The following is a 144179-nucleotide window of genomic DNA, read 5'->3' as shown; positions in this document are numbered from 1 at the left end:
CATCAAGGAAATAACGAAGACACAATATATATAGAAAGGGGGAAATTGGTTGCAAACTGTTTAGCTGTCAAGGGATTACTATTCAGAATAAATAAGGATCTCAACTCCACAGCAAAATAGCAAATAATCCATTTTAAAAATGATCAGGGGCTGATGTTGTGACCCAGTAGGTCAAGCCAGCATTTGGAATGCCCACATCCCATACAGGAGTTCATGTTTGAAGCTCCCACTACTCGGCCTCCAATGCAGCTTACTACTAATGCGCCCAGGAAACGGCAGATGATGGCTCAAGTACTTGAGTCCATGTCAACCACATAGTACACTTGATTGAAGTCCTAGCATCTGACTTCAGCCTGTCAAAACCCTGGCTGAAATTAGCATTTGGGGAAGCAATCCATCTGTTACACAATCTCTCTTTCTCTCTGTCTCTCTTTTCCCCCTCTGTGTGTGTTTGTGTGCATGTGTTGTGTGTGTGTGCATGTCCCCTCTCTCATGGTGTGACTCTGCCTTCAACTAAATAAACCAATCTTTAAAAAAGCATACATATTCAATTATCTGAGTGGACATTTCTCAAAACAAGCCCTACACATGGCAAAGAAGTAGATGAAAAAATGTTCAACATGAGTCATCATCAGGGAAATGCAAACCAAAATCACAATGAGATGTGTTCTCACCCCAGTTAGAGTCATTATGATTAGCAGAAAGACAAAAAATACTACCAGAGGATGATGAAGATACAGAGAAAGGGAAACGCTTACTGACAGTTGTCAGGGGTGTAAATATGTAGCGCCTGCCTGGAAAACAGTTCTGAGCTTCGTTCAAAAGCAGAACCATCTTATGATTTCAGGATGCCAAAGGAAATAAAATCATTATATCAGAGAGATATCTGCTTTTCTATGTTTGTTGCAGCACTAGTCACAGTAGCAAAGTTAAAAAAACCAACTAAGGTTTCCAAGGATGGAGAAACAAAAAACCGTGGTATATACACATGATGAACTATTATTCAGTCATAGAAAAGGATGAGGGGCCAGCCTTGTGGTGTAATGAGTTAAGCTGCCTCCTGCAACACTGGCATCCCATATGGGCACTGGTTCAATTCCTGGCTGCTCCATTTCTTTTTTATTGTATTTTTTCTTTTAAATTTTATTTAAAGTATACAAATTTCATAATACAGATTTAGAAACAGTGATTTTTCTCACTTTACATTCCCTCCCGCCCATGGTTCCACCCTTCTTCCTCATCTCTTTTCTATTCCAGTTCTTAATTTTTACAAAGATCTATTTTCATTTTACTTTAAGATTAAAATTAACCCTACACTAACTAAAGAATTCAATAAATAGCATGAAAAAAAAAACAACACTGTTCCTCAACAGTAGAGACAAGGGCAGCAAATGACCTTGGAATCTCAAAACGTCAATTTCACCCCCACTACCTTACATTTTAGGCACTCTATTAGTTCCCACAGATCAGGAAAACATATGGTATTTGTCTTTTTGGTACTAGCTTATTTCTGTAAGTTTAATGGTTTTCAGTTGCAACCATTTTGTTGCAAAAGACAGGATTTCATTTTTTTACTGCTCAGTGGTATTCCATAGTGTATGTATGCCATAATTTCCTGTTTCAGTCATCAGTTGATGGACATTTGAGTTAGGGGCCAGCACTATGGCTTAGTGAGTTAAGCTGCTGTCTGCATTGCCAACTGCCGGTTAATTGGGGCTGGTTCAAGTCCCAGTTGCTGTGTTTCCCATCAAGATTCCTGCTGATGCATCTTGTAAAGCAGTGGAGGATGGCCCAAGTCTTTGGGCCTATACACCCACATGGGAGACCCTGAGGAAGCTCCTGGCTCCTGGCTTTGGACCAGCCCAGCTCTTGCTGTTGTAACTATTTGGGGAGTAAACCAGTGGATGCAGGATCTCTCTCTCTCTTTGTTTCTCCTCTCTCTGTAACTCTGCCTTTCAAATAAATAATAAATAAATCCTTTAAAAAACAAAAAAGAACAAATAATAAGTAGGTGTTGAATTTTATTTTTTGCCTGTGTGAAAATAACCAAGACTTTTATGTTTTCAACCTGTGAATACAGTGATAGTCATGAATAGACTTTTCTAAAACCATCAGGAAATTTTATTTTATAATTGAGAGAATACAATAACTACACATCACAAGAATGTGTCATGATTTTCAAAACTTAAAAAGACACGTGGGATTAGCATTTATAGCAATCAGCAGACAAAATAGCAACACACACATCTCCTTCATGCTAGTCTTTTATCCCTTGTCTTCCTAAAGTCAAAGCAGATTTGTTTTCCTGGGATGAATATTCTTTTGATAAAAGTATTTTATTTTATCTACACTGGGTGTTTCCATTTGCTCAAATTGGGTATAGTTTTGATACCTTTGGTTCATGAGACTGATTTGGTATTTTTTACTGGATAATACACTCTCTTTCTGGTTCCAAAGTCAAAGGTGCAGTCCCATTAATTTAATTGGGAAACAATTCCACTTTTATGTCTGTGTTTGTGAAAGATGGATTTTCAATCTTGAAATTTTCTTACACATGGTCAGTTAAGTGTCTGTAATGTGTGTTTTCTTAATTTTAATACTTGTACTGTGTAAAATGACATAAAAATAAGCAGAAATGATTAATAATTCTATTCCATGATGGCCACATGGAAGTTAAACTCCACATGGAGGTGCCATGAAACTCCCTCAAAGCCTCACATATATTAAGCACTACTCAAACTCTGCACCATTTGTATATTTAGGGGATCACCTCCTACCACATAAAAAGGACTGCTACATGTGAGAGCAACCCTTTTGCCTTTTGGCTTCTTGACCTTTCTGTTTTCTGCTCTCTCTGGCCTCCTCCAACACTGTTTCCTCATAGGCAACTCTCTGGCCCACTCATGACAGGTATCTCTCCAGGTGCAGATGCCCACACTAATTTGTGAGTGATAATCACTTTAACTTTAAATAAACCCTGCTGTCACTTATAAAAAAACCCTCCAATTGGCCGGCGCCATGGCTTAACAGGCTAATCCTTCGCCTTGCGGCGCCGGCACACCAGGTTCTAGTCCCGGTTGGGGCACTGGATTCTATCCCAGTTGCCCCTCTTCCAGGCCAGCTCTCTGCTATGACCCGGGAAGGCAGTGGAGGATGGCCCAAGTCCTTGGGCCCTGCACCTGCAAGGGAGACCAGGAGAAGCACCTGGCTCCTGGCTTCGGATCAGCGAGATGCGCTGGCCGCAGCGGCCATTGGAGGGTGAACCAACGGCAAAAAGGAAGACCTTTCTCTCTGTCTCTCTCTCTCACTATCCACTCTGCCTGTCAAAACAAACAAACAAACAAACAAACAAACCTCCAATTATTCTTCTCTCCACTGCATCCACTGACAGCTCAGGGCCTGCATATTTCATACAAATCCTCCCCGTTCCTCTCTGCCACATTAGTTTCAAACAAGTATCAGAATCACCTAATTTGATTGGTAAATCTTTCAGTTCTAACTAATATCTGAGGCCTGGGTTTTCCTAAATTGTTGACATGTAGATCACACAAAGTCAAAGCGACAATGCAGTGAAAATTCTTTTCCTGAGATCAGTACGATGCCATTGTTTCATCTCTCAGTTAATTTTTTGGAATAACTGCTTAACCATTTCACAGTTCCAAATACTTTATCCTAATACTTCAGCATGCTGACTTTTCAATAGTATACACCTTATATACAACCATGGTATTACTATCACCTTGGAGAACTTTAACAGTGATATGGTAATACTATGTGCATACATGGATCATAATTAAATTTCACCAACTGTACCCATCTATATATTTCTTTTGAGAATTTGGAGAAAGAAAAAATCTAATTCTTTCTCATCATTTGCGTTCAGTTTTCATGTTTCTTTTGTCTCCTCTAATCTTAAGCCCTCAAATCACTTCAAAACATGTGTTCATTTTGGATTGATGCATAAACACCTGACCTTATTTATGGCATTTATTTGTGGTGGAATGAGAAGGCCATGCCAAGGTGGTCGCTGGCAAGCGAGCATCAGTTACTCAGGAATGGCTTTGAAACCCACCTGGCAACAGAGCCTGCCTGGCAACAGGCTGTGATTGGATGGCTTTGGAAATTGCCAACTGAAATAAACGAGTCTGCGGGCTGCTTGCCTCAAGCCTTCTTTCACCTGACTCCTGGGGTCTGTGTGGTGACTCAGCGTCTCTTGCCCCCACCACGCTCCTCCTCTCAGAAACGAATCCACTGCAACATTGTTGAGAAATCAACTGCAACATTTAGTATTGTAAGTCAGTACAGATACACAATATAGGATGATCAGATCATGGCAGTTAGCACTCCCTTGTGCTCAGATAGTATCACTTCTATGTCTTTGGAATCTTGAGACCCTTCTAGGCATTTTGAAATAGATAATTAATTTTAGACTCTAGTTGTCTCTGTACCATACAACACCAGAACTACTTCTCAGCCTCAAAGTGGGTTTTGGTTCCCCTTATCCACCCATTCACTCTCCCAACTCCCACTTCCTCTTCCCATCCTCCAGCGGCCCTTATTCTACTTTCTTTTTTTTTAACTTTTATTTAATGAATATAAATTTCCAGTATACAGCTTATGGATTACAATGGCTTCCCCTTCCCATAATTTCCCTCCCACCCGCAACCCTCCCCTCTCCCGCTCCCTCTCCCTTTCCATTCACATCAAGATTCATTTTCAATTCTATTTATATACAGAAGATCAATTTAGTATAAATACTTCAACAGTTTGCACCCACATAGAAACACAAAGTGAAACATACTGTTTGAGTACTAGTTATAGCATTAAATCAAAATGTACAGTACATTAAGGACAGAGATCCCACATCAGGAGCAAGCGCACAGTGACTCCTGTTGTTGACCCAACAAATTGACACTCTAGTTTATGGCGCCAGTAACCACCCTAGGCTGTCGTCATGAGTTGCCAAGGCTATGGAAGCCTTCCAAGTTTGCCGACTCTGATCATATTTAGACAAGGTCATAAAAGACAGGGTGAGGATAGTAACCAATGATCCTAACAGTGGCCTTAACCAGGTCTGAACAATTATACAGCATTAAGTGGGGAAGAGGACCATCAGTACACACAGGTTGGGAGTAGAGCCATTGGTGGTAGAGTAGAGGTTATGATTACAAAGGAATGAGGCCCAAGTGGACTAGACAGGGTCTAGAACAAAGGTCAGAGTCATTATTAGAGGAGCTAAGAAATGTGCTGTCTAAGCTACAAGTAATTTTTCTGATTGAGAGGCAAATAGAACCTGATAGAAGGGGCTTGATAATAATCTGGTGGGCTTTAGGCCTTGTAAGTTAAGAGGCCCAGACCTATCTATCTCTTCACATGGGGTATATCCTAAGGGAGGTGTGAACCTCCTAGGGGAAGGCACTCTGTTGACTTTCATTACTTGGCTGGCCTGGGAGGAGAGCTGGCCAGGTAAAGGCAGGGGGCATCTCTAACAAGAAATTTACAGTTCTGCCTGCAATGTTGCTGACCCTACTTGGCTGTCCCCTCAACTGCAGTGGTCACTTTGGAAGTTGGGCTGAGTGAAGGGCTTTTCAGCTTGGAGCCAATAAGATCTGTGGCTCTGACCTGTTCTTTCACTTCTCTATTCTCTTCAAGGTAGGGAACTAATTCTATTATGAAGGAATCTGTAGGATGCACAATTTAATCTTTAGACCTTATAAGAGATGGCTAAGATTTTTCTGTAATAGCATAGCCAAAATAAGAACTTAAATAATAATCTCATAGCTAGATTCACATCGCCATCAGCGAAGTATACAGTAAGTAAAAAAAAAAACCTCCCTTTCAGACCAAAGGGAAAGAAAGTTTTAAAGTGAGAATATAATTTTCCTCATGGGCATTGTCTACCTTAGAAAAACTACTACAGAACATGCCTGTGACTATAGACTTGTAGTTCAGGCCACCAAAGATTAGAGATGGGACACGGGCACTCCCTTGACTTGCATCGTCTGGTCTGCTTGAACACAAACCAGGAGGAAAAGAAAGCTAGGCATCAGAAGCAATGGGTGGCAGGCCTATTAATGGCTGATCTGTACAGTGATCTGCCCTCAAGGAGACCCAACAGGCCAGTCCACTGCAGTGGCTTTCAATGTGGTAAGCCTGGGCTTCAGCAGAAGTCAGCTTGTGAAGAGCCCTGGCAGCTCTGCCAAGAGTTGGATCACTGGAAATGGACCTGCCCTGGAATCGAAGGATGCCCAGGTCAGAGCCACAGACCTTATTCTACTTTCTACTTGTATGAGATCAACAATTTTAGCTTCTGCATGTGAAAGAGAAAATATGATATTTGCTAGATGTGCTTGATTATTTTTACTAACACAATGCCCTCTAGTTCCATGTTGCCTTGAAAGAGTGGATTTCCTTTTTTTCCTTTTTTTAAAGATTTATTTTTATTTATTTTAAAGGCAGAATTATGAGGAGAGAAAAAGAGAGGGAGAGAGGGAGAGAGGGAGAGGGAAAGAGAGGGAGAGAGAGGGAGAGAGAGGGAGAGAGAGAGAGAGAGAGAGAGAGAGAGAGAGAGAGAGAGAGAGAGAGAAATCATTAATCTGCTGTTTCACTTTCCAAATGGCCACAACTGCTTGGGGCTGGGCCAGGCTGAAGCCATTAATTTCATCAGTCTCCATGTGCATGCAGGATCACAAGGACCATCTTCTGCTGCTTTCTGAGGCTCATTAGGAGAGAGCTGGATCAGAAGTGGAGCAGGGGCCAGCATAGCGACATAAAGGGTAAAGCCTCCACCTAAAATGCCTGCATCCCACGAGTTCCAGACTCAGCTGCTCCATTTCCAATCCAGTTCGCTGTTGATGGCCTGGGAAAAGCAGCAGAAGATGACCCAAGTATTTGAGCTCCTGCTACCCATGTGGGAGACCTGGAAGAAGCTCATGGCTCCTGACTTCAACCCTGCACAGCCCTGGCTATTGCAGCCATATGAGGATTAAACCAATGGATAACAGATCTCTGTCTCTCTCACTCTCCCCCTTTCTCTCTCTCTCACCTCCCTGTAGCTCTGATTTTCAGATAAATAAATCAAATTCGTAAAGAACTGTATTTGTCTCCACCTCTCTCTTGGTCTCTCTGCCTTTCAAATAAATCAATACATAAATCTCCATGAAAAAAAAACTTCAGCTTGAACACATGATTAGCAATAACCAGTTTTAAAAAGATTTATCTATTTGAAAGGCAGAATTAGACAAAGAGAGAGAGAGAGTTAGAGTTAGAGATATCTTCCATCTCCTGGTTCACCTCCAAATGGCTGCAATGGTCAGGACTGGGCCAGGGTAAAGCCAGGAGCTAGGAGCTTCTTCCAGGTCTTCCACATGGGTGCAGGGGCCCAAGCACTTGGGCCATCTTCTGCTACTTTTCCAAGGCACATTAGCATGGATCATGGATCAGAAGCAGAGTGGCTGAGACTCCAACTGGTGCCCATATGGAATGCCAGCACTGCAGACAGTGGCTTAATCCCCTGTGCCACAGTGCCAGCCCCACCTTCTCATGATTTATGAGTTAAACTTTTGAATCTAGGAATGTAAGTGATGGTTGCTATGCTGCTAAAAGGAAAAGAGAAAGGAAAGGAAAGGAAAAGAAAGGAAAGGAGGAAGAAAAGAAGGTGGAAGGAAGTAATGAAGGAAGGAAGAAAGGAAAAAGGAAAAAGGAAGGAAGGAAGAAAAAGAGAGAGAAGAAGGAAGGAAGAAAAGAAAACACAGGGAAACCATTTTAATCTGTACATATTGACAGCATGCTATTTAAAATCAAGAACAACCTAGTGAAGCCCTCTTTTGCAATCTCTGTTAGACCTTGCACTGGGCACAACAGCCAGCACAGTAAGAAGATCCTCAATTGAATTACATTTCCAAATTATATTTCTCAAAGTTACTGAGAAAACCCCAGAAGGTGATAGACAAAATTTTTAAAGATATAATAGAGGATATCATGGTGGCTGAGTTGAAGGTCATCATGCAATTGAAAAATCCAAATGCATTGTTATTATTCATACCCACATAAATTGCCATTGTAAGCAGCAAATACAAGAGCAGCAACACTCTCAATGTTGTGGGAACATGTAATAAATGTACATTACATGAATTCATAAAAGATAAAAGTTAATCTAAACAGAAAGATTATGACTGTGAAGACCTACCAAAAAGGAGAGACATTCCAATTTGGTAGCTATCTTACACTTACAGAGAACCAATTTTCAGTAACCTGATATATTCAGAAAAAACACTCGAAATTCATGGCAACTGGGCTTTCAGGGAATTTGACATGCAGAAGAGTGCGCACGTGCGCGCACGCACGCGCCTGTGTGTGTGTGTGTGTGCAATAGTGATGATGGGTTTGGTGATGATCAGGAAGACATAGAGACTTTCCCGAGCAGATATCAAGATGTACGCTTAGGTGATAAAGATCAAGACAGTGAGGTATTGGCATAGGAACATGGAAATCCGTGTGTACAACAGAGCAGGGAGCTCAGAACGTGAGACACGTAACTGGGCATCCAAATGTCTGTGACGTCAACAAATATTTGCTCAGGGGCAGAATCTGCCTTGAGAAGCTCCGCCATAGGAATACGGGTGGGCGCAAGAATGCGTACTGTTTACACATAAATTAGTGAAGGAGTTTAAGGTGTTGTAAACATGTATTCACTCAAGATGGTTCACAGTCTAAAAAAGGAGCGTACCCTGGGCAAGAAAGGTGCCACAGGAGTTACTGGCGGTTCCGGTAGAGGCCACACCGGGGCGAAGTGTGAGGCCCGGCAGATTCCGAGTAGCGGCGGATCTGGAAGTGCATTGGTCGCCGGCCACTGGGTGGGGTAAGATACTGTACTCAAATCTTATTGGCCCGTGTGGGAAGAACTGGGAATGGAGCCAGAGGGAGTCCGAGGGAGCCAGGCAGAGCCAGAGGGGGCACCAGCAGAGGAATTTAGGATTCCCTCAGGTTCCCTTTCTGAGCTGATTGACTCTTAGCTGCTGGAGGCTGGGTAACCAAAGGCTGGTATCAAGAATTTGACCTTCCTTTACCATACCTTGTTCCACACTACCTCTCTGTGCCACTGGACCCCTAACCCCTTGCCTGCCTTCACCTAGGTGGGGTCCCCTCCTGGGTCCTGAAGTCCTAACTCACTTGTAGCCCTCATGTGGAACCCCTTCTGGGAGGAGCCCTCTCCCTAGTTCCTGGTCACTAGCCGTATGTCCCTGGCCATGATTTTGAGGAGGGGAGAAGGGAAAGATTGTGATTTCTTAGGAGATGAGATAGGGCATGCAGTGGGAGCTGGGCTGTGTAGTTTCCACTGCTTGTGCATGTAAAGGCTATGGAAGAGAGTAGGAAGTTGGTGTAGTCAGTGCATGGGTTTGTGTGAGTGCAGAGAGGATTGGGGATCCAAGAGGAAAACTGGTGCAACGAGGAGATAGAAGCATAGTGGCCAGGGCTGGACCTGGCTTCTTAGGCCTTGCAATGAATATTATTGAGTGATGAATCCAAGGAATGACAGAGGGGATAAAATAAAATAATAACAGAAATAGTGCCAGGATCCTGGAGTACAGTAAGGCATTCTGGGGAGTGAGATGGTAATCAATTTAAAGGCATGGGGTGAGGGGAGGAAGTAAGGAAGAAATCAAGATTATGGTGGAGAACAAGGAAAAAAAATCAGAATTGTATATGAGGGGGAAACTGAACGTTGTGCATACTTGAGTCTGATAATACAATCCAGTGCAAGGGGCATAAACACATGTGTGTGAGTACATGAACGCAGGAGTTTAGGAAGACAATTGTTGATGTGGATGTCAGGAATGCTTGCTATGTTTGGCAGTGTGCAGGGTGATCCATCAGGAGGCATGGTAGTGATTTTTCAAGGGGACCAGGAGTGCGTATGTGTCCCTTAAAAGTGATTCACCTACAGAAGGGTTAATGAGAGCAAGGATGACAAGGATCAGGAGAGTAAGGTATGCATGAGTGGAGTTCCCTCAGAAGGAGGCTACAGTAGTAATTAGGTTAGTGTGGGAAGGTTGGACAAAGCCAACTTTCATTGGAAAAAAAGGGAATGGGCTGTCTGTTAAGAATGGTGAGTAGGACAGAAAAGGGAGGTGCAACCCTTGAACATGGTTTTCCAAAGACAGAAGAAGGATGGTGGAAATAGGAGATCATGTGGCCATTCTGACCTCTGCTTCTGATCATAGAAATATGGAACCCCAAGAAATACCTGCTGTACCCAGCTGCCCCTCCAACTTCAAGTACACCAGAACACATGAGACTGGAGCACCGTGGGGGCTTGAACCTGGCCCCAGAGGAGCTGTAGGTCTTTGTGTCTGCTGTCACAACCATGGCATCGCTGCCCAAACTATGGGCCAGGAGCATGTCTGCCTCTTCCAGGCCTGTCAGTGTCACAACTCTGTCTTTTTCTTGTGAGTATGGTGTCTGACAAGGGGAGGGATCATGTCTTTTCTAAATGTGACTAACTTTAGAATTGAAATCTCTTTTTTTAGGGAACCTTGCAAGGCCTTGCCTACTATGACTACCCTGAAGAGGGAGCAGGGGGCACAGATAAAGAATCAGCTGACTCTTGGTATGATCAAGAGCATGGCTATTGCTCCCGGGACTCCCCTCTATGTCAAGAATATGGCCATGGAAGCAGCAGTCCACCATAAGTGGATAGCCAGGAAGTGGGCCTGAGTTAGGGTGGAGGAAACGTGAGTAGTTCAGTCACTAGCCCAATCACGGAATTGTGGTGCAGCCTTGGGCAATTTACTGGTTGGCTCATAGCTTGCCTAAATATAAACAGTCATCAATGTTGTCAAGCAAGTGTTTGTAGAAAGGAAAGATCTGGGGAGTAGGCGGTGGGTAGAAAGTTCCACGGTGAGATGAGAACTCAATTTGGGGCTATACCTGAGAGACATGGGGTTGATATGGTGAGGGGTGAGAAGCAGAGGTTAAACAAAGTGCTCCCTTGTCTTTCACAGATGGGAAGATGATCACTATGCCCCAGCCACAGGCCTGCCCTTGCTACATCCCCAATCAGGTAAGGAGAGTCTGTTTCCAGTTGGGGAGGCTCCCATCCATCCATTGCCCACATGATTTCTACTTGTCCCAAAGGCATGGATTCCATCTGCAACACTAGGGCCCGATTTCCCTTGTTGCAAAAGGCATGATCGACTGGCTGGTCTTGAAGGCCTTTAGAATTTCCATGGTTATGGGATCCTATCTTCATCTCAAAAAAAAAAAAAAACATGCACACTCTTACTTTCCTGGATAGTCTCACACCTGACTGAAGCTTGTGCTCTCTGGCCCTGTAGGGGATACCCCCAGGGATGTTGTTGTTAAGCCATCCCCCAGAACCTACATTTCTGCCCTGCACTCCAGTGACCACAGAGCCACCACAGATGTTTGCTATTTCTGGTCAGCCCCATGGGCCTACTCTTCTGCCTGGCATGTGAGTACAGTGCTAGCCATGAGCTGGTTGTGTCCTGTGCTGTCATGTGCCAAACCTTGTGCTTGATACTGTGAATTAAGAAGAAGCAGGAGAGAAAGAGCAGAAGGAGGAAAAGGAAAAAGTTAAGGCCAAGGAGAAGGCAGGATCTGAAACACATGAAAGGTTAGGGCTCTCTCAGCTTTGCTGTTACCCATTTGTGAGACCTTGGACCAAAGACTTAATGTATCCCAGCCTCCATTTCCTACCTCTGTTCTGAGGGCAATAATTGTATGTACAGAGCATTGAAAAGAGGACTATGAAGAGGCCTGCAATGTCATCAGCATTCAGCTATCTAAGGAAGTTGTTCCAGTTTATCAGATGGACAGGCTTAAAGACCTAAGCTGCAAAGCAGGGTCTTAATAGGGAGGGCCACTGAGGCCCTTAGGAAACTCCAGGGTTCCATTTTAGGAAGAATGTGTGGGTGAGGCAAGCTCCTCCCTCAAGGTCCATGGGTATCAGGCAACATGGAGATGAGAACCAGTCCTTGAATAGGGACGACAATAACATCTCTCCAAGGGCTTTGCAAATTAAAACACGGCCACCTGTGCTTTCCCATCATCTTCCCTGAGGTCCATAGGGAGAAAGGCTGGCAGCAGTTAGAGTCTCAGGATACATATGCAAAAGAGGTGTGGAACCATAAACAGATGGAACAGGAAGAGAGACTTGCTCAAGCCACAACAATATAGTCCCATGGGCCTTTGGATTGCAGACAAGAAACTCTGCCCCACTTTCTGTGTACTGATGCTATGTGTCTGTCAGAGGGTTTAATCCCCTGGCCTCTCCTCTCCTTGTTTGCAGATGCTCAAGACTGATCCTTCAGCCTTGTGCCACCCTTGACCCTCGTCTACTGCAGCCACAGGTTCTGGGGAAGGTGTGGGGTCCAGAAACCTGGTGTGGGCTGAGGTTACGTGATGTGGGCAGGAGCAGGTTGGGGAGTGGTTGAAGGGAGTATGGGCATGAAGGGACACTTGTCCCATTGGGAGGAGGTGTGGCTTTCCAGCACTGTTCTCTGATGGCCTTTCTTTCCAGGTCCAGAAAGGCTCTGAGCAAGATGTGGTTGCTGCTTCCGAGTGGCAGCGGAAGCTGGAGGCTGCTGAGGCACTGTTGGCTCTAAAATACTCTCGCCCAGTGCCAACTGACTCCACCACTCTGGCCCAGCCCTGTGGCCCTCCAGGTAGCAGGCCCTTGAAAGGGCGCCCCAAAGGTGGGGATAGTTGGGAAAGAGCAATAGGTGGGTTGAGGTGAGCAGGAATCAGCAGTTTCTAACTGGGAAATCAGGTTCAATGGGTTGACTTTCCTTGGTTCTGGGTACTATGGCTCCTCAGTGTGATCCCTGATATGGTACCTGAGCATTGCCCAGTGAACTTTGAGAATGTCAAGCTTTGTGTTCTGTGATGCGTTCTGTGTCCTGAAGTCAAGCAACAAGGAAACTGAGCCTCTGAGAGAGGCAGGTACTTGCTCTATTACATGTGCATAACAAGTGGGAGAACCAGGTTGTTGATCTCAGTGCAGTGTTCTGTCCTTAGACAACTGTGGTCTGCTGTGGCCTGGGTAAGACACAGAGAGGTTTAAAGGGCTTGGTCTGGTACTTGCCATTAGGGTCTTTTTGTCCAGTCTCAATGTGGAACTTGGCTGCCTTCCCACATTGTGTTGTGCAACCGAACCACAATGATTTTTCCAAAGAAGATGGGCTATGGGAGCTCTTAGTAGGAGAAATACCTGGGAGTCTGAGGATCAGAGCTAGGTACCCTCAGACAAGGGTGGTATGTGGGTGCATAAGTGAAACAATAGATCTAAAAGAACTGCCGGGACAGAAGAGTGCAAGCTGCACAGGTTACCAATCACAGAGTGTGATGCCTGACCAGAGATTGCAGGTGGTGAGGAGCAAGGGATTCTTTTTGAACTAGAGCTAGAAGAATGTTTCCAGATACTGGGCTTGACAAAAAGGCATGTGGTGACTGTGGTTGATGGGTTGAGGCAGGCAAGACTGAGATATGGAAAACAGAGGAGTTTCAAAGCTTGTGCAGTAATCATGGTGACAAATCTATGATGGTGCTGGAAAACCAAGAGGGGAGACCAGGGAGGGGATATGGATGTGACCTGGCTCTGAATCCATCCTTTCTTTCTATAGCTCCTGCTGGAGAAAGAACACTGCAATCTCCCATTCCTGCTGAGTGTGCCAGGTCAGCCACCTCCAATTCACTGCCTGGTGGACATCTGGGCTGCATCTGAGTTAGGATCCCAAAGGATGAGGCATGGTTAGAGCTGCCTATATGAATTCCTGTTTTGAATTGCACAATCATTAGTGCTAAATGCTGAACATCATTTGTTAGAGCCTTCAGGCATTTTTTAGACTTGCAGAGCCTTATTATATGTGGAGGAATTCTTTGGTTGAGGTTCGATACTCTTGTACCTCCACAGCTTACTCCTTTGGATACTTGCATCCTTTTTATGTCTCTTATTAAAAACAGAATTATATACCTTTACCAAATGAATCTGTCATGGGGTTTGCAATAAGTTCATGTGTTGCTTTTTTTAAAAAATTATCGACATACTCTGTACATTCACACCTATATTCATGGTGGCTTCACTTTGTATCTAGGTTTGTGTAAGTGAGTAGATAATAACATCTAGTTGTAAGGCATGGGATGTATGAGTCTTTGTTAACCACACCAGAATGTAGACAATCCTGACTGTAATATACATGTTCAACTCATGATTCAAAATGAGTATCACCTTCCCTTATAACTGGGATTTCTTATCTAGACTAGATAAGAAGATAATAGAGGAAAAAGTAGGGACATTTATTCACTGTGCAATTGAGTATCTGTATCTGGAATAGCAAGTTTCCTGTTTCCAGAGGACTGGGAGTGGCAACAACAACAGGATCAAGCAGGTCACATCATAGCAGGCCCTACTGGCTGTGGACAACTGACAGTGTATGCTCTCCCTAATAGGGAAGCAGCTGTGTGCTGCAAGGTATTTGTTGCGTTCACTAAGGTGAATGCACTGTTAGCAATGTGCAGATTTTATTAGAGAAAATGGTATTCTAGATTTGTGTGTAAAGTTACTAAATTTTTCAGTGGTGGCTGAGGTTTCTTCTTTTAGTACTCTATGTGAGTGAAACCAAACACAAGTTTAGACATCTCTGGCCAATGGCATTCCGGTTTACTTAGGGTACAACGTGAATCAGTGTTAGGGGAATTGGGACCAATCAAGATCATAAGAATCAAAGAAGGATAATGAGTTCCACCCAGCTCCTACTTTGAAGTATTAATGCAGTATGAGGAAGTGCTGCTGTTTTTAATATAGTCCATGCCCACTCTATGCTAAGCACATGTATCCTCACAGCACCTCTGCAAGTTAAGTCTCATTCTTGCCATCTTAGATCATGGGAAAGCACACTCAAAGAGTGAAAGTCACTTTGACCCACTGTTTCAGAAAAACTTCTGGTCAGAGATTTGGTAAAACACCCATGTCTTTGCCAGCTGCTAAATCAGCTATTAGTTGCTTTGTAAGATAAATAATTTAAAAAGCATTCAAAATTCACAGCAGAAGTCAGGAGATTTTTTTCCCCAAGGTATGTGGGTCCTTTATTTCTTCTTCATCTTATGGATCTGTAGTAATCAATCAGATCTTCCAGACCATCCCTGCTTCTCAGTCCTCTGCAGGAGTTCTAAACATGAGAAGCATCAGAGACACCCACCAGAAACCCAGAAATCTCAATTAGACACACCTGGGCATGTGCTTATTCCCACATACTTCCTTCCTTCTATCTCTTTTTATTTAAGATGATGGGTGGTGATGACATCTAATTCCACATTATCCTTTCTTTTCTGAGGCTTTGATCAGTGAAAATTCTTAAACCCTCTCTCTGATGGCAGAGGTGCAAGCATACAAATCACTCAGGACGTGGAGCAAGGCTGAAGTTCACCACTCATCTCTCTTCCTTCCCTGATTAGTTACCTAAACAAAAGATCCCAAAACTGCCCCTCTTCCAGCAATGGACAAACAAGTTCACATGATCTCAGGTGAAGGAAACAGATGGACCTAAAAAGACTAAGACTCTGGTATAAAATTGTATCTTAGGTGCACCATTGCCCCACAACTGATTTGGTATAAGAGGAAATGTATTTTATATTTTTTTAATTTTTTTAACTTTTATTTAATGAATATAAATTTCCAATGTACAGCTTATGGATTACAATGGCTTCCCCCTCCCATAACTTCCCTCCCACCCGCAACCCTCCCGTCTCCTGCTTCCTCTCCCTTTCCATTCACAACAAGATTCACTTTCAATTCTCTTTATATACAGAAGATCAATTTAGTATATATTAAGTAAAGATTTCAATAGTTTGCACCCACATAGAAACACAAAGTGAAACATACTGTTTGAGTACTAGTTATATCATTAAATCACAATGTACAGCACATTAAGGACAGAGATCCCACATGAGGAGCAAGTGCACAGTGACTCCTGTTATTGACCCAACAAATTGACACTCTAGTTTATGTCACCAGTAACCACCCTAGGCTCTCGTCATGCGTTGCCAAGGCTATGGAAGCCTTCCAAGTTTGCCGACTCTGATCATATTTAGACAAGGTCATAAAAGACAGGGTGAGGATAGTAACCAATGATCCTAACAGTGGCCTTAACCAGGTCTGAACAATTATACAGCATTAAGTGGGGAAGAGGACCATCAGTATACACAGGTTGAGGGTAGAGCCATTGGTGGTAGAGTAGAGGTTATGATTACAAAGGAATGAGGCCCAAGTGAGCTAGACAGAGTCTAGAACAAAGGACAGAGTCATTATTAGAGGAGCTAAGAAATGTACTGTCTAAGCTACAATTAAGTTTTCTGATTGAGAGGCAAATAGAACCTGACACATGGGGCTTGATAATAATCTGGTGGGCTTTAGGCCTTGTAAGTTAAGAGGCCCAGACCTATCTATCTCTTCACATGGGGTATATCCTAAGGGAGGTGTGAACCTCCTAGGGGAAGGCACTCTGTTGACTTTCATTACTTGGCTGGCCTGGGAGGAGAGCTGGCCAGGTAAAGGCAGGGGGCATCTCTAACAAGAAATTTACAGTTCTGCCTGCAATGTTGCTGACCCTACTTGCCATCCCCTCAGCTGCAGTGGTCACTTTGGAAGTTGGGCTGAGTGAAGGGCTTTTCAGCTTAGAGCCAATAAGATCTGTGGCTCTGACCTGGGCATCCTTCGACTCCAGGGCAGGTCCATTTCCAGTGATCCAACTCTTGGCAGAGCTGCCAGGGCTCTTCACAAGCTGACTTCCGCTGAAGCGAAAGGGAGGTTTTTTCTACTTACTGTTTACTTCGCTGATGGCGAAGTAAATCTAGGTATGAGATTATTATTTAAGCTCTTATTTTGGCTATGCTATTACAGAAAAATGTTAGTCATCTCTTTTATAAGGTCTAAAGATTAAATTGTGCGTCCTACAGATTCCTTCATAATAGAATTAGTTTCCTACCTTGAAGAGAATAGAGAAATGAAAGAACAAGTTGGGCTTAGAATAGAGAAATGAGGGAGCAAGTCCTAGATCGCTTGCTGACAATAGCAATATCACATGAATACTTAGCAAACAGTTTCAACCATTAGATAACAACTTAAGAAAACATTTACCAGAAGGTCCAATGCCTTCTATAAATTTTAAGAATCATGTATTTGGAAACACCTCTTCAATATCTAACATGGTGTAGTTTGTTTAACCAGTAAACTTAAGCACAACCATCTAAAATGTTTTTAGTTTCTTTCTACCAACAAGTATAAAACATACGATGCAGAGATTCAGGTCACACGAATTAAAATGTATCTTTGATTAATTTTAGCAGCTTAAATTTATGGACAATCTTGTCTATAAGCCAATTAAAATAAAATTCTTAATAAAATTTTCCCATGTGGACATACAATATGTACACACATATAACATAATATAATAGACCAATTTAGCAAATTTAATAACAGCTTTTAAGATCTTTAACTCTTTAAGCCGGCGCCGCAGCTCACTAGGCTAATCCTCCGCCTTGCGGCGCTGGCACACCGGGTTCTAGTCCCGGTTGGGGCACCGATCCTGACCCGGTTGCCCTTCTTCCAGGCCAGCTCTCTGCTGTGGCCAGGCAGTGCAGTGGAGGATGGCCTAAGTCCTTGGGCCCTGCACCCCATGGGAGACCAGGATAAGTACCTGGCTCCTGCCATCGGATCAGTGCGGTGCGCCAGCCGCAGCATGTTACCGTGGCGGCCATTGGAGGGTGAACCAACGGCAAAAGGAAGACCTTTCTCTCTGTCTCTCTCTCACTGTCCACTCTGCCTGTCAAAAAAGGTCTTTAACTCTTTTTGTAGATTGCCAATTGATTTGAATGGCTTTTTGTTTTTAGTAACCTCAGTTAACCATACTTTCTCTCAGTTGGTACTGTTAATACATTATTGGCTTCATCTGTTTACAGAGCCGTCCCAAAGTGCTGAATACAATAGAAGTGGCTGGAAAAAGTCCATAGGAACCTATAGGATGACAGCTAAATACAGAACCAACAACGCTTTGGTTTTATGAGCAGCAGATCATATATAACTGTGGATGACAAAAGACTTTAATTTGCCATGTTTAAAATTATAAACTCATCAGCCAACAAGAGGCACTTGCTTACTTCACAGTATTTTGGAAAGCACCAGTAGGATTTTACAAGTATTTAACCCTTTAGGCCTCCGGGGCTTTCTCATTAAGATAATTATCATGTCTAGTAATACAAGATCATTAGGCTTTTTAATTCTCAAACATTTGTATTAATAGTATTTTCCATTATAGAAACTTAAAATTTGGTACCACGTCACATCTTGACAGAACTTCTAATATAATCCAAATAGCCTGATTAGTTGGTGTCTCTATAAGATGAGAGACAAAGGTCCTTCGATTTTTTCAGTTGGGCCCAAACTGGAAAAACCAAAGTCCAAGATTTACTGGAAATTTTAGAGTCCAGATTGTTTGGAACTTTGATTTTTTTGAATGCTTGTCAAGAATGCCAAGAAGGCTCAAAATCCAAAATATCTGGTTGAAATAAGATTCCTTAAAATCATCACATAACATAGACCAAATTTGATCATTGTTACAAGGTGATTATTCAAATCTTTGAAAATAAGCACATATTTAAATAACCCATAGCTCTTAATAAAAATTCAGCTGTTTTTGAACAATTAGAATTCAAAAGACATCAAGAGAACATAATAGATTACTTTAACACATTGCTTTAACAGAGAGTCAGATTTTAATTCTATGTCAAAGAGAAATTGAGCTTCCTGTGATCTTTTGCTGTGAGGTTTCCTTCCTTTACCTTCTTTCATATTGGTGACCATGTTTCTCTGTTTCTGTGTGTAACACATCTTTAAGCATCTTTTGCACTGCTGGACGAGTGGCAACAAATTCTTTCAATTTCTTTTTGCTATGAAAAGTCTTTATTTCACCTTCATTCACAAATGAGAGCTTTGCAGGATATAATATTCTGGGCTGGCAGTTTTTCTCTCTTAGTACCTGGGCTATGTCTCGCCATTCCCTTCTAGCTTGTAGGGTTTCTGATGAGAAGTCTGCTGTGAGTCTAATTGGAGATCCTCTGAGAGTAATCTTATGTTTCTCTCTTGCACATTTTAGAATCTTTTCTTTATGTTTCACTGTGGTGAGTTTGGTTACAACATGTGGTGGTGAGGATCTCTTTTGGTCATGTTTATTAGGGGTTCTATAAGCTTCCTGTACTAAGATGCCTGTGTCCTTCTCCTAACCTGGGAAATTTTCTGCTAGTATCTCACTGAAAAGGCCTTCTAATCCTTTCTCCCTCTCCATGCCTTCAGGAACTCCTAGAACCCGAATGTTAGGTTTTTTAATAGTATCCTGTAGATTCCTGACAATATTTTTTAGATTTCTAATTTCCTCTTCTTTTCTTTGGTTTGCCTGTTTCCTTTCCTGTTCTCTGCCTTCTAAGTCCAATATTCTCTCTTCTGCTTCACCCATTCTGTTTTTAAAGCTCTCTAATGTGTTTGTCATTTGATCTATTGACTTCTTCATTTCATTATGATTTCTCGTCACTATCACAGTTTCTCGTTCTACTAGTTGTTTCATTTAATTTTGATTCCTCCTTAATATTTCATTTTCATGAGAGAGATTTTATATCTTGTCCATTAAGGATTTCTATAGTTTAAGAATTTGTTTTTGAGAACTTCTGAATGTTCTTATCAATTTTTTGAGATCTGCTTCTTGCATTTCTTCGATCTCATCATCTTCATAATCTTGAATTGGGGTGTCTTTTTCATTTGGGGGCATCATAGTATCTTCCTTGTTTTTGTTACCTCGGTTTTTGTGTTTGTTGTTTGGTGTGTTGGAGATATTTGGTTTCTTCACTGTCGTGTCTTTTCTTGTTTTACTATGGCTCTATATTAAGTGGACTGTCTGCTTTCGGTGGAGACTTAGAGGCTTGATATGAGTGTGGCCTGAGAGCTCTGTTTGGTTCCTCAGGGTTGAGGGTGTGCCAAAGGTGACACTCCCAGGTTAGGTGTGGTAAATCTATCTTTGTTTCATTTTTTTTTGATTCAAAAGGGAAGAAATTCCACACAGCTGAACAGAATTGGAGGTAGTTAGCAGGCGAATGATATACCCACAGGAGCCAGAGATTGGAAGCTCTTTCCCAAGGACCACACAGGGAATCTGTGCTGCCCTCAGTGTGGGGTCCAATTCTCCTGCAGTCTCCCACTGTGTTGCCAAGTTAGATCCTAATCTCCTGTTATTTCACCACCCCCCCAGAGTCAGGTTTTTCTGCTGGGCTCAGGGCCGGTGCAGACCTGAGGTCGCCCTGCTTATGACGTATGTCCAAAATGGTGCCTGTTCTTTGTCTTGCTTGCTTTTGAGAGGTGAGCGGAGAGAGAGAAACTCGTGTCCATATCGGTCACTTTTTTTTCCTCTCTCTCTTCTTGTTAGCCTGGTGAAATTTTCCCCCATGGGATTTCAAGCCTCATTCCCTCTAGTCTCCTCTTTTTGCTTGCCTGCTGGTGTCTCGCGCTATTGAGGTTCGGCTCACCTCGCGTACCAGCACTGGTGTGTTGATTCTGCTGCTGGTGTCCCGAACTTGGGCTCCCACGCTCTCCACGCAGGTCCACTGTGAATCACTAGTTCCGGAAGAGTTTCCTCTGCTGTTTCTTCCCCTACTCTTCCTTGACCCTGCAGTATCTCCACTTTTATTAAACTGTCTCTTCCCGGACTATCAATGTGCTCCCTTCCTATTCTGCCATCTTGCCGCTCTCCCGGAAGTGTATTTTTAAAAGACTTATTTATTTATTCAAAAGGCAAAGTTACAGAGAGGCACAGGGAAAGGGAGAGGGAGAGAGAGAGGGAGAGGGAGAGAGAGAGAGAGAGAGAGAGAGAGAGAGATCTTCCATCTGCTAATTTACTCCCCAAAGGGTTGCAACGGCCCGAGCTGGGCCAGGCTAAAGCCAGGATCCAGGATCCAGGATCCAGGAGCTGCTTCTGGGTGTCCCATGTGGGTGCAGGGGCCCAAGCACTTGGGCCATCTACTTACTGCTTTCCCAGGCCATAGCAGAGAGCTTGGTGGGAAGTGGAGCATCCCAGTCTTGAACCAGTGCCCGTAGAGGGTGCTGACACTGCAATTGGCAGCCTTACCTGCTATGCCCAGAAGTATATTTTTGTAATTATTATTTGTTTGAAAGGCTGAGAGAGAGAGAGAGAGAGAGAGAGATCTTCCATCCATTTGTTCACTTCCAAAATGGCCCCAAAGGCCAGGACTGGGCCAGGTCAAAGCCAGGATCCAGAAGCTTCTTTCAGGTCTTTCATGTGAGTGCAGGAGCCAAGGACTTGGGCCATCTTCTCTCTGCTTTCCCAAGCACATTAGTAGGGAGCTGGATCGGAAGTGGAGCAGCCAGGACATGAACTGGCACCCATGTGGGATGCTACCATTGCAGGTGATGGCTTTACCTGCTCTGTCACAACACCAGCCCTGAAAGAAGCGTGTTTTGGTGAAAGGATGTGGCATGAGAAGAGGGAGCGCTAAAGAAACTTAGTGATGCAGGTTAGGGGAAGGAGTGATGCCCATTTTCCTGTGTCTTTTCCTTTATCTGAGACACAACTCCATTTCCCTGCAGAGCTTTTCAGATGTGCCACTGGTACAACATCCACCTACCTACCCACCCACCCACCGCCCCCCCCCCCCCGGGAGATTTGTGTCACTTTTTAAATAGTCTCAATGGCATATTTGGGGGAATTTGAGGACATCTTTGTAAATCGTTTTTTGTTGTTGTTGTTGTTATTTCCCATTGGGGTGTACTACTCCATTTCATAGATTTAAGACTTCACCAGACAGAGCACTATGGGTCGTGCCTTGGCTCTTTCGTTTTTTTTAAATTTTATTTAATAAATATAAATTTCCAAAGTACAGCTTATGGATTACAGTGGCTTTTAACCCCCATAACCTCCCTCCCACCCGCAACCCTCCTATCTCCCACTCTCTCTCCCATTCCATTCACATCAAGATTCATTTTCAATTATCTTTATATACAGAAGATCAATTTAGTATATATTAAGTAAAGATTTCAACAGTTTGCACCCACACCGAAACACAAAGTGTAAAGTACTGTTTGAGTACTAGTTATACTGTTAATTCACATAGTACAACACATTAAGGACAGAGATCCTACATGGGGAGCAAGTGCACAGTGACTCCTGTTGTTGATTTAACAATTGACACTCTTGTTTATGGCGTCAGTAATCACCCTAGGCTCTTGTCATGAGTTGCCATGGCTATGGAAGCCTCTTGAGTTCGCCAACTCTGATCTTATTTAGACAAGATCATAGTCAAAGTGGAAGTTCTCTCCTCCCTTCAGAGAAATGTACCTCCTTCTTTGATGGCTTGGCTCTCTTATGTTATGGAATGGCATCATCTGAGCATATCCAACAAACCAGAGCACAGGCAGAGTGAATCGATTTCAATCAGTATTGTGAAGGAAAAGGTTTTAATAACAGCTTATTAGGACACAGGGAAGAGAGGGAAATGCTCTAAGTTGTCACATTTGCACTTTTTAGATAACAAAGGATTGTCCATGAATGCAGAGCTGAGAGGCCAGTGTTGTGTCACAGTAGGTGAATACACTGTTGCAATGCAAAGCATTCCCTATATGAGAGCCAGTCCCAACCTGGCTGCTGGAATTTCAATGCAGCTCCCAACTTATGTGCCTAAGTAAACACTAGAAAAAGCTCAAGTACTTGGGCCCCTGCTACTCACTTAGGAGACCCAAAAGATGTTCCTGGTTCGTGGTTTGTCCTGGTCCAGTCCTGGCCATTGTGGGCATTTAGGAAGTGAACCAGACTACAGAAGATATCTCCATCTCTGTCTATCTCTGTCACTCTCTATCAAGTAAATAAATACATATTTAAGCTAAAATGGATGCAGAAATTGGGATTTAATATACTTTCACCATTCAGGTACAATAAATATAAACCACAGAGCATGTACAATAGTAGAATGCATGTAAATAATTAGAGATTTCTGAATTTCAAGCATGTGTCACATGTGTTTTCAATACAATAGATGTGACTGTGAGTTGACATAACTTAGTTTTTAATAATGTCCCTATTCAAGCCCTGATTCTCAGGACTCCTATAAACTTAGCAGTCAGCTCTGGTGTTCCAGTAACAGCCAGCTCCAGCACTCCCTGCTTTCAATCTGCTCAGAGAGACTCCTCTTTCATTGTAGGTCCTATTAACAGTTCTGGGCCATTAAGACCTGCTACAGCTGGTTTCTGTCCAAGAATAGCCTATCGTTGGTGGTAATGTATAATTTCTTACTAACAAATGTAAAGATCTGGCACAAATATTGATCAGAAGGAAAGTCAAAAATATTTGAAAATCTCCAGTAGAAGAAAGATACAGGAGCAGGTGCAGTTACAAGAAAGTTATAATTTTGTATATTAGAATTTGAAGGCAAAATCTGGAACTGTAAACTATAAATCTATGTTAATGGGTGTACAATATGTAAGGAAATAAACTGCAACCTCAATGGTTGTATGGGGCTGGAGCTATTAATTGGTAGACTTTTGCTGTGGAATGGAAGTGTTTGTTATCGGTTTCAAAGAGAATGCCGCAAGAATGTGTTTATCCAATGGCTATGCTAGTACAAATTAATATCCCTGCAGATTACATGTCAATGAAAATGAGAAGGGAAGTAATGCTGATTACTGGAAATGCTGGTGCAGGTGCAGAGTGATGAACAAGGGGTGAGACATGAAGCAGAGAGAGAAAATAAATCAAACTTGGTCTCAATTAATCATCAATTCTCTCATATGGACCACTCTCTGAGAGTATGACTCCAATGTCTAGATTCCTCCCACCAGACCCAACTCCTATCTGCCACAGCTTGAACAGGTCGCTACTGTTAATGCATCCAGCACTAACATTAAGACATCAGAGTTTAAACACTTGCTTGAGTGTTTAGGAGACAAGACCAGCTGTACCTGTAAAACCTGACATGTAGCAGAGTTCCCCTTGTTTCACATGTTTCAAGATACTGGTCTTGTCAGTCTGTGTCACTGTTGCTTCAATGTTTTTGTCTTTCCTTGATTTTATGTGTAGGGGGTAGACTGGCTTATGTTCATAGTTCTTGGAATATTCTCATTTGCTAGTTTCCCTATCAAGCCAATAGTGCTTTTCACTTTGGTGTGTGGTAACACTCCAAACATTTTATTTTTTTTTCATTTATTAAACTTTTATTTAATGAATATAAATTTCCAAAGTACAGCTTATGGGTTACAATGGCTTCCCCCCTCCCATAACTTCCCTCCCGCCCGCAACCCTCCCCTTTCCCGCTCCCTCTCCCCTTCCATTCACATCAAGATTCATTTTCAATTCTCTTTATATACAGAAGATCAGTTTAGTATATATTAGGTAAAGATTTCAACAGTTTGCCCCATATAGCAACACAAAGTGAAAAAACTACCGTTGGAGTACTAGTTATAGCATTAAATCACAGTGTGCAGCTCATTAAAGACAGAGATCCTACATAATATTTTTTTAAAATTAATTAATTTTCTATGTCATTTCCAATTTAACACCAGGTTTTTTTTTCATTTCCAATTATCTTTATATACAGAAGATCGATTCAGTATATAATTAGTAAAGACCTCATCAGTTTGTACCCACACAGAAACACAAAGTATAAAAATACTGTTTCAGTACTAGTTATAGCATCACTTCACATTAGAAAACATATTAAGGACAGATCCCACATGGGGTGTAAGTACACAGTGACTCCTGTTGCTGACTTAACAATTTGACACTCCTGTTCATGGCGTCAGTAATCTCCCTAGGCTCTAGTCATGAGTTGTCAGGGCTATGGAAGCCTTTAGAGTTCGCTGACTTTGATCTTATTCCGATAGGGTCATAGTCAAAGTGGAAGTTCTCTCCTCCCTTCAGAGAAAGGTACCTCCTTCTTTGATGGCCCCGTTCTTTCCACTGGGATCTCACTCACAGAGATCTTTCATTTAGGTCTTCTTCTTTTTTTTCTTTTCCATGGTATCTTGGCTTTCCATGCCTACAATACTCTCATGGGCTCTTCAGCCAGATCCGAATGCCTTAAGGGCTGATTCTGAGGCCAGAGTGTTGTTTAGGACATCTGCCATTCTACGAGTCTGCTGTGTATCCCGCTTCCCATGTTGGATCTTTCTCTCCCCTTTTGATTCTATCAGTTAGTATTAGCAGACACTTGTCTTGTTTGTGTGATCCCTTTGACTCTTAGACCTATCAGAGCCATCAATTGTGAGCTGAAATTGATCACTTGGACTAGTGAGATGGCATTGGTACATGCCACCTTGATGGGATTGTGTTGGAATGCCCTGGCACATTTCTAACTCCACCATTTGGGGCAAGTCTGATTGAGCATGGCCCAAATTGTACATCTCCTCCCTCTCTTTTCCCACTCTTATATTTAACAGGGATCACTTTTCAGTTAAAATTTAAACACCTAAGAATAATTGGTGTCAATTACAGAGTTCAACCACTAGTACTAGAACAACAAGAACAACAACAACAACAAATACTAAAAAGGATAAAGTATTACATTGTACATCTAGAGTCAGGACAAGAGCTGATCAGTTCATTGTTTCTTATAGTGTCCATTTCACTTAACAGGTTTCCCCTTTGGTGCTCAGTTAGTTATCACTGATCAGGGAAAACAAATGATATTTTTCTCTTTGGGACTGGCTTAATTCACTCAGCATGATGTTTTCCAGATTGCTCCATCTTGTTGCAAATGACCGGGTTTCGTTGTTTCTTACTGCTGTATAGTATTCTATGGAGTACATGTCCCATAATTTCTTTCTCCAGTCTACTGTTGATGGGCATTTGGGTTGGTTCCAGGTCTTAGCTATTGTGAATTGAGCTGCAAGAAACATTAATGTGCAGATGGCTTTTTTATTAGCCAAATTAATTTCCTTTGGGTAAATTCCAAGGAGTGGGATGGCTGGGTTGTATGGTAGGGTTATGTTCAGGTTTCTGAGGAATCTCCAGACAGACTTCCATAGTGGCTTAACCAGTTTGCATTCTCACCAACAGTGGGTTAGTGTCCCTTTTTCCCCACATCCTCTCCAGCATCTGTTGTTGGTAGATTTCTGAATGTGAGCCATTCTCACCGGGGTGAGGTGAAACCTCATTGTGGTTTTGATTTGCATTTCTTTGATTGCTAGTGATCTTGAACATTTTTTCATGTGTCTGTTGGCCATTTGGATTTCCTCTTTCGAAAAATGTCTATTGAGGTCCTTGGCCCATCTCTTAAGTGGGTTGTTTGTTTTGTTGTTGTGGATTTTCTTGATTTCTTTGTGGATTCTGGTTATCAACCCTTTATCTGTAGTATAGTTTGCAAATATTTTTTCCCATTCTGTCGGTTGCCTCTTCACTTTCCTGACTGTTTCTTTTGAAGTACAGAAACTTCTCAATTTGATGCAAACCCAAATGTTAATTTTGGTTTTGACTGCCTGTGCTGCTGGAGTATTTTCCAAGAAGTCTTTGCCTGTGCCTATATCTTGCAGGGTTTCTCCAATGCTCTCTAATAATTTGGTGGTTTCGGGTCATAGATTTAAGTCTTTAATCCATGTTGAGTGAATTTTTGTGTAAGGTGAAAGGTATGGGTCTTGCTTCAAGTTTCTGCACGTGGAAATTCAATTTTCCCAGCACCATTTATTGAATAGGCTGTCCTTATTCCAGGGATTAGATTTGGATCTTTGGTCAAATATAAGTTGGCTGTAGATGTTTGGATTGATTTCTGGTGTTTCTATTCTGTTCCATTGGTCTATCCATCTGTTTCTGTACCACTACCATGCTGTTTTGATAACAACTTGCCTGTAGTATGTCCTGAAATCTGGTATTGTGATGCCTCTGGCTTTGTTTTTGTTGTACAAAATTGCTTTGGCTATTCGAGGTCTTCTGTGCCTCCATATGAATTTCAGCATAATTTTTTCCAGATCTGAGAAGAATGTCTTTGGTATCTTGATTGGTATTGCATTGGATGTATAAATTGCTTTTGGGAGAATAGACATTTTGATGATATTGATTCTTCCAATCCATGAGCATGGAAGATTTCTCCATTTTTTGGTATCCTCTTCTATTTCTTTCTGTAAGGTTTTGTAGTTTTCATCGTAGAGATCTTTAACGTCCTTGGTTAAGTTTATTCCAAGGTATTTGATTGTTTTTGTAGCTATTGTGATTGGGATTGATCTTAGAAGCTCTTCCTCAGCTGTGGCATTGCCTGTGTATACAAAGGCTGTTGATTTTTGTGCATTGATTTTATATCCTGCTACTTTGCCAAACTCTTTGATGAGTTCCAGCAGTCTCTTAGTAGAGCTCTTTGGGTCCCCTAAATAAAGAATCATATCATCTGCGAAGAGGGATAGTTCGAGTTCTTCCTTCCCGATTTGTATCCTTTTAATTTCTTTTTCTTGCCTAATAGCTCTGGCCAAAACTTCCAGAACTATATTGAATAGCAGTGGTGAGAGTGGGCATCCCTGTCTGGTACCAGATATCAGCGGAAATGCTTCCAACTTTTCCCCATTCAATAGGATGTTGGCCGTGGGTTTTTCATATATTGCTTTGATTGTATTGAGGAATGTTCCTTCCATACCCAGTTTGCTTAGAGTTTTCATCATGAAAGGGTGTTGTATTTTATCAAATGCTTTCTCTGCGTCTATTGAGAGAATCATATGGTTTTTCTTCTGCAGTCTGTTAATGTAGTGTATTAGGTTTTAATATGCTTCCTTTCCCTGTTATAGAAGTTGAAAATATTTGCACTCCTTTTCCATTTTAAATTTAATGGTGAGTTCTTTCATTTGGATGTATGTCCTTGAAGATTTATTTAATTCTCACAAGAGTTTTGTGAGATTTTTCATACTAAACAGTGACACTTATGATTTAGGCAAACCAGGGTCAGAGATGTGAGTTGCCCCAGAATTCTGATGTGGCATCCTGACCCAGAATGTAGGACTGTAAATCCAGTGATTGCCCCCCTTCTGTCTCTGAGTGCTACCCAATGGGGAGTGTAGAAAGAGGGGTGTATTGGGAAGTGAGAACACCTATCTGGGCAGATTCTCATCTTGCTCATCCCCAGCACCTTAAAGTGAATCATGCCCCCAAAGAAGTATGTGCTCAGTGAGGACTTGCTGAAGAGTCTGTGAATTGCTCCTACCTAAGAGCCAATGCCCACAGGGCATTCTTGCTCCCAAGATGCCTTGGTCTAAGTGAAAGGTGTTGTTATGGCTAGTCCTCACACTGGAATCACAGGGGAGTCCCCAATGTAACTGATGTATGGAGACTGAATAAGCCATTTGTGTGAGTTACAGCTGAGCCTGAGACATTATAGCTACTCACTCTGCAAAGGTAGCATCCCACATGAGTCATAGGGATATGCCTGTACCTCTCCATTCCCTTTCCAATTCTGCAAAAAGTATAATTGTCCCATGATTTGTTATTTGTCTCCATGAAGCCCCATTAATCTTTATCCATGTCCAAAAATCTAGCATTGTGCTCGCTCCTTTGGGTTAGACCTATCATGTGTCCTTCTCCTACACAGCTTCACTGTCATTTAATAGATGTTAAAGGGCTACCAAAAGTTCCCGGTGCCTCTATATTTGCAATGTGGAAAGCCTGTTGGCAGCATTTCTCTTTTCAAATACCATGTTTGTGTGTGTGTGTGTTGTTCCACATAAGGAACAGCTATTCCACACAAGCTGAAGTGGAGACCACTTTCTCTTCACAGACACCTTGAGTCCTTTAGCTTCAGGTCAGTCCACTCAGGGACCAGCCCCATCCCTGGCATCCTGTCCTGTTAGCTGCCCAGCTGTGTTTCATGGCTTGTGTGTCACGGATGGAATTGTTTTCTTCTAGTCTATCATGAAAAGGAGAATATTATGATCACTTCTCCGGCAGCCTCTTCCAAGTTCCTGAACTGGGAGAACCATCTAGGTTCAGCTGAATTAGGAGGGATATTTGTGAAAACACAATGGGTAAAGACTTGGACTGGCACCATTGCTTTGTGTCTGGGATATGGGAAATGGAAACCAATGCTCAATGCAAGAAGAGTTTGAGGTGTGTGATGACTACCAGCATCCAGGTCAACAGCAGAGTTATTCCTCCCATTGGACTGTACTCAATGTCTTTCTCTCTAAATCTCTCTAAATCTCTCTCCTCTCTCTCTCTCTCTCTCTCTCTCTCTCTCTCTCTCTCTCTCCCCTTTGTGTGTGTGTGTGTGTGTGAGAGAGAGAGAGAGAGAGAGAGAGAGAGGGAGAATGCAAGTGGTAGGTACAAAGCAAGTGGTTATATGCCTAGAAGAGTAGGACAATGTTAAGGGCAGAGTGGGAACCTCGATGGGAACTGGAACATGACAGTGGATTCCATGTCCCTGGGCTCTCCTGGCCTGTGTTGGAGGATGTGCGCTCCCTATGGGCAATTCCTGCTAGACAATGTGGTATAATGACTATGTGCTTTGTTATGTGAGTATTTGATGAGGGCCCTAATTGCCCCCAGTTTGAACACTTGGAGAATCCCTCTATCTCTGGGATGCTGTATCTGTGGACAGACAGAGTACTTGCACCATCAGAGAAATAACTGGACATGCATCATATGCTCAAGTATCTCTCTCTTCTGAACCAAGCCAGCTGTCTACATTAAGGCCAGAGAGCCCCTCACCCCCAGGAGGGATCTGTGCCTTCCAGTCCCCACTTTCTCTCAAGTGCACACACCTGACTCTGGAGAATGAGCTGAGTTGAGATATCTTCTCATGGACGAACACCGGATGGAGGTGCCGACCAAAAGAGCAGACAGGGCTAGGTAAGTACTCAGCCCAGTGAGGACTTGATTCCTGCAGCCCTCAGAGGCAGCTGGGTATCATGTATGGCATCTGGGGAAGCCCTGTGAGGGTGTGGCTCTGAACAACCCGGTTCCAACCTGACTGTGTGACTAGATGCCTCACTTGGTGGGGAAATGAGAACACAATGAGACATAGACGTTGCTCCTGGTGGCTGTCCAAGTGCAGCCTTTAAGAAGAGCACATGTGCTCCTGAGGAGGCCACACGTGAGGTGCTGCACATGTTGCAGGTCCCTCCCAGCAAGCAGCACTTGTCCTCCACGGAGCTGAATGGCCTCAGCAATAGGAGTTTTGTGTAGTAGAGGTACCTAGAGTGATAGGGTGTTACTGAGATCTTATTCAGAATTTCCCTAAGCTCAGTTAACCTGTAAGCAAGGGTTCACCTATGTGTGCCCATAAAATGGAAGAAATAGGATATTTGGGCCACCTGTAGCTGTGGGGCCAGTGCTGGTGCTGGATAAATGCCCAGTTTGAGTGCATGTGTCAGACAGTGAAAGCATCAACAGCAGTATTGTGACCTGTCCCTATAATGTAATGGCAAGTTTATGTGCGTAGGGGCTGTGAAAAGGAACTCAAAGAATTTGGTACTGGGATTCTGATTCATGGGCAGGAGAGGAGATGGGGCATATACTGCCTGCTGTGTCTTAATACAGTTTTATATCTGTTACTTAATGTAGTAGCTTCCCATGCGACTGCATAGAATGGATTCCCTTAACAGTGTCAGACGTTAGTCCCAGAATGTGGCTCCTCACGCCAATGGGGGCTCTTGGTCTGAGGCTGGCGGTGCCATGTCCAGCATCTGTATTTATGTAAGGTTGGCTAAGGGCCTCACAGCTGCCCATCCCATGAGGCTGGACTGCTGCTGGCAACTGTGTCCCCTACAATGACCCACAGTAAAGCATGCCATGGCTCCTTCCTCTCCTGTTGCCGTGTTTCCAGTTCCATGGGGAGGGCAAGTGCGTGGGCAGGTGGTAGCCACACCTTGCTATGCCTGGCATCTATGCAGCTCCTGCCTAGACATGTCAGCACTGCCAGTGGCCTGCAGACCCAAGTGGTTCTCTTCATGGTTCTCTTGATGCTGTTTCTGGGAGCAGGTGGCAGCCTGTAGTCACCATACACCTGTCCCCCTGGGACAGAGCCCATGAGCCATGCTACCACTCTCGCACCTCTGGAGGCCCCGGTCTGATGCCCACGTGGTACCTGAGCCTGTGGCCTGAGGTTATTCCTGTGAGGCCGGGGCTCCATGCCACGTCGTTGGATTTGTAATGGGTATTGGCCCGTCTGGCCTGATGCCCTAGGTTGTCACCTGCTCAGTGGTGTTGGAGTCACACAGAGTCCATTGTCTGAAAGGGGGAAAAGCTCCAAATTTATCCCCAAAACTTCTTTCTACAGACAAGAGCAGAGAAGGGGCTATGTACTGGGATAACTGTACCCTCACTCCAGTTTGATGAAGCAGTGAGCCTGCTGCAATAGAAGTACCTATGGAAGCAGAAGGACATAGCCACTAGAGGGTGCAATCCATCCCTCTTAACTGTGAGGGTCACCGGGCCTTTGTGCAAGCTGCATGTGCTTGTGTGAATGAGGCCACTGGTGCATGGGACTTCTAGGATGGGCTGGTTTTGTGAAGTTCTCAGAAACTTGCCCAGAAAGGAAATGGTGAGAATCTATTGTCATTTTCTGAGCACCAATAATGTAATTAGCTCTTTTTTTCTCCATCTGCCTTCTCAACTTGTCAAAATGACACAAATATTCCCTGCATATATTTTCACTGAAAATAGTTACCTACCATCTACCACAAACCCCACAGCCAGGGCTCTGCATAATCACTAGCTTTTTGTTTCTTTAAGCAGTTTTGTTGAGTTTTTAACATATTATTTTCATACCTACACAAATACATTGCTGTCAAATTTGAGAAAATTTCAGAGCTTACATCCATTATTTAGATTACTAGAAAAATGGGCTTTGCACACAGCAACTTTTGGGGTTACTAGGAACAATGGGAAAAGTTACAATAACTTTGGTTTTAAAGTTTCCTTTTCTTAGCAAAATGATGGTTTCTGAACCTAAATAACAAAAGCGGCAGGTATGGGGCTGGCATTGTTGCATAGCTAGTTAAGTGGGCACTTACAACATTGGCATCTTATCCCCGCTAATCTGCTTCCCAACTAATCTACTTCCCAACTAGTTTCCTGCTAATGTGTCTGGGAAACAGCAGTTGACGACTGAAACATTTGAGTACTTCCCACCCACAGGGGAGACTCAGATGGAGTACCTGGTTACTGGCTTGGGCCTGGTCCAGTTCCAGCTGGTCATTTGGGGAGTGAACCATGAATGGAAAACCTTTTGCCTTCTCTATCTGCAGCTCTCTTTTCAAACAAAAAATAAATATTTTTTAAAAAGCAGTCAGTATAAATTGCAAAAATAAATGAAGGCATTTTAGATTTATAAGTGAGACCATTTTGCATACAGTGAAGCAATTTGTCTTTTGCATTTAAACATACCTGTGAGAACTGTCACTGCAATGTAGAGATGTTACTGGGCAAAATAATTGGATACTTGGTGCTTGACACTGGACAGCTAATTCACCAAAGTTGAGAGTTGGTATGACGAAAGGGTTTATTTCTAGAAGTGGAAGTCTTGGGGAAAGAGTGATCACTCAATCCAAATTGTACTCTTTTTTGACCAATAATCCAGAAAAAAAAGGATAATGTAAAAAGGGTAACTGCAGGTGGAGGTTAGGAAAAACAATGAGTCAAATTAGTTGATGATTAAGCAGATTTTAAGGCTTTGTTCTGATGATGATCCATCTGGGAAATCCAGGGCATCAGTCAGTTAGAGATTGTATGATAATAGAGCTCAGATGCTTGCAGTTGATGGTTGCAGACTTTCTTTCTTTAATTTAAAGATTTATTTATTTGAAAGGCAGAGTCACAGAGAGGCAGAGGCAGAGAGAAAGAAGTCTTCCATCCTCTGGTTCATTCCCCAAATGGCTGCAATGGCTGGAGGTGAACCAATCTGAAGTCAGGAGCCAGGAGTTTCTTCTGGGTCTCCCATGTAGGTGCAAGGGCCCAAGCACTTGGGCCATCTTCTACTGCTTTTCCAGGCTATAGCAGAGAGCTGGGTTGGAAGTGGAGTAGCCAGGACTCGAACCAGCACCCATATGGGATGCTGGCACTGCAGGTGGTGGCTTAGCCCACTATGCCACAGCACTGGCCTTGTAGACTTTCTCTTTACCTGGGTATAAAGTCTGTCATTTGAAGTCATCTCCTTTTAGTAGGCTCCTAAAACTGTTATGCAAACATTAATATCCACAAAAGTAGTCACAGGCAATTCACAATATCAGCAGTTATTTTGCTGTTGTTAAAATATGAAAGCAGAGGGGCTGGCGCTGTAGTATGATAGATGAAGCCACCACCTGCAGCTTTGGCATCCCAGATGAGCACTGGTTCTAGTCCAGGCTATCTCACTTCCAATCCAGCTCCCTGTTAAAGCATCTAGGCAAGCAGCAGAAGATTGGCCAAGTCCTTCGGCCCCTTGCACCCACAAGGGAGACCTGGGGGAAGTTCCTGGCTCCTGGAATCGGCCTGGCCTAGCTCCAGCTGTTGCAGCCATTTGGGGAGTGAACCAGTGGTGGAAGGCCTCTCTCTCTCTCCCTCTCCCTCTCCCTCTGCTGCTCCTTCTCTGTAACTCAAATAAATGAATAAATCTTTAAAAACATATGGGAAGGAAGAGAAGATGCCTTCATTAGGGTTACAGTGATATCTACATCATTTTTTCTTTTTTTAAAAATTTATTTATTTATTTGAAAGTCAGAGTTACACAGAGAGAGGAGAGGAAGAGAGAGAGAGAGAGAGAGAGAGAGAGGTCTTCCATCCAATGGTTCACTCCCCAAATGGCCGCAATGGCCGGAACGGCTGGAACAGCTGGAACAGTGCCGATCCGAAGCCAGGAGCCAGGAGCTTCTTCTGGGTCTCCCACGTGGATGCAGGGGCCCAAGGACTTGGACCATCTTCTACTGCTTTCCCAGGCCACAGCAGAGAGCTGGATTGGGAGAGAAGCAGCCGGGACTAGAACCGGCGTTCATATGGGATGCTGGCGCTTCAGGCCAGGGCATTAACCCGCTGCACCACAGTACCGGCCTCTACCTCATTCTTTTCTAAAGTCTCTATTTTTAAAGAATTTCAGATTCATAGAAAGATGTCAAAGATAGTACAGAGAATTTCCATATAGCTCTCAGCCAGCGTCCCTCATGCTCTAATTTCATACCTTCATGCACAAATGAAGAAATTAACATTCATATGTTACTATTGAATAACAGTGGCCTTTATTCACATTTCTCCAGTTTTTCTGCTACTGGCTTATCTGGTGCACGACTCAAGCTAGTGTACCATGTTTTTGAGATTTTAGAGCTCCTAATCTGGGACAGTTTCTCCATGTTTCCTTCTTTGGAAGGTCATTCATGTTTCTAACAGCTGTATAGTGTTCTACAGATTTTGTAAGTTATAAACCTTTAAACTGTTGCCCTGCTGATGGATAGTTAGTTTATTTGAAATTATTTTTATATAGTGATGGACCTGCCATTTCCTTCATGCTGCCTATACCTCTGTGGGACAAATATGTGGATTAGATAATCAGAGTTGTGTTGTTTGTACATTTCATGTTTGATGACACTGTTATGTCATTGAAATATGACTGTTTTTGTGCATGCCTCTTGTGCCCTTGTGCACATATTTTTAAAAAAATATTTATTTATTTGAAAGTCAGAGTTACAGAGAGAGAGAAAGAGACAGAGAAAGATAGACAAAAAGATCTGCCATCTGCTTGCTCACTCCCCAGATGGCTGTAACAGCCATTGCTGGGCCAAGTCAAAGCCAGGAGTCAGGAGCTTTATTTGAGTCTCCCATGTGGGTGGCAAGGGCCCAATCACTTCAGCCATTTCATGCTGCTTTTTGTAGGCCATTAACAGGGAGTTGGATCAGAAGTGGAACAGTTGAGAAATGCACTGGCTCCCATATGGGATGTCACGGATGGCAGCTTTACTTGAAATGCTACAATGCCAGCCAGATTGTGCACATATTTTTAAAAAGATTTATTTTTATTTATTTGAAAGACAGAGTTACAGAGAGGTAGAGACAGAGAGAGGTCTTCCATCCGCTGGTTTACTCCCCAGATGGCTGCAACGGCCAGAGCTGCACTGATCCGAAGCCAGGAGCCAGGAGCTTCTGGCTCTCCCACAGGGGTTCAGGGGCCCAAGGAATTGGGCCATCTTCTACTGCTATCCCAGGCCATAGCAAAGAGATGGATTGTAAGAGGAGAAGCTGGGACTCGAACCAGCACCCATATGGGATGCTGGCACTTCAGGCCAGGGCTTTAACCCGCTGCACCACAATGCCAGCCCCATGTGCACAAATTTTTGATGGTTATACACGTAAGGATGGATTTGCTAGGCAGTGTGCTATGAGCATTTTCTTCTGCAGTGCTTTCCTTGCAAACTGTTTTTGCCAATTTACTTTCCTACTAGCAGAATCTGGAAGTTCCTATTGATCCACATCCTCTCCAATACTTGTAAGCCTATTTAAATTTAGCTATTCCTTTATTTGCACTGTAGTATATACTAAAGATTTAAATTTGTCTTCCTTTATTTGATTACTAGTGAGATTGAGCAATTTTTTCGTATGTTCCTCTTCCCTTTGGGTGTCTTGTGGAATTTCTGCTCATATCTTCAGCCATTTTTAAAAAGCAGACTGCTTGTCTCTTATGCACTGATACACATGGGTTGCTACTTTTAGAATCAAGAGGTGCTTCTTACCTCTAAGATGAACCTGTGCCTTCAATGATCTTCTGAATTTACATGGAAGTTTTCCTATAAAGATTTCAGTGTACTTCCTGTCTCCAGATACCAGATACTGGAAGAACCCCCTCAATAAACGTATATGCAAGGAAAATTTGTTGAGCATATATGATATGAATGGGAATGCAAGTCCTGTTAGTAAATTATCCCTGTATTTAAGTTTCTTCCTTTTTGAAAGCAGGGTAGAAGAAAACAGAGCACGTTATTGGTGATGTGTGTGTGTGTGTGTGTGCACAGATACAGATAGAGATAGAAAGGCTGTGTACTATGGTTTGGAATGCTTGGACTCCCTATCTGGATTTTTCCTGACCTGGTGGTTGTCACGAGTTTCATAAGAGTCATGTTTGTCTAAAAGTGATAACTCCTTTTTGCAGTACCGGGAATTCTCACACAGAAAATTCCTTGACCAGTCTCTTTAAAAATACATTGTGCCTTACCTTATTTTTTGCCACCAGTTTGCTTTTCATTCATATCTGTATTTTTTATTTAATTTTGTAAATGACTTTTTCCCACTTATTTAGAAAGCACAGTGACAGAGAGAGAGAGAGAGAGAGGAAGAGAAAAAAAATCTTCCATCTGCTGGTCACTTACTAAATGGCCAAAATGGCCAGGGCTAAGCCAGGCTGAATTCAGGAGCCAGGAACTCCATTCTGGTCTCCCACATGGGTGGCAGGGGCCCAAGTGTTTGCACAAGCTTCTGCTGCTTTCTCAGGCATAATAGCATGGAGCTCAATCAGAAAGAGAACAGCTGAACTTGAACCTCTGCTAACCTATGGGATGTCAGCATCACAAGCAATGGGTTTCACCTGCCACAACACAACACTGGATTTGTATCTGCAGCTTTAGGCAGAGTTTATGTGTTTGTCATCCTGTGTGTGTGATTGTTCATCCTTGCATGTGTATGTGACATTGAGTTAATGAATGTTTGTGAGGGTGACGTGCTAACCACATATACACAGTCACACTCTCTACAGGGACGGACACATACACACATGGTGGGCATCAGGCAACTAACAACTTTGTTTCCCTTCACAAGAACCAGCTTTGTAGGATATCATGGGGTCTGTTTTACACAGGAGAGTACGAGTAACATCTCTGCTTCTCTCACAAAGTTAGCCAAATGCTTATTACAGAAAGCACTGGAGGCAGCACAAAAAATATGATAAACCAGCATTGTGCCTGATGCTGCGTTCTGAAGCTCACGTGAACATCTGCTGAAAAAGGACAAAACGTTTGCAAGGCAGAAAACTCGAGCTATAGCATTAAGTATCAGGTGGGAACAAATTCTGGGCGGTTTTATCCTGTGCCCCATCCCCCTCCGTAACTGAAACTGTCGCTGTAACTGAAGCAAGGAGTCGGGCTAGCCTCAGAGGTTCCTCAACGCCAGAAGAGGAGCCACTGGCGCCTGTGTGGCCAGCTGGCTTTGAGACCAACCTCCTCATCCTGCCGGGTTTCCTCATCTGAAACGGGAAAGCCGGGAGAAGGTTCCTGTGGATTTTCCTCACAAATTTTAGGAGTTTTGTTTGAATGTCTCCAGGAAGGCTTGGAGCTCCAACAGGGAGTCACAGTCCTCGGAGTGGCTGTGGGGCCCTTGCCCTGTGCTCTAGGTAATGCCGATCCATAGGATCTCTAGTGATGAGTTTCCAGGATTTCCTAAAGGGAATGTTCTCGCAGTGGAGCTATGAAGAAAGTTCCAGCAACCTCTTACTCCATGATGTCATTTCCATGTGTGGAGAGTATGCCAAAGGTGATCCTGCAACATACCACAGAGGCTGTGTCTGGATCCTGGTCTTCTGTGAACTCTGCACCACTGCATCAGGTTTCAGAGTGTCGATTTTGATACAGCAACACTCCATGGGCTCCAGCTCCTTGACTTGGTCTTCAGAGATACACAGCAGGTTTTCTGTGGCTTGAAGGAAGGCCTCAGGAAACAAATGGAGATTTTGTTTTTCATGGTATACTGAGGCATCAATGTTTTGGTGACAAGCAGGTACTTCTGGTTCCAAATCAGAATGGATAGCGCCGATTAGATCACCTTCATTTCCACTGGGCTGTGGATTTTGTGCTCAATGTAGTTGAACACATCAAGTGGCCTAGGTTCTCTCTCAAACTTCTGGGGTTCACCCAGGACTGCTTTAAGCTTAGTAGGCAGTATAGGAGACACTATTGGAGGATATCAGGGGAGGTTCTGCAAGCCCCTTGAGCATTGCCAGGTACCTCTTCCAAAATGCTCTCTGGAATGGCAAGCATGATGAGTTTCATGTTTAGCATCAAGTCAGAAAAGATACTCAGGATGTCAAGGCCTCATTCTTGGCCTTAAAGTTCATATTTAGTCATCAAGAAGGGGATTCTGTCTTGGAAATGGGGTACAAGAAGCAAGGTGACAGGAGGGGCCTATGGCAGGCCCAAGGGCAGATCCTGTGGCCTGTCCTGCACTGCAGCAGCACCTCTTGCCTCTTGTGCTGATAGTGACTGGGATGCAGTTTCCCAACAAATAATTGCTTTGTTTGTGGACCTTGCAGTGTAATGGAGAAAAGATGAGAGATTGAACGATGTGAGCCGAAGCGAGTGATTAGGAAACTGCATGTTTAGGTAGGGAGGGGAAAGAAGCAGGCTCAAGGATACATCTTCAGAAGCCAGACACCCCATCTAGGACAAGGCAAATTTAGAAGAAGAGACAGAATGTTAGGGTAAAGGATGTAGGGTCTTGTAGTTGTCCTCAGACTCTGGGATTCCTGAGTCCTGAAGGAGAGCTGTGAGGACAAAACAATCACCCTGAAACAGTCTTGGCATTCCAGGGGTCCTATGTAGGCTTTCCCTTTTGTACTGGTGATGTTTTGGCTAGAGGGTGGTGCTTAGTAAAGAGGGCATTTGGACAAAAACAGTTTCCACGCAGTAGTATGGGGGTGGAGTGAGACTTTGTGATCCTATGGGAGAGTGGAGTGGACGAGACTAGGCATGGACCATAATTAAAAGTAGAATCTATGACCCATACTCTGAAAAGCACTATTGTTTTCTATTTATGTTTCTGTTTTTTAATTATATTAATTATAAAGGTGCATTACAGAAAGGCTGGCAAATAGAGGAGACAAGAAGACAATAACACAATATTATCAGTGCTAAACTCTCATTGTGTTATGATGTATATTCTTTCCTTTGTTTTTTACCAAGTATACTTCCCCATTATTAGTAGAGGTAGCTGTCTTTGCATTTTCTATTTACTATTTGTCATGATTGCTTTTCTGTATTTTTATGTAGCTTTTATCCCCCTTGTTTTTGATAGCAGCCAGTTTTTTTGTTCTGTGGATAGATAAAAAAAAGTTTATTGACTTGTATATTCATGCTTAAACGCACATGCAAAGGTGAGAAATTAACTGTGGTTTAGCATTCATTTAAAGGGTAACAATTTGTGAAAAGAATAAAAGTTTTCAGTATCAAGACTAGCCTTCAACACTTGAATTAACAGATCATTGATTTTTGATTAGGACAAGATAATCAGGGCTTAGCCAGCACTGGCACTCTGAATATAACTCTTCATAATGTTGCTGTGTCTGCCTCTCAAAATGATGATAAAATCAAGATAATTTGCTGCTCAAAGCTTATACAGATAGTAAAGGCTTAAAGCCAGAATTTGAAACCCAACTGGATGACTGCATTTCTGGTAACACTTGTGCTGGTGAGGTCACCAGGATTGGGCACCTCTACTGGACCTGGAAATTTATTAGCTGAGTCTGAGGAATGGTCTGTACTTGGAATCCAAGGACTCTGTTTTCCTGTTGTAAGAACACCAACAGAGCTCTCTCTCCAGTTTAGACTAAGAGTTGTCTCTGCTGTCCAAATAAATCTCCACAAGTTGTGGCCAGCACTGTGGCATAGCGGGTAAAGCCACCGCTGGCAGTACCAGCATCCCATATGGGCACCAGTTCGAGTCCCAGCTGCTCCACTTCCCATCCAGCTCTCTTCTATGGCCTGGGAAAGCAGTGGAAGATGGCCCAAGTCCTTGGGCCCCTGCACCCACAGGGGAGATCCTGGCTCCCAGCTTCGAATCGGCACAGCTCCTACTGTTGCTGCCATCTGGGGAGTGAACCAGCAGATGGAAGACCTCTCTCTCTCTCTCTCTCTCTCTCTCTCTCTCTCTCTCTGCCTCTCCTTCTCTCTGTGTAATTCCTTTCTTTCAAATAAATAAATCTTTAAAAAAATCTCCACAAGTCACCCTTTCTCGGGCCTGATGGGAGGCCTCCACATGAAGGGGGCAGAGTTAGGATGGGTTGAGGAGCTGAAGCCTGAGAAGCCTTTCCCCGAGTTTTCTTCTCCTAAGCCCGTTGATGATGCCAAGGACCTCTCAGTGGAGGGATTCTTTGTCCAGAGAGCCCCCTTCCCTCCAGATCTAAGGGTAAGTTGACCATAGGATCACCATTGTCTCTGACAAGACCCTTCACTCACAAGATTCTCCATGCTAAAAGGAGTGAGATTTCTTTATCATTCAGGACCTGAGGTTACTTTAGCAGCAACTAGATGGGAAGATAGGGTTTCAGAGAGCTGATATCCCCATTTCTTTGTTTTCAAGGATGAGACTTAACTAAGTTAACAAAGAGAAAACATCTCTAGTGTGAGGACACAGGGATATTACTTTGAGGTATAATTAGGGTGAGACAGCTAGTGAGGATTCTGTGGTACCGGGGCTAGAGAGGGAGTGCATCTTCCTCTAAGCTGTAAGGATGTGGAAATAAAGAGCCTATGCCAAGTAGAGAGAAGGGATTCAAATCAGTCATGAGCAAGAGGACCTGAGATGGATTATTGCAGCCATAATCTGCTGCAAAAGGCCTGGAACGATGACCAGTCCAGGAGTTGTAAGTGCAGCTGTTGCACAGTATCTTTTCCACATTCCACCTAAAGCAACCAAGGAACCTTGGGTACTTGACTGATTCTAGGTCTGGAAGAAGAGAGGCACCAGGTGAGCTTGAAACACCTTGTAAAGCCATCAAAACTACTAGGACTACATCAAAAGGATACTTGTATGCATCAATAAATATAGAAACTCTATTGACCTGAAACATATCAAATAGAAACTACTAAAAACTATCGGAGCACCACCGTTGTGGCACAGTGGATTAAACTGCTACCTGTGATGCCAGCATCTCATATCAGAGTACTGGTTCAAGACCTGGCTGTTCCACTTAGATACAGCTACCTGTGAATGCACCTGGGAAAGCAGTAGAAGATGGCTCTAAGTGCTTGGGCCCCTGCCACCCATGTGAGACACCCGTATGGTGTTCCTGGGCTTACGCCTGTTCTAGCTCTGGCTGTTGTGGCCATTTGGGGAGTAAACTAGCAGATGGAAGACCTCTCTCTCTCTCTCTCTCTGCATTTCAAATAAACAAATAAATAAATACAAAAAGAAAACAATTGGGGGACTGAGTTGTGGAGCACTGGGGTTAAGCCACTGCCTGCAATGCCAGCATCCCATATGGGTGCTGATTCAAGCTCCAGGTGTTCCACTTCTGATCCAACTCCCTGCTAATGTGCCTAGGAGAACAGCAGAATGTGGCCAAAATACTTGGGCCCCTGCCACTCATCTGGGAGAGCTGGTTGGAGTTCCAGGCTCCTGGTTTTATCCTGGCCCTGCCCCAGGCATTGCATCCACTTGAGGAGTGAACCAGTGGAAGAAAGATCTCTCTTTATCTCTCTCAATCCCCCTCCCTCTTTCTCTTTAACTCTGTCCTTTCAAATAATAAACTAAACAAATATAAAATAAAACATAATTGGATACCGATGAAGAATGCTAGAAAATAAAGCATTAATAAAAATAAACTCTCAATGTTGATTAATGATAAATAACAAAGAAGCCTGGGTATTTGTTCTGTATTTCTTATTAATCTGTCCCTTAAGGGTGATCAAAAGAGAGAATGAAAGTAGAGTATCAGAAACATCCAACTTCTAGTGAATTTCTCATATCTTGTCAATGATCACCAACAGCTATTAATATCACAACAAGGGTGAGTATCAGACATTATGGGCCTGTGATGGCACGATTCATCACCATCCAATCATTACAACTTGACGGAGACATACGGTTTCATTCAGCATAGAGACAAAATTGGGGAAATTGAATTGGAAGGTGTTACTTCACTGCAAACCATTTCCCCTCTTTGTTGATGGTTGTGATAGTCCAGGAGCATAAACAGGTATGCAACACACCAGGCAATTGGCTGTCTTCTCCATGTCCCTCAATTGCCACCTAATTCTCCCACAGTATGCCCTCATGAGGTCCCCTCACCATCATGGCTTCCACGTTGCAGTTCCATTTGCACTCCCTCATCCTGACACCGTGGCTGTGTTGTCACCATTCAGGACCCATTGGAATATCCTTTTTTCCCAGGCCACACCAATCTCTAAGTCTATAGCTGTACTAGCGCCACCAAACCTGGAGAAAAAAGCAATACAATCTGGTTCTGTTAGGTGTGACATTAGAAATTAGCCTATGTGTCTGAGAGGGGCTAAGGAAGGGAATGTAGCAGCCTCTGAGGCACACCTTGGAAGGCACACTGCAAATCCTGCCGATGGCCAGATAACTTCATAAGAAAGGCACTCTAGGAGAATCCTCTGTACCCAGTGCCAAGTAGGCTTCCTAGTCTGATAACACTGGGTAATAAAACCTGTTTCAAGCCCAGCAAACAATTTGTCCAGTAGAAGAGGAGGTAGGGGAAGGAGAAATGGTGGGAAGAATTGGACACATTCTCTTACAACTCCAGTCTGAATGTAGCCTGCACTCCCCTGAGACACCCAGCTGGACTGTCAGGTGTATTTCTCTTAGCACTCAGCTCTTTTCTGAGATGCCTGCCTGGCCTGTCAGGTGTGTTTCAGCTCCCAGTCTCTCCTGAAATATCTGCCTGGCTTGTCAGATGTATTCTCTCCATTAAGCTGTGTAACCTGGCTTACCCTAGTCTGAATGGCTATGCATTTCCTCTCAGATTTCATCTGGAGAGGTGCTCATCGTTTTGTGATGCATGTCCTAGCCCATTAAACCTTTCTACCCTGCTCACAACTACTCCTCTGTCTCACATCTGAGCTGTTTTCTTGTGGCAAGACAAGAACTTCTGTTCTACCCATCTCTACTTACCGTTCTATAGCCATCCTTATATTCTCCACAGACTCTTTCATTTACCCTTTCACACTTCCATGCTCCTCAGTTTTAATACTCTCCTCTTGGAAAATATCTAGGTATCCCCGATCTGATCTATTCCACTATTATGCACAAATCATGTGCATCTGAGAGTCACAGGAGCAAATTTACAGTAAAAATCACTGAAAGCTTACAAAAATGCATTCAACCTACAGGGATGCATGACCCATCCCTGACTGTTGAATGTTTTGGGGAGTGAATCACTGAATGGAAAATATCTCTGTCTCTCTTTCAGTCTCCGCCTTTCAAATAAAATGAAAATAAATAAACAAAAACTTTTTAAAAACTGATAACAGCTATAACAGTAACAGCTGCTTCCATGGAAATAATGTACTCAGAAATTAAATTAAGTTCTAGGTTTAGGTTCAGATGATTTTATAAGATTACTATCTAAACTTCCAAGAATTCATTTTCATACATTTGCATATGTGGATGTTTATATATATTATTTGCACACAAGAAAATACCATAAGAGACAACACCCCAGTCTGGTGTCCTAAGGTAGAGTAACTTGAAATCAAATCACATTAGGGCAACAACAACAAACCATAGTTGAATCACACATAGGAATACACATGTAAAATTCATAACTAAAAATTACTAGCAATCTCAATTAAGTTATGTATCTAAAAATGCAACATAAAAAGCTGAGTTAATTTCCCTGGGTTTATTCTTGTCATAAGGAAATTAATTAATGCAACACATATTGTTGGGTTATAGTGGAAAAGTACAAAACCTTCAAAAAATAAAAGAATAACATTTTTTTTTCCAAAAAGAAAAGTAACTGTCGCTATTCTCAGGTATCTAGGCAAAATGCAAGAGACTGTTAATTAAAACCATTACAGCTCAAAAACCTCTTTAGACCAGTATACAAAATAATGTGTCCATTACACCAATGACAGTGTTCTTAAATGTGCATGTGTATTTGCATACTCAATAAAATGTTTTCCAAACTGAAATAAAAAATTGGAGCCTTAATCCACACTGCACAAATCAATTCCATGGCAATTAAAGACTAGTATAGGATTGTAAAACATTAACCCTCTGATGAAAATAAAGAAGAGGGCTGGCCTTGTGGCATAGCAGGTAAAGCCAACACCTGTGACTCCCACATCGCATATTCCAGCTGCTCCCATTCTAGTCCAGCTCCCTGATAACATCTTGGGAAAAGGAGCAGAACATGGGCCCCTGCCACCAACTTGGGAGACCTGGATGAAGCTCCTGGCTTCAGCCTGGATGAGCCCCAGCGATTACAGCCATCTGGGAAGTGAACCAAAGGATGGAGGATCTCTCTCTGTCTCTCCCTCTCTGTAACTCAGACTTAGAAAAGAATAGATAAGTATTTTTAAAAAGAAAGCAAACAGAGTAGCTTTCTAATTTTAGGAAAGGAACACAGATTTTAGACTGGGAGAAGGTGTTTACAACACATGTAATTAGCAACGTATTAAAGCCCAGAATATATGAGGCTATTCCCAAAAGTTAGTGAAAATTAAAAGTGGAATTAAAAGAGAAGTTTATTTTGCTGCAAAAAGTTGAAAGTTATACAAAGTTTTTTGACAATACGCAGTTTTCAAGAACTTTTTGAATATTTAGCTAGGCAACTCACACCATTCAAATAGGGAAGAGAATGATCAAGTTTATTGCAAAGCAGACAAAGAACCTGTGAAAAGCTACTCAGTATGATTGATAATTGTAGAAATGCAAAGAGTAATCTAAAAGATATTATTTTTTCACCAGAATAAAAATGCCAGAGACAATGATGTACATTACATAATTATAAATGATCCAATCTGTCAAGAAGATATAGCAATCCTAATTGTACACACACACACACACACAGAGAGAGAGAGAGAGAGAGAGAGAGAATGAGAGAGAGAAATGCAAAATATGTGAAAAAAATCTGCTACAATTCAAAGGAGAAATTTATAATTTTAGACTTCAATACCCCTTTCTCAGCTGAACAACATGGAAAATCAGCAAGGATGTCCAGTCCAGCTTGTTGCTAATTATGCACTTTGGGAGTCAGCAAATGATGGCTCAAGTCCTTGGGTCTCTGCCACGAAAAGGAAGGCCCAGATTGAGTACCAAGGTCCTGCTTTTGGGCCTGGCCCAGCCGTGGCTGTTGAGGGCATTTAGAGAATGAACTAGTGCACTGAATATTGTCTATCTATCTATCTATCTATCTATCTATCTATCCATCATCTCTTACAAATAAGTAAATTATATTAAAAAAGCAGAACTCCAGAAGGAGAATTCTCCAGACCCAGATGATTTCTCCATAGAATTCTACCAAACAAGTAAGATCAATTTTATAGAATTTATTCAGAGAGGCAACAGGACAGATAACTTCTCACCTCATTTTATAAAGTCTTTACCAAGAGTCCGTTCCCTGTCCCCTGTGCCAAATAAAAATAATGAGGACAAGGTTTTAGGGTGAAGAGAACATTTAACCTGTTGACAGATGAGAGGGCAGCAGAATTCTGGGCATCAAGGACTACCGCTCTGCTGGCTGGGGGTGGTTGGGGACTTATAAAGGGGCTACAAGGAAGGGGGTGCTGGTATGGGGGAACCACCAAACAGCTGCGGATGTCTGGTGTCTGGCGCCAAGGTTGTCACTGTTCCTTCTCTGTTTCTTCATGGTGGTGCTTGAGGTCCACAGATAGTGAGATTAGATCTAGCCTGACGGGATCATCCTGCTTTGCAAAAGAAGTTGAGATAAGGAACTAGACACTTTGTGCCTTAGGACATGGGTGATTGGAAGCCAGCAGTCCAGGCCTGAAGCAACAACTTCCCTACTGTACAATTAAGTAGTAAACATTATTTATGTGATTTTGTACCTGGTTATGAATTCAGCATTGCCACAAAAACAAAACCAGTCAAAGACCAGACTAAGAAAAGTACTGACCATTTTCACTGCTCTCTGCTTTGCAGAGCTGAAAACCGATGTGGGAAATTAAGGCTAAACCCCTCTGTGAATCCAGAATCCCCATCAGGCAAGTGCGCTGTCCTTGCTTCAGACAGCAGAAGGGGATTGGCTGCCACTTCATCTTGCAGAACACAGACATGACTCAGAAAACAGGGCTTGTGGCCAGCGCTGTGGTGTAGCAAGTAAAGCTGCCGCCTTCAGTGCCAGCATTCCATATGGGCACCAGTTCGGGTCCAGGCTGCTCGATTTCTGATCCAGCCATCTGCTATGGATTGGGAAAGCAATGGAAGATGGCCTAAGTGCTTGGGCCTGGTACCCACGTGGGAGACTCGGAGAAGCTCCTGGCTTCTGGCTTCAAATTGGCCCAGCTTGGGCCATTGTGCAATTTGGGAAATGGACCAACAGGCTGAAGACCTCTCTCTCTCTGCCTCTGCCTCTCTGTAACTCTGCCTTCTAAATAAATAAATAAATAAATAAATAAATAAATAAATCTTTTTAAAAAAGAAAACAGAGCTTTTCTTTCTTGCATGGCCCATTCTTTTTATGTCCCTTTTACTTTGTCAGTGTGTATACAGTCTGAGTTGATCTGCCCCAAAACATGCTTGCACTGGATTTCCATAGGAGCTCATTAGCAAGCTTAAAACAGCTTTCCGGAAAACTACTCCTAACATAAAGAAAATATAAGGAAAGGGGAATTCTAATAACCTGATTTGAGTGTTTAAGATAAACACGTGGGCTGAAAAATGGCACTTCATGCCATAAAAATGGACAAGTGTTGTACACTAATCAAAAAATATTTAAACCAAAAGATCTAGGTGTCTAGAATACTTGGAAAACTCCAGATGTATATCTCAAACTTGAGAATGCCTCCACTGGGATGTGTCCCTTACCATAATGCTTTTCCATGGGGAATACTCATACCAAATCGCATCAGGGAATTTGTTCTGTCTCTAGTACAAAAAGGGTTAATCTAATGGTGCAGGGGTCCCTGACCCCATAGCCTCTCCCCCACCCTGCCATGCAATCAGATGACCAAAGCAGTTTGTGTCATTAACACTTGTCTTTGCAGCCTTGCTTACTGGGGAGAATCTTCTCTGAGGTATACCACAAATTTAGACATCTAACAGCAGCTTCCTCCATATGCATCATCCAGTTACACTAGTGCAGAGAATGACACAAATCTTGAGAAGAAAGTTTTCTCACTACAATTTTCATTTTAACCTGAGCAGCTAACTAGAGAATTCAAGGGCTAAAATAACAGCTGCAGAGAACTCAGCACTGCCATAAAGGGGAACAGCAACTGAAGCCGTGACATAAGTCTATTGCTCACCAAAATATTGTGCGGGTGCTTCCAGAATGTGGACCCTGGTACAGGGGATACTCAGGACTGGACTCTGGAAGTGCACTGATGTCTTTAGAGACAAAGTCCTGTCTGAATTCAGATCATCCATGGCGCAGGTTCATCTTAGAGGTAAGAGGAGACTCTCAGATCCAAACATAGGAACCCATGTATATCAGAGCATAGGAGACAAGCAACCCACTTTTGAAAAATGACCAAAGATATGAATAAAAACCCCACAGAGAAGACATCCAAAGGGAAGAGGAACACAGGAAAAGTTGCTCTGCCTCACTAGTAATCAAAGAAAGGAAGGCAAATTTAAATCTCTAGGAGATATCTTCAGTACAAAGAATGGAATAGCTAAAAATAAACAGGCTTACAAGTGAGTGTTGGAGAGGATATGGATCAAAGGGAATATCCTGACACTCCTGGTGGGAAAGCAAACTGGCAAAACGTTAGCAAAACCAGTTTACAAGGAGCTACAGCAGGTGAAGATGCTCACAGCACATTGCCTAGCAATTCCACCCCTACCTGTATTGCCATCAAAAATACGTGCACAACGGGGCTGATATTATGTCATAGTAGGTAAAGCTGCAGTCTGCGACTCTAACATCCCATATGGGCAATGTGAGTTTCTTGGCTGCTGCACTTCTGATCCAGCTCTCTGTTAGTGGCCCATGAAAAGCAGAATTGGCCCAAGTGTTAGGGCCCCTGTCACCCACGTGGGAGACCCAGATGAATCTTCTGTCTCCTGGCTTTTGTTTGGCCCAGCACTGGCCTTTACAATCATCTTAGGAGTGAACCAGTTGATGGGAGAGCCCTCTCTCTCACTCTCTTTCTTTCCCGATTTCTCTTCAACAATGTCTTTTAAATAAATAAATAAATCTTTCTAAAATAATACGTGCACAAGGGCTCAAAGAAACATGTACATGTGCAGTTATATTTGGATACCTTATGATAGCCCCTAAGCAGAAACATCAGGAAGAGTAAAAGGGATGCAATGTGATATGTTCACGCAAGGGGATACTATTCAGTAGTGGATAGGGAAAGTTTAGGCTGACATGAGGAGTAGGGATGATTTTCATAAGAATATCATTTAGGAAAGGAAATCAGATACAAAAGAATGCATAGTGAAGTAATTGATTTTATTAATGTCAAAAACAAGCAGTAGGTGTACCAGAAAACTTTGATCTTTATGGACGAACACTTGGGGGACCAAACTGGGAAGAAGGAAAAAAAAGTGATTCCTGAAAGATCAGAGGAGGGATTCACCCTTGTGGTTGGTAAGCTGTAGTGCTGGAAGTTGAGACAGGATCAGGCTTGTTTGGATTAACTCAGTGGGTAGGCTTAACCCCAGATTTTGGTAAAAGTAGCACTTCACTTAGGAAAAATAACTTGAGTTAAACATTCTTGTTTGAGAATCCATTCTGTCTGTATGTTCTATTTAAGATGCCACAGGTTGTAAGGGGAAATCAGCAGATGTTGCCGTTGATTTCTCAACAATGTTGCAGTGGATTCATTTCTGAGAGGAGCAGCGTGGTGGGGGCAAGAGGTGTGGAGTCAACACACAGACTCCGGGAGTCAGGTGAAAGCAGGCTTGAGGCGAGCAGCCTGCAGACTCGTTTATTACAGCTGGTACAACAGCTTATATAGCCAAGACCAGCCAATCTGGTCAAGGGGCGGTCTATGCCCCCCAACCAATCACAGCCTGTTGCCAGGCAGGCTCCGTTGCCAGGTGGGTTTCAAAGCCATTCCTGAGTAACTGATGCTTGCTTGCCAGTGGCCACCTTGGCATGGCCTTCTCATTCCACTACAAGCAATGATTATGAGTGGGAGATTTATGTAAATATAAAAAGTCAGTGAGGAAATGGAAACATGCTCAGCTTCCAGGAATGATCTCAACAAAACAGTAACAACAAAGAGAAATATTGATCACATATCGAATTGGCCAACACTGTAGAGAGTAGTGACAAGAAATGTTGGTGAGGGTGGACAAACTCCTCTCCTCTGTGAGGGAGCATGAATTGGTATAACCATCATGGACAGCTGTTTGGCAGCACCATTGAACATGAAATGTACATACAATGCAACTCTGATTATCTGATTGACATATTTGTCCCACAGACGTGTAGGCAGCATGAAGGAAATTGCATGCTCAAGGATGATGATTCCATCACCATATTAATTATACACATAATTTCAAATATACTATCCATCAGTAGGGCAACAGTTTAAAGACTTGTAGCTTACAGAATCATAGTGTTGAACACTATGCAGCTGTTAGAAACGTGAATTACCTTCCAAAGAAGAAAACACAGAAAAGCTTTCCCAGATTAAGAGCCCTAAAATGTCAACACAAAATGGAATGCTACCTTGAATCCTGGAACAGATAAAGACAGTAGCAGAAAAGCTGGAGAAATGTGGATAAAGGACCTAGTTTAGTCAATAGTTTGCAATAATGTTAATTTCTTCCTTGGGACAAACATACTGTGGAGTTTGAGATGTGAACATGCGGGAAGCTAGGTAAGAGCTGTATGGAAATTCTCTGTACTGTCTTTGACATCTTTCTGTTAACCTGCAATTCTTTTTTAAAAATTTTTATTTAATAAATATAAATTTCCAAACTACAGTTTATGGATTACAATGGCTTTCCCCCACCCATAACTTCCCTCCCACCCACACCCCTCCCATCTCCCGCTCCCTCTCCCATTCCATTCACATCAAGATTCATTTTCAATTATCTTTATATACAGAAGATCAATTTAGTATAAATTAAGTAAAGATTTCAACAGTTTGCACCCACACCGAAACACAAAGTGTAAAGTACTGTTTGAGTACTAGTTATAGCATTAATTCACATTGTAGAACACATTAAGGAAAGAGATCCTACATGAGGAGTAAGTGCACAGCGACTCCTCTTGTTGACTTAGCAAATTGACACTCTTGTTTATGGTGTCAGTAATCTCCCTAGGCTCTTGTCATGAGATGCCAAGGCTAAGGAAGCCTTTTGAGTTCGTGGACTCTGATCTTTTTTAGACAAGGTCATAGTCAAAGTGGAAGTTCTCTCCTCCCTTTAGAGAAAGGTACCTCCTTCTTTGATGGCCCAGTCTTTCTGCTGTGATCTCACTCACAATGATTTTCATTTAGGTCATTTTTTTTTTTGCAAGAGTGTCTTGGCTTTCCATGCCTGAAATACTCTCATAGGCATTTTAGTCAGATTTGAATGCCTTAAGGGCTAATTCTGAGGCTAGAATGCTGTTTAGGGCATCTGCCATTCTATGAGTCTGCTGTGTATCCTGCTTCCCATGTTGGATCATTCTCCCCTTCTTAATTCTATCAGATAGTATTAGCAGACACTAGTCTTGTTTATGTGATCTCTTTGACTCTTAGACCTATCATTATGATCAATTGTGAACAGAAATTGATCACTTGGACTAGTGAGATGGCATTGGTACATGCCACCTTGATGGGATTGAATTGGAATCCCCTGGGATGTTTCTAACTCTACTGTTTGGGGCAAGTCCTATTGAGCATGTCCCAAATGTCCCAAATTGTACATCTCCTCCCTCTCTTCTTAACTCTTATATTTAACAGAGATCACTTTTAAGTTAAATTTAAATGCCTAAGAATAATTGTGTGTTAATTACAGAGTTAAGCCAATTACTATTAAGTCCTACTATTAAGTAGGACAAAAAAATACTAAAAGGGATAAAGTATTATGTTGTTCATCAACAGTCAGGACAAGGGCTGATCAAGTCACTGTTTCTCACAGTGTCCATTTCACTTCAACAGGTTTCCCCTTTGGTGCTCAGTTAGTTGTCGCTGATCAGGGAGAACATATGATATTTGTCCCTTTCGGACTGGCTTATTTCACTCAGCATGATGTGTTCCAGGTTCCACCATTTTTTGCCAATGAACTGATTTCATTGTTTTTTACTGCTGTATAGTAGTCTATAGAGTACATGTCCCATAATTTCTTTATCCAGAATACTGTTGATAGGCATTTAGGTTGATTCCAGGTCTTAGCTATTGTGAATTGAGCTGCAATAAATATTAACCTGCAGACAGTTTTTTTTTGACAGGCAGAGTGGACAGTAGAGGGAGACAGAGAGAAAGGTCTTCCTTTGCCATTGGTTCACCCTCCAATGGCCGCCGCGGTAGGCGCGCTGTGGCCGGCGCACCGCGCTGTTCCGATGGCAGGAGCCAGGTGCTCCTCCTGGTCTCCCATGGGGTGCAGGGCCCAAGGACTTGGGCCATCCTCCACTGCACTCCCTGGCCACAGCAGAGAGCTGGCCTGGAAGAGGGGCAACCGGGACAGGATCGGTGCCCCGACTGGGACTAGAACCCGGTGAACCGGTGCCGCAAGGCGGAGGATTAGCCTAGTGAGCCGCGGCGCCAGCTGACAGCTTTTTTTATTTGCCAATTTAATTTCCTTTGGGTAAATTCCAAGGAGTGAGATGGCTGGGTTGTATGGTAGGGTTATATTCAGGTTTCTGAGGAATCTCCAGACTGACTTCCATAGTGGCTTCACCAGTTTGCATTCCTACCAACAGTGTGTTAGTGTCCCTTTTTCCCCACATCCTCACCAGCATCTGTTGTTGGTAGATTTCTGAATGTGAGCCATTCTAATGGGGATGAGGTGAAACCTCATTGTGGTTTTGATTTGCCTTTCCCTGATGGCTAGTGATCCTGCACATTTTTTTCATGTGTCTGTTTGCCATTTGGATTTCCTCTTTTGCTCTTTTTTTTTTTTTGACAGGCCGAGTGGATAGTGAGAGAGAGAGAGAGAAAGGTCTTCCTTTTTGCCATTGGTTCACCCTCCAATGGCCACTGTGGCCGGCGCATCTCGCTGACCCGAAGCCAGGAGCCAGGTGCTTCTCCTGGTCTCCCATGCGGGTGCAGGGCCCAAGGACTTGGGCCATCCTCCACTGCCTTCCCGGGCCATAGCAGAGAGCTGGCCTGGAAGAGCGGCAACCGGTATAGAATCCGGCGCCCCAACCAGGACTAGAACCCGGTGTGCCGGCGCCACAAGGCGGAGGATTAGCCTGTTAAGCCACGGCGCCAGCCTTGGATTTCCTCTTTTGAAAAATGTCTATTGAGGTCCTTTGCCCATCTCTTAAGTGGGATGTTTGCTTTGTTATTGTGGAGTTTCTTGATCTCTTTGTAGATTCTGGTTATTAAACCTTTATGTGTAGCATAGTTTGCAAATATTTTTTCCTATTCTGTCGGTTGCCTCTTCATTTTCCTTACTGTTTCTTTTGCCATACAAAAACTTTTCAATTTGGTGCAATCCCAATTGTTAATGTTGGCTTTGACTGCCTGTGTTTCCAGGGTCCTTTCCAAGAAGTCTTTGCCTGTGCCTATATCTTGCAGGGTTTCTCCAATGTTCTCTAATAATTTGATGGTGTCGGGTCATAGATTTAGATCTTTAATCCATGTTGAGTGGATTTTTGTGTAAGGTGTAAGGTAGGGATCATGCTTCATGCTTCTGCATGTGGAAATCCAGTTTTCCCAGCACCATTTGTTGAATAGGTTGTCCTTAATCCAGGAATTGGTATTAGTTCCTTGGTCAAATATAAGTTGGCTGTAGATGTTTGGGCTGATTTCTGGTGTTTCTATTCTGTTCCATTGGTCTATTCATCTGTTTCTGTACCAGTACCACGCTGTTTTGATTACAACTTGCCTGTAGTATGTCCTGAAATCTGGTGTTGTGAAGCTTCTGGCTCTGTTTTTGTTGTGCAAGATTGCTTTAGATATTCGAGGTTTCCTCTGTCTCCATATGAATTTCAGCATCATTTTTTCCAGATCTGAGAAGAATGTCTTTGGTGCTTTGATTGGTATTGCATTGAATCTATAAATTGCTTTTGGGAGAATGGACATTTTGATGATATGGATACTTCCTATCCATGAGCATGGAAGATTTTTCCATTTTTTGGTATCCTTTTCTACTTCTTTCTTTAAGATTTTGCAATTCTCATTGTAGAGAACTTTAACGTCCTTGGTTAAGTTTATTCCAAGGTATTTGATTGTTTTTGTAGCTATTGTGAATGGGATTGATCTTAGAAGTTCTTCCTCAGTCGTGGCGTTGCCTTTGTATACAAAGGCTGTTGATTTTTGTGGATTGATTTTTTTTTGAAACTTTTTTTTGACAGGTGGAGTGGACAGTGAGATAGAGAGACAGAGAGAAAGGTCTTCCTTTGCTGTTGGTTCACCCTCCAATGGCCGCTGCGGCCAGCGCATCTCACTGATCCGAAGCCAGGAGCCAGGTGCTTCTCCTGGTCTCCCATGCGGGTGCAGGGCCCAAGGACTTGGGCCATCCTCCACTGCCTTCCCGGGCTATAGCAGAGACCTGGCCTGGAAGAGGGGCAACCGGAATTAATCCGGCGCCCCAACCAGGACTAGAACCCGGTGTGCTAGCGCCGCAAGGCGGAGGATTAGCCTGTTAAGCCACGGCGCTGGCCCGTGGATTGATTTTATATCCTGCTACTTTGCCAAACTCTTCTATGATTTCCAATAGTCTCTTAGTAGAGTTATTTGGATCCCCTAAATAAAGCATCATATCATCTACAAAGAGGGATAGTTTGAGTTCTTCCTTCCCAATTTGTATCCCTTTAATTTCTTTTTCTTGCCAATTAGCTCTGGCCAAAACTTCCAGAACTATATTGAATAGCAGTGGTGAGAGTGGGCATCTCTGTCTAGTACCAGATCTCAGTGGAAATGCTTCCAACTTTTCCCCATTCAATAGGATGTTGGCCGTGGGTTTTTCATAAATTGCTTTGATTGTATTGAGGAATGTTCCTTCTATACCCAATTTGCTTAGAGTTTTCATCATGAAAGGGTGTTGTATTTTATCTAATGCTTTCTCTGCGTTTTTTGATATAATCGTATGGTTTTTCTTCTGCTGTATGTTAATGTGTATCACATTGATTGATTCGCGAACACAGATCCATCCCTGCATACCAGGGATAAATCCACTTGGTCTGGGTGGATGATCTTTCTGATGTGTTGTTGCATTCTATTGGTCAGAATTTTATTGAGTATTTTTGCTTCTATGTTCATCAGGGATATTGGTCTGTAATTCTCTTTCAATGCTACATCTTTTTGCAGCTTAGGGATTAAGGTGATGCTGGCTTCATAGAAAGAATTTGGGAGGATTCCCTCCCTTTCGATTGTTCTGAATAGTTTGAGAAGAATTAGAGTTAGTTCTTTATAGATGTCTGGTAGAATTTAGCATTGAATCCATCTGGTCCTGGGCTTTTCTTTGTTGGGAGGGCCTTTATTACTGTTTCAATTTCTGTGTCAGTTATGGGTCTGTTTAGGTTTTCTATGTCTTCCTGGTTCAATTTAGGTAGGTTGCATGTGTCCAAGAATCTGTCCATTTCTGATAGATTTCCCTGTTTGCTGGCATACAACTCCTTGTAGTAATTTCTGATGATTCTTTTTATTTCTGTGGTGTCTGTTGTTACATTTCCATTTTCATCTCTGATTTTATTGATTTGGATCTTTTCTCTTCTTTTTTTAGTTAGTTGGGCCAGGGGGGTGTCAATTTTGTTTATTTTTTCAAAAAATAAGCTCCTTGTTTGGCTGATTTTTTGTAATTTTTTTGGATTCAATCCTGTTGATTTCTTCTCTGACTTTAATTATTTCTCTTCTTCTACTAGATTTGGGTCTGGTTTGCTACAGATTTTCTAGATCCTTGAGATGACTTGAAAGCTCATCTATTTGGTGCCTTTCCAATTTCTTGATGTAGGCACCTATTGATATAAACTTTCCTCTTAACACTGCTTTTGCCGTATCCCATAAGTTTTGGTATGTTGTGCTGTTATCCTCATTTACTTCCAGAAAATTTTTGATTTCTCTTTTAATTTCTTGTATGACCCATTATTCATTCAGGAGCATGTTGTTGAATCTCCATGTGTTTGCATACGCTCTAGGGATTCCTGAGTTGCTAATTTCCAGTTTCATTCCTTTGTGGTCTGAGAAGCTGCATGGTATGATTCTAATTCTTTTGAATTTGCTGAGACTTGCCTTATGGCCTAGTATGTGGTCAACCCTAGAGAAGGTTCCATGTACTGCTGAGAAGAATGTAAATACTTTATGTGTAGGATGAAAAGTTCTGTAGACATCTGTTAGGTCCATTTGGGCTATAGTGTCATTTGAATCTACTGTCTCCTTGTTGATCTTCTGTCCTGTTGATCTGTCTATCTCTGAGAGTGGAGTATTGAAGTCCCCCAGAACTATTGTATTGGGGTCTAAGTCTCCCTTTAAGTCCCTTAACATATCTTTTAAATAAACTGGTGCCCTGTAATTAGGTGCATACACATTGATAATCGTTATATCTTCCTGTTGAATGGATCCCTTAATCATTATATAGTGCCCCTCTTTGTCTCTCCTAACAGTTTTTGTGGTAAAGTTTATGTTGTCCGATATTAAGATGGCTACGCCCGCTCTTTTTTCATTTCTGTTGGCATGGTATATCTTTTTCCAGGCTTTCACTTTCAGTCTGTATACATCATTGTTGGAAAGATGTGTTTCTTGTAAGCAGCAAAAAGATGGGTTTTGTTCCTTAATCCAATCAGCCAATCGGTGTTTTTTAACTGGAGAGTTCGCGCCATTAACATTCAATGTGACTATTGAGAAGGAGTAACTTTGCCCTGTCAGTTGCCAAAGATATTTTCTAATATATGGTTTGAGCTTCCTGTGATCTTTTACTGTGAGTTTTCCTTCCTTTACCTTCTTTCATATTGGTGACCATGTTTCTGTGTTTCTGTGTGTAACACATCTTTAAGCATCTTTTGCACGGCTGGACGAGTGACAACAAATTCTTTCAATTTCTGTTTGCTGTGAAAGGTCTTTATTTCACCTTCATTCACAAATGAGAGCTTTGCAGGATATAGTATTCTGGGCTGGCAGTTTTTTCTCTTAGTAGCTGGACTACATCTCGCCATTCTCTCCTAGCTTGTAGGGTTTCTGATGAGAAATCTGCTGTGAGTCTAATTGGAGATCCTTTGAGAGTAATCTTATGTTTCTCTCTTGCACATTTTAGAATCTTTTCTTTATGTTTCACTGTGGTGAGTTTGATTACGACGTGTCGTGGTGAGCATCTCTTTTGGTCATGTTTATTAGGGGTTCTCTGAGCTTCCTGTACTAGGATGTCTCTGTCTTTCTCCAAACCTGGGAAATTTTCTGCTAGTATCTCACTAAGAACGCCTTCTAATCCTTTCTCTCTCTCCATGCCTTAAGGAACTCCTAGAACCCGAATGTTGGGTTTTTTAAGAGTATCCTGTAGATTCCTGACAGTATTTTTTAGATTTCTGATTTCCTCATCTTTTCTTTGATTTGCCTGTTACCTTTCCTGTTCTCTGTCTTCTAAGTCTGATATTCTCTCTTCTGCTTCACCCATTCTGTTTTTAAGGCTCTCTAATGTGTTTGTCATTTGATTTATTGAGTTCTTCATTTCATTATGGTTTCTTGTCACTATCACAGTTTCATGTTCTACTGGTTGTTTCATTTCATTTTGATTCCTCCTTAGTGTTTCTTTTTCTCGTGACAGATTTTCTATCTTGTCCATTAAGGATTTCTGTAGTTCAAGAATTTGTTTTTGAGAACTTCTTAATGTTCTTATCAATTTTTTGAGATCTGCATCTTGAATTTCCTCTATCTCTTCATCTTCATAATCTTGAATTGGGGTGTCTTGTTCATTTGGGGGCGTCATAGTATCTTCCTTGTTCTTGTTACCGCGGTTTCTGCATTTGTTGTTTGGCATGTTGTTGATAATTTATGGGTTTTTTTGCTGTGGTGTTTTTTTTTTTTTCGTTATACTATGCCTCTACATTAAGTGGGCTGTCTGCTTTGATGAATCCTTAGAGGCTGTGATGGTTGTGGCCAGAGAGCTCTGTTTGATTCTTTAGGTTTAAGGATGTGCCAAAGGAGACTCACCCAGATTTTTATCTCCCTTGCTCCTTGCTCCATCTCTCTCTTTTTTTTTTTTTTTGACTCAGTTGGGAAGTAATTCCGTACAGCTGAGTGGAATTGAGGGTAGTTGAAATCAGGCCTCTGTGAGTATTCGTTTTTATCTACCCCTGGGACCACACAAAGAGTTCATGCACCTCTCAATGTGTTCTCAAGTTTCTCCACAGTCCCAAGGTTACCGAGTTTGTGTCCTCGGTGAGTTCACTTGCCCCCCCTCGGATTTTCACAGTCTCAGATCGTTAGCTCCACCTGCTTTCACTAAATTCTAACCTCTTATTATTTCTCCTGACCAGAGTCAAGTTTTTCTGCTTGGCTACTCGTGGTTGCTGCTTGACATATGTAAAATGGCGCCTGCTCTTTGTCTTGCTCGGCTTTGTAAGGTGAGTGGAGAAAGAGGCTAGTGTCCATGCTGGTTCCCCTGATTTATTCTTTTTTTTTCTCTCCTCCAGTCAGCCTGGTGAACTTTGCCCAGTGGGGCTGCAGGCCTCGTTTTGCCTTTCCCCACCAATGTCTTGGGTTTCTGAGATTTTTGTCTTACCTCCAGTTCCCGCGCTGGCAAATCTGTGGCTCTGCTCCCGTGGCTGGGCTTCCACGCAGTGGGCTCCCTGTAGGTCCTCTGTGTCACATCAACTAGATCCAGAGCGTTTCCTCTGCAGTTTTTTTCTTGAGTCTTTTCCTGAGGCTACAGTAACTCCACTTTTATTAAACTATCTTTTCCCAGACTATCAGTGCGCGCCCTCACTATCCGCCATCTTGGCTCTGCCCCCCTTTTCTCAGAAGGAAATTATTTTAAAGTTGGTTCTTCTATCTTAAAAGACAGAGAGCAGGATTACCTGGTTCCCTACCTTTTTGTAACATGATGTGTTTAACTGTCTTAAGTCATGGGCTCATATACTTATATCACATGCTAATTCTTTATAATAAAGTTTTTTTATGTGTTTTGTTACTGACATAGGAAACAAAGTTTTGTTCATCTCAGGGACTTTTTGTGTGTTTTCTGTTGCCTGAGTTTAACTTTCTTAAAATTTGAGTCTAAATGGAGTTAACTTTATTAGATCTGGCCTGCAGTTTTGGCTAAAATGCTCTGGTTTAGCTTACTTTGACCAAATGGTTTAAACCTCTGACCATTCTGTTACATCTAAAGCTCTCAAACTGAGTCTTTGACTTTCAGGTTTCCAGTGGAACTCTAAGAAGATGAGAGTCTCAATTAGGAGAGACAATAACCACCTTACACGCTTTGTGTAAGGTGTGTGTGTTATCCAGAAGCCATTTAACTAGAAGCCATCATACGCAGGCCATACCCCAAATGATGTCCCCTGAAGAAATCTGGATGTAAATTGTTTTTTAAATAGCAAAATGAGAATGGTTTCTGAAACTCAATAACAAAAGCAGAAGGTGTGGGGCTGGCATGGTGGCGCAGCTGATTAAGCTGCCATTTGCAACATTGGCATCCCATCCCTCTTGCTGTGTTTATAGATCAGATTCCTGCTAATGCACTTGGGAAGCAGTGGATGATGACTGAGTCATTTGCATTACTGCCACATACATGGGAGACCCAGACAGAAATCCTGGCTCTTGGCTTGGTCCTGGCTCTTTCCAGCTGTTGCAGCCATATGTGGAGTGAACCATGGATGGGAGATCTCTCTCCTTCTCTCCACTGCTCTGCATTGCAAATTAGTAAATAATTTTAAGAAGCAGTATAAATTGTAAAAAGGAAAACCAAGGATTTGACATCTATAATCAGTGTCATTTTGCATATATCATAAAACAATTTGCATTTTATGTTTAAACATTACTGTGAGAACTGTGTCATTGTAGAGTAGAGATATTATCAGGCAAAATAATCAGGCACTTGCTGCTTGATGCTGGACAGCAAATTCACCAGAGTTGAGATTTGGTACAATAAGGTTTATTTCAAGAAACTAACAGTTTTAGGCTGGGGCAGGGCGAGGCGGGGAGGGATCTCTTGGTCTAAAATGTACTCTTTTCTCCACAAGTCAGCAAAAAGGATTTGTTAAGGGAAGGGGTAGCTGCAGATGGAGGTTAGAGAAAGCAGAAGTTCAGTCATTAATAATTAAGCAGATTTTCAGGCTTTAATCTGATGATGGTCCATCTTGGAAATCAAGGACATCAGCCAGGTGGAGGTTTCTTCATAATGGAGCTCAGCTATTTGCAGTTGATGATTGCATATTTTCTCCTCAGCTGGGTGTGAAGTCTGCCATTCTATGTCATCTCTTTTCAGTAGGTTCCTAAAATTCTTAGGCAAACTATTCTTCATAAGACTAGTCACAGACAATTCACAATATCAGTAGTTTTTTGTTGTTGAAATATGAAAAGGGAAAAATATATTCATTAAGGCTACAAAGATACCAACTTCATTCTTTTTTAAAATTCCTGTTTTTAAAGAATTGCAGGTTCGAGATTGCTCCAAGACGGCAGAATAGGGAGGAAGCACACTGATAGTCTGGGAAAAGATAGCTTAATAAAAGTGGAGATACTGTAGTTTCAGGGAAAAGTTAGGGAAAAATCTGCAGAAGAAACTCTTCCGAAACTAGTGGGACATGGTGGACCTACGTGGAGGGCACAGGCACCCACAGCTCGGGACCCCAGCCGCCGAGTCTACACACCAGCACTGGAAATGGAGGTGAGGTGAAACCACAGTAGCCCAAGACACTGGCAGGGAAGCAGGATGAGCCTAGAGGGAATGAGACTTGAAGCCCCATGGGGGAAAGTTCACCAGGCTAACTAGAGGAGAGGAAAAATAAATAAATAAATAAATAAAAGGGACCAGTATGGACACGATTATCTCGCTCCACTCACCTTACAAAGGTGAGCAAGACAAAGAACAGGCGCCATTTTATACATATGTAAAAGCTGCGCCCACCATCAGCCAAGCAGAAAAATCTGACTCTGGTGGGGAGAAATAACAGGAGGTTAGGAACTAGTGAATGTGTGGAACTAGTGAACTGAGACTGTGAAAAAAAAAGACTAAGAGTGTGGGAGAGGACTCACGGAGTACTGGAGAAGTGAGTACTTTCCAGAGACGCCACAATCTCGGTAACCTTGGCAACCCAGTAGGGGATTACAGGGGAATTTGAGCTTACACTGAAGTCTGCACAGATCCTTTGTGTGAACTTGGGACAGAGCAGATGAATATTATACCCACAGGAGCCAGAGCTCAGAGCTCAGTTCTGCCTTCAACTCTGCTCAGCTGTGCAGATTTGCTTCCCTTCTGAATGAAAGAGAGAGAGAGAGAGAGAGAGAGAGAGCACTTTACCACACCTAAACTGACTGTGTCACCTTTGGCACACTGTTAACACTGAAGAACCGAACAGAGCTCACTGGTCACACCCATCACAAGCCTCTAAGGGTCCCTCAAAAGCAGACAGTCCACTTAATCTAGGGACAGAGTATACCGAGAAAACCCACCACAGCGAGGGAAAAAAAAAGAAAGAAAAAAACCAAAAAATATCTCCACAATGCCAAGCAACAAATGCAGAAACCGAGGAAAGAAGAACAGGAAGACATTATGACGCCCCCAAATGAACATGACACCCAAATTCAAGATTATGAAGATGATGAGATAGAAGAAATGCAAGATACTGATTTCAAAAAAATTATGATAAGAACATCTAGAAGTTGTCAAAAACAAATTCTTGAACTACAGAATTCCTTACTGGACAGGATAGAAAATCTATCTCATGAAAATGAAATCTTAAGGAGGGATCAAAATGAAATGAAGGAACTAGTAGAATATGAAATTGTGATGGTGAAGAGAAATCATAATGAAATGAAGAATTCAATAGATCAAATAACAGACGCATTAGAGAGCCTTAAAAACAGAATGAGCAGAGCAGAATAGAGAATATCAGACTTAGAAGATAGAACACAGTAAAGCATACAGTCAAACCAAAGAAAAGAAGAGGAAATTAGAAATTTAAAAAATACTGTCAGGAATCTACAGGATACTATGAAAAAAACCAACAATTGGGTTCTAGAAGTTCCTGAAGGCATGGAGAGAAAGAAAGGATTAGAAGGCCTTTTTAGTGAGACACTAGCAGAAACTTCCCGGGTTTGGAGAAGGACAGAGACAAGCTAGTACGGGAAGCTCATAGAACCCCTAATAAAAGTGACCCAAAGAGATCCTCACCACAACACGTTGTAATCAAACTCAACACAGTGAAACATAAAGAAAAGATTCTAAAATGTGCAAGAGAGAAATGTCAGATTACTCTCAGAGGATCTCCAATTAGACTCACAGCTGACTTATCAGAAACCCTACAGGCTAGGAGGGAATGGCGAGACATAGCCCAGGTACTAAGAGAGAAAAACTGCCAGCCCAGAATACTATATCCTGTAAAGCTCTCATTTGTGAATGAAGGTGAAATAAAGACCTTTCATAGCAAACAGAAACTGAAAGAATTTGTTGCCACTCGTCCAGCCGTGCAAAAGATGCTTAAAGATGTGTTACACACAGAAACACAGAAACACGGCTATCAGTATGAAAGAAGGTAAAGAAAGAAAACCTCACAGTAAAAGATCACAGGAAGTTAAAAGCATATATTAGAAAATATCTTTGGCAAATGGCAGGGCAAAATTACTACTTATTAATAGTCACATTGAATGCTATTGGCCTCAATTCTCCAGTTAAAAGACACAGACTGGCTGAATGGGTTACAGAACAAAACCTATCTATTTGCTGCCTATAAGAAACACATCTTTCCAACAAAGATTCATGCAGACTGAAAGTGAAAGGTTGGAGAAAGATATTCCATGCCAACAGAAACAAAAAAAAAAAAGCTGGCGTACACATATTAATATCAGACAAAATAAACTTTAACACAAAAACTGTTAAGAGAGACAAAGAGGGGCACTATATAATGATTAAGGGATCAATTCCCCAGGAAGATGAAACTATTATCAATGTATATGCACCTAATTACAGGGCACCGGTTTATTTAAAAGATATGTTAAGGGACTTAAAGGGAGACTTAGATTCTAATACATTAGTACTGGGGGAACTTCAATACTCCACTCTCAGAAATAGACAGATCAACCAGACAGATGATCAACAAGGAGACAGCAGATTTAATCGACACTATAACTCAAATGGACCTAACAGATATCTACAGAACTTTCAATCGTACATCTAAAGAATTTACATTCTTCTCAGCAGTCCATGGAACCTTCTCTGGGATTGACCACATACTAGGCCATAAGGCAAGTCTCAGCAAATTCAAAAGAATTAGAATCCTACCATGAAGGTTCTCAGAAATGGAATTAAGTTGGAAAATAGCAACTCAGGAATCCCTAGAGCGTATGCAAACACATGGAGATTCAACAACATGCTCCTGAATGAATAATGGGTCATACAAGAAATTAAAAGAGAAATCAAAAATTTTCTGGAAGTAAATGAGGATAACAGCACAACATACCAAAACTTATGGGATACGGCAAAAGCAGTGTTAAGAGGAAAGTTTATATCAATAGGTGCCTACATCAAGAAATTGGAAAGGCACCAAATAGATGAGCTTTCAAGTCATCTCAAGGATCTAGAAAATCTGTAGCAAACCAGACCCAAATCTAGTAGAAGAAGAGAAATAATTAAAGTCAGAGAAGAAATCAACAGGATTGAATCCAAAAAAATTACAAAAAATCAGCCAAACAAGGAGCTTATTTTTTGAAAAAATAAACAAAATTGACACCCCCCTGGCCCAACTAACTAAAAAAAGAAGAGAAAAGATCCAAATCAATAAAATCAGAGATGAAAATGGAAATGTAACAACAGACACCACAGAAATAAAAAGAATCATCAGAAATTACTACAAGGAGTTGTATGCCAGCAAACAGGGAAATCTATCAGAAATGGACAGATTCTTGGACACATGCAACCTACCTAAATTGAACCAGGAAGACATAGAAAACCTAAACAGACCCATAACTGACACAGAAATTGAAACAGTAATAAAGGCCCTCCCAACAAAGAAAAGCCCAGGACCAGATGGATTCAATGCTAAATTCTACCAGACATCTATAAAGAACTAACTCTAATTCTTCTCAAACTATTCAGAACAATCGAAAGGGAGGGAATCCTCCCAAATTCTTTCTATGAAGCCAGCATCACCTTAATCCCTAAGCTGCAAAAAGATGTAGCATTGAAAGAGAATTACAGACCAATATCCCTGATGAACATAGAAGCAAAAATACTCAATAAAATTCTGACCAATAGAATGCAACAACACATCAGAAAGATCATCCACCCAGACCAAGTGGATTTATCCCTGGTATGCAGGGATGGATCTATGTTCGCGAATCAATCAATGTGATACACATTAACATACAGCAGAAGAAAAACCATACAATTATATCAAAAAACGCAGAGAAAGCATTAGATAAAATACAACACCCTTTCATGATGAAAACTCTAAGCAAATTGGGTATAGAAGGAACATTCCTCAATACAATCAAAGCAATTTATGAAAAACCCACGGCCAACATCCTATTGAATGGGGAAAAGTTGGAAGCATTTCCACTGAGATCTGGTACTAGACAGAGATGCCCACTCTTACCACTGCTATTCAATATAGTTCTGGAAATTTTGGCCAGAGCTAATTGGCAAGAAAAAGAAATTAAAGGGATACAAATCGGGAAGGAAGAACTCAAACTATTCCTCTTTGTAGATGATATGATTCTTTATTTAGGGGACCCAAAGAACTCTACTAAGAGACTGCTGGAACTCATAGAAGAGTTTGGCAAAGTAGCAGGATATAAAATCAATCCACAAAAATCAACAGCCTTTGTATACACAGGCAATGCCACGGCTGAGGAAGAACTTCTAAGATCAATCCCATTCACAATAGCTACAAAAACAATCAAATACCTTGGAATAAACTTAACCAAGGACGTTAAAGATCTCTACGATGAAAACTACAAAACCTTAGAGAAAGAAATAGAAGAGGATACCAAAAAATGGAGAAATCTTCCATGCTCATGGATTGGAAGAATCAATATCATCAAAATGTCTATTCTCCCAAAAGCAATTTATACATCCAATGCAATACCAATCAAGATACTGAAGACATTCTTCTCAGATCTGGAAAAATGATGCTGATATTCATATGGAGACACAGAATACATCGAATAACCAAAGCAATCTTGTACAACAAAAACAAAGCCGGAGGCATCACAATACCAGATTTCAGGACTTACTACAGGCAAGTTGTTATCAAAACAGCATGGTACTGGTACAGAAACAGATGGATAGACCAATGGAACAGAATAGAAACACCAGAAATCAATCCAAACATCTACAGCCAACTTATATTTGATCAAAGATCCAAAACTAATCCCTGGAATAAGGACAGCCTATTCAATAAATGGTGCTGGGAAAATTGGATTTCCACATGCAGAAGCTTGAAGCAAGACCCCTACCTTTCACCTTACATAAAAATTCACTCAACATGGATTAAAGACTTAAATCTATGACCCGAAACCACCAAATTATTAGAGAGCATTGGAGAAACCCTGCAAGATATAGGCACAGGCAAAGACTTCTTGGAAAATACTCCAGCAGCACAGGCAGTCAAAGCCAAAATTAACATTTGGGATTGCTTCAAATTGAGAAGTTTCTGTACTTCAAAAGAAACAGTCAGGAAAGTGAAGAGGCAACCGACAGAATGGGAAAAATATTTGCAAACTATGCTACAGATAAAGGGTTGATAACCAGAATCTACAAAGTAATCAAGAAAATCCACAACAACAAAACAAACCACCCACTTAAGAGATGGGCCAAGGACCTCAATAGACATTTTTCGAAAGAGGAAATCCAAATGGCCAACAGGAACATGAAAAAATGTTCAAGATCACTAGCAATCAGGGAAATGCAAATCAAGACCACAATGAGGTTTCACCTCACCCCGGTGAGAATGGCTCACATTCAGAAATCTACCAACAATAGATGCTGGAGAGGATGTGGGGGAAAAGGGACACTAACCCACTGTTGGTGGGAATGCAAACTGGTTAAGCCACTATGGAAGTCAGTCTGGAGACTCCTCAGAAACCTGAACATAACCCTACCATACAACCCAGCATCCCACTCCTAGGTATTTACCCAAAGGAAATTAATTTGGCAAATAAAAAAGCCATCTGCACATTAATGTTTATTGCAGCTCAATTCACAATAGCTAAGACCTGGAACCAACCCAAATGCCCATCAACAGTAGACTGGATAAAGAAATTATGGGACATGTACTCCATAGAATACTATATAGCAGTAAGAAACAATGAAACCGGTCATTTGCAACAAGATGGAGCAATCTGGAAAACATCATGCTGAGTGAATTAAGCCAGTCCCAAAGAGACAAATATCATTTGTTTTCCCTGATCGGCGACAACTAACTGAGCACCAAAGGGGAAACCTGTTGAAGTGAAATGGACACTGTGAGAAACAATGACCTGATCAGCTCTTGTCCTGACTCTAGATGTACGATGTAATACTTTATCCTTTTTAGTATTTGTTGTTGTTGTTGTTGTTCTAGTACTAGTGGTTGAACTCTGTAATTAGCACACAATTATTCTTGGGTGTTTGAATTTTAACTGAAAAGTGATCCCTGTTAAATATAAGAGTGGGAAGAAGAGAGGGAGGAGATGTACAATTTGGGCCATGCTCAATCGTACTTGCCCCAAATGGTGGAGTTAGAAATGTGCCAGGGGATTCCAATACAATCTCATCAAGGTGTCATGTACCAATGCCAACTCACTAGTCCAAGTGATCAATTTCTGTTCACAGTTGATCATAATGATAGGTCTAAGAGTCAAAGGGATCACACAAACAAGACTAGTGTCTGCTAATACTAACTGATAGAATCAAAAAGGGAGAGAAGGATCCAACATGGGAAGCGGGATACACAGCAGACTCATAGAATGGCAGATGTCCTAAACAACACTCTGGCCTCAGAATCAGCCCTTAAGGCATTCGGACCTGGCTGAAGGGCCCATGAGAGTATGGTAGGCATGGAAAGCCAAGACACCATGGAAAAGAAAAAAAAGAAGACCTAAATGAAAGATCTCTGCGAGTGAGATCCCACTGGAAAGAACGGGGCCATCAGAGATGGAGGTACCTTTCTCTGAAGGGAGGAGAGAACTTCCACTTTGACTATGACCCTATCGGAATAAGATCAAAATCGGCGAACTCTAAAGGTTTCCATAGCCTTGGCAACTCATGACTAGAGCCTAGGGAGATTACTGACGCCATGAACAGGAGTGTCAAATTGTTAAGTCAGCAACGGTAGTCACTGTGTACTTACATCTCATGTGGGATCTGTCCTTAATGTGCTGTCTAATGTGAAGTGATGCTATAACTAGTACTGAAACAGTATTTTTACACTTTGTGTTTCTGTGTGGGTGCAAACTGATGAAATCTTTACTAAGTATATACAGAATCGATCTTCTTTATGTAAAGATAATTGGAAATGAAAAAAAAAACCTGGTGTTAAATTGGAAATGGCATAGAAAATTAATTAATTTTTTTTTGAAATTTGAATGTTTTATTTATGAGAATTTACTGATAACAATAACTGAAAAACTTTATGTACTTAAAAAATCTAGCACTATTAAAAATATGAGACTTTTAAAGCTGCTAATTTGAACTAAAATTTTTCAAAAAGTCAACATTAAAAATTAATATTATCTAGTATATAAAACATTCTCTAGCTTTTTTTAACTTTTATTTAATGAATATAAATTTCCAAAGTATAGCTTATGGGTTACAATGGCTTCCCCCCTCCCATAACTTCCCTCCCGCCCGCAACCCTCCCCCCTCCCGCTCCCTTTCCCCTTCCATTCATGTAAAGATTCATTTTCAATTCTCTTTGTATACAGAAGATCAGTTTAGTATATATTAGGTAAAGATTTCAACATTTTGCCCATATAGCAACATCAAGTGAAAAAACTACCATTGGATTACTAATTATAGCATTAAATAGCAATGTACAGCACATTAAAGACAGAGATCCTACATAATTTTTTTTTCAAAATAATTAATTTTCTATGCCATTTCCATTTTAACACCAGGTTGTTTTTTTTTTTCATTTCCAATTCTCTTTATATACAGAAGATCACTTCAGTATATATTTAGCAAAGACCTCATCAGTCTGCGCCCACACAGAAACGCAAAGTATAAAAATACTGTTTCAGTACCAGTCATAGCATCACTTGGCTTTAGACGACACATTAGGGACAGAAATGTGCAGGGGATTCCAACACAAATTAATTAATTTTAAAAAAATATCATGTAGGATCTCTGTCTTTAATGTGCTGTACACTGTTATTTAATGCTATAACTAGTACTCCAACAGCATTTTTTCACTCTGTGTTGCTATGTGGGGGTAAACTCTTGAAATCTTTACTTAATATATACTAAACTGATCTTCTGTATATAAAGAGAATTGAAAATGAATCTTGATGTGAAGGGAAGGGGAGAGGGAGTGGGAAAGGGGAGGGTTGCGGGTGGGAGGGAATTTATGGGAGGGGGGAAGCCATTGTAATCCATAAGCTGTACTTTGGAAATTTATATTCATTAAATAAAAGTTTAAAAAAATAATTTTCTTCTAATCTCAACAAAACTAATCTTGCATAGCATTCAACTTCCACAAAACTTCTACAACATGCTTATTCCTTCAGATTCTAACTATCCCAAAAATCTTTCTACCCAAAATTTTGTTTATCCTTCTATAACCAGGAATAAATTCTCATGCTTATAGTTTCTGCACAGCTTTCTTTCCTACCTACTGGTTCCTTCAATTCACATCCTAAACCAATCTTCAACATCATTAAAGAAACATACAGAATTTTAAACCATAGATATTTTAAAGCAGTTTTTGAATTTTGAAAATGCTAAAGCAATTGATTTTTGCACAGTTGTACTTTAACAAAGTGTTGCAAACCCTAGGAGTTTCAGGAAAATGTTTACTCTAGAGACAAGATATATGAGCATAGTACCAGTACCAACAATGCTTTGTTAAAAGACCTAAATATTTTTGAGAATCACATTGTGAATGGCAAAAAGTTAAACTAGTCACGATTACGATGACAATTCAACAGTTCACAGCATCTTAAGAAGTATAACAGGGTTTCACATATATTTATGCCTTTTTAAAAGATTTATTTATTTATTTATTTATTTATTTATTTATTCAAAAGTCAAAGTTACACAGAGAGAGAAGGAGAAACAGAGAGAGAGAGAGAGAGAGAGAGAGAGAGAGAGAGAGAGAGAGAGAAAGGTCTTCCATCTGCTGGCTCACTCCCCAGTTGCCCTCAATGGTCAAAACTGAGCTGATCTGGAGGTTCTTCTGGGTCTCCCGAGCAGATTCAGGGGCCCAAGGACTTGGACCACCTTCTACTGTGTTTCCAGGCCATAGCAGATAGCTGGATCAGAAGTAGAGCAGCTGTAACTCAAACTGGTGCCCATATGGGATGCTGGTACTTCAGGCAGCGGTTTTACCTGCTATGCCACAGTGCTGGTGCCAATCTTTTTTTTTTAACTTTTATTTAATGAATATAAATTTCCAATGTACAGCTTATGGATTACAATGGCTTCCCCCTCCCATAACTTCCCTCCCACCCGCAACCCTCCCCTCTCCAGCTCCCTCTCCCCTTCCATTCACATCAAGATTCATTTTCAATTCTCTTTATATACAGAAGATCAATTTAGTATATATTAAATAAATATTTCAACAGTTTGCACACACATAGAAACACAAGGTGAAACATACTGTTTGAGTACTAGATATAGCATTAAGTCACAATGAACAGCACATTAAGGACAGAGATCCCACATGAGGACCAAGTGCACAGTGACTCCTGTTGTTGACCCAACAAATTGACACTCTAGTTTATGGCGCCAGTAACCACCCTATGCTCTCGTCATGAGTTGCCAAGGCTATGGAAGGCTTCCAAGTTTGCCGACTCTGATCATATTTAGACAAGGTCATAAAAGACAGGGTGAGGATAGTAACCAATGATCCTAAGAGTGGCATTAACCAGGTCTGAACAATTATATAGCATTAAGTGGGGAAGAGGACCATCAGTACACACAGGTTGGGAGTAGAGCCATTGGTGGTAGATTAGAGGTTATGATTACGAAGGAATGAGGCCCAAGTGAGCTAGACAGAGTCTAGAACAAAGGTCAGAGTCATTATTAGAGGAGCTAAGAAAGGTGCTAAGCTACAATTAAGTTTTCTGATTGAGAGGCAAATAGAACCTGACAGAAGGGGCTTGATAATAATCTGGTGGGCTTTAGGCCTTGTAAGTTAAGAGGCCCAGACCTATCTATCTCTTCACATGGGGTACATCTGAGGGAGGTGTGAACCTTCTAGGGGAAGGCACTCTGTTGACTTTCATTACTTGACTGGCCTGGGAGGAGAGCTGGCCAGGTAAAGGCAGGGGGCATCTCTAACAAGAAATTTACAGTTCTGCCTGCAATGTTGCTGACCCTACTTGGCTGTCCCCTCAGCTGCAGTGGTCACTTTGGAAGTTGGGCTGAGTGAAGGGCTTTTCAGCTTAGAGCCGCAGCGCGCCTACCGCGGAGGCCATTGGAGGGTGAACCAACGGCAAAAGGAAGACCTTTCTCTCTCTGTCTCTCTCTCACTGTCCACTCTGCCTGTCAAAAAATAATAAAAAATAAAAAAATTATAAACTCATCAGCCAACAAGAGGCACTTGCTTACTTCACAGTATTTTTGAAAGCACCTGTAGGATTTTACAAGTATTTAACGCTTTAGGCCTCTGGGGCTTTCTCATTAAGATAACTATCATGTCTAGTAACACAAGATCATTAGACTTTTTATTTCTCAAACATTTGTATTAATAGTATTTTCCATTATAGAAACTTAAAATTTAGTACCACATCACATCTTGACAGTATTTTTTTTTTACAGGCAGAGTGGATAGTGAGAGAGAGAGACAGAGAGAAAGGTCTTCCTTTTTGCCGTTGGTTCACCCTCCAATGGTCGCTGCAGCCAGCGCATCACGCTGATCCGAAGCCAGGAGCCAGGTGCTTGTCCTGGTCTCCCATGCGGGTGCAGGGCCCAAGCACTTGGGCCATCCTCCACTGCACTCCCGGGCCATAGCAGAGAGCTGGCCTGGAAGAGGGGCAACCGGGATAGCATCCGGCGTCCCAACCGGGACTAGAACCCGGTGTGCCGGCGCCGCAAAGTGGAGGATTAGCCTGTTAAGCCACAGCGCTGGCCAACAGTGCTTCTAATATAATCCAAGTTGCCTGATTAGTTGGTGTCTCTAAAATATGAGAGACATAGGTCCTTCGATTTTTTCAGTTGGGCCCAAACTGGAAAAACCAAAGTCCAAAATTTACTGGAAATTTTAGAGACCAGATTGTTTGAAACTTTGATTTTTTGAATGCCTGCCACGAATGCCAAGAAGGCTCAAAATCCAAAATATCTGGTTGAAATAAGATTCCTTAAAATCATGGCATAACATAGACTAAATTTGATCATTGTTACAATATCTTTGAAAATTAGCAAATATTTAAATAACCCATAGCTCTTAATAAAAATTCAGCTGTTTTTGAACAATTAGAATTTAACAGACATCAAGAGAACGTAATAGATTACTTTAACACATTGCTTTAACAGAGAGTCAGATTTTAATTCTATGTCAAAGAGAAATTGAGCTTCCTGTGATCTTTTGCTGTGAGGTTTCCTTCCTTTACCTTCTTTCATATTGATGACCATGTTTCTGTGTTTCTGTGTGTAACACATCTTTAAGCATCTTTTGCACGGCTGGACGAGTGGCAACAAATTCTTTCAATTTCTTTTTGCTATGAAAAGTCTTTATTTCACCTTCATTCACAAATGAGAGCTTTGCAGGATATAATATTTTGGGCTGGCAGTTTTTCTCTCTTAGTGCCTGGGCTATGTCTCGCCATTCCCTTCTAGCTTGTAGGGTTTCTGATGAGAAGTCAGCTGTGAGTCTAATTGGAGATCCCCTGAGAGTAATCTTATGTTTCTCTCTTGCACATTTTAGAATCTTTTCTTTATGTTTCACTGTGGTGAGTTTGGTTACAACATGTGGTGGTGAGGATCTCTTTTGGTCATGTTTATTAGGGGTTCTATAAGCTTTCTGTACTAAGATGCCTTGTCCTTCTCCAAACCTGGGAAATTTTCTGCTAGTATCTCACTGAAAATGCCCTCTAATCCTTTCTCTCTCTCCATGCCTTCAGGAACTCCTAGAACCCAAATGTTAGGTTTTTTAATAGTATCCTGTAGATTCCTGACAATATTTTTTAGATTTCTAATTTCCTCTTCTTTTCTTTGGTTTGCCTGTTTCCTTTCCTGTTCTCTGCCTTCTAAGTCCGATATTCTCTCTTCTGCTTCACCCATTCTGTTTTTAAGGCTCTCTAATGTGTTTGTCATTTGATCTATTGAATTCTTCATTTCATTATGATTTCTCGTCACTATCACAGTTTCTTGTTCTACTAGTTGTTTCATTTCATTTTGATTCCTCCTTAATATTTCATTTTCACGAGAGAGATTTTCTATCTTGTCCATTAAGCATTTCTGTAGTTCAAGAATTTGTTTTTGAGAACTTCTGAATGGTCTTATCAATTTTTTGAGATCTGCTTCCTGCATTTCTTCGATCTCATCATCTTCATAATCTTGAATTGGGGTGTCTTTTTCATTTGGGGGCGTCATAGTGTCTTCCTTGTTCTTGTTACCTCGGTTTTTGCATTTGTTGTTTGGCATGTTGGAGATAATTGGTTTCTTCACTGTGGTGTTTTTTCTTGTTATACTATGAGTCTAGATTAAATGGGCTGTCTGCTTTCGCTGGAGCCTTAGAGGCTTGAGATGGGTGTGGCCTGAGAGCTCTGTTTGGTTCCTCAGGGTTGAGGGTGTGCCAAAGGTGACACTCCCAGGTTAGGCGTGGTAAATCTCTCTCTCTCTCTCTTTTTTTTTTGATTCTAAAGGGAAGTAATTCCGCACAGCTGAACGGAATTGGAGGTAGTTAGCAGGCGAATGATATACCCACAGGAGCCAGAGATTGGAAGCTCTTTCCCAAGAACCACACAGGGAATCTGTGCTGCCCTTTGCGTGGGCTCAAATTCTCCTGCAGTCTCCCACTGGGTTGCCAAGTTAGATCCCAATCTCCTGTTATTTCACCCCCCCCCCCCAGAGTCAGGTTTTTCTGCTAGGCTTAGGGCCGGTGCAGACCTGAGGTCGCCCTGCTTATGACGTATGTCCAAAATGGCGCTGCTTTTTGTCTTGCTCGCCTTTGAGAGGTGAGCGGAGAGAGAGAAACTCGTGTCCGTATTGGTTACTTTCTCTCTCTCTCTCTCTCTCTCTCTCTCTCTTCTAGTTATCCTGGTGAACTTTTCCCCACGGAGTTTCAAGCCTCATTCCCTCTAGTCTCCTCTTTCCGCTTGCCTGCTGGTGTCTCGGGCTATTGAGGTTCGGCTCACCTCGCGTTCTAGCGCTGGTGTGTTGAGTCTGCCGCTGGTGTCCCGAACTTGGGCTCCCACGCTCTCCACGCAGGTCCACTGTGAATCACTAGTTCCGGAAGAGTTTCCTCTGCTGTTTCTTCCCCTACTCTTCCTTGAACCTGCAGTATCTCACTTTTGTTAAACTGTCTCTTCCTCGACTATCAGTGTGCTCCCTTCCTATTCTGCCATCTTGCCCCCTCTGGTCCCAATCTTTATGCTTATTAATATGATTTATTTTATTTGATAGGCAGAGTTACAGAGAGAGGGAGAGGGAGAGGGAGAGGGAGAGGGGGGAGATTTTCCATCTGCTGGTTCACTCCCCCAAATGGCTTTTATGGCTGGAGCTGGGCCAGTCTGAAGCCAGGAGCCAGGGGCTTCTTCCAGGTCTCCCAGAGGGATGCAGCAATCCAACGACTTGGGCCATCTTCCACTGCTTTCCCAGGCATATTAGCTGGGAGATGGATTGGAAGTAGAGCAGCCATGATTTGAACCGGCACCCATATGGAATGCTGGTGCTGTAGGAGGCTGTTTAACCCCCTACATCACAATGCTGGCCCCAAGAACAGCAGTTTTAAATGAACCTTGTTATGAGGAGTTCTTGTTAATGTATTTCCAAAATGATGATCCAAGAGGTAGCAAAAATGAGACACATGGCATTTTAGTAGGGATGGTCAACTGAGACCAGGTGCTCGGCCTTGACTTTTGAACAAATGCAATATCCCTCTACTTCCCACTTCCAAACATTTGAAACAAAGCAGAGGGGGTAGTGAGCAGATCCTGGGAAGATCAAGTAAGCCAAAGTCAGGAGGGCCTAGGTCTCTACCTAGTAAAGATGTTGGGATTTCTGGTATGATGAAAAAGGAGTGAGCAAATATTAGATCATTCCAGACACAGCTCAATAGTTGGGTGAAATATCTTCACTTGGGAGATTCATGTCACCCTGTTTATGGTCACTGTATGAAAGGAGGGCAGGCCAAAGCTAGAGTGAAGAATAAAGTTGCTCTGCTGTGTCCAGAAGGAAATTTATAGACTTTCCTTCCACTTTGGGAACCACTCAGTGCTCTCAGGTATTGAGTTCCCTGTGAGAAGTATGTTGGAAATGCCTGACTCCAGAGTTTTTGGCATTTAGGGGCAGTCAAATCTCCAATGATCTCCTCTGCCTGTAGGACATGGTCCTGGGGGTCATTTTTGATAATCTTTGGTGAAGTATTTCTGCCTTTGCAGCAAAAGTACTTGGGAGGGCCCCAGGGGACTTGCTGGAGCTGAAATGTCATCAGGAGTGCACCCTTCCTCTTATCTTTTTGCTTCTACTGTTGCGTACCCTCCTCATCTCCGTTATAAAAAACCATAGTAGCCACCTTTAAGAAGTTGTCTAGGGTGCGTTTAGGTCCCACTACAAGTCTCTAGAGTTATTTCCTAATGTTCAGGGCAGATTGGATTAGGAATCTGTCTTTTAAAATCATCTGTCCTTCTACAGAGTGTGGATCTAATGGGGATATATGTCTTTAAAGTCTCCCTCAAACATTCTAATAAGGTGGAGGGATTTTCCTGTGACCTCTGACCTATCAGGAATGGTTTAGCACAAAGAAATCCTGGATATAAGAGACCTCAACCCCCTTAGGCTAACTCTCTTCATTCTTTAGTTTATAACCAGGCCACACAGTGTGCAGGAAAATGTCAAATGGTTTTTCTTTAAGCTCTTGGGATCAAAGGAATCCAGTGTCTAAGAATGATCCCCAAGGAAGCGTCTGTGATAGAAGGTTTGTTTCCCTCTAGAATGAGAGGATGTCCCTCAGCTTTTACCTCTCCTGAGATTGGGATATCTCTGAAAACTCTTATTGCCTGTGGTGTCCAGACATGAATTGAAGCCCACAGGGAAGGAAGGAAGGTGCAGGTGGGACTAGTACATATTACCCACACTTGCTCAGCCTTTCAAGCCTGTTACCTAAGATATATGTTTTCAGAATGGCATGCACAGGGAGTGATCATTTCCCTTTCCTTTGGCATGCTAGAACTGGGATTCTGCCTGGTCAAATATATATCATCCCTTTGCTCTCTTATGTGTAGAGAAATAGTTTTTATGTGCCTTTTAACCTTGAGTCATATCTTATGGACCTGTTTTTGACAAAAAGCCTTCATGACAAGAGCCTTTACAAGGGTGTTTTGACCTAGAGTTTGAGGGAGAGCACCAGTTCTAGCCACCACTTGGTTTGGGGACTAAGCAGTTGAATGGACAAAGGTGCATGATGGGAGAATAAAAATTCTCCCCAGTGAACTTCCTCTGAAGTATGAACTAAACAGAAAGGACCTGATGGAGGTGGACTCAAAAGAGAAAGAGACCTGAGAAGGAAGGAAGGGGACACCAGAGAATATGCCTAAGGATCTGTCTCCACAAGTCTATGCCACGAGGTGATCTGTGCCTAATGAGGTATCTAGATGGGAACAACCACCTATGTCAGCATAAGGGATACCTAAATTCTGACCCCAAAATAACAAGATGTCTAGGAAAATACTAATGGGATGAGGAATCCGAGTTTATAAGAGATGGGGAGAGTTTGAGGGATAAGAAAAACATCTATAGGCCACAGTGTAGTATAAACCCTTTCCCTTAAATAAAAAAAAGAGGGAGGTGCCTTTCTCTGAAGGGAGGAGAGAACTTCCACTTTGACTATGACCTTGTCTAAATATGATCAGAGTCAGCGAACTCAGAAGGCTTCCATAGCCTTGGCAACTCACGACAGGAGCCTAGGGTGTTTACTGGCGCCATAAACTAGAGTGTCAATTTGTTGGGTCAACAACAGGAGTCACTGTACACTTGGTCCTCATGTGGGATCTCTGTCCTTAATGTGCTATACATTGTGATTTAATGATATAACTAGTACTCAAACAGTATGTTTCACTTTGTGTTTCTGTGTGGGTGCAAACTGTTGAAATCTTTACTTAATATATACTAAATTGATCTTCTGTATATAAAGAGAATTGAAAATGAATCTTGATGTGAATGGAAGGGGAGAGGGAGCGGGAAAGGGGAGGATTGCGGGTGGGAGGGAAGTTATGGGGGGGGAGCCATTGTAATCCATAAGCTGTACTTTGGAAATTTATATTCATTAAATAAAAATTTAAAAAAAAAATGCTTTTAGTGAGAATACATGCAGGGGATGTTTGTGTCAATATGACAAACTAAGAAAGCACATGCGGAAAAAAGAGATAATTATTTTACTGGTGATCAGAAAATGACAGTAGACTTACCATTTCCTTTCTGGGAGTTTCTTTTTTAAAAGATTTATTTATTTATTTGAAAGAGTTACACAGAGGAAGAAGGAGAGGCAGAGAAAGGAAGAGAGAGAGGTATTCCATCTGCTTGTTCACTCCCCAACTGGCTGCAATGGCCGGAGCTGGGTCAATCTGAAGCCAGGAGCCAGGAGCTTCTTCTGGGTCTCCCATATGGGTGCAGGGGCCAAAGGACTTGGACCACCTTCTACTGCTTTCCCAGGCCATTGCAGAGAGCTGGATTGGAAATGGAGCGGCTGAGATTCGAATCAGCACCCATATGGGATGCCAGCACTGCAGGCAGCAGATTTACCTGCTACCCCACAGTGCTGCCCCCCCTGGGCGAGTTTCTGAGAGCTTCACAAAACCAGCCCATCCTAGAAGTCCCATGCACCAATGGCCTTCATTCACACAAGCACATGAAGCTTGCACAAAGGCCCGGTAACCCTCAGAGTTAAGAGGGATGGATTGCACCCTCTAGTGGCTATGTCCTTGTCCATAGGTATTTCTATTGCAGCAGGCTCACTGCTTCATCAAACTGGAGTGAGGGTACAGTTATCCCAGTACATAGCCCCTTCTCTGCTCTTGTCTGTAGAAAGAACTTCTGGGGATAAGTTTGGAGCTTCCCCCCTTTCAGACAATAGACTCTCTGTCCTGAGACCTATAGTTTGAAAATATGGCTGCTACTCCCACCAGTTCACAATTCACTGCATTCCCCCTTTCTATCCAAGGTCCAGTAGGAAAATGCAGGTAGATATTTAACCAACAGTCCTGCCATAGAATGCATGTGTGTGCATCCATGCACTTGAGCCCACTGCATCCCCATTGTTTTTTACACATGTTTTCTGTGGTGCTAAGGTATCTTACTGCAGAGGATCTCTCTCTTTCCCTGGGCAGCTCCACCTCCAGCACACTATTCTGTTACTGTTGCATCCATGACTCTCCCCTGTGCCACAGTCCACTTCTACTACCATCTCTTGGATAGATGCTGTGTGTCTTGTCTGTTCTGCCACCCACATGTACCAGGACAATTCACTGTTGTTTCATAGATTTGGTGTAAATAAGCTGACAATCTTGCCATGGATTTACACAGGTGTTTTTTTCCCTATCTGTCAGATAAGAACGAAAATCCAAGTGAATAACAGATACACTTAGCACACAGGTGAGCCAAACGATTTTCTTTTCCTTTCCCTCTTCAACTCCACCTCCCCTAATCTATTTTTGGCCAGGAACTTTTCAAACAACATCTACTTGCTATGCAACACAAGAAGTTACCAATAATCTACAAGCACATAGTGCTCCAATACCTTTAAAAAAATCTCTTAATCCTTAATGGTACAGATGTAGCAATTTAATTTCATAGGACTAATTTCTCTTATCAACCTATACTGTAAGCTCAACCCAACAGTCTATTAGGTGTTCTAAGGGAACACTTTCAAAGCATAATAAGCTTACATAATAAGCTACTCCACTAGGTACCACATGTAGAAATGGAGTAAGATCCAGTAGACAGCATGTTCCCCATCCCCTTGCCTGCTCATAAATCAGCATCCTAGTGCCCATTTGTTTGGGTCCCTTTTCACAGCCCCCTACATATACTGACACATCTTGCTGTTAGATTTCTGGGACAGGCCATGGCACTGCTGTTGATAATTTTGCTACCTGACACTTGCACTCACACTGGTCATTTCTCCAGTACCAATACTGGCCCCACAGTTGCAGATGGCTTGTACCTTCCATTTTCATCCATTTCATGAACACACCGGACAAACATTATTTACAGGTTAACTGACCTCAGAGAAACTTTGAATGGGATCTCAATAACACCATATCATTGTGGGTACTTCTGCATAAAATCCCAACTGTTGAGAGCCTGACACTTCCTGAAGGATAAGGCTTCTTCCTGGGAGGGACCTGAACCATGTGAAACATCTTGAAAGGATTTTCTTCAGGAGCACATGTGGTCTTCCTAATCCACACTTGGATTAGCCACAAGGAGCCACATCTATGTCTCACCCTGGTCTCATTTCCCCACCAACTGAGGTATCTTGTCACCCAGTCTGGCTGGGACAAGGCTGTGCAAGTCGCAGCCCTCATGGCATACCTAGGTGCCTCTGAGGGTCTCAGGCAGCAAGTCCTCATGGGACTGAGTACATAGCTAGCACCGTCTGCCCTTTAGATCAACAACTCTTTCAGGAATTCACACAGGAGAGCTTTAAATTCAGATCTTTCTTGTTCAGATAATTCAGAGCGTGTGCCCTGGAGGCAATGAGGGGATTCAAGGTTGAGGAGCCCTCTTGGGGGCAAGGGGGTTCTCTCTGGCTTTATTGTGATTATGTGGATAGATTCAGTAGAAGGGGTGCTCAAGACATCTGGTGAATGTACAATTCTTTCTCTGATGGGGAAGTACTCTCTCTGGTCACAGGCACAGTATGCCAGAGCTGGAAGGAATGCCTTAAGTGCTGAAATTTGTGGCAATTAGGGCCCTCATCAGATACTCTCATGTCCATGAACAGTGGTAGACCACATAGTTAATACTTAGTCACTGTACTGTATAGTCTATCAGGGTTTCTGCATGGGAAGCCCTTACCTGCAACATAGCCCAGGGAAGCTCAGGGACATGGAATCTACTGTCACATAACAGTTCTCAGTGAGGTTCCCCCCATGTACCTCACCTTGTCCTATTCTTCTAGGCATAGAACCACCTGCCACCTGCCAGTTGCGGGCTCTCACCAATCTCTCTCTCTCTCTCTCACACAGAGAGAGAGAGAGAGAGAGAGAGAGAGAGAGAGAGAGAGATGGAGAGAGAGAGAGAGAGAGAGAGAGAGAGAGAGAGATAATGATCCAATAATAAGAACACCTGCTATTGACATGGATGCTAGCATAATCACTCACCTCAAGCCCTGCTGGCTTTGAGCACTTCATAGTTCCCATCTCCCAGACACAAGGAAATTCTGCCAGCCCAAGTCCTCAACTGTTGTGTCTCCAAAAATATCCCTCCTGCTTCAGCTGAGCCTACAGGATTCTCTCAGCTCAGGAATTTAGAAGAGGCTGCCAGAAAAAGGATCATAAGATCCTCTTGCTTATCATAATAGGCTAGAAGAACCCAATGCAGGCTGTGATTCACAAGACATGAAACACACCTGGGCAGCCAACAGGGCAGGATGCCAGAGATGAGGTTGGTCCCTGAGTAGACTAACCTGAAGTGAAAGGACTCAAGGATTCTGTGAGGACAAAGTGTTCTCTGCTTCAACTTGTTTGATATCGCTGTTCATTTTTTGGATCAATGCACAAAAAACGAACACGCTGTTTGAGAAGAGAAATGCTGTGAACAGACTTTCCTCATTGTGAACATAGAGGCGCCAGGTGCTTTTGGGAGTACTTTCACTTGTATGAAAAGACCATGTGGCTGTGAAGGATAGGGATGTGATGGGTTTGATCCAAAGGAGTGAGGACAGTGGTGGGCTTTTTAATCAGATGAGGACTAATGAGGCTTCATGGAGCCCACTAAGAACCCACAGCACAGATACATGATCAGAAAAGATTTCTACAACATATTATAGTCAAACTTTCAAAGTGAAATATAAAGAAAAGATCCTAAACTGTGCACAAGAGAAATGCCAGGTTACCTTCAAAGGATCTCCAATTAGATTGACAATTGATTTTTCATCAGAAACCTTACAGGCTAGAAGAGAATGGACAGACATAGTAAAAGCACAAAAAGAAAATAAAAACTGTTAACTCAGAAAACAGTATCCAGCAAAGTTCTCATTTATAAATGAGAGTGAGATAAAGACCTTCCAAAATAAGCAGTATTGAAAGAATTTATCATCACATACTCAGCATTACAAAGGATACTTAAGGAAATGCTATGCACAGAAACAGGGAAAGTATCATGAAAGAATGCGAAGGCAGAAAGTCTCCTAGTAAACGTACAAAGGAAATCCAAAATAAACAACAGGAACACTTATAGGAAAATGACAGGACCAAGTCATTACTTATCAAAAAAAAACTTTGAATGGATATGCCTTTAATTTTACAAATAAAGGATACAGAGTGGCTGAATGGATTGAAAAACAAGAACCATCTATTTGCTACCTATAAGAAACATAACTCGGAGAGTGGCAAGATGGTGGAATAGGAAGGGAGTACACTGATAGTCGAGGAAGAGACAGTTTAATAAAAGTGGAGATACTGCAGGTTCAAGGAAAATTAGGGGAAGAAACAGCAGAGGAAACTCTTCCGGAACTAGTGATTCACAGTGGACCTGCGTGGAGAGCGTGGGAACCCAGGTTCAGGACACCAGCGGCAGACTCAACACACCAGCGCTAGAACGCGAGGTGAGCCAAACCTCAATAGCCCGAGACACCAGCAGGCAAGCGGAAAGAGGAGACTAGAGGGAACGAGGCTTGAAACTCCGTGGGGAAAAGTTCACCAGGCTAACTAGAAGAAAGAGAGAGAAAGTAACCGATACGGACATGAGTTTCTCTCTCTCCGCTCACCTCTCAAAGGCTAGCAAGAAAAGGAGCAGGCGCCATTTTGGACATACGTCATAAGCAGGGCGACCTCAGGTCTGCACCGGCCCTAAGCCTAGCAGAAAAACCTGACTCTGGGGGGGGGGTGAAATAACAGGAGATTGGGATCTAACTTGGCAACCCAGTGGGAGACTGCAGGAGAATTTGAGCCCACGCAAAGGGCAGCACAGATTCCCTGTGTGGTCCTTGGGAAAGAGCTTCCAATCTCTGGCTCCTGTGGGTATATCATTCGCCTGCTAACTACCTCCAATTCCGTTCAGCTGTGCGGAATTACTTCCCTTTAGAATCGAGAGAGAGAGAGAGAGAGAGAGAGAGAGAGAGAGAGAGAGAGAGAGAGAGAGATTTACCACGCCTAACCTGGGAGTGTCACCTTTGGCACACCCTCAACCCTGAGGAACCAAACAGAGCTCTCAGGCCACACCCATCTCAAGCCTCTAAGGCTCCAGCGAAAGCAGACAGCCCATTTAATCTAGACTCATAGTATAACAAGAAAAAACACCACAGTGAAGAAACCAATTATCTCCAACATGCCAAACAACAAATGCAAAAACCGAGGTAACAAGAACAAGGAAGACACTATGACGCCCCCAAATGAAAAAGACACCCCAATTCAAGATTATGAAGATGATGAGATCGAAGAAATGCAGGAAGCAGATCTCAAAAAATTGATAAGACCATTCAGAAGTTCTCAAAAACAAATTCTTGAACTACAGAAATGCTTAATGGACAAGATAGAAAATCTCTCTCGTGAAAATGAAATATTAAGGAGGAATCAAAATGAAATGAAACAACTAGTAGAACAAGAAACTGTGATAGTGACGAGAAATCATAATGAAATGAAGAATTCAATAGATCAAATGACAAACACATTAGAGAGCCTTAAAAACAGAATGGGTGAAGCAGAAGAGAGAATATCGGACTTAGAAGGCAGAGAACAGGAAAGGAAACAGGCAAACCAAAGAAAAGAAGAGGAAATTAGAAATCTAAAAAATATTGTCAGGAATCTACAGGATACTATTAAAAAACCTAACATTTGGGTTCTAGGAGTTCCTGAAGGCATGGAGAGAGAGAAAGGATTAGAGGGCATTTTCAGTGAGATACTAGCAGAAAATTTCCCAGGTTTGGAGAAGGACAAGGCATCTTAGTACAGAAAGCTTATAGAACCCCTAATAAACATGACCAAAAGAGATCCTCACCACCACATGTTGTAACCAAACTCACCACAGTGAAACATAAAGAAAAGATTCTAAAATGTGCAAGAGAGAAACATAAGATTACTCTCAGGGGATCTCCAATTAGACTCACAGCTGACTTCTCATCAGAAACCCTACAAGCTAGAAGGGAATGGCGAGACATAGCCCAGGCACTAAGAGAGAAAAACTGCCAGCCCAAAATATTATATCCTGCAAAGCTCTCATTTGTGAATGAAGGTGAAATAAAGACTTTTCATAGCAAAAAGAAATTGAAAGAATTTGTTGCCACTCGTCCAGCCGTGCAAAAGATGCTTAAAGATGTGTTACACACAGAAACACAGAAACATGGTCATCAATATGAAAGAAGGTAAAGGAAGGAAACCTCACAGCAAAAGATCACAGGAAGCTCAATTTCTCTTTGACATAGAATTAAAATCTGACTCTCTGTTAAAGCAATGTGTTAAAGTAATCTATTACGTTCTCTTGATGTCTGTTAAATTCTAATTGTTCAAAAACAGCTGAATTTTTATTAAGAGCTATGGGTTATTTAAATATTTGCTAATTTTCAAAGATATTGTAACAATGATCAAATTTAGTCTATGTTATGCCATGATTTTAAGGAATCTTATTTCAACCAGATATTTTGGATTTTGAGCCTTCTTGGCATTCGTGGCAGGCATTCAAAAAATCAAAGTTTCAAACAATCTGGTCTCTAAAATTTCCAGTAAATTTTGGACTTTGGTTTTTCCAGTTTGGGCCCAACTGAAAAAATCGAAGGACCTATGTCTCTCATATTTTAGAGACACCAACTAATCAGGCAACTTGGATTATATTAGAAGCACTGTTGGCCAGCGCTGTGGCTTAACAGGCTAATCCTCCACTTTGCGGCGCCGGCACACCGGGTTCTAGTCCCGGTTGGGACGCCGGATGCTATCCCGGTTGCCCCTCTTCCAGGCCAGCTCTCTGCTATGGCCCGGGAGTGCAGTGGAGGATGGCCCAAGTGCTTGGGCCCTGCACCCGCATGGGAGACCAGGACAAGCACCTGGCTCCTGGCTTCGGATCAGCGTGATGCGCTGGCTGCAGCGACCATTGGAGGGTGAACCAACGGCAAAAAGGAAGACCTTTCTCTCTGTCTCTCTCTCTCACTATCCACTCTGCCTGTAAAAAAAAAATACTGTCAAGATGTGATGTGGTACTAAATTTTAAGTTTCTATAATGGAAAATACTATTAATACAAATGTTTGAGAAATAAAAAGTCTAATGATCTTGTGTTACTAGACATGATAGTTATCTTAATGAGAAAGCCCCAGAGGCCTAAAGCGTTAAATACTTGTAAAATCCTACAGGTGCTTTCAAAAATACTGTGAAGTAAGCAAGTGCCTCTTGTTGGCTGATGAGTTTATAATTTTTTTATTTTTTATTATTTTTTGACAGGCAGAGTGGACAGTGAGAGAGAGACAGAGAGAGAAAGGTCTTCCTTTTGCCGTTGGTTCACCCTCCAATGGCCTCCGCGGTAGGCGCGCTGTGGCCGGCGCACCACGCTGATCCGATGGCAGGAGCCAGGTTATTATCCTGGTCTCCCATGGGGTGCAGGGCCCAAGAACTTGGGCCATCCTCCACTGCACTCCCTGGCCACAGCAGAGAGCTGGCCTGGAAGAGGGGCAACCGAGACAGGATCGGTGCCACGGCCGGGACTAGAACCCGGTGTGCCGGCGCCGCAAGGCAGAGGATTAGCCTAGTGAGCCGCGGCGCCGGCCGAGTATATAATTTTAAACATGGCAACTTAAAGTCTTTTGTCATCCACAGTTATATATGATTTGCTGCTCATAAAACTAAAGCGTTGTTGGTTCTGTGTTTAGCTGTCCTCCTGTAGGTTCCTATGGACTTTTGCCAGCCACTTCTATTGTATTCAGTACTTCGGGATGGCTCTGTAAACAGATGAAGCCAATAATGTATTAACAGTACCAACTGAGAGAACGTATGGTTAACTGAGGTTACTAAAAACAAAAAGCAATTCAAATCAATTGGCAATCTACAAAAAGAGTTAAAGATTTTAAAAGCTATTATTAAAATTGCTATACTGGTCTATTATTTTATGTTATATGTGTGTACATACTGTATGTCCACATGGGAAAATTTTATTAAGAGTTTTATTTTAATTGGCTTATAGATAAGATTGTCCATTAATTTAAGCTGCTAAAATTAATCAAAGATACATTTTAATTCGTGTGACCTGAATCTCTGCATCGTATGTTTTATACTTGTTGGTAGAAAGAAACTAAAAACATTTTATATGGTTGTGCTTAAGTTTACTGGCTAAACAAACCACACCATGTTCGATATTGAAGAGGTGTTTCCAAATACATGATTCTTAAAATTTATAGAAGGCATTGGACCTTCTGGTAAATGTTTTCTTAAGTTGTTATCTAATGGTTGAAACTGTTTGCTAAGTATTCATGTGATATTGCTATTGTCAGCAAGCGATCTAGGACTTGCTCCCTCATTTCTCTATTCTAAGCCCAACTTGTTCTTTCATTTCTCTATTCTCCTCAAGGTAGGAAACTAATTCTAATTATGAAGGAATCTGTAGGATGCACAATTTAATCTTTAGACCTTATAAAAGAGATGACTAACATTTTCTGTAATAGCATAGCCAAAATAAGAGCTTAAATAATAATCTCATAGCTAGATTCACTTTGCCATCAGCGAAGTAAACAGTAAGTAGAGAAAACCTCCCTTTCACACCAAAGGGAAAGAAAGTTTTAAAGTGAGAATATAATTTTCCTCATGGACATTGTCTACCTTAGAAAAAGTACTGCAGAACATGCCTGTGACTATAGACTTGTAGTTCAGGCCACCGAAGATTAGAGATGGGACATGGGCACTCCCTTGACTTGCATCCTCTGGTCTGCTTGAACAAAAACCAGGAGGAAAAGAAAGCTAGGCATCAGAAGCAATGGGTTGCAGGCCTATTAATGGCTGATCTGTACAGTGATCTGCCCTCAAGGAGACCCAACAGGCCAGTCCACTGCAGTGGCTTTCAATGTGGTAAGCCTGGGCTTCCGCAGCAGTCAGCTTGTGAAGAGCCCTGGCAGCTCTGCCAAGAGTTGGATCACTGGAAATGGACCTGCCCTGGAGTCGAAGGATGCCCAGGTCAGAGCCACAGATCTTATTGGCTCTAAGCTGAAAAGCCCTTCACTCAGCCCAACTTCCAAAGTGACCACTGCAGCTGAGGGGACAGCCAAGTAGGGTCAGCAACATTGCAGGCAGAACTGTAAATTTCTTGTTAGAGATGCCCCCTGCCTTTACCTGGCCAGCTCTCCTCCTAGGCCAGTCAAGTAATGAAAGTCAACAGAGTGCCTTCCCCTAGAAGGTTCACACCTCCCTCAGGATGTACCCCATGTGAAGAGATAGATAGGTCTGGGCCTCTTAACTTACAAGGCCTAAAGCCCACCAGATTATTATCAAGCCGCTTCTGTCAGGTTCTATTTGCCTCTCAATCAGAAAACTTAATTGTAGCTTAGCACCTTTCTTAGCTCCTCTAATAATGACTCTGACCTTTGTTCTAGACTCTGTCTAGCTCACTTGGGCCTCATTCCTTCGTAATCATAACCTCTAATCTACCACCAATGGCTCTACTCCCCACCTGTGTGTACTGATGGTCCTCTTCCCCACTTAATGCTATATAATTGTTCAGACCTGGTTAATGCCACTCTTAGGATCATTGGTTACTATCCTCACCCTGTCTTTTATGACTTTGTCTAAATATGATCAGAGTCGGCAAACTTGGAAGCCTTCCATAGCCTTGGCAACTCATGACGACAGCCTAGGGCGGTTACTGGCGCCATAAACTAGCGTGTCAATTTGTTGGGTCAACAACAGGAGTCACTGTGCACTTGCTCCTCATGTGGGATCTCTGTCCTTAATGTGGTGTACATTTTGATTTAATGCTATAACTAGTACTCAAACTTTATGTTTCACTTTGTGTTTCTATGTGTGTGCAAACTGTTGAAATCTTTACTTAATGTATACTAAATTGATCTTCTGTATATAAAGAGAATTGAAAATGAAAAAAAAGAAACATAACTCACAAAAGACACAGACTTAAAGTAAAAAGAAGGAAAAATATATTCCACGCTAATGAAAAGCAAAAAAACAAACAAACAAACAAAAAAAGGGCAGCCATCCTAATTTCAGAAAAAAAGACTTTAACACAAAAACTATCTCCAAAAAGACAGAGAAGGTTGTTATTTAATAATTAAGGGATCAGTTCAAAGGAAGATATGACTATAATAAATGTATAGGCATTCAATGTCAGATCCCTTGGCTATTTGAAACAAATGTTAGTGAATCTAACAGGCGATATAGGCTCCAATAAATCCCCCAATAAATAGGGACTTTAACATCCCAGTTTCATAAATAGACAGATCATCTAGACAAAAAATCAACAAAGGAACCGTAGGGTTAATCTACTCTATGGACCGTTTCATCCTACAGCTGCAGAGTACATATTTTTTTCATCAGCACATGGAAATTTCTCTAGAATAAAGCATATGCTAGGCCATAAAGCAAGTTTCAACAAATTCAGAGATATTGAAATCATACTGTATATATTTTCTGACCACAATTGAATGAAGCAAGAAGTTAGAAACTCAAGAAACTCTAGAAAATATACAAACACATAAAGACTGAACCTCATGCTCCTGAGTGAATAGTGGGTCATAGAAGAAATGAAAATGAAAATTAATAAAAATTCCTAGAAACAAATGAAGATGACAACACAACATATGAAAACTTATGGGATACAGCAAAAATAGTGTTGAAAGGAAAGTTTATGGTGATAAGTGCCTACATCAAGAAATTGGATAAGGTCAGCATTGTGGCGTTGCAAGTAAAGCAGCTGCCTGTGGTGATGATATACGACATAGGTGCTGTTTCATGTCCCAGCTGCAAAGCTTCCTCATGAAGCTCTCTGCTAATGTGCTTGGGAAAGCAACATAAGATTGCCCAAGTCCTTGGGCCCTGGCACCCATGTGGGAGACCTGGATGAAGCTCCGGTATCCTGGCTTCAGCTTGGCCCAGCACCAGCTGTTGTAGCCATTTGGGGAATGAACTAGCAGATGGAAGATCTCTTTGCATCCACCTCCCCATAAATCTGCCTTTTAAGTAGATAAAAATAAATAAATAAAAAGAAATTGGAAAGGCATCAAAGAATTTTTCTAAAAATTCATCTCAAGGGACTAAGAAAAACCAACCAAACATAAAAATAGTAGGAGGAAAAAGAATTAATAAAAATTAGAGAAGAAATGAACAAAATTGAAAATAAAAATAATTGCAAAAAAGGGCAATGACATGAAGAGCTGGTTTTCTGAAAAACAATTGATACACCATTGTTTCAACTAACATCCCTCCCCCCAAAATGTAGAAAACTCAAATTAATAAAACAAGAATTGAAAAATGATGTTACAATGGGTATCACAGAAATAAAAAGGATTCATTGGGAATTACTACAAACAGCTACATGCCAAACAGTTGGAAAATCTGGAAGAAATGGATATATTTCTGGACACATGCAATCCACCAAAACTGAGTCAGGAAGACAGAAAATCTGATTAGGCTAATTTTAAGACAGATATTGAATCAGTAATAAACACCCTCTCAACAAAGCAAAGCCCAGGACCAGATGGATTTACTGATGAATTCTACCACACTTTTAGAGAAGAACTAGTTCCAGTTATTCTCATGTTATTCCAAGCAATTGAAAGGATGGAAATTCTCCTGAACTCTTTCTGTGAGGCCAACATCACCTTAATTTGAAAAAACAGAAGATTCAACAATGGAAAACTATAGACCAATATCCTTGATGAACATAGACGCAAAAATCCTCAATAAAATACTGGCTAATGGAATTCAACACATCAGAAAAATCATTCATCCAGACCAAGTGGGATTAATCCCTGGTATGCAGGGATGGTTCAGCATACACAAATCAATAAATGTGATACATCACATTAACAAGCTGAAGAATAAAAACCATATTATTATCTCAATAGATGCAGAGAAAGCATTTGATAAAATACAATGTCCTTTCATAATAAAAATCTGAAGCAAATTGGGTATAGAATGAACATACTTCATCACAATCAAGGCAATATATGAAAAACCCATAGCCTGCATCACATTGAGTGGGGAGAAGCTGGAAGCATTTACACTAAGATATGAAACCAGACAACAATGGCCACTCTCATCATTACTATTCAATAGAGTTCTAGAAGTTTTAGCCAGTGCCATTAGACAAGAAAAAAAATCAAAAGAATACAAATGAGAAAAGAAGAAGTCAAATTATTTTGTCTGCAAATGATATGACACTGTACATAGAGGAATCAAAAGACTCCAATAAAATAATACTGGAGTTCATAAGAGATTTTTGCAAAGTTATAGGACATAAAACAAACACAAAAAATCAATACCCTTTGTATACACAAACAATGCCATGCTTGAGAAAGAATTTGCAAGATCAGTCCCATTTGCAATAGCTACAAAAATTGTAAATAACTTATGATAAATTTAACAAAGAATGTGAAAAATCCCTACAATGAAAATTATAAAATATTAAGGAAAGAAAAAAAAGGATACACTAAAAAGGAAAAATCTTTCATGTTTTTGAATTGGAAGAATTTACCATCAAAATTTCCGTACTACTGAAATCAATTTACAGATTCAATGTGATTACAATCAAAATACCAAAGACTTTCTTCTCAGATCTGGGAAAAACGACCCTAAAATTCAAATGGAATCACAAGAGACCATGAATAGCTAAAGCAACCCTTAAGCAATAAAAATAAAGCTGGAGGCATCATAATACCAGATTTCAAGACATATTACAGGGCATTCATAAGCAAAACAGCTTGGTACTGGCACAATAATAGACTTGTTGACCAATGGAACAGACCAAAGACCCAAGAAATTAATCCTCACATCTACAACCAACTAATATCTGGCAAACAAGCTAAAATCACTCCCTAGAGAAAGGACAGTCTCCTTAACACATGGTGCTAAGGCAATTGAATCACTGCACGCAGCAGTATGAAACAAGACCCTTTCTTTATACCCTATACAAAAATCAACTCACAATGAATCAAAGGTCTAAATCTATGACCTGAAAGCACAAAACTACTAGAGGAAAACATAGGGGAAACACTGCAAGATTGGCATGGGCAAAAACTTCTTGGCTAAGACCCCAGAAGCACAGGCAATAAAGACAAAAAAGGACAAATGGGATTACATCAAGCTAAGAAGCTTCGGCACTGCAAAGGAAACATTTAATGGGGTGAAAAGTCAACTGAGAGAATGGGAGAAAACTTTTACAAATTATACATGTGATAATGGATAAATATCCAGTATGTATAAGCAGCTCAAGAAACTCAACAACAGAACATGCAATCCAGTGGAGAAATGGGCCAAGGACATGAACAGGCATTTTTCAAAGGATGAAATAGAAATGGCCCACAGACACATGAAAAGATGCTCAGGATCACTAGCCATTAGGGAAATGCAAATAAAAGCTACAATGTGGTTTCACCTCATCCCAGTTAGAATGCTATCATCCAAAAAAATCAAAAAATAACAAATGGTGGTGAGGATGATGGGTAAAAGGTACCTGAAACACTGTTGGTGGAAATGTAAACTAGTAAAACCACTATGGAAGACAGTATGGAGATTCCTGAAAAATCTGAAAATAGATCTACTGTATGATCCAACCATTCCAGTCCTGGGAATTTATCCAAGAGAAATGAAATCAGCGTATGAAAGAGTTATCTGTACCCTCATGTATATAACAACTGAACTCACAATAGCTAAGACATATAATAAATCCAGATGTTAATCAGCTCATCACCAGATAAACAGATTGTGGTATATATATATATATATATATATATATATATGATGAAATACTACTCAGCCATAAAACTGAAATTCTGTCTTTTGCAACACAATGGATACAACTGGAGAACGTTATGTTTAGTGAAATAATCCAGTCCTGATAAGACAAATAACATGTTTTCCCTGATTTGTGGTAACAACTATACAGAGTATAATGTATATGAGTGAAGTTGCCACTGTGAGACTTGATTATCGTTTATAGCCCTTGTATATACTCTTGGGAAACAGTGGTTCTATTTACTACTCATTGAATAATTTACTTAGTGAACGGTTGAGCTTGTGATTATAAAGAAAATTGAAAGTAAGTCATTGTAAAAATTTAAAATAGAAACGAAGGAGGAGGGAGGGTGTGAGTAAGCGAGGGAAGAACTGTATAGTGAGAAGCATCATTATGCTCTTGAAATTGTATATATGAAACTCTTGAAATTTGTTCACTTCTTTTAAATTTTTTAAAAAGTAAAGATTCATCCAAAACAAAAAAGGCAAAGACAAACAAACAAAAAATAAATCACAATGCAAAAATATTTTTGGGCCAGCAGCGTGGCTCACTTGGTTAATCCTCTGTGTGTAGTGCTGGCATCACATATGGGCGCCGAGTTCTAGTCCCGGTTGCTCCTCTTCCAGTCCAGCTCTCTGCTATGGCCTGGGAGGGCAGTGGAGAATGGCCCAAGTGCTTGGGTCCCTGCACCCACATGGCAGACCAGGAAGAAGCACCTGGCTCCTGGCTTCGGATCGGCACAGCGCCGGCCATAGTGGCCATTTGAGGAGTGAACCAATGGAAGGAAGACTTTTCTCTCTGTCTCTCTCTCTCTCTCTCTCTCTCACTGTCTATAACTCTGTCAATAAAAAAAATTTGCAGATTTATGCATGTGGCATATCCCTGGCACCCACGTGGCACACTAGTTCTGCGGGGTGGGTAGCTGTAATCTTTCAGAATGCCAAGGGAGGGACTGACTTTGGAGGATTTACTCACACAAATAGCTTATTCAGCCTTCATACATGACTTATGTTGGGGACTGAACTTCCTTGTGACTCCAGTTTCAAGACCAACCACCAGGACTCAATTTTCTCAGACCAAGGCATCTTGGGAGCAGGGATTCTCCTTGGGAACTGACTCTCAGGTAGGAGCAATTCACGGACTCTTCAGCAACTCCTTATTGAGCACATACTTCCTTTGGGGACATGATTCACTCTAGCTTCTGGGGATATACCATGCTGGGCAAGATGAGAATCTGTCCAGAGATATCCCTAGGTGTTCTCACATCCAAGTATGCCTATCTTTTTATACTCCCCAGGGGACAATAATTTCATTCTGCTCAGAGGAGAGAGGGGGAGATCACTGGCTTTTACAGACCTACATTCCTGGTCATGATTCCACATCAGAATTTTATGGCAATTCACATCTCTAAGCCTGGATTGTCTAAGCCATATGTATGTATGGTTGGTATGACTGACGAATTTCACAAACTCCAGTGTGAATTAAATAAAGCTTCAAGGACAAACATCCCAACAAAAGAACTCACAATTGATTTTAAAACAGAAAATGAGTGCAAACTTTGGGAACATCTATAACTGGGAAAGGAAGCATATTACAATGTCAGAGTGCTCCTGCACACCAAAGTGAGAGACACTATTGACTTGGTAGGAAATGAGAAAAAGAGAATATCCTAAGGACCATTAACATAAGCCATTAACATGCCACTCATTGCATGTTTAATCTAGGAGGGAAAAGAAATTTTTTAAAAAAAGGTTTTTTTTTATATATTTGAAAAGCAGAGTTAAAGAGAGAGAGGGAGGGAAAGAGAGATCTTCCATCCACTGGTTCACTCCCCAAATGGCCACAATAGCTGGGTCTGGGCCAGGACAAAGCCAGGATCCAGGAACTTCTTTCAGGTCTCTCACGTGGATGCAGGGGCCCTAGCACTTGGGCCATTCTCCATTGCTTTCCCAGGCACATTAGCAGGGAGCTAGATAAGAAGTGGCTCAGCCAGGACTTGAACTGGCACCCATATGGGCTTCCAGCATTGCAGGTGGCAATTTAACCCATTACACCACAATGCCAGCCCTGGAAAAATGAAATTAAAATCATAGTGACACAGGTTGACAAGACCAAGTATCATGAAAGGGGATATGACAAGGGGAATTCTGGTGCACGTCAGGTGTTAAGTATAGCACATCTTGTCTCCTAAACACTCATGAAAAGGTGTAAACTCTGATGTCTTAATGCTAGTGGTTGATGGCTTAATGGTAGAAATTTGTTTGGACAGCTAGAGGTTGTGTATGGTGGGAGGTGTTTAAGAAATTGAAGTCATGTTCTCTGAGAGTGCTACTCATGGGGGTATTGATGATTAGTTGACTTCAACTTTTGTCTAAGTTTCTCTCTCTGCTTCATGTCTCACCTTGTGTTCCTCCCTCTGTACCCACACCTGCCATGACCAGCATTTCCAGTAATCAGCATTGTTTCCATTCTCACTTTTATTTGTGTGTAATCTACAGCTATAGTCATTGACTTAAATATAGCCATTACATAAAACGCATTTTTGTAACATTCGTTTTGAAATTGATAACAAGCATTTCTGTTACATTGCAAAAGTCTACCAGTTAATAGCTTTGACACCATACAAACTTACTGAGGCCACAGTTTATGTCCTTACATACCGTGCACCCATTAACATAGATTTTGTAGTTTTTAGAAGCAATTTTTGTCATTCAAATTCTACGCACAAAATTACAACTTTCTGGTGACTATACCTGCCCCTGTATTTTTCCTTTCCTGGAAATTTTCAAATACTTTTGACTTTACCTGTGCTCAATATTTGTGCTAGATCTTTATATTTTAATAAGAAATTATACATTCTAATTCAGTATAGGGTGCTTATGGAAAGAGACCAGCAAAAACAGATCTTCATGGCCCTGAACTATTAGTGAGAACTACATTGAAAGAGGATTCTTTCTGCAAAAATATTGAAAGCAGTGGAGTGCTGGAGCTGACTCTTACTGGAATACTAGAGCTGACTATTAAGTGTATAGGATTCCTCAGAGCCAGTGTTTGAATAGAGACATTACTAAAAACTAAATTATGTTAACTGACAGTCACATCCATTGTATTGAAAATGCATGTGATACATGCTACACCTCAATTACTAATTATTTTCCTGCATTTTACTGTTATATGTGTTCCTGATGTTTATATTTATTATACCCGAATGGTAGAAATAGATCACTTCCCAATTTCTGCACCCATTTTAAAAATATTTATTTTTGTTTATTTATTTGAAAGAGTGACAACGAGAACAAGAGATAAAGACAGAGATGCAGAGATCAAGAGAGAAATACAGAGATCTTCCATCCTCTGATTTACTTCCCAAATGGCCACAAATGGTGTGGTGATGTGCTAAATCCAGTTTTAGTGCAGGGTGACAAACGTTAAGGGTACAATGGCTCTTGTCTCCCTGGGGCCAGGATTAGGGGATGTTCCCTTCTTGCAAGGCACAAGACAGGGCCAGGTTGCTTCTGGCCTAGAGTAGAGGGAAAGGTGTTACACATCTTGGTAAGGATGTAAGGAATACAGTAAATAAAAATCCATTAACTAGATAAAGAAAATGGATCAAGGATCTAAATGTAAGGCCTATAACTACTATACTCCTCTGAGAATACCTGGGGACACAACTCAAAACATTGCAACTGGAAATGTTTTTTGTTTTGTTTTGTTTGATAAGACATCTAATGTACTGGCAACAAATGTGAAATGAGACAAATGATATCATATGAATGTCAGATGCTTTTTGAACAGCAAGGGAAACAACACACTGAAGACACAACCTACAGAAAGGGTGAAATTGGTTGCAAACTGTCCAGCTGTAAAAGGGTCATTATTCCTAATAAATAAAGAACTCAAACAACTCATAACAGAAAATAGCAAGTAATCAGATTAAGAACTTGTCAAGGATGGGTTTTTGTGACCTAGTGGGTTAAGCCACCATTTGGGATACTCATTTCCTGTTTCAAGTCTTGGCTACCTTGCCTCTAAGGCAGCTTTTTGCTAATGCACTCAGGAAGCAGCAGATGATGGCTCAAGTACTTGTGTGCTTGTCACTCAAACAGTAGACCTCGACTGAGATCCTGGCAACTGATTTCAGACTGTCCCAACCCTAGCTGTTGTAGGCATTTTGGGGAGTGAACCAGCTATTAAAATCTCTCTCTTTCTCTTCTCCCCGCTATGTGTGTGTGTATGTGTGTGTGTGTCCCCTCTCCTTTGCTGTGATTCTGCCTTACAACTAAATAAACCAGTCTTTAAAACAAGAATAAATGTTTAATGATCTGAATGGACATTTCTCAAAACAAGACATACACATAGCAAGAAAGTAGATGAAAAAATGTTTGCAAACATCATAATCAGGAAAATGCAAATCAAAATCACAATGACACGTGTTCTCATCCCAGTCAGAATCACTATTATCAAAAAAACAAAAACAAAAGTACTAAAGGATGGTGAAGATGCAGAGAAAGGAAAACTCCTACAATCATTGGGGATATTCATGTACAGTGTCATTATGTAAAACATTGTCAGAGAGATACCTGCATGCCTTTGTTTGTTGCAGCACTATTCACAATAGCAAAAATAAAAAAACAACTTAGATGTCTATGGAAGGAGGATCAAAAGAGGGTGGTATATACAGGTAATAGAATATTATCCAGTCACAGAAAAGGATGAAATCTAGTCTTTCAAGGCAACACGGAACTGGAGGGCTTTGTATTAGTAAAATAAACATACATAGACAAATATCATATTTCCTCTTCCATGTATGGAAGTTAAAATGTTGATCACATAGAAGTAGAGTAGAGTAGGAGCCACTAGAGGCTGGGAAGGGGGAGTAGGAGTGGGGAGAGTAAGAGGATGGATAACGGTAACCAAAACCCACTTTGTGGTGGGGAAGTAGTTCTGGTGTTTCATGGTACAGAGGCCATCTATAGTCTACAATTAATTATACATTTCAAAATGACTAAGGAGGAGTGAATGAAGGTTTCTGACACATAGAAGTGATAATATTTCAGCACAAGGGAGTGCTAACTGCCATGATTTGCTCATCACACGTTGTATACCAGCAACTGACTTAAAATATTGGATGCCATATATAAGTACAGATGTTATGCATCAATTAAAAATGAACCAATCAGTTTTTAAAGTGGTTTGAATGATTGAGATTAGAGAACACAAAGGCAACATGAAAACTGAATGCAAATAATGGGAATGGGTTGGATTGCTGCTCCCCACAAATTCTCAAAAGAATGTTTGTATCTAAGGTATGATCATCCCAGTAGAACAAATCTGGTTCAACTTTGGAAAGAAGAGGGATGAAAGACTAGCATGGAGGAGGCATGTGTGTTGCTAGCAGGTCTGTCACTTTCTCTAAATGCTAATCCCACGAATATGTTTAAATTTTGGAAACCATGGCACATCCTTGTAATGTGTAATTCTTATACTCTTTTGATTATAAGATAAAATTGTCTGAGGGTTTTAGAAAGGCCTACACATAACAGTCACTGTTTTCATAGATTGAACATAGATTCTTGTTTATTTTTACAAGGACAAAAAATAAAATTCAGCACCTACTCATGATTTCTGAGAAAAACATTTGAAACTAAGAATGTAAGGAATGGTTGCTATGCTGCTAAAAGATACAGATGAAGATAAAGATAAAAGAAAGGAAAGGAAGAGAGGAAGAAAGGAAAGAAGGAAGGCAAGGAATAAAAGAGAACATAGGGAAACCATTTTAATCTGTATGTATTCTATTTAAAACCCTCCTTTGCAGTCTGTAGTAGACCTTGCAATGGGTGCAACATCCAGCACATAAGAAGACTCAGTTGAATTATGTTTCTGTTACTAAAAATTATGGAGGAATACCACAGAAAGCCTATACACAAATTTTTAAAGAAATAGTAGAGTGGTGGCTAAGTTGAAGATCTCATGCAACTGAAAAATCCAAATATATTGCTATCAATCAGATCCAGATAAATCGACATTTTAAGCAGATACCAAATACAAGAGCAGCAACACTCTAAGTAAATCATAAAAGATAGAAGTTAGTCCAAACAGGAAGATTACATCTCTAAAGACTCACATAAAAGGAGAGACCAGTTATGTTAAGAGACCTGATTCTCGGCCACTTGATACATAGATTCAGAGAAAACACACTGGAAATTCATGGCAACTGGGATTTCATGGAACTTGACATGCAGCTGTGTGTGTGTGTGTGTGAGTGGGTGGGTGTGTGTGTGTGTAGGCAAAAGGCAAAGAATAGTGATGAGTTTGGTGATGATCAGGAAGACATAGAGACTCACTTTAGCATTCGTCAAAATATATGGTTAGGTGATACAAATTAAGGGAGTGATGTATTAACAAAAACGTGTATACAACAGAGAAGGAAGCTCACAATGTGAGACTCACAAGTGTGCATCCTGATTTCTGTGACGTCGACAAATATCCTATCAGGGCTAGAATCTGCCCTGAGTGAGAAGCTCCGCCACAGAAATATGGGCGGGTCACAAGAGTGCATGCTGTTTACATGGAAATTAGTGAAGGAGTTTAACTTGATTTCCCCTATGCAGTCATTCAAGATGGTTCACAGCTGAAGAAAAGAGCGTAGCCTGAACAATAAGGATGCCACAGGAGCTACTGGTGGGACCAGTAGAGTCCACATGGGGGCGAAGGAGGAGGCCTAACATTGCATGAGCAGGGGAAGATCTGGAAGTGCATTGGTCTCCAGCCACTGGGTGGCGTGAGAGACTCTGCTCAAAGCTTATTGGCTTGTTTGGGAAGAGCGGAAAGAGGAACCAGAACAGGCCAGAATGAGCCAGAGCCAGGAGTACCAGACTGGATCAGAGGCACAGAGCATTTTCTAAGGACCTTGTCCCAGCTGATTTACTCTCAGCGGCAGGAGGCTAGGTAAGGCAGGCTGGGGACAGGAATTTGACTCTCCTTCCTCATACCTGTTCCTCCCTCTTCCCTGTTGCTTTGGACCGCTAAGCCCTTGCTGTGTCTTCACCTAGGTGAGTTCCCCCTCCTCGTCCTGTGGTCCCACTCTCACGTGGAACCCCTTCTGGGAGAAACCCTCTTCCTGGTTCCCTGTCGGTAACCTCATGTCCCTGGTGATGGTTCTGAGGTGGGGTGAAGGGAAAGATTGTACTTACTGAGGAGATGGGATGAGGTGTGCAGCAAGAGCTGGGCTGTGCAAGCTCCATTGCTCATGCATGGAGAGGGATAGGAAGAGGGTAGGAAGGCTGTGGAGACAGTGCATGGGTTGTGTGAGCACAGAGAGGATGTGTGTGTCTAAGAGGAAAGCTGGTGCCATGAGGAGATAGGTACCTAGTGGCTAGGGCAGGGCATGGCACCTTTGTCTGTGTAAGTTAAGATCTGTTTTTTTGTTTGTTTGTTTTTTAAGAGAAATCTTATACACTGTTGGAGGGAATGCAAATTAGTTTATTTTTTAAGATTTATTTATTTATTTGAAAGCGTTACAGAGTGGCAGAGGCAGAGGTAGAGAGAGGGAGAGAGGTCTTCTGTCTGCCAGTTCAATCCCCAAGTGGCCACAACAGCTGGAACTGTGCTGATCCGAAGCCAGGAGCCAGGAGCTTCTTCCAGGTCTCCCATGTGGGTGCAGGGGCCCAAGGACTTGGGCCATCTTCTACTGCTTTCCAAGGCCATAGCAGAGAGCTGGATTGGAAGTGGAGCAGCCAGACACGAACCAGACCTGCAGGCCGTGGCTTTACCCGCTGCGCCACAACACCAGCTCCAATACCTGTTGAGAAAGGAATCCAGGGACTGACTAGGGGATGAAAGAAAGTAACAGGATTTAGGGCCAGAAGTACAGTAAGACATTCTGGGGTAAAAGAAGGCAAGCAGTTTAAATGAGGGGTGGTGGTTTGGGGGTTGGGGAATAAGGGAGTAATCAAGATTAAAATTGAGCGCAACAAAAATCAGAATGGTGTGTGACAGGGAAACTAAATATAGGACATACTTGCAATTGATAATATAATCCAGTGCAAAGGGTAGAAACCCAACTTTGGGGAGTGAATGAAAGCAGGAGCTAAGGAAGATAATTGTTGAGATGGATGCCAGGAAAGATCTTTGGGCTTGGAAGACTACAGGGCAATCCATCAGAAGATATGTTAGTTGTCACAGACCAGCCGTGCACTTGTGTGTTTGAAAATGGCATTAATTTACGGAGGGTTAATAAGACCAAGATCAAATTAAATGTGTGTATGGAACACGTGCCAAGGGGTTCAGAAGAGGAAGGTATGAATGAGTGGAGCTCCCTGGAAGGAGGCTCCAGGAGTAAGGAAGTTAAGGGGGAGATTGAATAAAGCCAACATTTGTTGGAAAAATGGAAGAGTGATCTGATAGGAGTGGTGAGCAGAACAGAGACGAGACTAGCAACAATGGACAAGGTTTTCCAAGGGCAGGAAAAGGATGTTGTGAATGGGAGATCATAGAGCCATTCTGACCTCTGCTCCTTATCCTAGAGCCATGGATCCCCAAGAAATGCTTGCTGTGCCCAGCTGCTCCTCCAACTTCGAATACAACACCACGAGTGAGACCAGAGGCACCTGGGGACATCAGTTCGTCCCCAGAGGAGCTGCAGGTCTCTGTGACTCCTGTCACAACTATGAAATCTCTACCAAAATCAGGGGCCAGGAGCATATCTGCCACTTCCATGCCTGCCAGTATCACAACTGTGTCTTCTCGTAAGTATGGTGTCTGACAAAGGGAAGGATTGGATCTCCTCTAAATGTGACTTAGACCTGTAATCTCTTACTGTAGGGAACCCTGCATGGCCTTGCCTGCTATGAATACACTGAGGAGCGAGCAGGGGCAAGAACCCAAGAAGCAGCTGACTCATGGAGTGATCAAGAGCATGCCTGTTGCTCCTGGAGCTCCTGTCCACATCAAGAATATGGCCGTGGAAGCAGGAGTCCACAGTGAGTGACAGGGAGGCAGCCGGAGTTAGGGTGGAAAAAACATGAGTAGTTTGGTCCAGTCATTGAATTGTGCTGTAGCCCTGGGTAATTTACTGATTGGCTGTTAATAATAATAATAAATCATCACTGTTGTCAACCAAGTGTTTGTAGAAAGGGAAGATCTGATGGGAGCTGGTGGTGGGTAAGAAAGGTCCATGGTAAAATGAGAACTCAATTTGAGGCTGTACCTGAGAGACTTGGGGACAGTGTGGTGAGGGGTGGGAAGTGGAGGCTCACCAAAGTGATCCCTTTTCTTTCACAGCTGGGAAGGTGGACGTGATGCCACAGCCACAGGCCTACCCTTGCTACACCCCCAATTTGGTAAGGAGAGTCTCTTACAAATGAGGGAGGCACCCACCCATCCATTGCCCAGGCATGGGTTCCACCTGCCACACTACCATCCAATTTCCATGTGGCCTTAGGGAAAAATCATTTCTTCTCCCCAGGGCCCACTTTCCCCTATTGCAAAAGGCAGAGTCAAGTGGCTGTTATTGAAGGTCATTGGAGTTTCGAAGTCATGGGTCCTGTCTTCATCACCAAATATGCATATACTCCCTGTCCTGGCCAGCCTCGCACCTGACTGTAACTTGTGCTCTCTGACCCTACAGGGAACATCTCCAGGGATGTTTAGCCATCCTCCAGAACCTACATTTCCACCCCGTGCTCCAGTGACCATGGATTTGCCACGGATGTATGCTAATTCTGGACAGCCACAATGGCCCCATCTCCTGCCAGATAAGTGAGTAGAGTGCCAGCCATGAGCTGGTTATTTATTGTGCTATTTTGTGCCCTACCTTATACTTGATACCAGTTAGTAGGAAGCAGGGGAGGAGGAGGAGAAGGAGGAGAAAAAGGAGGAGAAAAAGGAAGAGGTGAAGGCCAAGGAGAAGGCCAAATCTCAGACTAACACACAAGGACAGAGCTCCCTCAGCTTCGCCGTTACTTATTTGTAAGACCTTGAGTCAGGGACTTTATGTGTACAGCCTTTGTTTGCCTATCTGTGTTCTCGGGACAATATTGTAGATGCATAGTATTGAAAAGAGGACTAGCAAGAGGCCTGCCACATTGTCTCCATTCAGCAAATGGGGAAAGTTGTTCCTCTTAAGTCAGATGAACAGGGTTGAAGGCCCACAGTGCAAAGCAGGGTCCTGATATGGAGTGCTATCGAGGACCCTGGGAAAGCCCAGGGGGCCATTTTAGCAAGATTCCTGTGGGTGAGCCAAGCTCCTCTTTCAAGGCCCTTGGGGATTGGACAACATGAAAGCAAGAACCAGTCCTTCCCAGGGGCAGTAATCACATCTCTCCAGGAACTTTGCAAATCAAAACACGGCCAACTGTACTTTCCCATCATCTTCCCTGAGGTCCGTAGGGAGAAAAGCTGGCAGGAGTTTGTGTCTCAAGACAAATATATAAAATAAGTGTGGAACCAAAAACAGTTGGAACAGGAGGAAATACTTGCCAAGCCATAACCACATTGTCCCGTGGACCTTTGGATTGCCACACGCAGACAATGAGAAATCCTGCCTCACTCTCTGTGTACTGGTGCCATGTGTCTTCCAGAGGGTTTAATCCCTTGGCCTCTCCTCTCCTTGTTTCTAGGTGCTCAAGTCTGACCCATCAGCCCTGTGCCACACTTGATCCTTTTCAACTGCAGCCACAGGTCCTGGGGAATTATGGGGTCCAGAAATCTGGCAGGGGCTGAGTTTAAGGGAACAGAAGAGAAGATGGTATTGGGGTGGGGGTACATGGTAGGAGGTGGCTGGAGGGAATATGGGCTGAAGGGACATTTGTTCTACTGAGAGGAGGTGTGGCTTTCCAGCACTGTTCTCTGATGGCCTTTCCTTTGCAGGTCCCCAAAGCCCCTGAGCTGGCCTTGGTTACTGCTTCTGAGTGGCAACAGAAGCTGGAAGCCGCTGAGGCACTGCTGACTCTGAGAAACTCCTTTCCAGTGCCACGTGAGCCCATGCCTCTGGCCCAGCCCCACGGCCTACCAGGTAGCTGGCTCCCTCACATGGTAACCCTGAGGTGGGGACAGTTGGGAGAGGGTTGCAGATAGGTTTGGGTAAACAGTGGTTTCCAAGTTCTAACTGAGAAATCAGGATCAGTGAGTTGTTCTTCCTCAATGCGGGGCACTATGGCTCCTCCATGTGACTGTCCATGGTAATTGATAGTTCCACAGTGAACACTGAGAATACGAGCTTTGTGTTCAACAACAAGGGCCCCGTGACCTCATGTCCAGCAACAGGAGACAACCTCTGAGAGTGGCAGGGACTTGCTGTATGCCATGCAGCATAGCAAATGGAAGAACCAGGTTCTTGATCTCACTGTGGAGTTCTCTCCCCAGACCACTGTGGTCTGCTCTGGCCTGGGAAGAACATAGAAAACTGCAAAGGGCTTGGTCTGGTAGGCGTGCTGTTCCTTGCCTTTAGGGTCTTTCTGTCCAGTCTCCATGTGGGGCTTGGCTGTTTTCCCACTTTGTGTTGAGCAATCAGATATCAGAGATGTGCCCAGAGAAGATGGGTTGTAGGAGTTCTGAGTGAGAGAAACTCCTGGTGAGGCTAAGGAGCAGGGCTGTGTCCCCTCACATGAGCCTGGTGAATGGGGCCCAGTGTGTGAGTGAAGCAACAGGTCTGAAGAAACTGCTGGAAAGGAAGGGAACAGTCCACACAGGTTACCAATCAAGGAGTGGGATGCCCAACCAGCAAGTGCTCGTGCTGAGGAGCCAGGGATTGTTTTCAAGTTAGGGAGAGGCATATTCCAACACCCTGGGCTTGACCAAAAGACATACGGTGGCTGTCGTGGATGAGGAAGGCAAGGCTGAGATGGGGAAAACAGGAGTTCTAAGGCCTGTGCTGCTCTCACCGTGACAAATCTATGATGGTGCTGCAAAACCAAAAGGGGGAAGACGAGGGAGGGGATGTGGATATGACCTGGCTCTGAATCCGTCCTTTTTGTCTACAGCTCCTGCTGGAGAAAGAGCGTTGCAGTCTCCTTTTCCTGCTCTGTGCCCCAGGCCAGCAACCTGCAACTCGTTCTCTAGTGGACATCTGGGCTGGCGCTCTCTATGAGCTAGGACTACAGAGGATGAAGCATAGCTAGAGCATAGCATATTTGATATCCTGTTTTGATTTGTGTAATGATTAGTGCTAAATCCTGAACATCATTTGTTAGATTTACATGCATTTTATAAACTTGTAGATCCTTATTAATTAGTGGGGCAATTCTTTGGTTGAGGTTGGATACTCTTGTACCTTTATCCTTTATTCATTTGAATACTTGCATGCTTTTTATACCTCTATTAAAACAAAATTATATACCATAATGAGATGAATAGATCATATGATGTCTCATTGATTTTTTTGCCAACCTATTGCTTTTTCTTGCTATTGTAGACATAGCTGTACACTCACATCTGTATTCAGTCATGCATAAACATGAGGATGGCTTTAGTTGTGTGTCTAGGTGTGAGTTCTTGGACAAATAATAAACTCTAGCTGTAAAGCACTGAGATGTATGGGTCATTGTTAACCATATCAGAACCGAGATAATCCTGACTGTAACACACTTGTTCAATCCACAACTCAAAATGAGTATCAGCTTCACCTATAAGTGGGATTTCTTAACAAGGCTAAATAAGAAGAAGGTAGAGGAAAAGGTTGGGATATTGATTCACTGTGCAGTCAAGTACCTGTTCTCTTCTGGTATACCCCGATTCCAGTTGTTGAGCGAGCTGGAAATGGCAATGACCACAGGACAAGCAAATCATGTTAAAGCAGGCCCTACTGGCTGTGACAGTGCATGCTCACACTAATAGGGCAGCTGCTGCTTGGCTCAAATCAATTGCTGTTATGCAGTAATTGGGTGCATTGTTAGCAATGTGCAGATTTTACAAGACAAGATGGAATTCCAGATTTGTAATGTTACTCAATTCGTCAGTGTTAGCTGAGGTTTCTTCTTTCACCACTGTATGTGAGAGAAATCAAATATCCATGTAAGACATCTCTGGCCAACATTCCATTGCCATTATACTTCGGGTCCAAAGTGAAATGATTATAGAAGAACCTGGAGCTAATCAGGACAGGAAGAATCAAAGATGGGGAATGAGTTCCACCAGCTCCTACTTTGAATCACTCATGCAGTATGAGGAAGTATTGCTGTCTTTGATGTAGTCTGTGACCCTTGTATGCTAGACACATACAGCTTCACAGCACCTCTGCAAACTATGTCTCATTCATGACATCTTACCTATGGGGAAGCAAACTCAAAGAGTGAGAGTCAGTTTCACTCCTAGCTGCATGAGAAGTTTTGGTCAAATATTGGGAAATACTCCCTAGTCTTTGCCAGCCACTAATAAGCTATTAATTATTTTCCATAATAAATCGTTGAACAAACGGTTTAAAACTCAAGACGACAGACAGAAATCAGAAATTCTTTCCATGGTGTGCAGATCAGATCTTCTTTTTCCTTTTCATCATATCAATCTGTAGCAATTTATCAGTTCTTCCAGACCTGTCCTTGCTTCTCAGTCCTCTGTTGGAGTTCTAAACATGCTAAGCATCATAGATGCCCGTCAAGCAGCCAGGAAGCTCAACTGGATATGCCTGGACTTGCTCTCCTTTCTACACTGTAAGCCCCCTTCTTCCTTCCCCTTCTCTCTCTCTCTCTCTCTCTTTTTTTTGACAGGCAGAGTGGACAGTGAGAGAGAGAGACAGAGAGAAAGGTCTTCCTTTTTGCCATTGGTTCACCCTCCAATGGCCGCTGCGGCTGGCGCACTGTGGTCAGCGCACCGCGCTGATCCGATGGCAGGAGCCAGGTGCTTATCATGGTCTCCCATGGGGTGCAGGGCCCAAGGACTTGGGCCATCCTCCACTGCACTCCCGGGCCACAGCAGAGAGCTGGCCTGGAAGAGGGGCAACCGGGATAGAATCCGGTGCCCCGACCGGGACTAGAATCCAGTGTGCCGGCACCGCAAGGCGGAAGATTAGCCTAGTGAGCCGCGGTGCCGGCTCCCCTTCTCTCTTTTTATACAAGATGATTGGTGGTGATGACATGCAACTATACCTTGTTCTTTCTTTTCTGAGGCTTTGAGCACTCAAAAGTCTTACATCCTCTCTCTGATGGCAGAATTGCAAAAATACAAATCACTCAGGACATGGAGCAAGGCTGAAGTCAATTTCACACCTCTCTTCCTCCCCTGATCAGTTAACTGAACACAGGATCCCCAAACTGTCCCTCTTCTGGTGACAGATGAACAAGTACATATGATCTCATGGGAAGGGAGCTGGGTGACCTGGAAAAGGACTAAGACTCTGGTATACATTTGTGTGCTAGGCACATGATCATCCCACAAATGATTTGGGTGAAAGAGGAAGTGTATTTTGGTGAAAGGATGTGGCTTGAGAAGAGAGAGCACAAAAGAACAAAGTGATACAGTTTGGGGAAAGAATGAGACCCTCTCTCTTGTGTCTTTTCATTTGTTGGAAGCCCAACATCATTTCCCTGCCGGGCTTTTCAGGCCTACCAGTGGCACACACCACACACACACACACACAAATTGTAGCTCTCCCTTGACCACCCCATCCACCATCAGCCTACTAGCCAGGTGTCAGCAAATCACCATTTCTTGGTGTTTCCTTTAAGAGTTGTGTGAGTTGTTTGAACACATATTCATACCTACAGAAACACATCAGTGTCAGATTTGAGAGAATTTGAGAGCTTGCATCTATTATATAGATTCAAGGGAAAATGAACTTTGCACAGTGATGTTGGGAGTTCACATGGGAGACACAGATGGAGTTCCTGGCTCATGACTTGGGCTGAGCCTGATCATGGCAGTTGTGGCCATTGGAGTGAACCATGAATGAAAACCTCTCTTCCTCTCTCGCTGCAGCTCTGCCTTTCAAATAAATAAATAAATAAAAATATTTTTAAAAACCATCAGTGTATATTGCAAAAAAATAAACTAAGGCTTTTTAAGTCCAAAAGTGGGACAATTTTTTGCATACACAGTGAGGCCTTTGTGTTTAACCATATCTGTGAGAACTGTGACATTGCAGCATAGAGATGTTATCGGGTAAAATAATAAGGCACCTGCTACTTGCCGCTGGACAATAACTCACCAGTGTCCATATTTGGTATGATGAAAGGGTTTATTTCAAGAAACTAAAAGTCTTGAGGAAAGAGTTATCTCTGGATTCAAAATGTACTCTTTTCTACATAACAAGTCAGCAAAAAGGGTTTATAAAGGGAAGAGGTTAGATAAAACAGAGTCCAGTCAAATGCTGATTAAAAAGATTTTCAGGCTTTGTTCTGATGATGGTCCATCTGGAAAAGTAAGGGCACCAGCCAGGTGGAGATTTCTTCATAATGAAGCTCAGTTGTTTGTGGTTGATGGTTGCAGACTTTCTCCTTAGCTGCATGTGAATCTGCTATTCCAAGTCATCTCCTTTCAGTAGGTTTCTGAAATTTTTATGCAAACATCACTATTCACAAGACTAGTCACAGGTAATTAACAATATCAGTAGTTGGTTTTGTTGTTCTTGTTGCTGTTGCTGTTAAAATATGAAAAGGGAAGAGAAGATACCTTAATTGGGGTTACAGAGATATTTACTTCATTCCTTTTTAAGGTTTCTGTTCTTAAAGAATTTCAGATTCACAGAAACTTGTCAAAGATAGTAAAGAAAATTTCCATATAGCTCTCACCTAGCATCCCTCATGTTTACATCTCATACCACCACAATATTTTTGCTGAAATGAAAAAATTAATATTCACTGGGGCTGGTGTTGTGATTTAGTGTGTAAATCCTCCATCTCCAATGTTGGCATGTAATATAGGCCCCAGTCTGTGTCCTGGTTTCTCTACTTCAGATCCAGATCCCTGCTAGCAACCCGGAAAGAGCTGCAGAAAATGGCCCAAGTGTTTGGGCCCCTGCCATTCACATGGGAGGCCCGGGTGAAACTCCTGGCTCCTAGATTAGTCTAGTACAGTGATGGCCATTGATGTCTCCTGGGGAGTGAACCAGCAGATGAGATGGAAGATTCTCTCTCTCTCTCTCATACTCTATGTTTTGAAGTAAAAAAAAAAAATTAACATTCGGACATTACTTTGACTAACTGTGGCCTTTATTCACATTTCTCTAGCTTTTCTGCTACTGGCTTATCTGTTCCAGGATTCACTCTAGGCGACCATATTCTGTGGACATTTTAGGGCTCTACAATGGGACAATATTCCTGCTTCCTTCCTTGCCAAGTGTGTCACTTTTTAAACAGCTGCACAGTGTTCTGCAGATTCTGTGAACTAACATCTTTAAACTGTTGCCCCACTCATGGGTAGTTAAATTATTTGAAATTGCTTGTATACTCTATATAGGGATGCACTTATCACCCTTGGACATGTGGTTTCCTTCATACTGTTTGCACCACTGTGGGACAGATACATGGATCAGATCATCAGAATTGTGTTGTATGTGCATTTCATGTTCAATGATGCTGCGAAGAGCTGTACACATTGGTTCCACTAATTCTCACTCTCTCATACAGGACAGAGGGTTGTCCACTTAATGTACCCTCTCCATCATTTCTTGTTACTACTCTTGGTACTGTTGGCTGAATCAGAGTGTTAGTAATATTTCTCTTTGTTGTTACAATTTTGTTGCAGTTGTTTATGGAGGTTGACCTTGTTTTCATTTCCTCACTGACCATAAAACTCCCACTCATAATCATTTCTGACTTCCACTTTTAATTGGTTGCACTATAAATTTAACACACAGGCAAAATAGATTCTCAGACAAGAATGTTTAGCTTAAACTATTGTTCCTAAATGAGGTTCAATTTTAACACCCTCTGGAGTTAAACAATTCCGTCCATCCAGAAGAAGATCCCTATCCCCAATTTCAGCCCCACTTCCACCACTAAAGCACCCATAGCAGCAGTATTAACATCTGCTCTGATCTTTTGGGATCACATACTTGTCTTTCCTTACAGTATGACACAAGTGTGCATCCCTAAGCATTAAGTTTTTTGGTACCCCTGCTACCTATTTTTGACTTAACTTAAATCACTTAGTTCACTAAGCATTGTTTTGTAACTAATTGCTTTTCCAAAACAGTATTCTTGTGAGATTCATCCATGCTGTTGCATGTCTTCTACTCAGTGCCGGTCCATTAATGGATATTATTCTCTTATATGAACATTGATGTTCTTGCTTAGGGGCTGTTTTAAGTCATTCAGGTATGACTGTGTTTGTGCAAGTCTCTTTAAGCCCTTGTGCACGAATTATTTTAGAAAGATTTATTTATTTATTTAAAAGACATTGTTGAAGAGAAATCGGGAAAGAAAGAGAGTGAGAGAGAGGGCTCTCCCATCAACTGGTTCACTCCTAAGATGATTGTAAAGGCCAGTGCTGGGCCAAACAAAAGCCAGGAGACAGAAGATTCATCTGGGTCTCCCACGTGGGTGACAGGGGCCCTAACACTTGGGCCAATTCTGCTTTTCATGGGCCACTAACAGGGAGCTGGATCAGAAGTGCAGCAGCCAAGAAACTCACATTGCCCATATGGGATGTTAGAGTCGCAGACTGCAGCTTTACCTACTATGACATAATATCAGCCCCGTTGTGCACGTATTTTTGATGGCAATACAGGTAGGGGTGGAATTGCTAGGCAATGTGCTGTGAGCATCTTCACCTGCTGTAGCTCCTTGTAAACTGGTTTTGCTAACGTTTTGCCAGTTTGCTTTCCCACCAGGAGTGTCAGGATGTTCCCTTTGATCCATATCCTCTCCAACACTCACTTGTAAGCCTGTTTACTTTTAGCTATTCCATTCTTTGTACTGAAGATATCTCCTAGAGATTTAAATTTGCCTTCCTTTCTTTGATTACTAGTGAGGCAGAGCAACTTTTCCTGTGTTCCCCTTCCCTTTGGATGTCTTCTCTGTGGGGTTTTTATTCATATCTTTGGTCATTTTTCAAAAGTGGATTGCTTGTCTCCTATGCTCTGATATACATGGGTTACTATGTTTGGATCTGAGAGTCTCCTCTTACCTCTAAGATGAACCTGCGCCATGGATGATCTGAATTCAGACAGGACTTTGTCTCTAAAGACATCAGTGCACTTCCAGAGTCCAGTCCTGAGTATCCCCTGTACCAGGGTCCACATTCTGGAAGCACCCGCACAATATTTTGGTGAGCAATAGACTTATGTCACGGCTTCAGTTGCTGTTCCCCTTTATGGCAGTGCTGAGTTCTCTGCAGCTGTTATTTTAGCCCTTGAATTCTCTAGTTAGCTGCTCAGGTTAAAATGAAAATTGTAGTGAGAAAACTTTCTTCTCAAGATTTGTGTCATTCTCTGCACTAGTGTAACTGGATGGTGCATATGGAGGAAGCTGCTGTTAGATGTCTAAATTTGTGGTATACCTCAGAGAAGATTCTCCCCAGTAATCAAGGCTGCAAACACAAGTGTTAATGACACAAACTGCTTTGGTCATCTGATTGCATGGCAGGGTGGGGGAGAGGCTATGGGGTCAGGGACCCCTGCACCATTAGATTAACCCTTTTTGTACTAGAGACAGAACAAATTCCCTGATGCGATTTGGTATGAGTATTCCCCATGGAAAAGCATTATGGTAAGGGACACATCCCAGTGGAGGCATTCTCAAGTTTGAGATATACATCTGGAGTTTTCCAAGTATTCTAGACACCTAGATCTTATGGTTTAAATATTTTTTGATTAGTGTACAACACTTGTCCATTTTTATGGCATGAAGTGCCATTTTTCAGCCCACGTGTTTATCTTAAACACTCAAATCAGGTTATTAGAATTCCCCTTTCCTTATATTTTCTTTATGTTAGGAGTAGTTTTCCGGAAAGCTGTTTTAAGCTTGCTAATGAGCTCCTATGGAAATCCAGTGCAAGCATGTTTTGGGGCAGATCAACTCAGACTGTATACACACTGACAAAGTAAAAGGGACATAAAAAGAATGGGCCATGCAAGAAAGAAAAGCTCTGTTTTCTTTTTTAAAAAGATTTATTTATTTATTTATTTATTTAGAAGGCAGAGTTACAGAGAGGCAGAGGCAGAGAGAGAGAGGTCTTCAGCCTGTTGGTCCATTTCCCAAATTGCACAATGGCCCAAGCTGGGCCAATTTGAAGCCAGAAGCCAGGAGCTTCTCCGAGTCTCCCACGTGGGTACCAGGCCCAAGCACTTAGGCCATCTTCCATTGCTTTCCCAATCCATAGCAGATGGCTGGATCAGAAATCGAGCAGCCTGGACCCGAACTGGTGCCCGTATGCAATGCTGGCACTGAAGGCGGCAGCTTTACTTGCTACACCACAGCGCTGGCCACAAGCCCTGTTTTCTGAGTCATGTCTGTGTTCTGCAAGATGAAGTGGCAGCCAATCCCCTTCTGCTGTCTGAAGCAAGGACAGCGCACTTGCCTGATGGGGATTCTGGATTCACAGAGGGGTTTAGCCTTAATTTCCCACATCGGTTTTCAGCTCTGCAAAGCAGAGAGCAGTGAAAATGGTCAGTACTTTTCTTAGTCTGGTCTTTGACTGGTTTTGTTTTTGTGGCAATGCTGAATTCATAACCAGGTACAAAATCACATAAATAATGTTTACTACTTAATTGTACAGTAGGGAAGTTGTCGCTTCAGGCCTGGACTGCTGGCTTCCAATCACCCATGTCCTAAGGCACAAAGTGTCTAGTTCCTTATCTCAACTTCTTTTGCAAAGCAGGATGATCCCGTCAGGCTAGATCTAATCTCACTATCTGTGGACCTCAAGCACCACCATGAAGAAACAGAGAAGGAACAGTGACAACCTTGGCGCCAGACACCAGACATCCGCAGCTGTTTGGTGGTTCCCCCATACCAGCACCCCCTTCCTTGTAGCCCCTTTATAAGTCCCCAACCACCCTCAGCCAGCAGAGCGGTAGTCCTTGATGCCCAGAATTCTGCTGCCCTCTCATCTGTCAACAGGTTAAACGTTCTCTTCACCCTAAAACCTTGTCCTCATTATTTTTATTTGGCACAGGGGACAGGGAACGGACTCTTGGTAAAGACTTTATAAAATGAGGTGAGAAGTTATCTGTCCTGTTGCCTCTCTGAATAAATTCTATAAAATTGATCTTACTTGTTTGGTAGAATTCTATGGAGAAATCATCTGGGTCTGGAGAATTCTCCTTCTGGAGTTCTGCTTTTTTAATATAATTTACTTATTTGTAAGAGATGATGGATAGATAGATAGATAGATAGATAGATAGATAATTTTCAGTGCACTGGTTCATTCTCTAAATGCCCTCAACAGCCACGGCTGGGCCAGGCCCAAAAGCAGGATCTTGGTACTCAATCTGGGCCTTCCTTTTCGTGGCAGAGACCCAAGGACTTGAGCCATCATTTGCTGACTCCCAAAGTGCATAATTAGCAACAAGCTGGATTGGACATCCTTGCTGATTTTCCATGTTGTTCAGCTGAGAAAGGGGTATTGAAGTCTAAAATTATAAATTTCTCCTTTGAATAGTAGCAGATTTTTTTCACATATTTTGCATTTCTCTCTCTCATTCTCTCTCTCTCTCTCTCTCTCTCTCTCTCTGTGTGTGTGTACAATTAGGATTGCTATATCTTCTTGACAGATTGGATCATTTATAATTATGTAATGTACATCATTGTCTCTGGCATTTTTTTATTCTGGTGAAAAAATAATATCTTTTAGATTACTCTTTGCATTTCTACAATTATCAATCATACTGAGTAGCTTTTCACAGGTTCTTTGCATGCTTTGCAATAAACTTGATCATTCTCTTCCCTATTTGAATGGTGTGAGTTGCCTAGCTAAATATTCAAAAAGTTCTTGAAAACTGCGTATTGTCAAAAAACTTTGTATAACTTTCAACTTTTTGCAGCAAAACAAACTTCTCTTTTAATTCTACTTTTAATTTTCACTAACTTTTGGGAATAGCCTCATATATTCTGGGCTTTAATACGTTGCTAATTACATGTGTTGCAAACACCTTCTCCCAGTCTAAAATCTGTGTTCCTTTCCTAAAATTAGAAAGCTACTCTGTTTGCTTTCTTTTTAAAAATACTTATTTATTCTTTTCTAAGTCTGAGTTACAGAGAGGGAGAGACAGAGAGAGATCCTCCATCCTTTGGTTCACTTCCCAGATGGCTGTAATTGCTGGGGCTCATCCAGGCTGAAGCCAGGAGCTTCATCCAGGTCTCCCAAGTTGGTGGCAGGGGCCCATGTTCTGCTCCTTTTCCCAAGATGTTATCAGGGAGCTGGACTGGAATGGGAGCAGCTGGAATATGCGATGTGGGAGTCACAGGTGTTGGCTTTACCTGCTATGCCACAAGGCCAGCCCTCTTCTTTATTTTCATCAGAGAGTTAATGTTTTACAATCCTATACTAGTCTTTAATTGCCATGGAATTGATTTGTGCAGTGTGGATTAAGGCTCCAATTTTTTATTTCAGTTTGGAAAATATTTTATTGAGTATGCAAATACACATGCACATTTAAGAACACTGTCATTGGTGTAATGGACATATTATTTTGTATACTGGTCTAAAGAGGTTTTTGAGCTGTAATGGTTTTAATTAACAGTCTCTTGCATTTTGCCTAGATACCTGAGAATAGCGACAGTTACTTTTCTTTTTGGAAAAAAAATGTTATTCTTTTATTTTTTGAAGGTTTTGTACTTTTCCACTATAACCCAACAATATGTGTTGCATTAATTAATTTTCTTATGACAAGAATAAACCCAGGGAAATTAACTCAGCTTTTTATGTTGCATTTTTAGATACATAACTTAATTGAGATTGCTAGTAATTTTTAGTTATGAATTTTACATGTGTATTCCTATGTGTGATTCAACTATGGTTTGTTGTTGTTGCCCTAATGTGATTTGATTTCAAGTTACTCTACCTTAGGACACCAGACTGGGGTGTTGTCTCTTATGGTATTTTCTTGTGTGCAAATAATATATATAAACATCCACATATATAAATGTATGAAAATGAATTCTTGGAAGTTTAGAGAGTAATCTTATAAAATCATCTGAACCTAAACCTAGAACTTAATTTAATTTCTGAGTACATTATTTCCATGGAAGCAGCTGTTACTGTTATAGCTGTTATCAGTTTTTAAAAAGTTTTTGTTTAGTTATTTTCATTTTATTTGAAAGGCGGAGACTGAAAGAGAGACAGAGATATTTTCCATTCAGTGATTCACTCCCCAAAACATTCAACAGTCAGGGATGGGTCATACATCCCTGTAGGTTGAATGCATTTTTGTAAGCTTTCAGTGATTTTTACTGTAAATTTGCTCCTGTGACTCTCAGATGCACATGATTTGTGCATAATAGTGGAATAGATCAGATCGGGGATACCTAGATATTTTCCAAGAGGAGAGTATTAAAACTGAGGAGCATGGAAGTGTGAAAGGGTAAATGAAAGAGTCTGTGGAGAATATAAGGATGGCTATAGAACGGTAAGTAGAGATGGGTAGAACAGAAGTTCTTGTCTTGCCACAAGAAAACAGCTCAGATGTGAGACAGAGGAGTAGTTGTGAGCAGGGTAGAAAGGTTTAATGGGCTAGGACATGCATCACAAAACGATGAGCACCTCTCCAGATGAAATCTGAGAGGAAATGCATAGCCATTCAGACTAGGGTAAGCCAGGTTACATAGCTTAATGGAGAGAATACATCTGACAAGCCAGGCAGATATTTCAGGAGAGACTGGGAGCTGAAACACACCTGACAGGCCAGGCAGGCATCTCAGAAAAGAGCTGAGTGCTAAGAGAAATACACCTGACAGTCCAGCTGGGTGTCTCAGGGGAGTGCAGGCTACATTCAGACTGGAGTTGTAAGAGAATGTGTCCAATTCTTCCCACCATTTCTCCTTCCCCTACCTCCTCTTCTACTGGACAAATTGTTTGCTGGGCTTGAAACAGGTTTTATTACCCAGTGTTATCAGACTAGGAAGCCTACTTGGCACTGGGTACAGAGGATTCTCCTAGAGTGCCTTTCTTATGGAGTTATCTGGCCATCGGCAGGATTTGCAGTGTGCCTTCCAAGGTGTGCCTCAGAGGCTGCTACATTCCCTTCCTTAGCCCCTCTCAGACACATAGGCTAATTTCTAATGTCACACCTAACAGAACCAGATTGTATTGCTTTTTCCTCCAGGTTTGGTGGCTCTAGTACAGCTATAGACTTAGAGATTGGTGTGGCCTGGGAAAAAAAGGATATTCCAATGGGTCCTGAATGGTGACAACACAGCCACGGTGTCAGGATGAGGGAGTGCAAATGGAACTGCAACGTGGAAGCCATGATGGTGAGGGGACCTCATGAGGGCATACTGTGGGAGAATTAGGTGGCAATTGAGGGACATGGAGAAGACAGCCAATTGCCTGGTGTGTGGCATACCTGTTTATGCTCCTGGACTATCACAACCATCAACAAAGAGGGGAAATGGTTTGCAGTGAAGTAACACCTTCCAATTCAATTTCCCCAATTTTGTCTCTATGCTGAATGAAACCGTATGTCTCCGTCAAGTTGTAATGATTGGATGGTGATGAATCGTGCCATCACAGGCCCATAATGTCTGATACTCACCCTTGTTGTGATATTAATAGCTGTTGGTGATCATTGACAAGATATGAGAAATTCACTAGAAGTTGGATGTTTCTGATACTCTACTTTCATTCTCTCTTTTGATCACCCTTAAGGGACAGATTAATAAGAAATACAGAACAAATACCCAGGCTTCTTTGTTATTTATCATTAATCAACATTGAGAGTTTATTTTTATTAATGCTTTATTTTCTAGCATTCTTCATCGGTATCCAATTATGTTTTTTTTATATTTGTTTAGTTTATTATTTGAAAGGACAGAGTTAAAGAGAAAGAGGGAGGGGGATTGAGAGAGATAAAGAGAGATCTTTCTTCCACTGGTTCACTCCTCAAGTGGATGCAATGCCTGGGGCAGGGCCAGGATAAAACCAGGAGCCTGGAACTCCAACCAGCTCTCCCAGATGAGTGGCAGGGGCCCAAGTATTTTGGCCACATTCTGCTGTTCTCCTAGGCACATTAGCAGGGAGTTGGATCAGAAGTGGAACACCTGGAGCTTGAATCAGCACCCATATGGGATGCTGGCATTGCAGGCAGTGGCTTAACCCCAGTGCTCCACAACTCAGTCCCCCAATTGTTTTCTTTTTGTATTTATTTATTTGTTTATTTGAAATGCAGAGAGAGAGAGAGAGAGAGAGAGAGAGAGGTCTTCCATCTGCTAGTTTACTCCCCAAATGGCCACAACAGCCAGAGCTAGAACAGGCGTAAGCCCAGGAACACCATACGGGTGTCTCACATGGGTGGCAGGGGCCCAAGCACTTAGAGCCATCTTCTACTGCTTTCCCAGGTGCATTAACAGGTAGCTGTATCTAAGTGGAACAGCCAGGTCTTGAACCAGTACTCTGATATGAGATGCTGGCATCACAGGTAGCAGTTTAATCCACTGTGCCACAACGGTGGTGCTCCGATAGTTTTTAGTAGTTTCTATTTGATATGTTTCAGGTCAATAGAGTTTCTATATTTATTGATGCATTCAAGTATCCTTTTGATGTAGTCCTAGTAGTTTTGATGGCTTTACAAGGTGTTTCAAGCTCACCTGGTGCCTCTCTTCTTCCAGACCTAGAATCAGTCAAGTACCCAAGGTTCCTTGGTTGCTTTAGGTGGAATGTGGAAAAGATACTGTGCAACAGCTGCACTTACAACTCCTGGACTGGTCATCGTTCCAGGCCTTTTGCAGCAGATTATGGCTGCAATAATCCATCTCAGGTCCTCTTGCTCATGACTGATTTGAATCCCTTCTCTCTACTTGGCATAGGCTCTTTATTTCCACATCCTTACAGCTTAGAGGAAGATGCACTCCCTCTCTAGCCCCGGTACCACAGAATCCTCACTAGCTGTCTCACCCTAATTATACCTCAAAATAATATCCCTGTGTCCTCACACTAGAGATGTTTTCTCTTTGTTAACTTAGTTAAGTCTCATCCTTGAAAACAAAGAAATGGGGATATCAGCTCTCTGAAACCCTATCTTCCCATCTAGTTGCTGCTAAAGTAACCTCAGGTCCTGAATGATAAAGAAATCTCACTCCTTTTAGCATGGAGAATCTTGTGAGTGAAGGGTCTTGTCAGAGACAATGGTGATCCTATGGTCAACTTACCCTTAGATCTGGAGGGAAGGGGGCTCTCTGGACAAAGAATCCCTCCACTGAGAGGTCCTTGGCATCATCAACGGGCTTAGGAGAAGAAAACTCGGGGAAAGGCTTCTCAGGCTTCAGCTCCTCAACCCATCCTAACTCTGCCCCCTTCATGTGGAGGCCTCCCATCAGGCCCGAGAAAGGGTGACTTGTGGAGATTTTTTTAAAGATTTATTTATTTGAAAGAAAGGAATTACACAGAGAGAAGGAGAGGCAGAGAGAGAGAGAGAGAGAGAGAGAGAGAGAGAGAGAGAGAGAGGTCTTCCATCTGCTGGTTCACTCCCCACATGGCAGCAACAGTAGGAGCTGTGCCGATTCGAAGCTGGGAGTCAGGATCTCCCCTGTGGGTGCAGGGGCCCAAGGACTTGGGCCATCTTCCACTGCTTTCCCAGGCCATAGAAGAGAGCTGGATGGGAAGCGGAGCAGCTGGGACTCGAACTGGTGCCCATATGGGATGCTGGTACTGCCAGCGGTGGCTTTACTCGCTATGCCACAGTGCTGGCCACAACTTGTGGAGATTTATTTGGACAGCAGAGACAACTCTTAGTCTAAACTGGGGAGAGAGCTCTGTTGGTGTTCTTACAACAGGAAAACAGAGTCCTTGGATTCCAAGTACAGACCATTCCTCAGACTCAGCTAATAAATTTCCAGGTCCAGTAGAGGTGCCCAATCCTGGTGACCTCACCAGCACAAGTGTTACCAGAAATGCAGTCATCCAGTTGGGTTTCAAATTCTGGCTTTAAGCCTTTACTATCTGTATAAGCTTTGAGCAGCAAATTATCTTGATTTTATCATCATTTTGAGAGGCAGACACAGCAACATTATGAAGAGTTATATTCAGAGTGCCAGTGCTGGCTAAGCCCTGATTATCTTGTCCTAATCAAAAATCAATGATCTGTTAATTCAAGTGTTGAAGGCTAGTCTTGATACTGAAAACTTTTATTCTTTTCACAAATTGTTACCCTTTAAATGAATGCTAAACCACAGTTAATTTCTCACCTTTGCATGTGCGTTTAAGCATGAATATACAAGTCAATAAACTTTTTTTTATCTATCCACAGAACAAAAAAACTGGCTGCTATCAAAAACAAGGGGGATAAAAGCTACATAAAAATACAGAAAAGCAATCATGACAAATAGTAAATAGAAAATGCAAAGACAGCTACCTCTACTAATAATGGGGAAGTATACTTGGTAAAAAACAAAGGAAAGAATATACATCATAACACAATGAGAGTTGAGCACTGATAATATTGTGTTATTGTCTTCTTGTCTCCTCTATTTGCCAGCCTTTCTGTAATGCACCTTTATAATTAATATAATTAAAAAACAGAAACATAAATAGAAAACAATAGTGCTTTTCAGAGTATGGGTCATAGATTCTACTTTTAATTATGGTCCATGCCTAGTCTCGTCCACTCCACTCTCCCATAGGATCACAAAGTCTCACTCCACCCCCATACTACTGCGTGGAAACTGTTTTTGTCCAAATGCCCTCTTTACTAAGCACCACCCTCTAGCCAAAACATCACCAGTACAAAAGGGAAAGCCTACATAGGACCCCTGGAATGCCAAGACTGTTTCAGGGTGATTGTTTTGTCCTCACAGCTCTCCTTCAGGACTCAGGAATCCCAGAGTCTGAGGACAACTACAAGACCCTACATCCTTTACCCTAACATTCTGTCTCTTCTTCTAAATTTGCCTTGTCCTAGATGGGGTGTCTGGCTTCTGAAGATGTATCCTTGAGCCTGCTTCTTTCCCCTCCCTACCTAAACATGCAGTTTCCTAATCACTCGCTTCGGCTCACATCGTTCAATCTCTCATCTTTTCTCCATTACACTGCAAGGTCCACAAACAAAGCAATTATTTGTTGGGAAACTGCATCCCAGTCACTATCAGCACAAGAGGCAAGAGGTGCTGCTGCAGTGCAGGACAAGCCACAGGATCTGCCCTTTGGGCCTGCCATAGGCCCCTCCTGTCACCTTGCTTCTTGTACCCCATTTCCAAGACAGAATCCCCTTCTTGATGACTAAATATGAACTTTAAGGCCAAGAATGAGGCCTTGACATCCTGAGTATCTTTTCTGACTTGATGCTAAACATGAAACTCATCATGCTTGCCATTCCAGAGAGCATTTTGGAAGAGGTACCTGGCAATGCTCAAGGGGCTTGCAGGACCTCCCCTGATATCCTCCAATAGTGTCTCCTATACTGCCTACTAAGCTTAAAGCAGTCCTGGGTGAACCCCAGAAGTTTGAGAGAGAACCTAGGCCACTTGATGTGTTCAACTACATTGAGCACAAAATCCACAGCCCAGTGGAAATGAAGGTGATCTAATCGGCGCTATCCGTTCTGATTTGGAACCAGAAGTACCTGCTTGTCACCAAAACATTGATGCCTCAGTATACCATGAAAAACAAAATCTCCATTTGTTTCCTGAGGCCTTCCTTCAAGCCACAGAAAACCTGCTGTGTATCTCTGAAGACCAAGTCAAGGAGCTGGAGCCCATGGAGTGTTGCTGTATCAAAATCGACACTCTGAAACCTGATGCAGTGGTGCAGAGTTCACAGAAGACCAGGATCCAGACACAGCCTCTGTGGTATGTTGCAGGATCACCTTTGGCATACTCTCCACACATGGAAATGACATCATGGAGTAAGAGGTTGCTGGAACTTTCTTCATAGCCCCACTGCGAGAACATTCCCTTTAGGAAATCCTGGAAACTCATCACTAGAGATCCTATGGATCGGCATTACCTAGAGCACAGGGCAAGGGCCCCACAGCCACTCCGAGGACCGTGACTCCCTGTTGGAGCTCCAAGCCTTCCTGGAGACATTCAAACAAAACTCCTAAAATTTGTGAGGAAAATCCACAGGAACCTTCTCCCGGCTTTCCCGTTTCAGATGAGGAAACCCGGCAGGATGAGGAGGTTGGTCTCAAAGCCAGCTGGCCACACAGGCGCCAGTGGCTCCTCTTCTGGCGTTGAGGAACCTCTGAGGCTAGCCCGACTCCTTGCTTCAGTTACAGTGACAGTTTCAGTTACGGAGGGGGATGGGGCACAGGAAAAAACCGCCCAGAATTTGTTCCCACCTGATACTTAATGCTATAGCTCGAGTTTTCTGCCTTGCAAACGTTTTGTCCTTTTTCAGCAGATGTTCACGTGAGCTTCAGAACGCAGCATCAGGCACAATGCTGGTTTATCATATTTTTTGTGCTGCCTCCAGTGCTTTCTGTAATAAGCATTTGGCTAACTTTGTGAGAGAAGCAGAGATGTTACTCGTACTCTCCTGTGTAAAACAGACCCCATGATATCCTACAAAGCTGGTTCTTGTGAAGGGAAACAAAGTTGTTAGTTGCCTGATGCCCACCATGTGTGTATGTGTCCGTCCCTGTGGAGAGTGTGACTGTGTATATGTGGTTAGCACGTCACCCTCACAAACATTCATTAACTCAATGTCACATACACATGCAAGGATGAACAATCACACACACAGGATGACAAACACATAAACTCTGCCTAAAGCTGCAGATACAAATCCAGTGTTGTGTTGTGGCAGGTGAAACCCGTTGCTTGTGATGCTGACATCCCATAGGTTAGCAGAGGTTCAAGTTCAGCTGTTCTCTTTCTGATTGAGCTCCATGCTATTATGCCTGAGAAAGCAGCAGAAGCTTGTGCAAACACTTGGGCCCCTGCCACCCATGTGGGAGACCAGAATGGAGTTCCTGGCTCCCGAATTCAGCCTGGCTTAGCCCTGGCCATTTTGGCCATTTAGTAAGTGACCAGCAGATGGAAGATTTTTTTTCTCTTCCTCTCTCTCTCTCTCTCTCTCTCTCTCTCTTTCTCTCTCTCTGTCACTGTGCTTTCTAAATAAGTGGGAAAAAGTCATTTACAAAATTAAATAAAAAATACAGATATGAATGAAAAGCAAACTGGTGGCAAAAAATAAGGTAAGGCACAATGTATTTTTAAAGAGACTGGTCAAGGAATTTTCTGTGTGAGAATTCCCAGTACTACAAGAGTACTAAACCACAGAATTGAATTATCACTTTTAGACAAATACGACTCTTATGAAACTCGTGACAACCACCAGGTCAGGAAAAATCCAGATAGGGAGTCCAAACATTCCAATCCCACAGTATTCAATCTCCCTTTCTCTCTCTTCTCTTCTCTCTCTCTCTCTCTCTCTCAATACTGTATATCTCTCAGTCTCTAGTTCCTTTAGTCTCTGCCCAAAAACATACCAACCCAATAAAGTACTCCACTTTATTGTATCTTTCCTTACAAAAGAAAGGGCCTTGATTACAGGGATAATTTACTAGCATGTTTTGCATTCCTTTTGTTAACAGATATCCTCAAAACTGTTCTTTGTGAGAACGTTTGTTGAGGGGCTTCTATCAGATTGTGCACCATGGTACAGGGGATTCTCATGCCCACAGTCAGGAAGTGCACTGATGTCTTTACGGAAAAACTCTTTGTAAATTTAGCAGATTGTGCAAGGCATAGATTCATCTTACAGGTAAGAAGAGCCTCTCAGTTCCAAACAGCAACCCATGCATATCCGTGCATAGGAGATAAGCAAAACACTTTTATAAAATGACCAAATATCTGAGCAAGAACTCCATAAAGTGGACACTCAAGGGAAAGAGGATCATAGGAAAAGTTGCGCAGCGTCATTAATAATGAAAGAAAGGAAGACAAACTGAAATAGCTAGGAGATACTATAGTGCAAATGACAGAATAGCTTATAAGTGTTGGAGAGGATGTGGATCAACGGGAACACCAGACACTGTTGGTGGGAAAGATAATTGGGAAAAGCAGTTCAGAAGGAAGTACTGCAGGTAGCAATTCACCCCACCTAATGTAACCTCCAAAAACACATGTATAATAGAGGTGGCATTGTGGCATACTGGGAAAAGCTGCAATCTGTGCTGTCATCCCATATGGGTGCCAGTTTGTATTGTGGCTGCTCTACTTCTCATCCAGTTCCCTGCTAATGGCCTGTGAAAAGTAGCTGGAGATGGTCCAAGTGCTTGGGTCCCTGCCACCCTTGTGGGAGAACTAAATGAAGCTCCTAACTCCTGGATTTGGCCTGGCCCAGCACTGGCCATTGCAGCCATCATGGGAGTGAACCAATGGATTGAAGATTCTCTCTCTCTCTCTCTCTCTCTCTCTCTCTCTCTCTCTCTGACTTTCTAATAAATAAATACTTTTCAAAAGCTATACAGGTCACAGAGAGACATGCACAAGTACAGTCATACTTGGATAATTTATAACAGCTCCTAAGCAGAAACATTAGGAAGAGTAAAAGGAGTAAAATATGGCATGTTCACACAGGAGAATACTATCCAGTAATGGACAGACACTGACTATGCTGACATGCAACAGATGGATATAGAGTGCACAGTGAAGTAAGTGATTTTAGTAAAGTCAAAAGCAGGGATCAGGGGTACCAGAAATTTTCATGTTTAGAGATGCACAAATGGGAAGAAGGACAAAGAATCGATTCCCAAAATGTCAGAGCAGGGCTTAACACTGGTGTTTCAGGAGCTGCAGAGTTAGAAGTAGGGCAGGATTTATGGGCGCCGGATTCTGTCCCAGTTGCTCCTCTTCCAGTCCAACTCTCTGCTGTGGCCTGGGAGTGCAGCAGAGGATGGCCCAGGTCCTTGGGCCCTGCACCCGCATGGGAGACCAGGAGGAAGCACCTGGCTCCTGGCTTCGGATTGGCACAGCGCGCTGGCCTCAACACGCAGGCCATAGTGGCCACCTGGGGGGTGAATCAACGGAAAAAGGAAGACCTTTCTCTTTGTCTCTCTCTCTCACACCGTCTAACTCTGCCTGTCAAAAAGAAAGAAAGAAAGAAAGAAAGAAAGAAAGAAAGAAAGAAAGAAAGAAAGAAAGAAATAGAAAGAAAGAAAGAAAGAGAGAAAGAAAGAAGGAAAGAAAGAAAGAATGAATGAATGAAAGAAAGAAAGAAAGAGAGAAAGGAAGGAAGGATTTGAGGTCAGGGTTCTTCTCATGTACTGACGGAGTAGGCTTAAACCCCAGAGGGTGGTAAAACTAGCACTTCACTTAAGAACACTAGTTTGAGCTAAACATTCTCATTTGAGAATCTATTCTGTCTGTGTGTTCAATTTACACTGCCACAGGTTAAAAGAGAAACTCAGCAATGATTCTGAGTGGCAGAGTTATTGAAATATAAAAGGTCAACGAGGAAATGAAAATGTGCCCAATCTCCAAGAATGACTAAAACAAAAATCAGTATAACAAAGAGGAATATTGATAACACCCCAAATTGAACAACAGTACCAAGAAAAGTAACAACAAATGTTGGTGAGGGTACAGTAATTGGACAAGCTCTTGTCCTGTGTGAGGGAGTGTGTATTGGTGCAGCAGCTCCTCAACAGCATCATGAAACATGAAATGTACATATAATGCAACTCTAATGAATTGATCCAAATATGTGTTCCACAGTGATGGAAGCAGCACAAAGGAAACGGCATGTCTGAGGGTTATGAGTCCATCACTATATGGAGAATATAAATAATTTCAAATAACCTGTCAGTAGAACAGTAGTTTAAAGGATTATAGTTTACAGAATCTGTAAAACACTACGCAGTGTTAAAAATATGGAATACCTTACAAAGAAGGATACACAGAGAAGCTGTCCCAGATTAGAGCCCCAAAATGTCTACACCGTGTGGTGCCCTGTCTTAAATCCTGGACCAGATAAGTCAGTAGCAGGAAAGCTGGAGAAGTGTGATTAAAGAACACAGTTTAGTCAACAGTAATGTACGAATGTTAATTTCTTCATTTGGCAAATATACTGTGGAGGTAACAGATGTGAACATGAGGGAAGCTAGGTGAGAGCCATATGGAAATTCTTTGTACTATCTTTGATATCTTTCTATGAATTTAAAATTCTTTAAATAAAGAAACATTTAAAAAGAATGAGGTAGGTATCCCTATAACTCTAATGAAGGCATTTTCTCTTTCCTTTTCATATTTTAACAACAAAAACTACTGATATTGTGAGTTACTCATGACTAATCTTGTGAAGAATAATGTTTGCATAAGAATTTCAGGAGCTTACTGAAAGAAGATGACTTCAAATGCCAGACTTCATACCCAGCTGAGAAAGTATGTGACCTTCAACTGCAAACAGTTCAGCTCCATTATCATGAAACTACTACCTGATGCTCTAGATTTCTTAGATGCACCATCATCATAACAGCCTGAAAATCTGCTTAATCATCAACTGACTGGACTCATTGTTTTTTCTAAGCTCTGCGTGCAGCTACCCTTTCCCTTTACAAACCCTTCTTGCTGGCTTCTTGTGTAGAAAAGAGTACATTTTACATGGAGAGATCAGTCTTTCCCCAGCTGCCAGTTTTTTAAACCCTTTTGTCATACCAACCCTTGACTCTGGTGAGTTGGCTGTGTGGTCGCAAGCAACAAGTGCTTGATTATTTTGCCTGGTAACATCTCTACACTGCAATGTCACAGTTTTTTACAGGTATGTTTAAACACAAAGGCAAATGCCTCACAATTAATGCAGAATGGTCCCATTATGAATGTAAAAAGCCTTGGTTTTTTTTGCAGTTTATATTGACTGCTTTTAAAAATATTTATTTGTTCATTTTTAATTTGAAAAGCAGAGCAGCAGAGAGAGAGGGAGAGTGATCTCCCATCCATGCCTCTCTCCCCAAATGGCCCCAACAACCAGAATTGGGCAGGCGAAGTCAGGAGCCAGGAAATCTATCTGTGTTTCCCACGTGGGTGTCAGGGACTCAAATGCTTCAGTCATCATTTGCTGCTTCCCAAGTGCATTTGCAGGAAGCTAGTGGGCAAGTGGACAACAGGGATGGGATACATGTGTTGCAAGTGATGGCTTAACCAACTGCACAGCAATGCCAGCCCTACCACCTGCTGCATTTCTCATTGTGTTTCAGAAGACATCCACATTTTGTTTAAAAAAAACACTTTACACTAACCATAGTTAGAGTGACTTTTCCCATTGTTCTAGTAACCCCCAAAGTCACTTTGTACAAAGCTTATTTTTCCATGAATCTAAATAATAGAATTAAGCTATGAAGTTATCTCAAATCTGACACTGAGGAGTTTCTGTAGGTATGAATAAATGTATACAAACAATTTGAGAAAACTATTAAAGGAAACACAAAAAAAGTGATTATGCTGACCACTGGCTGGTGGGTAGGTGGTGGATGGGTTGGTCAAGGGAGGGCTACATTTGATTAACATGTTATAACTGTTTTCAGTGAGAATACATGCTGGGAAGATTTGTCTCAACATGACCAGGTGAGAAAGCAGATGGGGAAAAAGGAGCTATTCACATTATTGGTGCTCAGAAAATGAGAATAGACTCTCACCATTTCCTTCCTGGGCAAGTTTCTGAGAATTTGAAAAACCAGTCCATCCTGGCAGTCCTGTGTACCAGTGGCCTTCATCCACATAAATGCCAGCAGCTTGCACTAAGGAATGGTGACACTCAGGAGGGATGGATTGCTCCATCTCATTGCTGAGTCCTCTGTTTACATAGATACTTCTAGTGCAGCCGACTCACCACTTCATGAAGCTAGAGAATGGCTGGGCCTACAGGAATGGGTGAGGGTATGGTTAACCTGACACACAGCCTCTTCTCTGCTCTTGTCTGTAGAAAGAACTTCTAGGTAAAATCTTGGAGCTTTTCCCCCTTTCTGGCCTGGGCTCTCTGTCCTAAGACCTATAGTTTGAAAACACGGCTGCTGCTTCTCCTTCCTACCACTTCACAATTCTCAGTATCTCTTTTCCTATCCCAGGTCCAAGGAAGAAAATGCAGTTCTACAACCAACCAAAGTGCTACCATAGGACACTCGTGAATGCTTCCATGCAACTGGGCCACGGCAGCCTTACTGTCCTTCACACGTGTCTTCTATGGCACTGAGGCATCTTACTGTACAGGAACTTTCTGTAGACAGCTATACTTCCAGCACATTCTACTGCTACTGCTGCTAGATCAGCATCCACGACTCTCCCCAGTACCCCAGTCCACTGTCACCCCCATCTATGGGACAGACACTGTACATGTTGTCCATTCTCCCACCCTCATGTACCAAAGAACTCTCGATTGCAAAATGGGTGTGGGGAAACGAGATGACAATCTTGCATGGATTTCCTCAGATGTTTGTTTCTCTATCTTTTCAGGTAATCACAAAAACCCAGGCGAATACCAGACAGTTAGCGCACAAGAGATCCCAGCAGTTTTTCTTTTGCTTTCAGACTCCACCCCCCCATCCCACCGTGATTTTTGCTAGGAATCTTTGAAACAACAGCCAGTTGCCATGCACCATAAGAATTTACCAAATCATGCATAAATACATAGTTCCCCATTACCTTTCCTTTTTTTTATCTTTTTATTTTTTAATAAAGGCTGGTTGCCTCTTTTTTTTTTTTTTGACAGACAGAGTGGACAGTGAGAGAGAGACAGAGAGAAAGGTCTTCCTTTTCCGTTGGTTCACCCCCCCAATGGCCGCTGCAGCCTGTACACTGCGGCCGGCACACTGCACTGATCCGAAGCCAGGAGCCAGGTGCCTCTCCTGGTCTCCCAGGCGGGTGCAGGGCCCAAGGACTTGGGCCATCCTCCACTGCACTCCCAGGCCACAGCAGAGAGCTGGACTGGAAGAGGAGCAACTGGGACAGAATCCGGCGCCCTGACCGGAACTAGAACCCGGGGTGCTGGCGCCACAGGTGGAGGATTAGCCTAGTGAGCCACAGCGCCAGCCCCATTACCTTTCAAAAGCCAGCCAGTCTCCTTAAAGGTAAAGAGGCAGCCATTGAATTCATGGAGCTATTTCTTTTCATCAACTTATACTGCAAACTCAATCCAACAATCTGTTAGATGCTACAGAACAGTCTGATAGCATCTAAGGTAATACATTCTAAGCAGTCACAAGACGAGCTACTCCACTGGGTAATACATATAGAACTGAAGTAAGACACAGCAGGCATCATGTGCCACATCCCCTCCCATACTCATAAATCAGCATCATAGTGCCCATTTATTGGGTTCCTTTAATAGCCCCCTATACACTTCTGCTGATATATTTTACTGTTACATTTCAGGGATGGGTCACAGCACTGCTGCTGATGCTTTCCCTGTCTCACACATGCACTCACACTGAACATTTCTCCAGCACCAGCACTGGCCCCACAGCTACAGGTGGCCCAAATATCCTATTTCTTCCATTTCATGGGCACACACAGGTGAACTCTTGCTTACAGGTTAACTGAGCTTAGGGAAATTCTGAATAAGATCTCAGTAACACCCTATCACTCTAGGTACTTCTACTACACAAAACTCCTATTGCTGAGGCCATTCAGCTCCGTGGAGGACAAGTGCTGCTTGCTGGGAGGGACCTGCAACATGTGCAGCACCTCACGTGTGGCCTCCTCAGGAGCACATGTGCTCTTCTTAAAGGCTGCACTTGGACAGCCACCAGGAACAATGTCTATGTCTCATTGTGTTCTCATTTCCCCACCAAGTGAGGCATCTAGTCACACAGTCAGGTGGGAACCGGGTTGTTCAGAGCCACACCCTCACAGGGCTTCCCCAGATGCCATACATGATACCCAGCTGCCTCTGAGGGCTGCAGGGATCAAGTCCTCACTGGGTTGAGTACTTACCTAGCCCTGTCTGCTCTTTTGGTCAGCACGTGAATCTGGGGCTCCGCCCTGAAGAGAGGTCTCAACTCAGCTCCTTTTTGTCCAGAGAATTCAAGGGCTGTGCACTGGAGGAAAAGTGGAGCCTCAGAGGTGCAGAGCCTGCTGGGGGCAGATGGGTTCTCTCTGTCCCTAATGTAAACAGATGGGTAGGTCGTGTAGATGGTGTGTAAGAGCCATCTGATGAATGTCCATTTCATTCTCTCATGACACAAACACTATGGCAAAAGACAGCATACCATGGCCGGCGCCATGGCTCAATAGGCTAATCCTCTGCCTTGTGGTGCCAGCACACCGGGTTCTAGTCCCAGTCGGGGCACTGGATTCTGTCCCAGTTGCCCTTCTTCCAGGCCAGCTCTCTGCTGTGGCCTGGGAGTGCAGTGGAGGACGGCACAAGTGCTTGGGCCCTGCACCCCATGGAAGACCAGGAGAAGCACCTGGCTCCTGCCTTCGGATCAGCGCGGCCATGGCGGCCATTGGAGGGTGAACCAACAGCAAAGGAAGACCTTTCTCTCTGTCTCTCTCTCTCTCACTGTCCACTCTGCTTGTTAAAAAAAAAAAGACAGCATACCTGAGCTGAAGGGAGTGCTCCAAATATAGAAACTGGGGGCAATTAAGGCCCTCATCAGATACTCTCAGGCACAAGCACAGAGTTGGGCCACATGGTAAATAGTCATTGAAGCACATTTTCTAGCAGGCTTTGCTCATAGGGAGACCTTACCTATAACACAGTTCAGGGACATGGAATCTCCTGTCACATTAGAGTTCCCATGGAGTTTCCCCCTGTGCTTTTCACATTGTCTTACTCCTCTAGGCATGGGACAACCTGCTTGCCACCTGCCAGATGTATACTCTCCCCAAGTCTCTCTCTGTCTCTGTCTCTCTCTCTCACACACACACAAAGAGACACTGAGCACAATCTGATCAAAGGAATGCCTCTGTTGTTGACCCTGATGCTAGCAGCCATCACTCCCCACAAGTCACGCTTGCACTAATCATTGGATTGTAGTTCCCATCTCCCAGATACATAGCAATGCTGCCAACCCAAGTCCTCACCCATTGTGTCTCCACAAATATCTCTCCTGCTTCAGGTGGGCACAGAGCATTCTCCAAGCTCAGGAACTTGGAAGAGGCTGGCAGAGAAGTGATCATAACATTCTCCTACTTTTCATCACAGACTAGAAGAAATCAATCCAGGCTGTGACACACAAGCCATAAAACACACCTGGGTAGCCAACAGGGTAGGACGGCAGGGGAGAGGCTGGTTCCTGAGTGGACTGTATGAATCAAAAAGATGCAAGGTTGTCTGTGAGGATAAAGAGTTCACTGGTTCAGCTTATGTGGCATGGCTGTTACTTATTTGGACCAATGCACAGAAGAAAAACACATTTGTTTGAGAAGAGAAGTGCTGCAAATGGGCTTTCCCCATTGTGAATGTAGAGGTACCTGATGCTTTTGGCAGGCCTTCCACATTCATGAAATGACAGTAGGGCTTTGAAGGATAGGGCATGTGATGTGTCTGACCTATAGGAGTGAACCTATCAGTGGGTTTTAAGCCTAGATGAAGACTGATGGGACTTCTTGGAGACAACTAACAAATATCAGTACAATCATACTTTCACAGAATTACAGAGGGATAGGAGAGGCATGTTACATATATCTGGGACCCACACAAGGCGCTAGCTTTTCAGGGGCCAGCTGTAATGCCCTAGGCAGCCTAGGGAGCAGCAGACTTTCAAGGACTCACTTGCACAAATGCCTTTTTCAGCTTCCATACATGGCTTGTGTTGGGGACTGAACTTCTGTGTGATTCCAGTGTGAGGACCAGCTTCCTTTCTCTCAGGCCAAGGCAGCTTGGGAGCAGGGATGCCCCCTGGGCTCTGACTCAGGGAGGAGCAATTCACCGACTCTTCAGCAAGTTCTCACTGAGCACATACTTCACTGGGGAGTGATTCACCCTACGTGCTGGAGATATACCATGCTTCACAAGATGAGAATCTGCCCAGAGATACCCCTAAGTGTTCTCACATACCAAAAAGTCCCTCTTTATACACTTTCCTAAGAACAACTCTCTCCTTCCTGCTCACAGGCAGAGTGGGGAAACCACTGGATTCACAGTACTACATTCTGGACCAGGGTTCCATATCAGAATATGGGGCAAATCACATCTCTGAGCCAGGGATGCCTAAACCATATGTGCAGTTGACAGTAAGACAAATATCACAAAACTTTTGTAAGTGTTAAATGAATTTTCAAGAACATACATCTAAATGAAATAACTCACCATTGATTTTAGAATGGAAAAGGAATATAAGCATTTTCAACATCTATAACAGAGAAAGGAAGCGTACTTGAATGTTTGGAGTGCTCCCACACACCAAAGTGAGAGATACTATTGACTTGATAGGGAAATTAGGAAAACAAAATATCCTAAGAACCATGAACATAAGCCAGTATACCCCCTTTGCATGTATAATCAAGTAGAGAAAAGCAAATTAACATCACAGTGACACAGACTAACAAGACCAAGTTTCATGAAACATGGAGAAAAGGTAACTCTTCCGCATGTCAGATGTTATGGGTACAGCAGTTCTTGTCTCCTGAACACGCATGTAGATGTTTAATCTGACTTATTTTTTATAGCGGTTGATGGGTTAACAGCACAAACCTTTTTGGATGGTGGCAGCTAGAACTTGTCTCCTGTGTGAGGTATTTTAGACATTGGAGGCACGTTCTCAGAAAGTGGTTCTCATTGTAGCGTTGATGATTATTTGAGATCGAGTTCAATCGCTCACTCTGTGCTCATCCCTCTGCACCCGCATGATGTGCCATGGAAATCATTTCCAGTAATCAAAGATGTTTCCCTTCTCACTTTCATTTGTGTGCAATCTACAGCTATATTCAATGGCATACACATAGCCATTACATAAAACTCATTTTTGTGGCCTTCTTGTTAAAACAGATAACAAATGCTTCAGTCACATAACAAAAGTCTACGAATCAATAGCTCCACATCCATACATCTTATTTATGTCAAAGTTTATGTCCTTACATATTGTACACCCATTAATGTAGATTTGTGGTTTACAGTTCCAGTTTTGTCATTCAAATTTTATGTACAAAGTTACAACTTTATAGGTGACAATACCTGCCCTGTATTTTCCCTTTATTGGAGATTTTCAAATACTTTTGACTTTCCTTCTGCTCAATGTTTATACCAGATCATTACATTTTTTATTAAGAATCTACACATTGCCATACACTATAGGCAGAGACCAGCAATAGAAGTTCTTCATGGCCTTGAACAATTAGTGGGACCTATTTTGAAAGAAGATTCTTTCTGGACAAAGATCAAAAGCAGTGAAGTGCTGGGTCTGACTATTACCAGAATACTAGACAATGTTAAATTTATAGGAGTCCTGAGAGCCAGAGGTTGAATAGACACATTACCAAGAACTAAAGTGTTAATGAGCAGTGACATCCATTTTATTGAAATTACATGTGATACAAGCTTTAAATGCCTCAATCCTAATTATTTTTTCTACATTTTACTATTAAATGTGTTCCTGATGTTGATATTTATTGTACCTGAATGTTGGAAATAGATCACTTCTGAATTTCTGCATCCATTTTCTTCTAAAGATTTCTTTTTATTTATTTATTTGAAAGGCAACATGATAGAAGCAGATAGAGGTAGAGATAGTTACAGAGAGACTTTCCATCTTCTGGTTCACTATCCAAAAGGCCACAATGGCCAGGACTTGACTAGGACAAACCATTAGAATGGAACATCGTCTGGGTCTCCTATTTAGGTAGCTGGGGCCCAAGTACTTGGGCCACCCTCCACTGCTCTCTCAGGACAGTAGCTGGGAGCTCATTGGAATTTTGAGAAACCAAAACGTGAACTGGCTCTCACATAGGGAATGCTGGGTGTTGCAAGAATCCTCTTCCTGTACTGCACCACAGTGCTGGTTCCCCAGCTCTGAACTCATTAACACTGTTTTGGTGTCTTTAAAAGGCAAATGTGGCATGTTGCAGCATTTTCCTCTACTTGCTTCACCCTCATAATCTGTTGGTTAAAACATTTTCCTTCACACTGCTGGATGAAATTGATTCTCTCTGCCTGAGTTCTGGCTTGTTGGACATGCTCAGATTGAAATGATGAAATTTCAAGACATAAGAGTCAAAACATGATCCACAATGATCTGTATGGTGAGGTTTTAAGTCTGTGAAATGGAGTAGCACACTCCAAAGAGAAATAAGCAAAAGAATAAGACTTACACAGATGTCCTCAGATCTCCTGAATACATGACCAAGAGACTAAATATACATAAATAATGTGTGTGTGAGTGTGTGTTGTGCCAGTGGCAGGTCTGAAAAGTCCTTGGGCCTCAGATAAGTGAAATACACAGGGACAAGGGCCTTACTCCTTCCCCCAACTTGTGTTAGTTTCTTTTGTGATCCTTCCTTCTCATGCCAAATTCTTTCAAAAACACACTTCCTCTTTCACCTAATCACTCGTGGGACAAAGGAGTACCTACGTCACAGTTATATTCCAGAGTCTTAGTCCTTTCCCAAGTCCCCTCTTCTTTCCCCTTAGATCATGTGTACTTATTTATCTGTTGCCAGAAGGAGGGCTGTTTTGGGGCCGTGTTCAGGTAACTAATCAGGGAAGGAAGGAAGGGAGATGTGAGGAGGACTTTAGCCTTGCTTCACATCCTGAGTGATTTGTTAAGAAATGCCTTTTACTGGGGAAAGTGATACTCATTTGGAATCATGGGTTGAACAAGCATGTTAAAGTCAGGATCATCTCGGTTCAGAAGTGGTTAACAGTGAACAATACACCTTGGTGCCTTACAACAAGAGTAATATCTGTTTACATACACAAAGCTAGACAAAAATGAAGCCAGCATCATGTTTATGCATGGCTGAATACAGATATGTGTGTACTGGGTATGTCCCCAGTCACAAGAAAAATCAACAGGCTGGCATACAAACTCACTGGTCATCTTGTTAGGGTATATAAGTTTGTGTTTAACAAGAAACACAAAAAGGATGAAAGTATCCAAAGGAGTAAGGGACAGAGACAAACAGGAGTATTCAACCTCAACCAAAGAATAGCTCTGCATATTAATAAAGTTCTGCAAACTTACAAAGCACCAGAAAGTTCTAACATATGATATTTAGCATTTAACACTAATCACTGTGCAATTCAAAGCAAGATATCAAATAGGCAGTGCTGTAACAATGTAATATCCTTGGGAGCAGTATCTCATAGAGAGGTACAGCCTAGATGTCCAATATACAGTGAGTTGGAACGAGAAATGAGTGTTCTATGCCCAGCAGAGGCTGTAGACAGAAAGATGGATTCAGAGCCAGGTTACATGCATATTTCCTTCCTAGTTTTTTTTTGTTTTCTGGTGCCATCAAAGATTTGTCACAGTGACTACTGCACAGGCTTTGGAACTCCTCAGCTTTCCCCATGTCCATTCTGAATGCCTCAGTCCATCCATGATACCTACCACACCTCTTTTTCTAAAGCCCAGGGTGTTGGAATATGCCCGATCTAGCTCACAAATAATCCCTTCATTTGCTGGTCAGGCATCCCACTTTGGGATTGGTAACCTGTGCAGCCTGTTCCCTTCCTTTCCAGCAGTTCCTTCACACTTGCTGCTTCACTCACACGCTGGGCCCTACCTGCCATGCTTCCTGAGGTTGCCCAGTCCTGCTCCTCACCAAGGTCTTTCCACTGCTTAAAGCTAGCTCCCTGCAGCACATCTTCTCTGGGCACGTTTTTGAGGTTTGGTTGCACAACACAATGTACAAAGGCAGCAGAGCTCCACATGCAGACTGGACAGAAAGACTCTAAAGGCAGGGAACAGAACTCTTCCATACAAAGCCCTTTGCACCTCTCTGTGTCCTACTCAGGCCACAGCAGACCACAAGGGTCTGGGGAGAGAGCCCCACATTGAGATCATGAGCCTGGTTCTCCCACTTGCTATGTTGCATGTCATACAGCAAGCCCCTGGCACTCTCAGAGCCTTGGTTTGAATGTTGCTTGATTTGAGGACCCAGAACCCTTTGTCAATGAGCACAAAGCTTTAAATTCTCAAAATTTCCCTGGACAACCCTCAAGTACCTTGTCAGGAGTCACACTGCAGAGCCGTAGTGCCCAGCATTGAGGAAAGTCAACCTACTCATCCTGATTTTCCAGTTAGACCCTGCTTACCACACTCACCCCACCCCACCCCACCCGCAGCCTCTCTCAGCTATTCCCACCTCAGGGCTCCCCTTTCAAGAAGCCGGCTACCTGGGAGGCCTCAGGGCTGGGCTGAGGTATGGGGTCAGGTGGGGTTAGGTAAGAGTTTCTCAGAGCCAGAAGCCCCTAAGCAGCATCCAGCTTATGCTGCCACTCAGAGGCAGAAACTAAAGCCTGTTCAGAGGTTTCAGGGACCTGCAAAGGAAAGGACATCAGAGAACAGTGCTGGAAAGCCACACCTATGCCCAATGGCACAAGTATCCCTTCAGCCCTGTATTCCCACCAGCCTCCCACCACCGTGCCTCCCCCAATGCTGTCTTCTCTTCCATTCCCTTTAAGCTCAGCCCCTGCTAGATTTTGGGACCCCACTCCTTCACCATGACCTGTGGCTGCAGTAGAAGAGGGCCAAGAGTATCACAGGGCTGATGGGTCAGACTTGAGTATCTGGAAATAAGAGAAGGAGAGGGCAGGGGATTAAATCCTCTGGCAGCCACATAGCAACACTGAACGGAAAGTGAGGCAGGATTTCTCATTGTCTGCATGTGGTAAGGCAAAGGCCCATGAGAGTGTGGTTATGGCTTGAATAATTCTCTTCCTGTTCCATCTGTTGTTAGTTTCACATCTATTTTGCATATCTATCCTGAGACACTGACCCTTATTGGCTTTTTCACCCTTTGGAGTTCAGGGTAGATGATAGCAAAGCACATGTCACCATTTTTAATTTCCAAAGCCCTTGGAGATATGCAATTCCTGTTCCCGTTCAAGGACATAGCCTAAACTTCATGTGGCCCAATCCCCTTGGGCCTTGAAGGAGGAGCTTGGTTCACCCACAGGAATCTTGATAAAATGAGCCCCTGGGTTTTCTCAAGGGTCTCAGTGGCTCTCCCTCTCAAGGCCTTGCTTTACAGCATAAGGCTTCAAAACTGTGCATCTGATACATGGGGAACAACTTCCCTCATTTACTGAACCAGCGATGGTGAAGCCCTCTTGCTAGTCTATTTTTTTTTTGTTTTGACACGCAGAGTGGATAGTGAGAGAGAGAGAGAGACAGAGAGAAAGGTCTTCCTTTTTGCCATTGGTTCACCCTCCAATGGCCACCGCAGCTGGCACACTGTGGCCAGCGCATCACGCTAATCCGAAGCCAGGAGCCAGGTGCTTCTCCTGGTCTCCCATGTGGGTGCAGGGCCCAAGGACTTGGGCCATCCTCTACTGCACTCCTGGGCCATAGCAGAGAGCTGGCCTGGAAGAGGGGCAACCGGGACAGAATCTGGTGCCCCGACCGGGACTAGAACCCAGAGTGCCAGCACTGCAGGCGGAGGATTAGCCTATTGAGCCGTGGCACCGGCTGCTAGTCTATTTTTAAATGCTTTGCACATACAACTTTGCCTCCAGACTACAGGTAGGGAAACAGATGCTGGGACACATAAAGTCCCTGGCCCAAGGTCTCACAAATATGTAATTGTAAAGCTGGAGGAGCACCGTCTGTGCATGTTAGCTTGAGACTCTACCTTCTCCGTGGCTTTAAACATTTCCTTTTCCTACTCCTTCTTGCTTTTCCTCCCCTGTATCCTCCTAACTTGTGGCATTAAGCACAAAGTTGGGCACATGATAACACAAGAAACAACCAGCTCAAGGCTGCCACTCTACTCACGTATCTGGCAGGAGAGGGGGCCACTGGGGCTGTCCAGAATTAGTAAACATCAATGGAACCTCTGATGTCACTGGAGTGCAGGGCACAAATGTATGTTCTGGAGGCTGGTTGAATAGCAGCACCCCTGGGGGTATCCCCTGCAGGGCCAGAGAGCACAAGCTGCAGTCAGATGTGAGGCTGCCCAGGACAGGGGGTGTAGGCATGTTTGGGGATGAAGACAGGACCCACAACTTCAGAGCTCCAAAAACCTTCAAGATCAGGCTGATGACCTTATATTTTGCAACAAGAGAAACTGGGGCCCAAGAAAAGAGATGATATTACCCAAGGTCACATGGTTAGTGGGGAGTGGGATAGTAGAGGAACCCCTGTCTTTTGGAACAGTGGAAAGGGAGTGGGCAGTGGAAGGATGGGTGCTTCCCCCATTTGCAACAGACTCTCCTTACCGGATTGGAGACATAGCAAGGGTAGGCCTGTGGCTGGGGCATCATGTCCACCTTCCCAGCTGTGAAAGTTCAGGGACCAAATCGGTGAGCCTCCTCCTGCACCCCTCATCTCATCCACCCTATGTCTCTTTATCAAAGACCTAAACTGAGGTCTTACTTCACCTTGGATTTTTTAACCCACCCTGTACTCCACAGATCGTTCCTTCCTACAAACACTTGGTACAACACATTGATGACTGTTTATACTTGATCAAGCTCAGAACAATTCTGTAAATTGCTTAGGGACACAGCAAACTTCAGTGACTGGAGCTATTTTTGTTTCCTCCACCATAACTCAGTCCCACCCCTTGGCCAGACACTGTGAGCTGCTGCACTCCTGGCCATATTCTTGATGTAGAGAGGAGCCCCAAGAGCAGTAGCCATGCTTTGATCAGTCCACAAACCAGTTGCTTCTTTAGCTGTGCCCCCTGTTCCATTCTCAGAGTAGTCACAGCAGGTGAAGCCTTGCAGGGTTCCCTAAAGAAAGATATTACAGGTCTAAGGTTAGTCACATTTAGGGAAGTCCTGACCCTTTCCCTAACCCTTCTCAGACACTATACTCAAGAGAAGACACAAGTGTGACACTGCAGGCCTGGAAGAGGCGGTTATGCTCCTGCACCATAATTTGGGTAGCGATGAGATGGTTGTGACAGCAGCCACAGAGAGTGACAGTTCTTATGGAGTTGAGTGCCAGCCTCCACGAGGCTCTGGTCTCACGTATTGTGTTGTATTGAAAGTTAGAGGGTCCCACACACACATTCAATCTCATCTGCATCCTCCTTGCTTTCACTGACTCTCTTGGAGAGGAATCCCCTCTTCAGGCACACCCATGCACACCCATGCACTCCTGGCCTCCTTCAACAGACACTTCACTGCCTTCTGCAGGCTCGCTCTGCACTCTGCCATGCCAATGACACTTCCCGGCATCAGTGTCAACAGCTGTCTACCTAAACTCCTGCATTCATGAACTCCCCACGCATAGGCTTATGCCCCTTGCACCGGCTTGTATTATCAGTCTATATTCAGTTTCCCCTCACACACCATTTGGGTTTTTCCTCTCACTCCACCTTAACCTTTTATTTAAAAGATTTCTTTATTTATTTGAAAGGCATAGAGTTACAGAGAGACTGAAGCAGAGAGAGAGGGAGGGAGGGAGAGAGGGAGCGAGCGAACGAGGGAGCGAGCGAGAGAGAGATGTTCATTTGATGTTTTACTAGCCAAATTACCACAATGGCCAGAGCTAGGCTGATCTGAAGCCAGGAGCATGGAGAATATTCTGGGTCTCCCACATGGATGCAGAGGCGCAAGGACTTGTGCCATTTTCTACTGCTTTCCGAGGGTATAACAGAAAGCTGAACTGGAAGTCGAGTAACCAGGACTTGAACCAGCACCCATATGGGATGCTGATATTGCAGGATGCGACTTTACTCACTATGCCACAGCACTGGGCCCGACAACTTAATGTTTTTTTAAAAATTTATTTGACAGGTAGAGTAATGGACAATGAGAGAAAGAGAGACAGAGAGAAAGGTCTTCCTTCCGTTGGTTCACTCTCCAAATGGTCACAATGGCTGGAGCTGTGCTGATCCGAAGCTAGGAGCCAGGTGCTAATTCCTGGTCTCCCATGTGGGTACAGGGGCCCAAGCACCTGGGCCATCCTCTACTGCACACCTTCGCCATCCGCACTGCCTTCCTGGGCCACATAAGAGAGCTGGACTGGAAGAGGAGCAACCGGGATTAGAACCCGGCACACATATGGGATGCCAGTGCCTCAGACGAAGGATTAACGAAGTGAGCCATGGCACCGGCCCCAATATTAATCTTGATTACTCCCTTGCTGCCCCCTTTAAACTTCTCACCCTGTGACACCTCAATATATTTTACTGTACTCCAGCATCCCTGGCCTGGTTTCTGTCATTATTTTCTTTCATACCCTCACTCACTTCCTCAACAGGTTTACATGACTTCCTAAGGTGACATGCCCTGGGGCCAGGGCTGTATTACAGCAGGTAAAGGGGCCAGCTGCAGCACCAGCATCCCATGTGGGTACCAGTTGGTGCCACTTCTGATCCAGCTTCCTTCTGATGTGCTTAGGAAAGCAGCTAAGATGGCGCAATTGCTTGGGCCCCTGCCTCCATGTGGGAAATCCAGAAAATGCTCCTGGATCCTGGCTTAAGCCTGGTCCAGCTCTGGCTGTTGCGGCCGTTTAGCGAGTGAACCAGGAGATGGAAAAATACAACTCGTTCTCTCTCTCTCTCTCTCTCTCTCTGTGCCCTTCTGTAATTCTGGACTTCAAACATATAAATAAATCTTTAAAGAAACAATAAGGTGCCAGTCCAAGGCCCAGGCCAGGAACTCCATCTTGGCCTCCTACTGGTTTCAACCGCCAGACACTTGGGGAATCCCCCACTGCTTTCCCAGACAAATTAGGAGGAAGCTGGATCAAAAACAGCAGTGAGAATTCAAACTGGTGCTAATATGGATGCCAATGTCACAAGCTAACTCACTGAGCCACAATGCAGGCCCTGTTTAATGCTTTTTGGATGTTCTTTGTATTTTAGCATTTATGTATAGAGTTAGACTTTGTTCTAGCTAGGCATTCAAGCTGTCTTAATGTATAGTAAAGTATTTAGCTGGCTGGCGCCATGGCTCACTTGGCTAATCCTCCGCCTGCAGCGCCAGCACCCCGGGTTCTAGCCCCGGCAGAGGCACCGGGTACTAGTCCCGGTTGCTCCTCTTCCAGTCCAGCTCTCTGCAGTGGCCCCAGAGGGCAGCGGGGGATGGCCCAAGTGCTTGGGTCCCTGCACCTGCATGGGAGACCAGGAAGAAGCACCTGGCTCCTGGCTTTGGATCGGTACAGCGCCGGCCGTAGTGGCCATGAGGGGAGTGAACCAACGGAAGGAAGACTTTTCTCTCTCTCTCTCTCTCTCTCTCTCTCTCACTGTTTATAACTCTCTGTCTCTCTAACTCTGCCTGTCAAAAATAAATAAATAAATAAATAAATGTACAGTTAAGTATTGAGCTAAATATTTCTCATGCAGTTGTAAAGTGTACTCCTTTGCTCAAATTCTAGGTGTACTTTGGACTCAGGCATTTGAAGAGCAAGTATTTCCTCAGCTTCAAATAAAGATCTCAAAACTGACTTGCTCTAAATAATCTATTATATATTTTGGGCAGGAGGCGGCAAGATGGCGGAATAGGCAGGAAGCACACTTAGTCCGGGGGGAGAGAAAGTTCAATATAAGTGGAGATACTGCAGGGTCAAGGAAGAGTAGCGGATGAAACAGCAGAGGAAACTCTTCCGGAACTAGTGATTCACAGTGGACCTGCGTGGAGAGCGTGGGAGCCCAAGTTCGGGACACCAGCGGCAGACTCAACGCACCAGCGCTGGAACGCGAGGTGAGCCGAACCTCAATAGCCCGAGATACCAGCAGGCAAGCGGAAAGAGGAGGCTAGAGGGAACGAGGCTTGAAACTCCGTGGGGAAAAGTTCACCAGGCTAACTAGAAGAGAGAGAAAAAAAATAAAAAAAGTGACTGATACGGACACAAGTTTCTCTCTCTCCGCTCACCTCTCAAAGGCGAGCAAGACAGAGCAGGCGCCATTTTGGACATACGTCATAAGCAGGGCGACCTCAGGTCTGCACCAGCCCTGAGCCTAGCAGAAAAACCTGACTCTGTGGGGAGGGGTGAAATAACAGGAGATTAGCATCTAACTTGGCAACCCAGTGGGAGACTGCAGGAGAATTGGAGCCCACACTGAGGGCAAAAGAGATTCCCTGTGTGGCCCTCGGGAAAGAGCTTCCGATCTCTGGCTCCTGTGGGTATATCATTTGCCTGCTAACTACCTCCAATTACGTTCAGCTGTGCGGAATTACTTCCCTTTTAAATCAAAAAAAGAAAGAGAGATTTACCACCCCTAACCTGGGAGTGTCATCCTTGACACACCCTCAACCCTGAGGAACCAAACACAGCTCTCAGTCCACACTCATCTCAAGCCTCTAAGGCTCCACTGAAAGCAGACAGTCCACTTAATATAGAGCCATAGTGTAACAAGAAAAAACACCACAGTGAAGAAACCAAATATCTCCAACATGCCAAACAACAAACGCAAAAACCAAGCTAACAAGAACAAGGAAGAAACTATGACGCCCCCAAATGAAAAAGACACCCCAATTCAAGATTATGAAGATGATGAGATCCAAGAAATGCAAGAAGCGGATCTCAAAAAATTGATAAGAACATTAAGAAGTTCTCAAAAACAAATTCTTGAACTACAGAAATCCTTCATGGACAAGATAGAAAATCTCTCTCTTGAAAGTGAAATATTAAGGAGGAATCAAAATGAAATGAAACAACTACTGGAACAAGAAACTCTGATAGTGACTAGAAATCATAATGAAATGAAGAGTTCAATAGATCAAATGACAAACACATTAGAGAGCCTTAAAAATAGAATGGGCGAAGCAGAAGAGAGAATATCAGACTTAGAAGACAGAGAACAGGAAAGGAAACAGGCAAACCAAAGAAAAGAAGAAGAAATTAGAAATCTAAAAAATATTGTCGGGAATCTACAGGATACTATTAAAAAACCCAACATTCGGGTTCTAGGAGTTCCTGAAGGCATGGAGAAGGAGAAAGGATTAGAAGGCATTTTCAGTGAGATACTAGCAGAAAATTTCCCAGGTTTGGAGAAGGACAGAGGCATCTTAGTACAGGAAGCTTATAGAACCCCTAATAAACATGACCAAAAGAGATCCTCACCACGACATGTTGTAATCAAACTCACCACAGTGAAACAGAAAGAAAAGATCCTAAAAGGTGCAAGAGAGAAACGTCAGATCACTCTTAGAGGATCTCCAATTAGACTCACAGCAGACTTCTCATCAGAAACCCTACAAGCTAGAAGGGAATGGCGAGACATAGCCCAGGTACTAAGAGAGAAAAACTGCCAGCCCAGAATACTATATCCTGCAAAGCTCTCATTTGTGAATGAAGGTGAAATTAAAACTTTTCATAGCAAACAGAAACTGAAAGAATTTGTTGCCACTCATCCTGCCCTGCAAAAGATGCTTAAAGATGTCTTACACACAGAAACACAGAAACATGGTCACCAATATGAAAGAAGGTAAAGGAAGGAAACCTCACAGCAAAAGATCACAGGAAGCTCAATTTCTCTTTGACATAGAATTAAACTCTGATGCTCTGTTAAAGCAATGTGTTAAAGTAATCTATTATGTTCTCTTGATGTCTGTTAAATTCTAATTGTTCAAAAACAGCTGAATTTTTATTAAGAGCTATGGGTTATTTAAATACGTGCTTTTTTCAAAAATTTGAATAATCACCTTGTAACAATGATCAAATTTGGTCTATGTTATGTCATGATTTTAAGAAATCTTATTTCAACCAGATATTTTGGATTTTGAGCCTTCTTGGCATTCTTGACAGGCATTCAAAAAATCAAAGTTTCAAACAATCTGGTCTCTAAAATTTCCAGTAAATCCTGGACTTTGGTTTTGCCAGTTTGGGCCCAACTGAAAAAATCGAAGGACCTATGTCTCTCATCTTATAGAGACACCAACTAATCAGTCTATTTGGAGTATATTAGAAGGACTGTCAAGATGTGATGTGGTACCAGACTTTAAGTTTCTGCAATGGAAAATGCTATTAATACAAATGTTTGAGAATTAAAAAGTCTAATGATCTTGTGGTACTAGACATGATAGTTATCTTAATGAGAAAGCCCCAGAGGCCTAAAGGGTTAAATACTTGTAAAATCCTACAGGTGCTTTCAAAAATACTGTGAAGTAAGCAAGTGCCTCTTGTTGGTTGATGAGTTTATAATTTTAAACATGGCGACTTAAAGTCTTTTGTCATCCACAGTTATATATGATCTGCTGCTCATAAAACTAAAGCGTTGTTGGTTCTGTGTTTAGCTGTCCTCCTATAGGTTCCTATGGACTTTTTCCAGCCACTTTTATTGTATTCAGTACTTTGGGATGGCTCTATAAACAGATGAAGCCAATAATGTACTAACAGTACCAACTGAGAGAAAGTATGGTTAACTGAGGTTACTAAAAAGAAAAAGCAATTCAAATCAATTGGCAATCTACAAAAAGAGTTAAAGATTTTAAAAGCTATTATTAAAATTGCTATATTGGTCTATTATGCTATATTATATGTGTGTACATATTGTATGTCCACATGGGAAAATTTTATTAAGAGTTTTATTTTAAATGGCTTATAGATAAGGTTGTCCATAAATTTAAGCTGCTAAAATCAATCAAAGATACATTTTAATTTGTGGGACCTGAATCTGTGTATCATATGTTTTAGACTTGTTGGTAGAAAGAAACTAAAAACATTTTAGATGGTTGTGCTTAAGTTTACTGGCTAAACAAACTACACCATGTTAGATATTTAAGAGGTGTTTCCAAATACATGATTCTTAAAATTTATAGAAGGCATTGGACCTTCGGGTAAATGTTTTCTTAAGTTGTTATCTAATGGTTGAAACGGTTTGCTAAGTATTCATGTGATATTGCTATTGTCAGCAAGCGATCTAGGACTTGCTCCCTCATTTCTCTATTCTAAGCCCAACTTGTTCTTTCATTTCTCTATTCTCTTCAAGGTAGGAAACTAATTCTATTATGAAGGAATCTGTAGGATGCACAATTTAATCTTTAGACCTTATAAAAGAGATGGCTAACATTTTTCTGCAATAGCATAGCCAAAATAAGAACTCAAATAATAATCTCATAACTAGATTCACTTCGCCATCAGCGAAGTATACAGTAAGTAGAAAAAAACCTCCCTTTCAGACCAAAGGGAAAGAAAGTTTTAAAGTGAGAATATAATTTTCCTCATGGGCATTGTCTACCTTAGAAAAACTACTACAGAACATGCCTGTGACTATAGACTTGTAGTTCAGGCCACCGAAGATTAGAGATGGGAAACGGGCACTCCCTTGACTTGCATCCTCTGGTCTGCTTTAACACAAACCAGGAGGAAAGGAAAGCTCGGCATCAGAAGCAATGGGTGGCAGGCCTATTAATGGCTGATCTGTACAGTGATCTGCCCTCAAGCAGACCCAACAGGCCAGTCCACTGCAGTGGCTTTCAATGTGGTAAGCCTGGGCTTCAGCAGAAGTCAGCTTGTGAAGAGCCCTGGCAGCTCTGCCAAGAGTTGGATCACTGGAAATGGACCTGCCCTGGAGTCGAAGGATGCCCAGGTCAGAGCCACAGATCTTATTGGCTCTAAGCTGAAAAGCCCTTCACTCAGCCCAACTTCCAAAGTGACCACTGCAGCTGAGGGGATGGTCAAGTAGGGTCAGCAACATTGCAGGCAGAACTGTAAATTTCTTGTTAGAGATGCCACCTGCCTTTACCTGGCCAGCTCTCCTCCCAGGCCAGCCAAGTAATGAAAGTCAACAGAGTGCCTTCCCCTAGGAGGTTCACACCTCCCTTAGGATATACCCCATGTGAAGAGATAGATAGGTCTGGGCCTCTTAACTTACAAGGCCTAAAGCCCACCAGATTATTATCAAGCCGCTTCTGTCAGGTTCTATTTGCCTCTCAATCAGAAAACTTAATTGTAGCTTAGACAGCACCTTTCTTAGCTCCTCTAATAATGACTCTGTCCTTTGTTCTAGGCCCTGTCTAGTGCACTTGGGCCTCATTCCTTTGTAATCATAACCTCTACTCTACCACCAATGGCTCTACTCCCAACATGTGTGTACTGATGGTCCTCTTCCCCACTTAATGCTGTGTAATTGTTCAAACCTGGTAAATGCCACTCTTGGGATCATTGGTTGCTGTCCTCACTCTGTCTTTTGTGACCTTGTCTGAATATGATCAGAGTCGGAAAACTTGGAGGGCTTCCATAGCCTTGGCAACTCATGACGACAGCCTAAGATGGTTACTGGCGCCATAAACTAGAGTGTCAATTTGTTGGGTCAACAACAGGAGCCACTGTGCACTTGCTCCTCATGTGGGATCTCTGTCCTTAATGTGCTGTACATTTTGATTTAATGCTATAACTAGTACTCAAACAGTATGTTTCACTTTGTGTTTCTATGTGGGTGCAAACTGTTGAAATCTTTATACTAAATTGATCTTCTGTATATAAAGAGAATTGAAAATGAATCTTGATGCAAATGGAAGGGGAGAGGGAGCGGGAGGGGGGAGGGTTGCGGGTGGGAGGGAAGTTATGGGGGGGGGGAAGCCATTGTAATCCATAAGCTGTACACTGGAAATTTATATTCATTAAATAAAAGTTTAAAAAAAAATAATCTATTATATAAAGACTGCTTTTAAATAGTTCCCATGTGCCAAGGAAAATTTTGGGGGCTAAAATATTAGAGCCGAATATATTTATTTAGGGAAAAAAACAAAACAAAACAAAACAAAACAAAACAAAACAGAACAAGGTGCAATGCTTGTCGCGGCCACTAGGCCTGTCTATCTTGATGGCACCGATGCCCCTCTTAACCCCACACCTTTTTCTCAGCTCCCATCCAAGGCCATCTTCCCCCTCCAGAACCTGTCTATGCTCCGTCGTTACGCATGAGCAGTGGAACTTGTGAAGCTCGCCTGCCGCTGCGCGCCCCCGCCCTAGCTCTTCAGCGAGAAAAATCTTACCCTTCTCCCCACCTCAGAACCGTCGTCAAGGACAGGAGGCCTCCAACAGGGAACCGGGGAAAGGGCTCCTCCGAGAAGGGGTTCCGCGTGAGGGCTGCGGGAGGGTTTGAGGTCAGGGCCGAGATGGGAACCAAACTGAGGTGAAGACTGGGAGAGCGGTTAGTCCAAAGCAACAGGGAGGCGAGGAAGCAGGGAGGAACAGGGATGAGGAGGGGGTCAAATTCCTGGCTGCAGCCTGTCTTACCCAGCCTCCTGCAGACCCGAGTCAATTATCCTGGACAGTGGGCCTGAGGGACTTCTCCGCTCCAGCGCTCTGGCTCGCTCCGGCGTCCTCCCGCTTGCTCCGGCTTCTCTTCCGGTTTTTCCCCTACACGGCCCAATAAGCTTTGGGCAGAGTCCCTCACGCCACCCAGTGGCTGGCGACCAGGGCACTTCCCCATCCGCTGCCGCTCGCGAACTCACGGGCCACGCCCTTCGCCCTCCTGTGGCCTCCCCCGGAACCACCAGTGGCTCCTGTGGCGCGCTGCTTGCTAGGCAGCCAGTGTTCTTGCGGCCCGCCCGGATTCCTAGGGCTGATCTTCTCACTCGCCGCAGATTCTGCCCCCGAGCGGACATTTGTCGACACCACAGACATCTCTCTGGGCACGGTCGCGGGCCTCGTGTAGTGAGCTCCCGGATCTGTTGTGGACTCACATTTGCCTGTTCCTGTGCCCATACCTCACTCTCTTAATTTGCATTACCTAAGCGTCCTTCCCGTTGCCTGCTGTTCGAGTCGCCATGTTTTCCCGATCGCCGCCAAACTCATCGTCTCCATTATTTGCCTTTTGTGCAGCCACAGGAAAACACGTGCATGTGCGCGCACCCGCGCGCGCACACACATGCACACAGGGCTGCATGTCCAGGTCCCTGAAAGCCCGGTTGCCTCAGATTTCGAGTGTGCTTTCTCGCTATCAGGTTGCTGAGAACTGACTGTAAGATGCCCAGCCTTGACGCCATAAATAAGAGTGCCAACTGTTAAATCAACAACGGGAGTCACTGGGTACGTGCTCCCCACGTAGGATCTCTGTCCTTAATGTGGTTTACTATGAAACGTAAAAACACTACTAGTCGACCAGTACCCTATACCTTGTGCGGTTGTGTGAGTGCAGCCTGTTGAAATCCTTGCTTAGTATATACTAAGTTGATCTTCTGTATATGAAGGTAATTGAAAATGAAACTCGATAAAGGGCGGGATGGGAGAGGGAGAGGGGAGGGCCACGGGAGGGAGGGAGGTTGGGGGGGGGAGCTACAACAATACAAGAGTTGCACTTTGTAAACTCACTTTTATGAAATAAAATAAAAAGATACCCAGCCTTCCTAGCCACCGAATTGGAATGTTTCTCCTTTTATGTGGGTCTTCACAGTTGTAATCTTTCCTTTGGATTAACTTTCATCTTTTATGAGTTCACATAATATATACCATTATTGAATTTTCTCATGATTCTTAGAGTGCTGCTGCTCTTGTATCTGTATCTGCTTGCAATGTTAATTTACGC

The 144179-nt window shown here is 42.6% G+C and overlaps 2 protein-coding genes across 2 annotated transcripts; both read left to right on the top strand.

Annotated features, from left to right (window-relative positions):
- Positions 1-11020: 11020 nt before the first annotated feature.
- On the top strand, positions 11021-13744 carry LOC133752714 (doublesex- and mab-3-related transcription factor C1-like). Its single transcript, XM_062183076.1, has 5 exons — positions 11021-11062; positions 11337-11473; positions 12311-12371; positions 12542-12686; positions 13644-13744. The coding sequence occupies exons 1-5, from the start codon at positions 11021-11023 to the stop codon at positions 13742-13744; spliced, it is 486 nt and encodes a 161-aa protein (XP_062039060.1).
- A 26272-nt stretch (positions 13745-40016) lies between these two features.
- On the top strand, positions 40017-101713 carry LOC133752713 (doublesex- and mab-3-related transcription factor C1-like). The gene is made up of 9 exons (XM_062183075.1): positions 40017-40166; positions 96678-96790; positions 98151-98372; positions 98449-98606; positions 98908-98966; positions 99254-99384; positions 100245-100305; positions 100495-100639; positions 101607-101713. The coding sequence occupies exons 1-9, from the start codon at positions 40017-40019 to the stop codon at positions 101711-101713; spliced, it is 1146 nt and encodes a 381-aa protein (XP_062039059.1).
- Positions 101714-144179: the final 42466 nt, after the last annotated feature.

This window comes from Lepus europaeus, chromosome X (assembly GCF_033115175.1).
Source record: "Lepus europaeus isolate LE1 chromosome X, mLepTim1.pri, whole genome shotgun sequence".
Classification (NCBI taxonomy): Eukaryota; Metazoa; Chordata; class Mammalia; order Lagomorpha; family Leporidae; genus Lepus; species Lepus europaeus.
The sequence above is the reverse complement of the archived record's forward strand: the minus strand, read 5'-3'. Positions and strand labels throughout refer to the sequence as shown.

Coding starts and splice junctions, on each gene's coding strand:
- LOC133752713 (XM_062183075.1), top strand. CDS start 40,017: ATGAAGGGGGCAGAGTTAGGATGGGTTGAGGAGCTGAAGCCTGAGAAG. Junction 100,306..100,494: donor CTTTTCAACTGCAGCCACAG/GTCCTGGGGAAT, acceptor TTTCCTTTGCAG/GTCCCCAAAGCCCCTGAGCT. Junction 100,640..101,606: donor CCAGCCCCACGGCCTACCAG/GTAGCTGGCTCC, acceptor TTTTGTCTACAG/CTCCTGCTGGAGAAAGAGCG.
- LOC133752714 (XM_062183076.1), top strand. CDS start 11,021: ATGCCCCAGCCACAGGCCTGCCCTTGCTACATCCCCAATCAG. Junction 11,063..11,336: donor CTTGCTACATCCCCAATCAG/GTAAGGAGAGTC, acceptor CTGGCCCTGTAG/GGGATACCCCCAGGGATGTT. Junction 12,372..12,541: donor CTCGTCTACTGCAGCCACAG/GTTCTGGGGAAG, acceptor CTTTCTTTCCAG/GTCCAGAAAGGCTCTGAGCA.